The 144179-nt window shown below is 43.6% G+C and overlaps 1 protein-coding gene, 1 long non-coding RNA gene and 2 pseudogenes across 3 annotated transcripts; 3 read left to right on the forward strand and 1 right to left on the reverse strand.

The window, feature by feature from the left end:
- The first annotated feature begins 10022 nt into the window (after positions 1 to 10022).
- LOC110488579 (peroxisome proliferator-activated receptor gamma coactivator 1-beta) lies at positions 10023 to 76803 on the forward strand. Of its 2 annotated transcripts, none has more exons than XM_021560848.2 (12): positions 10023 to 10694; positions 54571 to 54756; positions 55785 to 55967; positions 62179 to 62310; positions 67433 to 68384; positions 68626 to 68671; positions 69164 to 69228; positions 70301 to 70838; positions 70952 to 71027; positions 71140 to 71258; positions 71376 to 71509; positions 72388 to 76803. In XM_021560848.2, exons 1-12 carry the CDS (start codon positions 10614 to 10616, stop codon positions 72477 to 72479), a joined length of 2604 nt encoding a protein of 867 aa, XP_021416523.2. In that variant the 5' UTR covers positions 10023 to 10613; the 3' UTR covers positions 72480 to 76803. The 2 variants fall into 2 exon arrangements, with proteins under 2 accessions (XP_021416523.2, XP_036798608.1); XM_036942713.1 differs by lacking the exon at positions 10023 to 10694 and adding an exon at positions 37934 to 38228.
- A 3193-nt stretch (positions 76804 to 79996) lies between these two features.
- On the reverse strand, positions 79997 to 97109 carry LOC110489461 (annotated as a pseudogene).
- Positions 97110 to 98275: 1166 nt separating this feature from the next.
- Positions 98276 to 113124, forward strand: LOC110488580 (annotated as a pseudogene).
- Positions 113125 to 128004: 14880 nt separating this feature from the next.
- On the forward strand, positions 128005 to 131164 carry LOC110489462. The gene is made up of 3 exons (XR_002468576.2): positions 128005 to 128349; positions 130668 to 130777; positions 131089 to 131164. It is a non-coding gene; the product is annotated as an uncharacterized LOC110489462 (long non-coding RNA).
- The last annotated feature ends 13015 nt before the right edge of the window (positions 131165 to 144179 follow it).

The following is a 144179-nucleotide window of genomic DNA, read 5'->3' on the forward strand; positions in this document are numbered from 1 at the left end:
GTTGTCTCACCTAGCTGTAAGTCGCTCTGGATAAGAGCATCTGTTAAATGACTAAAATGTCAAATACACATGTTTTACATACTGATCTCAAATAACTGCATTTAATTATTTAAATAAAAACATGTCATAAATGTATCATTTGTACAGTTATTTAAAAAAACATTTGTTACATTTGACTGTATAAAAATGTCAGACTTATTTCTCTGAGAGTAAGGCAGATATGTAGCATTTAGCAAAAATAAATAAATAATTATTTGTTTCTCGAAAATGAAACCATCAAGTGGTAGATTTTAAACAAATACATTTCTGTCATTGAACAAACCTATGCCATGATTAGATAGTGAAAAAAAACACACCAAGCTCTTTAATAATTTATTTAAACAATAAAATATATCATTTACTCAAATTTCTGAAAATGGATGTAGCGTTTTGGAATGAAACTTTCCATCTATCTCTTGCATGTTGTGTTTTAACTGTGCCATGAGGGATGCCTATGTTTGCCTGTATGGTCCAGAGCAGTGTGAAACTCACATAAGGAGGATAGAGAGGAGTTTCCCTTGGTACTTGCATATCCAGATCGCTTAAATGCCAAACATCTGGGATGCTTACCAGATATGCCTCTGTCTTTCCACGGAATGGACCAAAATATAACAAACGCCAATCTCTTTATCGGCTGCTCCCTGTGTTGCTGTGTTCCCAGAGGCAACACAGCCCCCCCCTCTCTCTCACCCAACGGCATAACCCCCCAGGAGTGCCTGGCACTGGCCACCGTGGCTAGACTATATTTACCAAAGTATGCTACACCCACTGCATGCCCCTAATGTCCTTCAATCCTCAATAAATACCTCCGCTCCTATTGCTTACACTGCTTATTCTGACATGTGCCTGTCAATTTGTGTGTGCACATGTTTGTGTGTGCACTATGTATTAATCGGGATTTACGTCTGTTTTGTCTGTGCGCGTGCTTGTGTGTGTGTGTGTGTGTGTGTGGAGGGGGGTGTATTTGAGGTCTTAAAAATCCAACTGAATGGGATCAATGTTTATTATACCCAACGCTAAGCATTGCTTCATTATTGCTAAACCTGGGAGGGTTGTGAAACGTGGGTCCCCTCCGGTGCTCTCCTCAAAAAATCAGTCTCTCCCTGGGGAGGGAGAGGCAGGGTGGGAGGCAAGGAGGAGGGAGGGAAGTGAGGTAGATCGGGAGGCAAGAGGGAGGGAGAAGGCAGGGAGGGGGAGGCATGAGAGAAGGGGAGGCAAGGGGGAGAGACGTGGGAGGCAGGGGGAGGTAGCATCAGGGCACCCAGAAGGCAATGCTCTGGCTCAGCCTCCAATACTAATCTGGCCTAGTTTGCCTGCCTGGACTACATCTTGCAGCGGTGCACTCACACAGCATTATAGCAGGTGGGCTGTCAACATCACAGGCTGACTCCAGCAGTCTAACCTCTCCCATTTCCCAGAAAACACACAGAGATCCAGCTGAGACCAAATCAGACAATTCAGCATTATCCTAGATTCTCTGTTCATCACTTCAAATCAATGTACACATGCAGATAGTCTATCTTAAGAAGGTAGCCAACATCCAGTCACCCAGTAGTCAGGGAATATCCTTATAGAATAGACTACTTAGTCTTAACACACATTCACATTTCTTTCCCCATTTACCAGTGCTTTGATTGCACCGCTTTGGTGTCCTGGAGGATAATAATTTAGCAGATAGGATAGAGACTCAGATCTCTCATTTCCCCAGTACGGGGTTCCACACCCTCTAATGTGAGCTTATCTTAATTACAGTCTGTCTCGCTGCCTGTCTGTCCAGCAGGAGCACAGAGGAAGGGCTTGGCTGGTGGTGGTGAGAAGGTGGAATGAAGCTTACTGGAGCTATGAGAGAGAGAGTGTGTGTGAGAGAGAGAGAGACTGCCAGGTCTGCAGACATTGACAGATATCGTCCCCAGGCTCTAGGCCAGATGACCTGCCCCCTGACAGCCACCCATCAAGTGGTCACACGCACGCACACACACACAATCTCTCTCTGAGGGGAGGATGTCTGATCCTTACAGATTCACACACCTGCGTCACTCTGGTCCCAAGCAGTAGAAGCCTAACAGCTTTCTGTTGTGTGAGAATGCGAGCACAGAGTATGTGCGTTCATGTGTGTGCACATGAGTAGGGGGAGTGTGTGGTGTGTGAATCTTTTACGTCAAGGTGTGGAAAATCGTGCCTTTGGAATCACTTTGCTGGCTTAGCGTGTCTGACAACCCAAATTGTTCTATTCCCGACACCCCTCTATTCACAAAACAATGGCAGGAATGCTACATATCCCACAATGTACACACACGCTGTACTGACTCAGCCACTCTCAATGCAGTGCACACGTTCTCACAGGTCAAGGAAAAGACAGCCCCAAAGAAAGTGGCACTGTCCATTGTCTAGACAGTTTGTTTTCGATTTGTCAGAGTAATTAACCATTTTCGTCAGAACTTGTTTCTGCGGTCCTGTCATCGACAGCGCAGTACTGAGACTGAAGAGGAGCCAACATCCGCTGGGCGGGTTTGATATGTAACCTACCTGTAGCAACTCAGTGCATCACACTTCCTGGAAGAAAAAGTGGCAGTGGTGTAACAAACTGCTGGGTTTCTCCGTTCTGCTTCATCCTATGACTAATCATAGTTTCTTTGTTGTTGTTGCTTTTTAGTGTTAACACATTCCTACCCATCCAGGAACATATAGTAAATAATGTGTGTTTGCTCTTGATCAATATTCTGGGACGGTCCAAGAGACTTCTGGATTTGACATTCAGATCCATGTCGGGACAAAAGGAGGCAAACAACAGAATATGGATCTCTATTCATTTACACCTGTCGTTGTTCAAACAAGTCCAAAACGCAGAAGCTCCCCAAACGTGGAGAGGCTTTCCAAATGCAAGCGCTTTCCAAGCACAGTTTGCAGTTTGGTCTGTTGGTGATCATCATGGCTCTGTCCTCATTCCTCGATCTAGAAATGTTCACATTTACAGGGGATGGGATATGACCAAATGTTACATACTATGATGGTAAACAGGGCCTTTGGCATCCCTCTATCCCCTAGCCGCTAAATATAGCCCCACTCCTCTTTGCCCTAGGGCGATGTCTGGGGGTAGTGGCCCTGGGAGAAAGGGGAGGGAGGACTGGACGAGGTCTATGCAGAGAAATGTCTGGCATGTGACCGCTCAGCCGGAGCAAAACTTTTCACCCCCACTGCTTGTTTGTGTTAGATCAGACGACTTGGAAACCCTTTATCACCTGAGTGACTGGTTGTGGCAGTTTGTTTAACCAGCCCGACAATAAAGTAGTGAGAAAGAGAGTGGTGAGCAGCGGAGGGAGCCGAGCTTGCCTGCCTGCCAGCATTGTGCTGGAAGAAAAAGGGAGTCGTGATGGAAAGGCACGTGTTGGCCGGGGGTATCGGGTCTCCAGCTCTCTCGCTCTAGCTCACTACAGACTCACTCTCCTTCCTTCTCCACTCAGAGACAAGAGCCCGGCCAGCCAATCACAGAGCGTTGAGCACGGAATCTTTTGCGTCTTTGTCGAGGCCTCTGACTTGCCTCCAAAATGAAAGCCGTTAAGCCGGAGGAGCGCTCATCGGGTTCAGTGTGCTGTGCTATGCTGTATGCATATAGGACGCTATCACGTCACCGTGCCACACAGGTCATACTGCGGGTTAAGCATCCCCCTCAATACATTGCATTTTATACATGCCTCAGTGGAGAGACATTTAGGTTGCTGAACATCTGGCTGTTTTTTTCTACAGCTCTGTAGGTGATGCTCAGTCGTGAGAAGCACACGCACACCATTCATTCATACTCTTTCCCGCTCTTGTTGTTAATTGTACATTGACTTATTAAGAGCATGTCAGTGATTTTACATGTATTGTAGATTTATCACTCAGTCCGGATTATCCACGTTACATGAATGACAGTGACCTAAGATTCGGATGAAATTGGATGCTATGAAGAGATGTCAGAATCAATCGTTGTTTTGTTTATACACATTACCAGAGATAACTGTGTGTAAGCTAAACGCTCAATGAAATCAATCAACCACAAGAAAAGCCACTAATTTCCAAATAGTGTCAAACAACTGCATCAAAAGTTGGCATGTAAATATAGAATAGGGCATTTCCGTTCTTCTCTCTTATAGAGAACTCTCCCAACCATACATTACTGACTGATAATGGACATGGTATCGATGACGCCAATTATTGACTTGTGAGCTGACCTGTCCTCTTAACCCCCCGATGGATCACAACAAAATTGTCAGTGATCAGTCACATAAGGAGGACCCAGACTAGAGCTTACCACTTACGGTGCATCAATCCCTAAAACGATCCGCGCCATTAGATCAGACATGTGACTGGGGCTATGCCAGGCCGCGTGACATTAGGAAATGTTGTCGACGTGCGGCGAAAGCGACGTGTTGCTCTCCTTTCCTTCCCATTGATCACGACTGAGCAAAAGACCCCTGTTGCCAATCAACAACAGTGGCGTGCTAGCCCCCCCCCCCCCTCTCTCGGAAAAGATTGTGTGAATCCGATTGATTGGCGTCCTTGAACAACTGGGGTAGGCTGGGCTGAACGTGCAGCAGGCAGCCTCGCTGTATTGACCTCCCACATCGCATCAGGCCTTTCCTCCTGACAGATCAATGAGATGATATAACTGATGGGGCACTCTACTGATTGATGACCATAGACAGCCTAGTTCTAGTAGTAGCCCACGACAACAACGTTTCCTAGTAGTCTACAGCAACATTTCCACTAGCCTGGTCCCGGTTCTGTTTGTGCAATTCCTATGGTCATTGTCATTGTAAAATCAAGTGTTTCGGATCTGAACACATAACTAAAAACTTTTCTGCAACACTTTTTAAACGTGTCAAGCTATTTAGAATTTCAATGAAAATACGTTAGTGTTTTTGTAAACATATTTATTTGCTGTAACACTTTTTAAATGCAAAAGCACGTTTATTCAGTACAATGCGTTTAAGTTTTAACACTATAGGGTGTAAAGCCGTATTTGCATATTTCCCAGCATGTCTTTTGAGTCAATGTGAGAGATACCCACCCATGACTGTCTTTGTTAGTGACAGAGACATGCCTGTTGCATTCATTAATTTCTATTCCTGAAGCCTTCACCAAGTGACTGCCAGAGTGAATGTGTTTCAATTCTAAGTGAACACTTTATGACTGCATATTATACATTTAATAAGGCCTTTAGTTATGGCCTAGTTATCCTCAACATTATGGTCTGAAAATCCTGGCTCATGGGCCACATCAGACCTGCAAGTCACATTATGCTGGTTTGTGAAGTGATTAGTAATTCCTGTCGGAATCCTGCCAGAGGGAAACATTTGAATATTTCATCACTCCCAACCTGTACTAAGAATGACTGCTAAGGTGAAGGTCTCAATAAAAAACACTACCTAAACCATGTGCAGTAAGTCCAACCCCTTACAGATTGGAATAGTTTAGAAAAATGTTATTTATCTTTGTATAAGATAAATTAATCAATCAATGTGCATGAGGAAACATAGATATTAAAACAAACTATTCTAAACATAAACCTGCAACAAAGCATACCAGGAAAAATTATAATGAGGCCCTCCTCCCATGTCTTTTTCACGCTGAGAGTTAACTGAAATGAACTCAATACAGTTGAGTAACAACAACACCACGCAATTGAAAAGATGACAAGAATCAAATGACCTGTTCAGTGCTGAAATATAGGTAAGGTGACAAACATTCCTAACACTAACCAGGTTTCCATACAATTGGCGACAGATTTTTATGGTAATATTCTAGAATCGGCATTAAGAAAATATGCGCATTTTCCCACCAGTGGTGTTTCTCCACCAAATTGACTTGTTGTGGACAAAAATCTGTGCTTAAGTTTTCATGTACCCGATACCTCTACCGATAATTTTGTCTCAAAAACTGCATTAAATAGCAAATGTGACTATTCTGATTTTAGCATGTGCGCTTTAGCAAGCCAACAGCTCGCAGATACAGTGCAGGTAGGCTATGCAGGTATGCTAGTCAACCTGATGAGATTATTATGGTAGTCAAGCATTATTCATGTCACCAGAATAAGACCCTCGATATTTATTGGAAAGGAGCATCAAGATCACCACGCACTTTCACCACCCTGTGAAGTTTATCAGAATTTATAACATCTGTAGCCTAATAAACTGTGTGGTTTCAAAATCAAATCAAATTTGATTGGTCACATACACATGGTTAGCAGATGTTATTGCGAGTGTAGCGAAATGCTTGTGCTTCTAGTTACGACAGGGCAGCAATATCAACAAGTAATCGAACAATTCCACGACAACTACCTAACACACACAAAACTAAGTAAAGGGATGGAATAAGAATATGTACATATAAATATATGGATGAGAAATGACCGAGCGGCATAGGCAAGATGCAAAAGCTGGTTTTAAAACCCTTTGCGATGAGACTCAAAATTGAGCTCAGGTGCATCCCGTTACCATTGATCACACTTGAGATGTTTTTACAACTTGATTGGAGTCCACCTGTGTTAAATTCAATTGATTGGACATGATTTGGAAAGGCACACACCTGTTTATAGGTTCCACAGTTGACCGTGCATGTTAGATCAAAAACCAACCCATGAGGTCAAAGGAAATGTCCGTAGAGCTTCGAGACAGGATTGTGTTGAGGCACAGCTCTGGGGAAGGGTACCAAAACATGTCTGCAAAAAATTTGCTTGGGCCCGGTGATGTACTGGTCCGTACGCACTACCCTCTGTAGTGCCTTGCGGTCGGAGGCCGAGCAATTGACATACCAGGAAGTGATGCAACCCGTCAGAATGCTCTCGATGGTGCAGCTGTATCACCTTTTCAGGATCTGAGGACCCATGCCAAATCTTTTCAGTCTCCTGAGGGGGAATAGGTTTTGTCGTGCCCTCTTCACGACTGTCTAGGTGTGCTTGGACCATGTTAGTTTGTTGGTGATGTGGACGCCAAGGAACTTGAAACTCTTAACCTGCTCCACTACAGCCCCGTCGATGAGAGTAGGGGTGTGCTCGGTCCTCCTTTTCATGTAGTCCACAATCATCTCCTTTGTCTTGATCATGTTGAGGGAGAGGTTGTTGTCCTTGTACCACACGGTCAGGTCTCTGACTTCCTCCCCATAGGCTGTCTCATCATTGTCGGTGATCAGGCCTACCACTGTTGTGTCGTCAGCAAACTTAATGATGGTGTTGGAGTCGTGCCTGGCTGTACAGACATGAGTGAACAGGGAGTACAGGAAGGGAATGAGCACGCACCACTGAGGGGCCCCCGTGTTAAAGATCAGCGTGGTGGATGTGTTGTTACCTACCCTTACCACCTGCCGGCGGCCTGTCAGGAAGTCCAGGATCCAGTTGCAGAAGGAGGTATTTAGTCCCCGGGTCCTTAGCTTAGTGATGAGCTTTGAGGGCACTATGTTGTTGAACGCCGAGCTGTAGTCAATAAATAGCATTCTCACATAGGTGTTCCTTTTGTCCAGGTGGGAAAGGGCAGTGTGATGTGCAATAGAGATTGCATCATCTGTGGATCTGTTGGTACAGTATGCAAATTGGAGTGGGTCTAGGGTTTCTGGGATAATGGTGTTGATGTGAGCCATAACCAGCCTTTCAAAGTATTTCATGGCTACAGATGTGAGTGCTACAGGTTGGTAGTCATTTAGGCAGATTACCTTAGTGTTCTTGGGCACAGGGACTATGGTGGTCTGCTTTAAACATGCTGGTATTACAGACTCACACAGGGAGAGGTTGAAAATGTCAGTGAAGACACTTGCCAGTTGGTCAGCGCATGCTCAAAGTACACGTCCTGGTAATCCGTCTGCCCCAGCGGCCTTGTTAATGTTGACCTGTTTAAAGGTCTTACTCACATCGGCTGCAGAGAGAGTGATCACACAGTCACCCGGAACAGCTGATGCTCTCACGCATGTTTCAGTGATACTTGCCTTGAAGCGAGCATAGAAGTAATTTAGTTCGTCTTGTAGGCTCGTGTCACTGGGCAGCTCTCGGCTGTGCTTCCCTTTGTAGTCTGTAATAGTTTGCAAGCCCTGCCACATCCGACGAGCGTAGGAGCCGGTGTAGTACTATTCGATCTTAGTCCTACATTGACCCGTTGCCCGTGTGATGGTTCGTCGGAGGGCATAGCGGGATTTCTTATAAGCTTCTGTGTTAGAGTCCCGCTCTTTGAAAGCAGCAGCTCTACCCTTTAGCTCAGTGCAAATGTTGCCTGTAATCCATGGCTTCTGGTTGGGGTATGTACATACAGTCACTGTGGGGACGACATACTCGATGCACTTATTGATAAAGCCAGTGACTGATGTGGTGTACTCCTCAATGCCATCGGAAGAATCCCGGAACATATTCCAGTCTGTGCTTGCAAAACAGTCCTGTAGTTTAGCATCTGCTTCATCTGACCACTTTTTTATTGACTGAGTCACTGGTGCTTCCTGCTTTAATTTTAGCTTGTAAGCAGGAATCAGGAGGATAGAGTCATGGTCAGATTTGCCAAATAGAGGGCGAGGGAGAGCTTTGTACGCGTCTTTGTGTGTGGCGTACAGGTGGTCTAGACTTTTTTTTCTCCCTCTGGTTGCACATTTAAGTTTCCCTGCATTAAAGTCTCCGGCCACTAGGAGCGCCGCCTCTGGATGAGCGTTTTCCTGTTTGCTTATTGTAGGAATACAGCTCATTGAGTGCGGTTTTAGTGCCAGCTTCGGTCTGTTGTGGTATGTAGACAGCTACGAAAAATACAGATGAAATCTCTCTAGGTAGATAGCGTGGTCTACAGCTTATCATGAGATACTCTACCACAGGCGAGCAAAACCCTGAGACTTCCTTAGATATCACCCCAATCTGAGTGATATTGTCTCCATTGAGGTGTAGTCTTTGTGAATGACTTATCAGTTAGGATCAAGGGCTAGGAATTAGGGAATTGACCAACCAAGAAATGACATCCTAAAGACATATTTCAATTAATTATTTGCCTTGAAAATCAGAGCTGATTATTTATTTTCCAAGGACTTCTATTAGGTCAGCACAGGGATACATTCAACCTCGAGTTCAAGACACACAACCAACCACCAGCAAATTCATCTCAAGAACCTAAAATGTACATACAGAGCATCAATCATACTGTCAATCAAAAAGAGCATATTAGAACAAATCAAATTCTAATGAAATGACAAATGCATTATGCTTCTTTGATATACTGTGCAACATGCTTGGCCCACATTCATCTGTATTGCTGGAAGACTTGGCCAAGATGACAGGAAGATTACAGGCGAACATTAATGCCAGCCTATGTGGGTTCTTTTTGGAACATCCTTAGATTAATTTATTTAAACCAAATGTCCAACACAACATGATGAAGACACGTCATAGAAAAGGGTTAAGGGACCTAAAAATAGGAATGAGAGTACCGGTATATGATTTCTTAGACAGTGGCATAACAGAGTGAAGACGTAACAGCAATTGTCCCTGGCCTTGTCATGTTCAAAGCCCTACTGTCCAGTGGTGTGACATGCTGGCATCAGCTGCATACGAAAGCATAAAGGACTGTGTTTGTGCGCGTTTGTGTGTGGCGAGCAAACCAATTAGTTAGCTAATCACGTGTAAACCTTGCTAGGGCAATTGTACAATTCATAACCTTCATAAGATAGCTAAGTCAACAATAAGCATCACTAGCTGCCTGTGTTGAGTTGTGAATGGTAAATAAATGAAGTGGGGCATTGGGGAGTAGATGGAGGAACCACAATGTAGTAGCCTAGCTTACACTTGTCCCTGAAACATGATCCAACTGATATGCAATCAGGAGGGGCAAAGGTGGGCCAAATGAGCAAACCATATATCCTTACCTGCTGTCAATAGGGATATTGTAGGCATAATAGCAAGGAATGACAAATGTCCATTTATTATATTTAGATTTTGACCACAATTTTTTTTTTTTGGGGGGGGGTTGCCAAACCTAACCAGACCTCAACATGGGTGTTAGAAAAGGCACACTGTTGGAGTGGTGGCAGATGCCCTGAATTCTGTGCACTTTATGGATTACAGGAGTGTCAAAATAGAACAAAATGAAAATTGAAAAGTATGTTTAAATATGAGTTATAGATATGCAGTACTTTAAATTGTTAGGCTTGTTGTGTAAACAGATTAGTTGCTTTGCGTGTTTAACTTGTAAATGAGTCATCGTCGTAGTCACCACACGCATTCTGAGTCCATTCTAGCCTGGCAGAAATTCATATTTTGCTCATATCAATGTTGTTTTTCCAAGCATTACTTATGTCAAGGTCAATATGCCTACACATAGGCATATTGATTGATTTGATTGATTTGCACCTTTCGTGGGTAAATGTGTCTAATTTGCTTATTCAAACAGTGTTATGACATCATTACTTACTAGGCTCGGTAATAGTATATCTGTATTCAGTCTATGCAGTCTATAACAACGCCCTCAACCGGCGACTAGCTGCAACTGCATGTGAACAGACCTGTATCACACTGTACTACATACAGTCTTTGCCTGTATACTCCGCTCTCTGACTTCTCCGCTCTCATTCTCTAGAAAATGGCGGACTGCGCTTCACTGTTAGATGAGGAGCTCACTTCCTTTGTCTTCAATTACCTGACAGAAAACTCCGGGAGCCAGGTAAGGGATGTTCATATTCTATATGTGCAGGGTCAGGACTACATTCCCGGGGTTTCATGTTTGCATGTTATTCGCAGAAGCATGCGTAATTTCATCTTCATGTGTGCTCTGGCTGTAAGCATCACCGCTCTCGATAGCTAACCGGCGTCTTCAAACCTTGACGCCTGGGCTTCACGTGGAGTTTTAAGGAAATGTCATTAGCGCATACAACGTGGTGATAGGACGTCATAAAACATTTAGTTGAATAGTTTTGTTTGTGCTGAATGATTTTGGTTTTAACAGCGACATAACAATGTATATGTGGCTTTTAAAACGTTTACTCTACTTTTACTCCTTCTTACAATTGTTTTACTAACGTCAGTCGTGCCAAATCAGAGACTAACGTTAGTACTAATGAATGTGACTTGTGGCTCTTTAAACATTTGATATTGAAATAACTGTAAAATACGGATATGTTGGCAATATTTTTTATACAAAGGTTTGACTAACGTTATCTAGAAATATTGATACATTTGTTATGTTGGTTCTACTACTACAATGCAATTTCCCCCCATCCTATCTACGTTAATAGCCAACAATCTATAAGCAATGGGTCGTTACGGGACGAAGCAAGGTTATGTTTTGATTCATGTTTTTGTTATTGCAAAACAATACAATTTGCTTGTGTTGACTAGCCTACTGTTTTACCATCACCAGCCATCTGAAAACGAAAGATATGTCAACTAGACCGGTAGGCTGCTGTTTCTGTATAGTACGCCTCTCACGGTTCAAAGTTTAGCAACTTCAATGCAACGAGAATGATAGTCGACGTCCTTGGAGTTTCAGGTGCTGCAAGAATGACGATGAGATTGACAAATGCGTAATATTGTGCCCGTCTGTGAAAAATTAATGCGATTATGTATTCGTAGCTAATCGTTTGCGTAAGCACCGAGCTATTGTTACAAAACCTTGTTACCGGTAGTTCCCAAAAGTGTCTGTCGTAGTGTAACAAAATAATTCGGGTGAAACATTCTGGATCTGATTCGCATTAGTGATATTAGCATTGTATAATTAGATTCGTTGCGGTGTTACATACTGTTGCACGTTCATTTAGTCGGGTTGTTGGGTTGACAGTGCTATATGGTCATTGTAATAGTACTCGATTCTCGTGACCAGAATTATAGAACACGTAGTTGCTGCAGTCATGTGCTTTCTGCAGTTATGCGTAGTAGTACGGAGGCGGTTCCAGTGACGTGCATGAGCGACAGCTACACTCCCTTCTTTTGGTTGCATCATGTGACTCCTACTGCCGCCACTGCTGCTGCTTCTAAGCAGCCTAGATCACGACTTATGCTGCGTTCACAACGATGTGGGAAGGTGGTATTTACCACATACGACTGGGGAAAATATCTTGAACGCCCCTCCAACTGGTAATAAGTGGGAAACTCGTTTATCATCAGTGAGGTCTGATTCATCCCACATGATGACCTCTGCCGTCACCTACTAAGGAAATTACCTCGATAACATCATTTTCTATAGTTAAATGGAAACAACAAAACATGATTTATTAGAAGCAATCTATTAATATGTTTTTTAAACAATATAATTTGTTTACAAGCATGTTAGCTGTACTTTTAGTTTATGTTGGAAGCGGCTTGTTGGCCATTGGCCAATCAGCCTTACTCAACAAGTTCAAAGCACGTGAAAGCATCCAACTGGTTTTTACGACTTTACAACTGGTAATTACCACCTTCCCACTTCACCTGGTCTACTCAAGTCTCGTCCAGTCAAGAGGATCTAAAGATCAGGCCTACTTACACACAACCCTGCTTGAACCACATAGTTCCAGTTTTGAAATTGATCATGCTGGATCTTATGTCCTGTAGTATTTGCAGATCCATCTCAATCCATTTTTATTACTTTTTTGGGGAAATGCTTCATCAAATGTAATTATCCATTTTGATGTAAATATTTAAAAGCCTGTGCTATTATGTAGCCCAGTTATGTTCTTCCCCTAATATTAATGAGATACATACATAGCAAATTAATTTGTGTCGTTTGTTTCATCATAGCCTCCATCATACAGAATGTGGTTTTAACGGCTGTCAGTCAGTGGTTCATTTGATTCTGGTTGCTGAGAGAGTTGTTGTCCAAAAGGACTCCTGGCTCAGTCGTCAAATGTATTATGGTCATATCAGCTTCGAAACGGAAGTCTTATGTTCCCAGATTTAGTCAGACAGAGAAACAATATAGCCCACTGCACCAGGCAGAGTCCTCACTTTGCTCAGCAGTCTCTCTCTCTGCAATGAAATGCTGTGTATTATTACACAGACACAGAGCTGTCCTGTCGTGATGGAATACTGCAGTGTTATGTGTTCAGCTTCCGTGATATGGGCTGAGTCACCTGTCAGCCCTAAAGTGCAGACCTATTCTGTAACTAGAGCAAATGCGTTAGGCTATGTCTATGAAATGAGGACTTCCTACCGTACCCCTCCCTGTCTCTCAGATGGAATAAATTAAATTAGCTTTGGTTATGCTGTGTACTGATTGACTGAAGATGATGGATAACACTGGCCTTTGTTTTTGCTCAGGGGGGTTCGATGCTGGTTTAAACTGGGCACGATCCACAGGACACTTTGAAGAGAAGTGTCAGACAGTGGCTTATGTGTTTGGATGTTCACTGTGACATTACTGTATCTTTTAGCCCTATTTTAAATGGTGCTAATCTGGGAAACCAATCAATGAAACTGTTACAGAGATGATTCTTATCACTGATAAGGGTGCTTCTTTCTTTACCTCTTATGTTTTTAAATGGATTTGAGTGGATTATCATAATATACAACCCACTGGGCACAGACATCATTTCGATGTCTGGTTTTAATTTACATTTGTTTGAGTTGTCAACTAATGTGAGTTCAACGTGAAATCAACAAAAAATGCACCTTGTCATTGGATTTAGGTTCAACGTTGAGTGAAAAAGAGAGAAGTTCCTTACCTTGACGAGTTTCTGCAAACCCAATCAGTTTTTCACCATGATTCAAAGTCATCGAATATACATTTTGTTGTTGTTAATTAAAATGACGTGGAAACAACGTTGATTCAACCAGTTTTGACCAATTGGTGGAGCTAATGTTAACATAATGTTGATCTCGGAGTAGCATTTCCCCTATATTTTAAAATTTGCTCACATTATCATGAGGGTCATCCTGAAAGATACCACCCACCCTTTAATGTTCATTACCCATATCCATTTGGAACATATTCAATATTTTCATGTTTCAATTTGTTCATCACTCAAAATGATCAAATCAAATAAGGATTAAGGAGTCTAATCTCCCAGAAGTGTTACTGGGAGGTTTTGCGTGTGTCACTGCCTGGCTGTGTGGTTTGTCACTGAGGATGTGAATGGTTGCTTCCTCTCCCAAAGCCCCAGAGATCCATCATCCGGCTGAGGCTTTAAAGCTCTGAGGCTTCTCCTCAGGGAGGCCTGAGGATGCACTGTCACGGATCACTGTACCGCTCCCCTCCCCTTCGCTCTGAGCCTCTATGTGCTTCCCAAATGGCACCCTATTCCCTTTCATAGTGCACTACCTTTGCCCTGATGAGCTCTGCTCAAAAGTACATACGCAGGATCTTAATTTGAGCCAATTTGCTGCAGCAACTATGAAACAGGTGATTAGATATCAATAATTGATGCAGACTAATACGTCTTCGGCTGATTGCACAACTGGCATCAAAGGTTAGCTTTTGCATGGACTCGTGAGGCACACACAGACTACATCACGCAGTTGGTTGTCTACATATTCAGGCTGTGTCCTTCTAAGTCAATAAGGAGAAAATGTTTTTGCTTTTTATTGTGTTTTTATTGTCTCTTGTCCTATGACTCATCTTTTGCTGTGCCAACATGCAAATGTCGTATCTTTTTGCATTTTCTTTTTGAAATTAGCCGTGGTTTTTAAACTCGTCTAGAAATATGATATTATGAAAGAATGGGTTATGTATAGTCAAGCCTTACTGTTTTGCCTTTAAGATTAAGATTGAGTTATGTCCTTAATGAATTATTATCCAAGTGTTTTGTATTCATCACAACAACTCTAATGATATTGACAACACCATCATGAGGCTGTTTCATATTCTGTACCTTGCTTGGGGAAATACATCAAGGGCTTTAACATTATGCCTATGGGAGTAAATGACACGTTAGAGCTGAGAAAGGTCGAAACGCAGATTCAGCACCCATAGTTAAAAGTAGTGCACTATATAGGGAATAGGGGGCCATTTGGGATGCACAAATTTACCCTGGAAAAGTTAGGAGCACAGGCAGCTGCTTCACTTTGTAGTCTGCCGTGTGTGTTTGCTTTTCCTGGCCACTAAAGCAAATGACTGTTGAGACAGGTCATCATATGCTGCAGAGGCCAGGACAGCAGCAGACTGTCTGATGAGGCTGACTTATGCAAAGAGAAGTTGGAACTGGGTTGCCAGGTGTGCCCGTCCCCTGATGATATTCACCACCACCTGCTTTACTATTTAAATGTGCAATCAGGCATTTGGCCGTAGTCAGCATCCTCCCGGTCATTGTACTGTACCACAGGCAAACAATGGATCTGCAGGTATTGTTGATGGATTAGGAGACAGATTGTGTGAATGTAGGGTCAACAGGCTTGCAAGTTAGTTTTTGAAGTTAGTTTTTTATGGTGTGTATAAAACATTAGGAACACCTGAACAGACTGACCAGGTGAATCTAGGTGAAAGTTATGGTCCCTTATTGAAGTGGATTGAAAGGGTGACATCAATCATTGTAGATGAAGGGGAGGAGACAGGTCAAAGAATAATTTTTAAGCCTTGAGACAGTTGAGACATGGATTGTGTATGTGTGCCATACAGAGGGTGATTGGGCAAGACAAAAGATTTCAGTGCCTTTTGAACAGGGTATGGTAGTAGGTCCTAGGCGCACGGTTTGAGTGTGTCAAGAACTGCAACGCTGCTGGGGTTTTCACACTCAACAGTTTCCCTTGTGTATCAAGAATGGTCCACCACCCAAAGAACATCCGGCCAACTTGACACAACTTTTGGAAGCATTGGGCCAGCATCCCAGTGGAACGCTTTCGACACCTTGTTTTGTCCATGCCCCGATGAATTGAGGCTGTTCTGAGGACAAAAGGGGGTTCAACTGAATATTAGGAAGTTGTTCCTAGTATTTTGTACACTCAGTGTATTGTGTTAAGACGAAATGGGCCTGAAGATTTCTTTCCTGAAAAAACATAAGATGAACGTTCATAATCATTTAGATGATTTAAAGCTGGAATCCTTAATGGTCAAACTGCCACGTCTGTTTGCGACAGTACAACAAGAAAGGAGTTACTGCAAAAAACAAATAAATATATTTTTTCATTGTACAGGCGATAGAACAGAGTAATATATACTTTTACCATGTTATGTGATGCTCTTTACCTCCGCTTCATCAACAAACAATAACAATAATAATAACAACGGCCGTGGGGCGGATTCCCCTACAATGGCACCGTTTCCCCTACCATCTTTTCGGGACAGTTTGTAGTAGAAGTTTGTAAAACAGTGATTAATGAGAGAGCGAGAGGGTTGCAGTTGGTTCAGTTGTAAATTCAAGTCTGGTCAGGTTGAGTGGGCAACGGTCCAAGTCTTCATCAGCCCTGAGCCATGGTAAATGAACACATTCTCTAGCAGATAACACTTCACAGCCCAAAGAGTGGTCTTGCTTGATCATATACAGTACATGCTAGGGCAACAGAGTACAGACTCCTCTTCTGTCAAAGGCGTGGAGAGTGTGTGTATGCGCCAGTGCGTGCGTGTGGAATATGGATTGAGATACTTAAACCCTGAGGTTTAAATAGCCAGTCTGATCGGCATTGCTCACTAATTCAGTGTGTCAGGAGAACCATTAGATGTAGATATGAATAGATTAATTGAATATAATTAAGCAATAAGGCATGAGGGGGTGTGGTACATGGCCAATATGCCACGTCTAGGGGTTGTTCTTAGGGTACGACGCAACGCGGCGTACTACAAACATCCTAGGTGTCTTATTGCTATTATTTTTTACCAACGTAATTAAAGCAGTACAAATACATTTTTTTTTTGTCATACGGCTTTCAGCCAATCAGCATTCAGGGCTTGAACCACCCAGTTAATAATGTCCGAGGCAGCACTTTACATGTGCATGTACATACTGTTGTTATTATGTTGTTATTTATTTATCCCTAAAGCCCATCCATCTGATGATCTGGGTGATAAATGCATGACTTTTCCACAACAAACCCTCACTGTTGGCGGACCAACCGGTTGAGGCGGAAGCCTGCCTCATACTAAATGACCTCCACTCTTTGTAGTAAAGTCATGTGCACTCTAAATAGCCTGGTGGCCTGAGTAGCCAGAGGACGTGGCCAGGGTCAGAAAGCGTTCAGCGACGACATCACTGAGATGTGGGCTCCTCTCTCTCTCTCTCTCTCTCTCTCTCTCTCTCTCTCTCTCTCTCTCTCTCTCTCTCTCTCGGGTGTGATTGTAAACCACGGAAAGGTTAAAGGAAAATTCCAAGGTCCTGATAGGGCAGTACTGTACGGTTTCGCCGTGTACCAGCCCTGCCATGGTAACTCAGCACATGGGACTGGGGAGGGCAAGCTCAGACTGGCAAGGGCTTACCTCCTAACACCGTCTGGGTTGTGGATGGCAGCTCAACTCAATGTCATAACCTGCTCATTAAGTAGTGGTGTGTATTGTTCATGTTCAGAGCAGGAATGGACGTTGACTTCCTGTTCTTTAGTTTAACAAGTTTAGAACTCACCGGGTGACAGTAAATGCCTAATCTGTTATTATGTCAACTTGGTGGCCAGGCACAGGTGGTATGTAGTGCTTGACCTGCAGCTATAGCCTACTCGGTTATTTATTCTCCAGGCTGGATATTAGTGATGTATATCACATGCCCAATCAGAACCCAATAACCTTGTGTCAGACATCTCTCATGTACTGTTCCTCTGTTGGCAGTTGAACACACAGCTCATGGCTATAACACTGTTCTTAAAAAAACTGGTCGCTAATGACTAGGGCAGGGAATTGCCAGGGACCTCACGATATGATATTATCACAATACCTAGGCAATACGATATGTATTGCGATTCTCACGATTCTATATGTATTGTGATTCTCACGATTCTATATGTATTGCGATTCTCACAATTCTATATGTATTGTGATTCTCACGATTCTATATGTATTGTGATTCTCACGATTCTATATGTATTGTGATTCTCACGATTCTATATGTATTGTGATTCTCACGATTCTATATGTATTGTGATTCTCACGATTCTATATGTATTGTGATTCTCACGATTCTATATGTATTGTGATTCGATACTGCGATTTTTATTGCGATTTGATGTTCCAAACCTATTGCTCACCATATGACTGCTGCAGAGAGACAAGAGAAAGCAAAAGTAGTTTTTGTCAGTCATGGAATAGAAGTGCTGAAAACATGACGGCTCACTATTTAAAAGATGGAGAACAAGCTCTAGGTTGAAAAACAGGTGCAGGTTCAGCCGACTAGCGCAAGCTAACACACTTAAAAAAAAAAAAGTTCTTACTTTGACTCCAAGTATTGTTTTGTATCGCTATAATATCGGCCAAAATAATATTGGGATATGTAGCTGCATCAATCACTACTAATGACACAGCCAGGTATACAGAGCCTAGGACCGGCTGACAGTAAGTGAAGTGAACAGAAATCCTGCATTTCTTTAAAGGCTAGGGTATTACTATTCTTATCAGCACGATTCCTTGTATTTCTGCTGCTCAAATGAAGGTGCAGTTTATAAATAGCTGCCATGGCAGTGGCACATTTCTGCATCTGCATGATGTGTTGTCAGGTTAGATGACCTGACCGTGTGAAGTCATGATGCCGTCTAATCATCATCAAGCTCTCTGGGGGATTACGACTCCTTACAACTACTCTCCTTACTGCAACCTGAACACAAGATAGAGTAAGAGTTACTGCCTGGTTGTCTTTCTATATGATCTCCCATCTGCACTATCCAGAGTGGCCTATCTGATCCTCACTGCTCTGTGATGTAGTAACCAGTTATGAAAGGGTAAACACGAACCTGCCCTGTGGAAATGGACCGGACAATTGATCTGACCCATGTAACGTCATGAGTGCAGGCCATCACTATCATCATGATCTGACTGTTAACTTAACCTCGGAGTTATGAGTAGAACACTTTAACCATGATGGTGACCTTTTCATGGACGCCTGGCACCCACTTTTAAAACTTCACCTGTGTTGTGTTGTGGTGCCACACCTTGGGGAATGGTGCCAGTACAGGGCCTGAGGACCTGACGGCAGAAGGTATGTAGGTAGCAGGGTTGTTTCCGTTAGCTGACAATTGCTGGGTTTTGGCCGATAAATTAAACTGTCGCCAGCGAAAATGACAGGGAGAAAAACATTTTTCTTCTCCCGGTCATTTTCGCCGGCAACAGTTTTATTTATCAGCTTTTCATTTTTTTTATTGGCCAAAACCCAGTTATTTACTAATGGAAATACCAGTCGATGGAAATACATGCTTATAGGTCTATAGGTTAATTAGCATAATTTGGGGGCATTCAATTGGCTTTTGTGTATTTTCGTTAGTCATCGTGCATCTTAGTTATCCAACACCACTATTTTTTTAAATTTTTATTTTACCTTTATTTAACTAGGCAAGTCAGTTAAGAACAAATTCTTATTTTCAATGATGGCCTAGGAACAGTGGGTTAACTGCCTGTTCAGGGGCAGAACGACAGATTTGTACCTTGTCAGCTCGGGGGTTTGAACTTGCAACCTTCCAGTCCAACGCTCTAACCACTAGGCTACCCTGCCGCCCCCCACTATCACACATGCACTGCACACAGAGCCTATTTGAGCAGGATTTCTCCTGCACCTCAGTTGGTTGGTGCTGGAGTAATACATGCTTTTATAAGCCCATTCATTGCGCAACAATTCTAAATGCAATTGCGTGTTAAACAGTTTTGTTGCACCATTAAAAAGAGCTACTATTTTTATTTCTCAATTGGTAATTGAAGAGCGCCTCCCATTCACCATTCAAGTTGTATCAGCGCGTCACCCAACACTTTAGAATGTGAGCTGGAGGCAGTATGCATTTTTAAAACATACTTAATTGTTTGAAACCTGAATGTTTTATTTCCTATTATGAGGCACGGCTTACCTTGCTTCATAGTAGCCTATTGCAAAATCCCACCATGGAAACTTGGAGGTAATTATTTTATAAAGACTTCATAGGCAGCGCGTGAATTTCAAGTTTCGGGAAGCTTGCAATTGATCCTACCATTTCGACCATTCTGTGTGCCAGTTATGATTTTCAAATGTGCATTTTCGTGGAACAATTTCAATAATAAAGTTTTAATTTCTCAAAATCATTGTTGCATGGTTAAATATAAGTCTGAATTAAAATGATAACAATCTAAAAGTTAAAAGTAAACTAATGCTAGATCACCAGCCTCTGCCATATGGACATATTGATACACAGTAATCCATTGGCCGCTACGAAAATTAGCATATGGAACTCATAGCCTATAGGCCAATGCAGCAGTAGGCCTACAGTATAACCTCCATTGTTCTTTCACATGAGAATTGGTGATTATCAAGGGGGGTGGTTGTAGGAAAGATTTTTCTAATAGTTTACTGTGAAGAACTATGGTTTTAATTTATTATCATTCGCAATGGATGTTAAAAAACACTTTCCTACATTTCTGTGCAGCAGGCCAGGTAGTTCAATGCGTGCTCAGGCGCGTGCGCTCCCTCAACATTATCAGGGCAGAGAAACCAGACACTTGCTTATTGCTCACATGGACCATTTCAAATCATATATATATATATATATATATATATATATATAAATATAATTTTTTTTACAAGGCTAGGGTATTATTTTACAAATCTCAGAAATAATGGTTATGAAATAAACTAAAACTGTATAACAGTTTGTGAACTTTGCAAACAACGGTAAATGACTGTAATTAATACATGCATTAACAGAAATATGTAACCAAATGACGTGGATTAACGGTACATTTACTACTGGTGGGGAATTGATACAATTTTTTAAATTTATTTTTTATTTAATAACTAGGGAAGTCAGATAAGAACAAATTCTTATTTTCAATGACAGCCTAGGAACTGCCTTGTTCAGGGGCAGAACGACAGATATTTTTTTCAGCTCTGGGATTCGATCTTGCAACCTTTCGGTCACTAGTTCCACGCTCTAACCACTAGGCTACATGCCGCACCAAAATAAATAAATAATGAATGAGTAAGAATTGGTGGGAGACAGCTGAGCCATTCCGGAAAGAGACCCTATATCTTTGCCACACATCCCTCCCCTTTTCTTGCCTCAAGATTTAAAATTTCACTCAAGACTCATTATCTTCACACATATTTCAGATGCTTTTCACTGACAGCCGCAACTCAATAATCAGCTAGGCTTATTCCCAAATAGGCATAGGCCTACGAGCTTGTGATTTGAAACAATCCACAGCTATTTTAAAAAAAATAGAAGCTAATGATCCTTGATTCCTCTGTGGCTAAGTCATGCTTTCTGGTGAAGTATTTTTAATGATTTCATTTTTTTCTGTTTAGGCAGGTGTAATTATATCATTTTGGCAAATGTATTTCCATTTACTTCCCTATTGGACCCAATGCCATGCCATTTCTCTCCTGTTCTATTGGTTTTCATATGAACTTTCTTTCGTTGTCCAGAAGCCAAAGGCACAATCCTAGTCGTGTTAGCAACCCATCCCAGTTGTTGCATCTTTAGATTCCCCCTCTTTCTAAGTTTCTAACAGAGATTTTCCTGTCACTTGTGGAACTGCTATCAGTTGTGCTGTTTAGAATAGTGTTTTCCCAGGTGCGCTGTTTAAAATGGTGTTTTCCTGCAAATTACATTTTGGCAAATGTTTGAAAATGACATTTTATTGGCTGCTTCATTACATTAGTTGCATGTTCTGTTAAGATGTATTACCATAATCAAAATGTGATTTGTGTCATTCTGAGCACGGTGGGTGGATGCCCTAATGGGTTATGCACCCAATGAATATGGATTTGGTAAATGTATCAAATGAAATAAATAAATACAAATCTTCCCAGTCACATTTTCCTCATGGAAACCCTGGTAGGTAGGTAGGTAGTAAACATGTTGCTGAGGGCTGCTACTGCCGTGGAGGGTGTAAATGTTACACAGTATGAAACTGGTGAGTGAGTGATGGGGTGCACTGCAAGCCACTACCCACACACGTGTAAAAAAAAACATTCCACTCACGGAGAAGAAAAGGGCTCCGCTCAACAGTACAGGGATGCGAGAGGCTAGCAGTCTACTGGTAACGGTGTTCAGTGACCAGCACAGTGCCCTCCCGCGTCAACAAGGCAACACAGTGTTCCACCACACGGTGTGTTGGCTAGGGAAACTACAGGAGCAGGGGAGGGATCTGATTGGTGGCATGGTTCTCTAGTGCCTCCCTAAAATCTCTGATTCCCTGACAGTGGCCTCCAGCCAGCCAGGCTGCTCAAAACCTGTACATTTCCATTATCCCTGTTCAGGCGGTTTGGCAACAGCAATGGCTGGTTCACCATTATGGCACCCAGCGTCGCAGGTGAACAGTAGGTAGAATCACCCCTTCTACCCCCCCCCCCGCCACTGACCTAGTTCAACAGTGAACCTTTTGCTTGGCAGGCTTAGGTGTTGGTTGCGTGACTGGAGCTTGGGGGCTGAAGCTGGTTTTTGACTTGGGAGCTTGACTGGCTTTACTCACAGCAACCCTCTGACCCCTGCTGCCGCCCTGCGCCATAAATGTCCTTCTCACACCCCACCCCTCCCAACCACCCCCTACACTGCTCCCCCACCCCACCCTTAGGCTTTCTTGCTGTTCTAATAAGAGACCATTTCTCTGCTGACTGTCTAATGCACAGGTGGTGAAGGGCCTGGATACAACACTTTATTACCTTGTTTTGTAAGATAACTTTGTATTGGCTAGATGGTCTCTTCAGCTGGGATTTGTACAATTTTGTTCAAACTAGTGTTGGCTTGTCCTGTGTCTGCACATGATTACAACTAAGAATACCAACCCATATCATAGTATTTCCTCCCACTCGAAACATACCAGATTCAGTCTGTTGAAATACGGTGTGCCATGATGCAATACAGGTAACTCTTACAATCCTCAGTGAAGGCTGTTACCTTTAAAACCGGTTTCCACACGTTGAGTTCCTTCCAACATGCATATTAGAATGGTAGGCTACATCTCCCAAATAGGATCATAAAAATACTAAGAGAAAATATTGGTATAATTGTGGATTCCCAACCTTGACTTGCACAGAGAGAAATCAAATTGAAGATGACTCTCTCTCTCTCTCCTTTTGCTGGACATATCTTGGGATGATATTGTAGCTCTATGTCTTAGGTTTGACTGATATGGAACCTGACGGAGCCCAGTGACATCTCCTACTCGCTGCATTTGACTGTTGCTGCTTCTGCCCCACTAGAAACTAGGTATAAGTAGCCTAAGTTAAACCTTTCTAACTTCATGGAAGAAAGTGGTGTGTTCCTGCGATAAAGGACTGACTGTCTCGGTCCTCGAAAGCCCTTGTCTTCAACCACCGAGGGAAGAGTGAGTTAAGTCCTTTAGACAAGGTCTACTCTGGGCCCTCGTTGTTGTTCAATGCCAATGGGCACATTTTTTGCAATCACCAAAGAATGTTCCGGAGTCAGTTCTATTCCTTGTCAAAGCCTTGAATTCTGCCCACTCCACAAAATGCTTTTTCTTTCTCGTTCTCTCTCTCCCCCTGCATTAGTCCTTTCATGTACTCTCTCAGCGCTCTTTGTGCTTTTCACTGCTTCACTGCTGCCTAGCCTGACCTTATTTTCAGCCTTTCTCCGTATTCGTCAACACAAGGAAGCAAGAGCCAACTCATTGGGACGACTGCAGATTCATTTGCATGTTATTCTTTGAATAAATTATTCGAACCTGATGATATCAGTGCATCATCAGGTTCGATACAGAATGGATTGTTTGACGCAGACAGGTGAAAACACACACACACACACACACACACACACACACACACACACACACACACACACACACACACACACACACAAACACAGGAACACCTATTAGCAGAGACTGTAGGCGTTATCCCCATTTTTATTTATCATGTATCTAGTAAAAGTGTCAGTCACCTGGGCAGACGCCTGGATGAGGAAGGCAAACAGTGAACGGAGTTGACATGGGGATGCTCTCTGGCCCTGATGACTCATTGATTTCTCTGCAGGTATTTGTCTTGAGGTGATTTTAGGAAAGATATGGAAAACGATTTGCACAGATTCCCACTCTGCCCACTTTCCGGACGCTTTCTCAAGGGACTGTTTCTGCTTTTCTCTATACTCTATTTAGATAACGTGGCCAAGGGGGAAGGTCTGTGGTTGGCTGCGAGTCTAGAAATGCAGAAGATATGTCTGTCTGGGAAGATTTGTACTTGTGCTAAGCCATTTTGGGTTTTCCTTTTGTCTGTAACTAGATCAAATGTTTCTCTGCTGTCTCTCTCTCTCTGCTGAAGGTGCTATGCTGAAGTCACAAGACTGAGCTGGATCTCCCCAGCAGCCTGATGATTTTTCTTCAAATTCCACTCAAAAACAATCTTTAGGGATCTGTTTCATTAGTACATTGTCCCAAAATGTTCCGTGTGGCTCAGTTGGTAGAGCATGGCGCTTGCAATGCCAGAGTTGTGGGTTCAATTGCCATGGTGGACCAGTTAAAAAAAATGTATGCACTCACTCCTATAAATCGCTCTGGATAAGACGGTCTGCTAAATAACAACAACAAAAAAGCCCCACTCTGTTTGGAGAGAGTATGGCACTGTGCAGTGGAAAGGGAATGCATCATGCTCTGGTCTCAGACAGCTCATCAGGGACTCTAAAGGCCAAGCACATGTTTTAGAGGCTTCTGCCAAGCTGCGGTATCACTGACAATACAATCCTGCCTAATTAGGAGTCGGGTCATGTGGAGGCTGCTGAAGTTGTCCTTTTATGTTGGGGTACATGGCAGTGTTTGGGTGGTGTCACCATGATTGTCTGTTGATGGTGGTGGGCCATAGTGAGGACTGAATGCTTTCAGAGGGGTCTCTCTGTCTCTATCTGAAGGGTCATTAGAATGCGAGAGGCACATTGGGCCATTTGTTTCATGCTATTAAACCGCAAGGTTGGTACAAAACAAGTCTGAATAGAGCTGGAATTGTTAAGAACCTGTGGAGTAAGTTTTTCTAGAATGTTCTAGCACCATGTTCTTAGCAATGCAGCCGAGCTGAAGGAATAAGACATACCAGCAACACAGATTTAAATACGTTACAACTAGGGATGCACGATATATCGGAATCGGACGATATTAGCTAAAGATGCCAACATCGGTATCAGCCCGAAGTCTAGTTTAACAGCGATGTTAAAAACTGATGTCAAAGCTGCCGTGCATACCTATGTGACGTGATGACGCCACGTACAATTTTGCTCTGCACGTGCAACACAGCATCCCTAACCTAGCCTACAATGTCTCATTTGTGGATCGAGTAGTCAACAAGTCGAGCAGTCATTTGAAAGAGTAAGAACATTTCTGCGAGACAACTCAAAGGCGAAATCCATTAAAGCCAAGATAATTGAGTTCATTGCCCTTGACAATCAACCATTCTCTGTCATGGGTGATATTGGCTTTCTGGTTGACTGGTCGAGCACCGGTACACACTACCAAGTGTGCTATTTTTCAGATGTTGCTATACCGGATTTACACAGCTTCATGACATACATACTATGGAATGCCGTTTGGGTCTTTGCGTGTCAAAAAAGGTACAGTAGCACTGTCAAAGCTGTACAAAAAAGTCTGTAAACACCGGCCACGAACAATGTGTTTTCAATACCGCGTTGGTAATAAAACATCATTTGTTCGACCGCAACTTCTGGGGTAGCTAGCTTTAGCTTGGTACCTAGCTAGCACCAATACATCCCGCCTGAAAACAATGACTAATAGAAACTGCAGTAATTTTCATTATTCTTAGCAATGATTTAGGAATCATTGTGACTAAGTATTAGCTAGGTTGCCACTTGTTGTTCACCTATTGTAATTGAACTTCAGTTCATGAAAATAAATAGCTAGCCAGCTACTTAACCCAGTTGCCCAAAGCTAACGTTATAAGCAGCGAGTTAGCTTCATTTGGCTAGTGAGGCTCGACCGGACCGGGTTATGTGTTGTGAAGCTAGCCACAATAAGGATTAGGCACAATAGTGGACTTTGCGGTTTGCCTTCAAAATAAAAGTATGTCATTGACAGTGATGCAAATGAATACAAATAGTAGAATTATGCCATAATTTTATTTTGAAGACTAACCGCAAAGTCCACTATTGTGGCTAATCCTTATTGTGGCTAGCTTCACACAGATGTGTCCGACCACCATTCATCAAATAAGAACCGTCTTATAAATTAGGGTTATTTTAGATGATGACACCTAGCTATATAGTTAGCTAGCTAACTATAGCTACTGAAACAGATTGTCGTTTTGCTATGTTTTTGGGGAAGAACATTGTTTGCATCCATGAGCTAGCTAGCTTTTTTTTTAATGACCAGCACTGTAGGTGCGCGAGACAACTTTACCAGCATCATAGCATACGTATCGATGAATCATTGTGACATACAGTGCCTTGCAAAAGTATTCATCCCCCAACTGGCAGATTCATTAAATAGTACCCGCAAAACACCAGTCTCAACGTCAACAGTGAAGAGGCAACTTCGGGATGCTGGCCTTTTGGCAGAGTTGCAAAGAAAAGCCATATCTCAGACTGGCCAATAAAAATAAAAGATTAAGATGGGCAAAAGAACACAGACACTGGACCGAGGAACTCTGCCTAGAAGTCCAGCATCCCAGAGTCGACCCTCTTCACTGTTGAAATTGAGACTGGTGTTTTGCTGGTACTATTTCATGAAGCTGTCAGTTAAGGTCTCGTGAGGCGTCTGTTTCTCAAACTAAACACTCTAATGTTCTTATCCTCTTGCTCAGTTGTGCGCCGGGGCCTCCCACTCCTCTTTCTATTCTGTTTAGCGCCCGTTTGCACTGTTCTATGACGGGAGTAGTACACAGCGTTGTACCCGATCCTAAGTTTCTTGGCAATTTCTCACATGGAATAGCCTTCATTTCTCAGAACAAGAATAGAGTGATGAGTTTCAGAAGAAAGTTCTTTGTTTCTGGCCATTTAGAGCCTGTAATCAAACCCACAAAAGATTGATTGAAGAAATGAACAATGAAACAGCACAGCAAGTAAGTGAAATAAATCGTTTTTGATTATGTTTTACTGGTAATGGGGACATTTGTAAATGCCAAAAACTTTTTGTGTGTGTGTGTAACCTTTTATTTAACTATGCAAGTCAGTTAAGAACAAATTCTTATTTACTATTTTCTGCATTGTATAATAATAGTGAAATAACATACGGAATCATGTAGTAACCAAAAACTGTTAAACAAATTATTAAAAGTTGCCTTGATGACAGCTTTGCACACTCTTGGCATTCTCTCAACCAGCTTCACCTGGAATGATTTTCCAACAGTCTTGAAGGAGTTCCCACATGCTGAGCACTTGTTGGCTGCTTTTCCTTGATTCTTTGGTCCAAATCATCCCAAACCATCTCAATTGGGTTGAGGTCAGGTGATTGTGAAGGCCAGGTCATCTGATGCAGCACTCCATCACTCTCCTTGTTGGTCTAATGGCCCTTACATAGCCTGGAGGTGTGTTGGGTCATTGTCCTGTTGAAAAACAAATGATAGTCCCACTAAGCGCAAACCAGATGGGATGGTGTATCGCTGCAGAATGCTGTGGTAGCCATGCTGGTTAAGTGTGCCTTGAATTCAAAATAAATCACTGACAGTGTCACCAGCAAAGCACACCCACACCTCCTCCTCCAAGCTTCACGGTGGGAACCACACATGCGGAGATCATCCGTTCACCTACTCTCTCACAAAGGAACGTTGGTTGGAACCAAAATCTCAAATTTGGACTCATCAGACCAAAGGACAGATTTACGCTCGTGTTTCTTGGCCCAAGCAAGTCTCTTATTCTTATTGGTGTCTTTTAATGGTGGTTTCTTTGAAGCAATTCGACCATGAAGGCCTGATTCACACAGTCTCCTCTGAACAGTTGATGTTGAGATGTCTGTTACTTGAACTCTGTGAAGCATTTATTTGGGCTGCAATTTCTGAGACTGGTAACTCTCTAATGAACTTATCCTCTGCAGCAGAGGTAACTCTGGGTCTTCCTTTCCTGTGGCGGTCCTCATGAGAGCCATGGTTGAGAGCCATGGTTTCTTCAAGTGTGACTTAAAATGTTCTGGATTGACTGACCTCATGAAGCTGGTTGAGAGAATGCCAAGAATGTGCAAAGCTGTCATCAAGGCAAAGGGTGGCTACTTTGAAGAATAACAAATATAAAAATAGAAAATATATTTTGATTTGTTTTACACTTTTTTGGTTACTAGATACAGTGCCTTGCGAAAGTATTCGGCCCCCTTGAACTTTGCGACCTTTTGCCACATTTCAGGCTTCAAACATAAAGATATAAAACTGTATTTTTTTGTGAGGAATCAACAACAAGTGGGACACAATCATGAAGTGGAACGACATTTATTGGATATTTCAAACTTTTTTAACAAATCAAAAACTGAAAAATTGGGCGTGCAAAATTATTCAGCCCCTTTACTTTCAGTGCAGCAAACTCTCTCCAGAAGTTCAGTGAGGATCTCTGAATGATCCAATGTTGACCTAAATGACTAATGATGATAAATACAATCCACCTGTATGTAATCAAGTCTCCGTATAAATGCATCTGCACTGTGATAGTCGCAGAGGTCCGTTAAAAGCGCAGAGAGCATCATGAAGAACAAGGAACACACCAGGCAGGTCCGAGATACTGTTGTGAAGAAGTTTAAAGCCGGATTTGGATACAAAACGATTTCCCAAGCTTTAAACATCCCAAGGAGCACTGTGCAAGCGATAATATTGAAATGGAAGGAGTATCAGACCACTGCAAATCTACCAAGACCTGGCCGTCCCTCTAAACTTTCAGCTCATACAAGGAGAAGACTGATGAGAGATTCAGCCAAGAGGCCCATGATCACTCTGGATGAACTGCAGAGATCTACAGCTGAGGTGGGAGACTCTGTCCATAGGACAACAATCAGTCGTATATTGCACAAATATGGCCTTTATGGAAGAGTGGCAAGAAGAAAGCCATTTCTTAAAGATATCCATAAAAAGTGTTGTTTAAAGTTTGCCACAAGACACCTGGAAGACACACCAAACATGTGGAAGAAGGTGCTCTGGTCAGATGAAACCAAAAATGAACTTTTTGGCAACAATGCAAAACGTTATGTTTGGCGTAAAAGCAACACAGCTGAACACACCATCCCCACTGTCAAACATGGTGGTGGCAGCATCATGGTTTGGGCCTGCTTTTCTTCAGCAGGGACAGGGAAGATGGTTAAAATTGATGGGAAGATGGATGGAGCGAAATACAGGACCATTCTGGAAGAGAACCTGATGGAGTCTGCAAAAGACCTGAGACTGGGACGGAGATTTGTCTTCCAACAAGACAATGATCCAAAATATAAAGCAAAATCAACAATGGAATGGTTCAAAAATAAACATATCCAGGTGTTAGAATGGCCAAGTCGAAGTCCAGACCTGAATCCAATCGAGAATCTGTTTAATGAACTGAAAACTGCTGTTCACAAATGCTCTCCATCCAACCTCACTGAGCTTGAGCTGTTTTGCAAGGAGGAATGGGAAAAAAATTCAGTCTCTCGATGTGCAAAACTGATAGAGACAAACCCCAAGCGACTTACAGCTGTAATCGCAGCAAAAGGTGGCGCTACAAAGTATTAACTTAAGGGGGCTGAATAATTTTGCACGCCCAATTTTTCAGTTTTTGATTTGTTAAAAAAGTTTGAAATATCCAATAAATGTCGTTCCACTTCATGATTGTGTCCCACTTGTTGTTGATTCCTCACAAAAAAATACAGTTTTATATCTTTATGTTTGAAGCCTGAAATGTGGCAAAAGGTCGCAAAGTTCAAGGGGGCCGAATACTTTCGCAAGGCACTGTAATTCCATGTGTTATTTCATAGTTGTGATGTCTTCACTATTATTCTACAATGTAGAAAATAGTAAAAATAAAGATAAACCCTTGAATAAGTAGGTGAAGGGGCAAGTTACTACATCTGCATGGAAGGGTAGTAACTTTTCACGTTTCACAATCCGTTACCATGAATGTGAGGCCAGTCGTGTGACGTTTCTGTAGGATTAGCAAAAGACTCCAGGGATGTGAGGGAAATGTGAATGTTGGTGAAATTAGTAAGTCATTTTGTCCTCTCGTCTAGCAGTGAATTCACCCTGTGCTGTGCTGCCGACTGACACCGACACCTGTCCTGAAATATTCTACGGCACCACTTACAAAACACCAGGGAATTTTCAGCACACGATACCTCAGGTATTTGTCCGGCGGGTCCAGAGGGCTATTTTCTCTCTATATCACTGGCATTAATAATTAAACCACTAGCCTTGATGTTGTGGACTGTTCAGGGCTAGCTAACGATCTCTTGCGACACTAGTTGGAAACGTACTGGGGCACTTTCATCAAAGGTGCACATCCGTCACTGGTGAATCGTGTGTGTGTGCCACTGCCAGGGGCTTCCATTAGTGGAGTAGCGTGGATGACAGCGGAGCGTCAACAGCGCAGAGCACCCCCCCCGTCTTCTGGTGTCCCGCAGGGGTACTGAGCTGTGAAGGGGACATTCCTTTCTTTCGCCCCAATTCCTCCCTTCCTACACCAATGCCAGCCCTCTCTCCTCTCCTCTGTGGACTGTCACGGGGGACACCTAGTCAGTGGGTGGACACTTCCTGATGACATGAGGTGAGATGGGAGGAGGTGGGACTGGACCCAAGAGGGGAGAGGGGCCTCGAGATGGATCACCTGGTGTCTCTTTCCACTGATCACCACGTACGGCACAAAGTCCTAAGAGGACCTCTTTCACAATCCCTCTTTCACTGTTTCCCTCCTCTACCTCTCCTATCTTCTTGGAGAGGACACAGTGTCACACAGTCAGTCAACAGCAGGAACATGATGCAGTGATTAACAGTACCAGGGGTTAGGGTTCTGCTCTGCCTCAGAACAATCACCAAAACAATTGCAACACGCTTCACACGCCTGCACTTGTTTGCTCTACTTTAGTTTAGCTCCTAAACCCATGACCCTTATTGATACATTTCAAACACTTATATAGTGTATCACAATTAGCAAGAGTGGTTACACATAGTTAGGAAGAAGAATCAAATAAAGACAAGCCTAACCAATCACAGGGTGTTCTGTGGGACTTCTGGCGTGAAGGTCACCATGGTGCCATAAAGAGCTCCACTGCTCGAGGTCACCCGCTCCATCCTGAGGGTGACACCAGTGTAGCGTGTCCACATCCCTCCCCTCTACAGGGAAGAAACATGGGGCCGGGATAGGCCTTCAGAGTCTGGAATCACAAGGTCACTCGTGAGATGAAGTGAACTGGACGGGAGAACGAGCTTCACAGCCATGTATTATTTACTACTATTACTGCCTCAGCAAACAAGCGTATAGTGCTGCCTGCCTGCCTGCCTGGATACAGCGGCCCCATACGAGGGGGTCTGAGACAGTTTGAACCTGCATGGCTTAAGGTTTACAGTAGAGCTGGGGAAAATGAAGCAGCCCCATGGTGGCCTATAGGCCTTGCTCTGAGAAAGAGAGAGATTGATGGAGAGTGGAGTCATTTGGTCCACATTATTCCTCCACTGGGTCTGTTTGTTTGAATTCATGTATAATCACCTTTTTGCGAAGTGTAATAAGAGAGATGAATAGAATAGTCTTGATTGTTACCTTTGTGAAGCAAGTGATTTTTACATGTGTTTGGGCTGGGGTCTTTGCTTTTGGGGACGTAGGCTTGTGTTGTGTGATTGCCATGGATCTGTGCGATAGCGGGACTGGCAGAGACCAGGCTGTTTGTGGAAATCTCAAAGGAAGATGCTCTTTGATCGGACAGCTGTGAAGTTCAAAGGACTAGCGCCTTGTCTGATGAGAGAACGCGTGTCCTTTTGTAGTCGCCCATGTCCTTTTTAACCGGAGCTGCTGTTCTCTCTGATAAGATAGGCTGCACCGATGACACACACACACCATTTTACAAAAAGAAATGGCCAAGTTAACGAAAGCCAGATTTGTGTAACTATTATTTTTAGCCAGTCAGTGGGCTTGTCTTGAGTTGACTGTATTTGGTGATTGATTGAGGAAGTCAAGCAGCCTAGCTGGGTTTAGTGCAGAATCTGCAGACGCTTTTCTCTGTCACTGTTTTACTCAGATGAGGTTTTTCTACCAAATATGGCAGTGGAGCTGGGGAGTCACATGCTGCTAGAGCCTCACAGTTCACTGACGTGGTTCTCATAGTCCCTGTTGTTTCAACAGTGTTTCAACAGGGTTATTCCACTGGGTAAACAAGTGTGCACCTCTAATCTCTTCCAATCATTTTCTTGGAAAAAAATGTACCGCTAACCAACACAACACCAATGTCAGATCTGCTCATGATGATTTACTCACACTATAAATGTTGTAACTGTATCATGGTGAAATAATGTTAGAGTTCACCGATTTCTCCACTAAAGTCTCGTCTCCAAAGGGAAAAATAGCCAACTCTGTAAGCTTTTAAGCTTTTTAAAATGTATTTAGTCAAGCTAGGAGGATCTTTTTTAGGGTTGTTGTGTCAAGGCAGAGCTGAGACTGTCTGCCATCTGTCAACTAAATGTTAAATGTGAACGTCCATTTCTGTGTGATGTTTTTCTCTATAACTCAATTAGACAGAAGAAAGCCTATAAGACCCTGCAAATACAAGCAAACAGCAGTGGACTTAAAAACCATTACAGTAGTGTAATTCCTAACATTCTTTTAACCCTTAGAACAGTAATAGCTAAACCACTAAGCCCAGTTATCTTCTCACATTCAGTTATCTCCTCACATTCAGTTAAGCTCCCTCCCACAACAGCTATTCTGATTGACAGCACCTGCCCTTTTGCCTACTTCACCCAGGCACCCAAAATGGTAATGGAGGAAAGATAGCAGCCAGCGAGTCTCCCGGGCTGGACAGTCCAACGACGCTGCCCGGTCTCTAGTACTATTCTGTCTTTCTGTGTGAATGTGTGGAATTTAAGAGGCTAATTTGGCAAGACGTGCTACTGTTAGGCAGGCTGTCAGTCAGTGCTGCTAAGGCTAAAGCCAATTGATGTTTCCCAATATGCATACTACCATGCTCCACACTCTCATGCGCCCAAGTTCGTTCTCCGACCACGTTCTCTTGGGTACTTTTCTTGTGAGGGCGAGAGTGTGGAGAATGCATAAAACAATACATTTGAGCAGCACTCCCACTCCCCACTACTGTATTAACTCACGCTTCACCTCCCCATTCACTGAACCTTCTTCCAGCCAGGACAATGGGAACAAAGCATATGTTTTACTTCATAATTATCAGCTAGACATGTGAATCTTAATAATCTAGCTAGCCAGCTATTTAAACAGGCAATAATGACCTAAAGCTAATGTGTTGCAAGGTAGACATACATTTTTTGTAGGCAATTACCAATTCTTCGTAGCTAGCTAGCCATTTAGTCCTATTGACTTACTATGGACTGACCCATTCACTGAACCATCTTCCAAGCAGGACAACCATGGCAATGGAGACAAAACAAGATATACACAAAGCAACTGTTTTACTTCATAACAATCAGCTAGCTATATGTGAATCGTAATAATGTAGTTAACCAGATAGTTTAACATGCAAAGAAATACCAATATTATGCAAGATATATGTCAGTTCTTTGTGGGTAGCGAGCTCACATTTCTTTGTGGCTATCTGGCTAGCTAACAGTACTAGTAGCTAGCCAGTGAGCCCTATTGACTTATTATGGGCTTGTGATCTACGGTACGTAGGCAGGTAAACATGCCAAAATTATCACAGCATGTATTTATTAACGTATCAAATAAAATATTGGAGATTATGAGATGTGAATAGGCAACATTTCATTCCAAAGTTGGAGTCTATTTTCTCTTGCTTCAGCTCAAATAATGGCCGCCATTGATTTCAAAATCTTTTGCGCAATTTTTTACATGGTTGCGTCATATTTCTTTGTATACTTTCTGTTGAAGCTTGCATCGCCGCATGCTTCAAAATATGTACAAAAGGAGTACGCATTCAAGAAGTGCCCGCTGTGTCCATTTTGCATACTTTGATTTGGACTCATACTCCGACCCTCGCTCGCTCCGGTTTGCTAGTATGAATTTTGAGGAACACCCAATGTGTCCAGAGTGAGTCGTGATGATGAGCGCTGAAGGAAATCCTTTCTCGGTTGTCTGAGGTGAGGTGAACAGGAGGAAATGGCTGCCTTGTGGTTTGCCTTCCCCATCCCCCTTCAGGCATCCGTGGCGCTCTGAATCTCTGAGAGAGAGGGAGCGTTACTCCAAGTCTCGCGCCGTGATAAAAAGTCAGCCATTTGCGGAGATAATAAAGGGATGCACACAGCAGCACGTGGCGCTCTGTGGTGCAGATGGCGTCACGACGACGTCCTGAGGCAGACACACACACAGTCAAACTGTCATGCACCTCGCCACCATCCCTTATCACAGCATGCCACGCACATGGCTTACACACAGGCGCACAGACACACACATAAACACACACACACAAACACACTCTAAAACTGCAACATTTTCTCTCAGCTCCATAAAGTTAATTTCCTGCAATTCTATGCATTTTTCCATGGCATATCTTTCCTACATACTTTATATCTGCTTTTAGTCGTTCAAAAGTTTACACTGAATGCCTTTTTCCATCCCGATTATTTGGGGTAATTAATTAATTAACCCCCCCCCCATTTTGTTTTTTCACTGTTTGGTCTTAGGGGGCCTGAAAAAACACTTAGGCGGCCCACCTAAGGATTTCAATGGCAAAACAAATATCACACACACACACACACACACACACACTGTCATGGAATCGTGCCTGGGACAGGGATCGGTGATCTTCAGGCAGTAACCCAGACGTGGCTGCATGGTGTAAATCTGCCCTGATTTATTTACGTTGACCATGTCCCTGTCAATATCAGATTGAGGAAGTCTTGGTTCATTGTTGACTGTTGTCGTGTGGGGTATGGGGCAGTGGGGGTGATTCAGCAGGGGGCTGGTTGATGAGAGCAGAGTGGAGAGAGGTGAGTAATGGGGTGGAAGTGCGGTGATGATGTGTCACAGAGACATCCCTCACCCAGTGTTTGGCGCTCAAGGACAGCAATGCTGATTATATTGGCAGTGGGCCAGCAAAGGCACAGGGGTGGGGTTTGGAGGAGGAGGGGAGGTAGGGGCACACCAGTCGTTGTGAGGTCGCTGGGGTTGTGACCGATATCTGAACACTCATCTGAAACATCGCTTAGTGTGCAACCTTAATCCGCCAGGGGCATTTCTTGGAATACACCAGAGTGTGATTCAGGTTAGCGTGGACTTACATTCATGATATGTACCCATTGATTCTTAAAGAATATAACTTATGCAGTAAGTGCCTCGTGAGCTTAGTTCAACTGTTGTACCCAATAGGAACCCAAAATATAAGCTTGTTTTACTCCGATGTTTGTAAAAGTAAATTTACAACTCTTTATAGCCTCAAAACATGGCTAAAGCTATAGTTTCGATATCAAGGATGGTCAGTCCTTGCATCCATAGCTCTGTCTATTCATTTGAGAGTGGTTGCATTTCCCCAGCCCCATTCCTCAGATTTTTACCGAAACAGTGGCGTGGAGAACGCTTTTCGATTGTTTCAACTGCTGATTGCCACTTTAAGCATGCACTCTATAACCAGAGTATGTTACCAGTAAAATAATAACCCTTTATTATGTCTCTCTCTCTTTCTCTCTCTGCACACAAACACACTAGCAGCCTTGTAATTGTGTAGCGGAATCTCGTCAACATCAGGCCAAAAGTCACCTTTAATGCACTAGCAGCTCTGATAATTACCTACCGCATAATAGCTAATGATCACTGATTTGAGACAAACTCACATGAGTCCCTGAATTAAATTGTAATTTTTAGGGTTTGCAGAAAGGCTTAGTGATTAAGGCTGGTGGTACTCTGAGTGACACTGGTGATTGTTCACAGCAGGGGGGCTGTGAGAGGGTCTAGGGTGGTGTTGGTTGGGGTCTAGGGAGCATGGAGACGATCCAGCTCCAGCCGCCTGTTCTGCCTCTGTCAGTGAGCCGGACCTTGACAGTGATAGATTGGACAGACTGCGAAAGAGAGAATGACATCTGCTGTGACCTCACAGCTCCCCCCAACATCCCTCCCTCTGGATTTATTACACCCCAGGCACACACATGCTCCCTCCGTATCTGTGTGTGTGTGTGAGGGAGAGAGAGAGAGAGTGCCTAAAATCCCTGTAATGCCGTCATGCTTTGCATCATCCTGGACCTTGTCTTTTGTTTATGGAACTAGCCGACATAGTAAAAGTCCCTATGTGAGGTCACTGATCATAGAGCGGTGGCAGTTAGCATAGTGGTTTAGAGTATTGGGCCAGTAACCGAAAGGGTCCCTTGTTCAAATCCAAGAGCCGTCTAGGTGAAAAATCTGTCGATGTGCCCTTGAGCAAGGCACTTAATCCTATTTGCTCCTGTAAATTGCTCTGGATAAGATTGCCTGCTAAGTGACTAAAATGTAATGTGAAATGTAGAACCAAGTCCTCGCCTGTCTGGTAAACCTGAACACAGGTAAGAAACTCGTGAAGGCCAATGACACATTTCAAAGGGCTTCATAATCATTAGGGGAGAAGGTAGGAGATTGTAAAGTACTGTAAAGGGGCCATCCTGACCATACCACAGCAGGGACTAACGCTAGAGCCTGTTTCTACTCAGCGATCTGCACATTAGTACCCTGTAAAGGTGCTACAGATCTGGTCACCAACGTACCAGCATACAGATGTAGGATCTTAATTCAACCAGTTTCTCACAGCAGGAAAATAATCCTACAGCAAATGGAAATGTGAATTGTGTGGATTATAATTAATGGACATTTTTTGTAGGGGTTGATACATATTTTTTTATTGCAAATCAAGTCTGAAATGTGGAAAGTACAACTTTAGAAGCCTTTTAAACCTTGAATACGCTACGAAATTTCCTGCAAGAACTGGGTGATCAAATTAAGATCCTACATCTGTATGTCCATCCAGCAGCGAATGTGAATCTGGGCCAGGCAAGTGTAATAGGCCTTAGGGGACAAGGACCACTTTCTTAGCATTTCAATTAGCTCCCTCAGGAGGGCTCCTACTGTAGCTAGTAGCCTAGTCTTGGTGTAGGAGGAGGAAAGGGAGACATAGGATCTGCCTACTGCACCGCACGACTCCACTCTGCCATAGTGTCCTTGATGCCGGGCAGGGACGGACCGGTGTGCTGCGCTGTCAATGTGCCCTTCATAGCTTGTGTTGTGCGTATCAGCAGATTTGGGCAGACAGGCCGGAGGAAAGGTGTGGCCGTCCGTGGGGGTTTAACACCGCGTCGGTCACTTAGCGCCAATCCCTGTACCTATGGCAGCCAGAGAAGTGGCTGCCCGTCTGTCTGTTCTTTTCCTACAGCACACCTCCCTTGATACCGGCAGACACACTGGCAGTGACACAGAAACAGACACAGCACCCTGCTACCAGAGCTGAGGGAGAGGGATAGATGAAGAGACACAGAGAGAGAGAGAGAGAGAGAGAGGAAGAGGAAGAGCAGGGAGTTGTGAAAAGCACCAAACGTGATGTATTTTACAATGCTGCCGGGCTTGGAGGGAGAGGGAAAGAGGGGCTGCTAAAGGAGTGGAGACATTTTTTTTTGCTTAGAAACCCCACGTCTTTCTCTCTCCCTCCTACCTCTTTCTGTGTCCTGCTCTCTCTTGCTCACTCACACATGCCCCTTCCCCTCTTTCCCTCTACCTCTTTCTGTCTCCGGCTATCTCTGACTCACTAGCGCCTGCCCCTTCCCCTCCGGTTCTCTCCCTCTCACTCTCTCACGCTTTGAGTTCTCACTGCAGTCACGTGTGTGTGTATGTGTGGTGCGCGTGCGTGGTTCGGCTAAGGATAGCAGCGTCTGCTAGGCTCCTTTTTCTCTGCCGCTGAAATGAAAGCAGCTGAATAGACCAGCTCGGTTAGCGACAGTGAAAAGATGTAAAGTCAGACATGTGTGACGGACCAACCAGCAAACCAACCACTGTTTCACCACTACAGCTCCTATCCTCCTCTGACAGACAGACACAGCTCATTCGGCTAATGAGAGGAGCGACGGTGGAGAACGTGTGTGAACTATCAGTCAGCGGGCAGACGGGCACTTTCTCCATCTGGCTCAAAGGGAGGGGCAAGGGGCTAAAGAGAAAGGTGTGACTGCACTGATCGTGCCTGAACTGACTTCAAGTTGAATCTATTCTATCTCTATTCTTTCTCATTACTCAATGTTTATTTGAACTAGGCTCCTATTTAGTGCAACAAGGCTTAACCTATAAAAACAGTCTGGTAGATGGTAGATAAGAAAATGTGTATAATAAGTTACATATTCTCTTCATGTGTCACACAGGTGCTCTTCGGGGGGTTATTACTGTATTTGTCTCCTAGCAATGCTTTTGTTTAGGCATCCCTTGATTTCACCATGGAATGAATGCCTGAGTGAAAGTCCGTCGAAGGAAGAATGGGTCAAGGTGTAGCCTAGTCTCAACAGCTTATCTGGATGTGTCTGACAGACCTCTTTAGTGGCACTACTACCACCGCCCTCCCTCATGACTGGCTGCCAAGCAAGTTCAAGCTTCACAATCAAAGCAAATTGGAAGGTTTTTTGTGGAAGGCAAGGCGCCCTTTGCGTCGCCCCCTCCCACCCTGATTTCAATAGAAGTCGTTGACTGTGAAAGGGCGTCCATTCTTTATTCTTATCATCAACCCAGGTCCATGATAAATGATTAAAGGGAGAAGGTGCCTGATGTTTTCTCTGCTTACACCCACTGTGGTGAATAGGAGGTATTTGTAGTATTCTTCTGTCCATTTGAAAGGACCAAATCTATCCGTCAAACTTCAGCACTTTTATTGGACTGGCCATGCAGGGAACAACACCGCAAACACGGCCTCTTTCTCTAGTACTAATGGATTTGTGCCAGGGCTCGGTACTCTTTTGAGTTTTGTCTCGGTCTGCATGCTCTCTAGATGGATCGAGGTATATACACTGTTCTCAGTTCAGTGAATATGGCCTAATGTGGACAGGCTCATAAGAGAGAGAGGGTGCAGGCTACTACCGGGTAGCTTAGCTTTTAGTGTAGCTTTACTGTGTTCACTAGGGAAAGGGGATCCTCTCCAATTAGAAATGAGTCAGGCCAAGGTGAGGCGGTGCACTGTGTGGAATACGACACGATGGCCCCCACCGCCCGTCGTCTCCTCACGAGTTTCAGATGCTCAAATATCTCTGGTGGTGAGAAGGGGGGGGGCTCTGTTTCCACCCATCTGTGCAAGAGTCCGGATATTTAGCACCCCGAAGGTCTGACCTTTTGGAGTGGCAAGGTGCTGAGAGACACCACAGGGATGTGATGGGACTGGCACATTGTATTCCCACCAGCCCGTCCCTCTGAGGTGAAATAGCAGGTACAGAAGCAAGCAGCAGGTTGACCATCATCACATGAGTTCAGAGTGACTTCCATGGGTGCTCCAATCACATTTAGAATTACAGTTGCTCAGTTGTCACTAGTTTCCAGGGAGTAAACTGTTTGTTATTGTTAAATTGTGTTGAAAATACATCTGCAATGTTGTCCTCTAGGAAAATACCATCATATTCCACACATAGTAGTCTGAATGCACTGAAGTATAAACAGAGAAGGATTTGTCTTGGTCACCTGCCAAGAAGAGAATTCATCACAATTTCTCAGAAAATGTAATTAATTTGGTTGGAACGCATGTGGCTTTGAAATGGCATGTCTAGGAGTACACACATAATCTACACTAAAAGACTATCAGATCAGACCCCTTGCTTCACAAAGCTCATTAGTCTGTTAGCTTTATGACACGTGCGGTTCACAGGAGCTACTTTTTTTTGGGGGGGGGGGGGCATCCAACTGTGCTCTAATAGGCCTACATACAGCCGGGTTGATTGATGAATGGATTAGTCCATAGACCAATCAGATATGATCCAATTCCTAAACTCTGGAAAGTAATGCCAGACGACTGGAACAGGGGCTCCCATTCACGGCTTAGCTTACCTTGGTGAGGCATTTGTGCGCCGTACATTTCATACAGGAGATGTATCCTGCGGTTTAAAAGGATACATGTACATGGATTTTAGATGGCTGGAAGGACCTGATTAGCCCTTTCCCTCCATTAAGGGGGTCCCTGATGGGGAATGTGCCATTTCACCCAGAGGGAACTGGTCGTTAGCGGGGTACATCATCGGGGTTACAGCCAGGACAACCCTCCTGCCCACTAACCCCCCCCTGCCCCTAACCCCCCCTGCTCTGCCGGTCCGCAGTCACGACCTTCTGTCCCTTCCTCTGTCTAGGTGCAGTGCTCAGCACATGTTAAGCTGGTGCAACGTCTTTAACATGACAGCCCGCTCTACCATAGACAGGAGGAAAACGGAAGTGGAAAAGAAATCTTGCCCTGCAGTAATTACCCCTTAAAGACCTTAACTGTTGGCTTAGCCTGGAAGATTCATTAGTGGCCAAAAACAGGTTGCCTGATAACCTCCTCTGAGTTGAGTGCTAGGCTAAATCATAGCCATGCCTAGCTAGCCCAGCAGTTTTTCCGCTGCAGCCGCGTCACAGAGAAATAGATGGTACACGAGGCGCCCTTTGAAGATGCTGAAACGGTCCATATGTACTTTTCCTCCGCAAACAAAACGAGTGATGAGTAGAAATATCTGACAAACCCATAGTAGAATAGTTTATCTATTTACCTAGTCGACTTGTTGTTGTGTGTTCTATGCCAGAGAATTATTCCTCTCGAGGTGCATTCAAGTTACAAGTGCCATAGGGAGAGAATTCCCAGAATTGAATAAAGGCTTCAAAGATAGGCTACTCAAACCTCTACCAGCCGCACCGGTTTACACCTTATATGTCCTGCGTGTGGTCTAATGAGCAAAAGCCTGAATTAATATGATAGTTTACTGAGTTATTGAAAACGGCGCACAAGCCCACCGCGGCAACAAGCCCCCCCCCCCCCCCCCCCCCCCACACACACACACACACACTTCTACACAGAGGAAACAATATTAAGCTTAGGCTATAACTGAGTTCAGTTAGTACAGTGTCTTCCTGTGTACCATTTCCCGAGGCCAACGGCTCTGTGCTTTAAATAATACATACCTGTCAGTATCTCTCTGTTATTCCAGACCTAGTCATAATTTTAAAAAGAAGACAGTTCAACAGCCTTAGGCATAGGAGGGAGTCAGTGATAATAGGCGTATCCGCAGTAGATTGTTGTTGTTAAGGAGCATTGTGAAGGTACTTACTACTGGATATCAGCCCCCTAATGGCTACAGTAGGAAGGACGGCTAGCAGATGGCAGAGCCTTCTGCTTGACCATTAGATAGGATGAGTCACCCCCAACTTCCAAAGCTCACCTGGCCAAGAATCCCTGTGCAGCAGTGTCCTATAGACCTCTTTCTCACCCAACGACGGCTTCTTCCTCAAGGGCTGCATGGTAAAAAATGCTGAATCATAGAAAACACCTCATGTTGATGCAGGTTCCTGCTGAAGACTATAGGCTATGCTAGGCAGGCTGAGGGGGAACTGAGAGAGTAGATTTCAGAGCAGATATCTTAGGGGTTATGATGTCTGCCTTCTTATTGTGTCTCGTTTTATGTAGAACCGATTACCATACTGTCTGCATCTGTTTGAGAAGCAGATTTACAGAGTGTGAAGCTTGTCCTATGGGTCTGTGCAGGGGCAAACTGCCGGTTTGGGAGGTTGGAACCTACTGTCACTGAAATAACCTGCTTGGAGCAGCTGGCAGCCAATCAAAATACTATTTTATTGGTCACATATACATATTTTGCAGGATGTTATCACAGGTGCAGCAAAATGCTTATGTTTCAGTGCAATTATACCAAACCGTACAAAACAATACACACAAATACAACAATAAAAAATCAAAGAAAGGAATGAAGGAATATCAGAATGAGCAATGTCAGACCAAGCAGGAGTGTGAATTTTGAGGTTCACGGTAACCACTTTAGCACTGCCAGGCATTTTATTATCTACAGTCAGTCTGATTTCATTTATTAGGTTGTATTTAATGCCAGAGAGCATTTTTGGTCATGAGGATGTTGGATCAAAATGTGTTTTGCGTCACTCCAACTCTATTTATGCCATGGGGTCAAGTATTTTATAGCGTCAAAGTAATTTCTTAGAGTTTGAAAACTGAGGACCTTATTGACTGTGTTGTCAGTATACATGGTTAGCTGGGTCACCTTACATAATTGTGGATCTGATACTGTAGGGTCATACTGTTTAGCCCTATTGGTAATACAGGGTCATATAGCCCTAGGTCTTAAACAAAGAAAGGTCTTCGGACATCTCCTGACAAGGTTGGAGGTTTCTACTAGAGGTCGACCGATTATGATGTTTCAACGCCGATACCGATTTATTGGAGGACCATAAAAGCCGATACCGATTAATCTGCCGATTTTATTTATTTGTAATAATGACAATTGCAACAATACTGAATGAACACTTATTTTAACTTAATATAATACATCAATAAAATCAATTTAGCCTCAAGTAAATAATGAAACATGTTCAATTTGGTTTAAATAATGCAAAAACAAACTGTTGGAGAAGAAAGTAAAAGTGCAATATGTTCAATGTAATATATGTGCCATGTAAGAAAGCTAACGTTTCAGTTTCTTGCTCAGAACATGAGAACATATGAAAGCTGGTGGTTCCTTTTAACATGAGTCTTCAATATTCCCAGGTAAGAAGTTTTCGGTTGTAGTTATTATAGGAATTATAGGACTATTTCTCTCTATACCATTTGTATTTCATTAACCTTTGACTATTGGATGTTCTTATAGGCACTTTAGTATTGCCAGTGTAACAGTATAGCTTCCGTCCCTCTCCTCGCTCCTCCCTGGGCTTGAACCAGCAACACAATGACAATTAACGCGCACTAACTAGCTAGCCATTTCACTTCGGTTACACAAGCCTTATCTCGGGAGTTGATAGGCTTGAAGTCATAAACAGCGCAATGCTTGACGCACAACGAAGAGCTGCTGGCAAAATGCACGAAAGGGCTGTTTGAATGGATGTCTACGTGCCTGCTTCTGCCTACCACCGCTCAGTCAGATACTTGTATGCTCAGTCAGATTATATGCAACGCAGGACACGCTAGATAATATCTAGTAATATCATCAACCATGTGTAGTTAACTAGTGATTATGATTAATTGTTTTTTATAAGATAAGTTTAATGTTAGCTATCAACTTACCTTGGCTTACTGCATTCGCGTAACTCCTTGTGGAGTACAACGAGAGAGAGGTAGGTCGTTATTGCGTTGGACTAGTTAAGGTTGCAAGATTGGATCCCCCGAGCTGGCAAGGTGAAAATCTGTCGTTCTGCCCCTGGATAAGGCAGTTAACCCACTGTTCCTAGGCCGTCATTGAAAATAAGAATGTGTTCTTAACTGACTTGTCTAGCTAAATAAAGGTGTAGAAAAAAAATCGGCAAATCGGCGCCAAAAATACCGATTTCCGATTTTTATGAAAACTTGAAATCGGCCCTAATTAATCGGCCATTCCAATTAATCGGCCGACCTCTAGTTTCTACAGTGTCTCAGTGTTTCTACAGCCAAATGGTCTGCTCGGAGTTGACCGTCGACCGCCAACGATGTGTGCGAGACTAGAACAGCTGTGTCTCAGTGCTGTCCTTTCAACCTTTGAATTCCAGCGGCAAAGATCAGCGCGGCTCTTCAGTCAATTCTTGGGTTTCAAAACAAACCCCATTCGTTCTTACAGGGCACCCCAAAATAGAGGGGCAGATATTTTCTACCTCGGTTTCTTGGCCACTATCAAACAGTAGACGGGGAAACCTGAGAAGATTTATGCCGGTGGCCGTGACACTCTGCATGACTTTGGTTTTAGTGCCAAACCTCCCACCCTCTCACCCTTCTTCCCTTCCTCCCCCTAGTCTAACTGTTCCCATACCCATAATGCAACTCTTTGGATGACTGCATTTGGGAACCGCTGGTCAAGTGAAGCCATTCATTTTTTTCCCCATTCTGGTGCATCATTACATTTTCCTGACGGGCAGCCCGAAAGCAAGAGAGCAAGAAAATATTTCCATATTTAAACTGAGAGACATATGCAGCAGGCCAGGGTTGCTGTGGGACAGTCCAGAGGAGAAGAATGTTCACTCCCATTAAAAGCGAGACAGAGACGACAGGGCCCCTGCTGGGCCCCGTGACTCTCTTTGATCTGTGTGCCGTGCGCTTTGCACCATTACATGGTTGTATTGGTGTTGTGGAACAGACACCTCGCCTCTATGTTTAAGTGGATATGAATTACAATTCACATTCCTATTCCTCCCCATGCTCTTCATGCCCTGATTGCAGATTGCTGCTGCCTGTACATCACTCCTCAACAGCATGAGACATGGCTCACAGAGCATAGCTCAAGGACACAGCGGTCTGGCTGGCTCCATCGCCCTGAAGATGAATTGCCCTCACAGCTTATTGGGGGAATGGTCACCTGAGAAAGCCTAGTAATATCCCTAACAGTGTCTGCTGCTGCCTTGTCGCGCAGGCGAGACTGGAGAACTCAGCCGAGGAAAACACATTTTTTTTATTTGATTACAGAACAAGCCGTCTTCACTGATCAGCTATCAGGCAGTCGCTGACTGCTGCATTTGAATTAGACGGAGCTGGACCCCAGCCAGATTTGCCCCTGCGTCGTGATATGTCTGCTCCGCAGTCACCGATATGTGAGGTGACCAGGGCCAAGCTCGTTTCCTGTCTTTTTCCTTTCCCTCCCTCTCTCTTCCTCCCGCCCTCTCAGGCTGTCCTCTCCCTCATCCTCCCCTCTGTTTGTTATGCTGCATTATGTTAATCCAGTTAGTGGAAGGCATTTGCTACCTGCCCAACTGGCCGTCACTGATGAAGCGCCCTAATAAAACTAGTATGCTCCTGATTTGTCACACACCATACTCCGTCATCATAATTGAATGGCTGCTTTGCCCATAAATCAGGGTTAGAGTAGAGATGTGTATGATGAAGGATGTAGCGACCAGGTCATTAAGATTCCCTACTGTGATAGCTAGCCTGGCGGCATGATATCTGCCTGGTTTGGCTGAGCCCAGTCCTGGCTTGGTCCAACATAAACCACCCTCCATCACCTCTTCAGGTAATAATAACACCTTAGGTAACTGCGTTGTGCTGTGTTAGGTTGTGTTAAGAACATAACATGTGACACGGAATAACCTGCCAGCAAACTTACACAAAGGTGTTGAAATTTGAGAAGCGTGCGTCTCATTCCTCCACTGCAATGGGATATGGCCTCGGAAGTTCAGAAGTGCTGACTACCCCTCTATATCTCTTGCAGATCCTTCATCTCTTCCAACGTTTGGTAGCCAGCTCTATCTCTCTCCCCATACCAGCTTCCCCCCCCCCCCCCCCCACCCACCCAGTCTTCTCCCACTCAGGCAGTCAGTTAATGGCATGCATTACCTTTTGGGTAATTGAAGTCTGGGTTGTCGTTTTAGCGTCATATCACCTAACAAACATTCAGCTGATTAGCAGCAGGGATTCAGAAATGAGCACGTGTCTGTGGTAAGCAAAGCAATAGACTAGCTAGCTGTTTGTGTTTCTATCTGGGAATACAAATATGAGTGCATTTTGGGTGATCATTAGCTCTCATTGCTAATGCTGCCATGCCCATTTGTCTCAGCCAGCCTGTCTCTGTCTACTCCCCTGGTCGCTCCAGTCTCCATCTCATTACCCTGTTGGATGGGCTGGCTGCTCCCAGGCTGGCGCTGCAGACAGCCCCGACAGCACTTGACAAAGCTCCGCTCTCATAGGATACGAATGGAGTCCTCCAGTAGAAAAGAAGCCATCAAAAATGTGTATCAAGACAGGATGGCACGCTTTCCCCTCTCGCGGTATTTCTTATAAACGCCGTCAGTCTTATTGTGACCACGTCTGAGCGCTGTTTCAAGGTTTGACATGCAGTTGATAGTGGAAGAAGATTTTGACTTGCCTGACTACCCAGCTCCAGCCAAACGCTACGCCACGCCCACAGCTGTTAGTTTCTTCTCCGCGATGAGTCTGGATCTGAGTACCTTCTTGATCCTTCACCGGATGTGAACACGTTCGGGGCCGTCTGATTGGTCCAGAAACCAATGGGTTTGGCCAGAGCCAGAACACACATGGTAACGCGTGGTTTGAAAATGTGTTATTGGCTTTGATACTCTGATTGGTTAGAGACGATCCAACCGCTGATTACTTTATTTTGTACAACGTGCCTTGTGCCCCTCGTCACCACAAACAAATTGAATGACGGCAGTGTCAGACTAAAGTATTTAGCAAACGATGTCTAGATTTTGGCATGTTTGAAAAAAGGTAAATGTACGATTTCACAGCCTATATGACAGAGTACACCATTACTATGTGTACTGTATCTGTCTTTTGCCATCTTATGTTTAGATACTCATTTTAATAATTGATGATCAGATTTGAATAACATGTTCTCCCAGTGTTACTGAATCATGTTACCTCCCCAGGACGACCTCCGGCTCCAAGTTGCACTTCACCAAGTCGGTCATTGCAGTTATTCTCCCCGTATCCTCACATACTGCTTATTAAAATAGGAGGGTGAGTGTCTGCAGCAACGGTATCTCTTTCTGCAGTGGTCGGCCTTTGTGCCTCAACAGGCAGTGTAATTAATCAGGGCGCATCACCGTCGCCGGAGAGGAGAGGAGTAGAGAGGCGGGGGGGGGGGGGGGGGGGGGGGGGGGATTTAGGGTCAATTCCCGGGGGATTGGTGGTGGGGTTCTGCGGTTCTGAAGGAGTGCAAGCTGGTCCAGTATAGTAGTCAGTGTAGGATCAGAGTCAGAACAGGTGAGTGTAGGAAGGTTTCTCAGAATGAGCTGTCTCTAAAACCAAAGCGAGGAAAGGTGCCAGTTATGACGTAAGAAGGGAAGTTGTCAGTCATCTGATTCGACGCAAAATGGAGATTTAGCCTAGGCTATGATAGTTGCATAGTCTGTAGCTAATGTAAATGACAAGGGCTTGACATACAGACTGTGCAACTACACTATGTAAATATAAACACAAACCTGTCCAGTCGTCACATACAAACCGCAATTTTCAGACGGACTAAGAGACTTGTTAACCCTTGTGATCTCTTGCCCTGCCCTTACTGATAAGGTCCTTCACCATTCTCTCCAATCTCGTTAAGGATTTACAAACAGGGCCTTAAGGGCCCTAGATTACCAAGTGATCGGTTAAAAAAATAATGTGACCGAAATAATTGCTGTCACGCCTCGGACGACACGTGACAGGAAAGTCTCAGCAACCAGAGGTTTGTGTCGTAGAGAGAGGAGGAGTGGGGAAAGTGTCAATCTGTTACTACAGTGGAGCTTGGTTTCAATAAGCCTATACTACACCTGTACACCATCCTATTCTGTCTGGCATGGTTGGTTCCTATCGCACACACAATGTGATTGACACATTACCTATAGTAACAAAGTAGTGTTTTTTTTTGAGTGGGGGTTGGTTTAAGCAGCAGGCGCTAATTGATAATGACGTTATTGAAAAGAACATCAGATACACGGATTTACAGGTGATGAATCACAAGTATTGCAACTAGCCTGTAGTACAAACTGTCCCTGGAAACAACTTGATCTGCAAGCACCAGATATTTGACTCTGTTAGGAAGAGTTACTATAGTAACTGCATTCTTGTTCCTCTTCAACCCCAGTCTTAAACTGGTAACCTATTGTCCATTCCTTTCTAATGCAAAGATCTCCCCCAGAATGAACTGGTAGACTATCAAAGCCCTTATTCTAAGCACTGAATCCGCTTTCCATTCAGATCCCATTACTGTCCTACCTAGTGGAGAGAGATTGTGTGCCTGAGAGCCCAGTGCTCTTCTCCCTCCATCCCTCCTCCATCTCAGCATCGCCCACCTCTTCCCCCGCACCGTGGACGTCCTTGACGCGCACTTGATACGCGCCTCATCCAGGACCACTCAGACTTAGTTTGACTACTAATCTGACAACAGTTAAATGGGATTCAAAAGGGGTGTGGCCACTGCACTGTTTGGTGACTGCTGAGGGCACCCAAGGAACACAAGGGTCCCGTAATAACTTCTCTAGGTCAGAGCACAGCTAATATTGGGTCATCTGTCAGAATCGGCCTTCGATCGTCATCAGCCCTTCTTCACACCAGCCGGTGGCTGATTTAGTCCAGATTTAGTGTCGTCGTGGGCGTGTGTTCCTGTCTGGATAGAGAACAGATTACAGTATGTTACTGTCAGAGTGTGACTGTCAGTGAGGGGTTGGATAGAGGTTAGGTGAGTGTAAAGGATCTATTCTACAAAAGTAAGCAGTGGCCAGGGGAAGGGCACCCAATCCAAACACCGCAATTGTTCTAATTCACGTTAAATCTCGACAATCGCTAGAAAATAAACAGGGGTTAAGAAGGTTTCCAAGACAATAACCCCCAGTTCTGCATCGCGAACAAACACAACAAAACACAAAACAATAGACAGTTTGGAGTGGCACAATGGATATATTAGCCAACTGTACTGCCAACTCTATTGTTTAGCAAGATGGACTCCTGGATGCTTCTCCTTGGTTCCTCAAACAAGAGCTCAATAAGATGCATATCTAATTACAACAATCGTCTTGTTGCTTCATGGGAGATAAAAGGTGCGCTGAAAGTGAGCCAATGTCTGATGGGACCGAGAGGGGCACTCAGGCACTCCATTTTTAAGCCATAAGGACACTGTACCCAGGCTAAACAAAGTAATAAACTGCTTACTGGACCTGTAAGGAAGACTTACGTATCAATCCCACTGAATGATGGCCATGACAGGAACAATCAGTAATTGAGTGTATGCTCTCCCAGATCCCACTTTAACTGACCTACTTCTTCTACTAACCGACTGTTTGCAGTTAATAAAAATGGTTAGAGAGGAGACATCCTTCTTTTAGAGAGGCTTCTCATGAGGAACAAATCTAATAGCCCCCACTCACAAGTCACAATTCAAGCAGGACAAGTGCTTGCCAATCTGGAATTTCATTCATCAAAAGCCTCTCTCTCTCGTCAATATTCAGTTAGTCCATCTGTTTCTAGAGATGGGTCATATTAGTCACGTTAGGCTAGCTGTCATGTAGTCGAGGGTCAGGGGAAACTAACAGGATGCACATTGACCTTTGACCTCACAGGTAGACTTTACAAGTCATCACTACTCCTCATATGGAAAGACTACAGAGACTCCTAGAGGAGTATTATAGACATGGCGGCTATTTGTTTGTTGTGGATTTGTTAAATGAGACGATTGAAGATGACGTTGGATTGAACCCATCTTGTCCATTCATTTGCATTTACAGTTACAGCTTGAGTGTCGTGTGCGTATGCGTGTCTGTCTGGCTTCCTAACTGTCTAGCCGTCTGTGTGTCTGTTTCCTGGAGAGGCTGAATAGAGCAGAGCCCATCTGCATTTGGCATGGCCAGAATCTAAAGCCTGGCTGGCCCGTCACAAGCAGCTTGTGTAAGAGCCAGTCATAAGACTGAGGATAACAGCTATATATAACATACCTTAGATAGCAAGGGGCTCAAAGGGAACAGGGCACCTAGATAAGAGCCTATTAGCTAGCAAGTGCTGGAGATGAATGAGCAACCCGTTTGCTTATTAAATCACAGGACTTGGTAGGTATTGCTGAATCTCAAGGGGTGGTCCTTTCTTCCTCCCAAAGGCTGGGTAGTCAGGAGTTTAGGACAGGAGCTCGTTCTCCCTCTCTCTTTCTCTCTGATGTGGAGTTGAGCCCTTTTGATGGGCATAGTAAGATACCTCAAAGCTAAAGGGTTTACTATTTCTCTTTTGAAGACCTGAAAGTGAAGGACAGTTGTCTGTCAGTTCAGTTGGCTTACAACCCTCCTTGACCTCTTCCTTTTTTTTTTTAAAGATGTCATTGCACTGTAGTTGTCTGTTCATTCACAATCCAGACACCACAGTGGTCTTAGTAACAGTAGCTGTAACAGTAGTCAATGCTCCCTGTCCTCACTAGCCTACAGGTTGTCCTTGTATGGTTGTGCTTTGGGAGAGAGAGAGCGAGCAGCAGTGACCCGCACTGTGCGACTCGTTCCACTGACTTTGTAGCACATGACTGCACTTGTGACTGTGTGCGTTTTATGTAACACAACGCACGCTATAGAGAGCCTTCATATGCCGTCTGTAATTAGTTTTACGGGGAGTCGATATAGATGTCATTGCCGTTTTTGAATGAACGGAGAGGAAAGTGTCGCCTAAGCGAACACAAATGGAAATTCAACAAAGCATTGATTCTATTCTTTTTTTCTCCACCCCTCCCTTCCTATTTTGAATGCAGCATATCAAGGCTGTTGGTTGTAAGCAGACAGGGACATCTAAAAGAGTGCCCCCCCCCAAGTGTTCTGGTCACCTTAGGCCTTCTGTCGATGTCACATATTTGAGAGGTGGTGGTATACATGTCCCCCATAGCAGCTGCGAGGGAGCGAGAGAACAAGGTATGAGGTGGAAGACAGAAAAAGTAAGAACGCAGAGATAAGAACAGAAGAGCTGAAAGGAGGGTGCTGTTGTTCTTGATAGTATCTTATGGCTGGATTAACAACGATGCGGCAGCCTACCTACAGTAGCATAATTATCTCTGTATGTAGTTCCACACAACACAGGGCCTGCTATGCCCCTCGGCCATGTCGTTATTCTAAATAAGAATTGGTTCTCAATGGACTTATTTGCTTAGATAAAGGTGAAATAAATTAACAGGGCTGAGCTAACACTGTTTTCATGTCTTAATTGGAAGTGGCTAATGCCACTTTAGAACACCGAAGTGTCTAGCTTATTTTGTTTGTCGGGTGACACATTTTTTCCTTTTAGAGGCACTCTAAAATATCTACTCATCGTTTGATACGTTGATTATTATTAAAAACCTTGTTTTGACTTAGCATCAATCCGCACCACGGCACATAGACGTGGCTTTAGACGATTCCTGCGTTTTGATTCCTGAACTGGGACACATTTAGCAGGACACAACGTTTTGGGAACGTTCAGATAGATATATGCTAAGTAGAACAAACACCCCTTCCTGACGTGTAGAATAAGGAATCACGCCGGCTCTATTTGTGGCATTTCTATCTGCAACGGTTGGCTACTGAACGTGGCCTTGGTGTTCAGTTCAGTTGATTGGCCACCAGTGTGGATTGGTGGGTGGAGTGTCAGAGGAGAAGACCCTTGAGTTGAATGGAGTGGCTTCTAATGCTCACTCCCATTATCCCCACAGTCAGTGTGTGAGCAGCATGTGATATGACTAAATGATTCCGGAGGCCAGATCCACTTCAAATAAGGCAATGGTGTGGTTCTGGTATGTGATTCAATCTGCCACTCTTATGTCCTCTGCTACATAGAGCATGGCTGCTGTGACTGCTCCTGATAATGGGTCATTATGCATGTCCATGGCACATCCCTCAAGTAACTGCAAATGCGTTAGCTGTGTGTGTGTGTGTGTGTGTGTGTGTGTGTGTGTGTGTGTGTGTGTGTGCGTGCCTGACCGTTCTGCCTGTGACCTTAAACCTTCAGAGCCCAAGGATGTTTTTATTGATTGATATCCAGGCAGTCTGCAAAGGAGACTGGAGAGAAGGGAGGGGAGAAAACAGGTAAAAAAGACCAAGCCTGCCTGGAAATAAAGAACGGTCGGACTTTGTTGAAATTGATTAGCCTGGCCTCTTATTTTCCTGAGAGGGACTAGAGGGGGGGAGAAGGAGGATGGAGGGGGGAGGTGGAGGGGTAAACTTAGCTAGGGGGAGGGAATGAGTCAACTTCTGAGATATCACACCAGCCAGGCTGCCACCACAGCTCTCTCTCTCTCTCTCGCTCTCTCTCTCTCTCTCTCTCTCTCTCTCTCTCTCTCTCTCTCTCTCTCTCTCTCTCTCTCTCTCTCTCTCTCTCTCTCTCTCTCTCTCTCTCTCTCTCTCTCATAGAACATCTTAATTCAGTTTGCTTGAGTAACCAGTCATTTGTTCATTACACTACAACTGTGTTGCTCTACATCTGCAATTTATGAACTCATAAATGGTATCAATTTATTACACCCTAATCTTTGATCCAACAAACAGTTGCTAAAATGTCATTGAGTGTTGGTGTTATATCAAAGAGAACACACATCCTTCCTGTGATAAGGTTTGGGTACATCTCACTAACTAGACAAGGAGGCACTGATAGTTTGTGGCACATCTATGTCCTGAAAATGTAATATGTGTTAGAAAGGACAAAATGACACTTGTTCTACTTGTGTCTATGCGACCGCCCATCTCATTGTCCCCAGAAAGTGTCTTTGGAAGTGATGGCTGATGATTGGTTGAAACCGGGCTGACCCCAAAGCCAGTTTAATGAAATGAGTGGAATTGGATTGGATTGGATTGGTTAGCGGAGACGGTTGCGACGTGAAACAGAGCTGGAGTATTTAGTGTTAGTCACTCATCAAAGATGCATAGCTAGGGCTCTGTGGCACAGAATATTCAGGTTGTGGTTAGGCTACGCTAGGGACCTCCTGCAAACTGCATTGTCAAAGGCAGGCACACCCTGTATACAAGTGTCCCCTCTTCTGGCATTCCAAAGACAACAGGTGGAGAAGGCTACCAGCAACACACACACACACACACACACACACACACACACAGACAGTACAGTCTCCTCCATGTCCTTCTCTCCACAGGCAGAGCCTATTTCCTGTTCTGTCCCTCTCTCCTTGAAATGTGGTTTCCATCTCTCCCCTGAGGTGACTAGGATCACTTCCCTTCACACTGGCTTATACCCCAAAATACTTTTACTATCCGTGGACCGCCAAGTCAACTGTGTTATATAATATCACACTTTCACTAGGGCTCATTAGGAGACGGTGGTCTCAGTCTTTCACTAGGGCTCATTAGGAGGCGGTGGTCTCAGTCTTTCACTAGGGCTCATTAGGAGGCGGTGGTCTCAGTCTTTCACTAGGGCTCATTAGGAGGCGGTGGTCTCAGTCTTTCACTAGGGCTCATTAGGAGGCGGTGGTCTCAGTCTTTCACTAGGGCTCATTAGGAGGCGGTGGTCTCAGTCTTTCACTAGGGCTCATTAGGAGACGGTGGTCTCAGTCTTTCACTAGGGCTCATTAGGAGGCGGTGGTCTCAGTCTTTCACTAGGGCTCATTAGGAGGCGGTGGTCTCAGTCTTTCACTAGGGCTCATTAGGAGGCGGTGGTCTCAGTCTTTCACTAGGGCTCATTAGGAGGCGGTGGTCTCAGTCTTTCACTAGGGCTCATTAGGAGACGGTGGTCTCAGTCTTTCACTAGGGCTCATTAGGAGGCAGTGGTCTCAGTCTTTCACTAGGGCTCATTAGGAGGCGGTGGTCTCAGTCTTTCACTAGGGCTCATTAGGAGGCGGTGGTCTCAGTCTTTCACTAGGGCTCATTAGGAGGCGGTGGTCTCAGTCTTTCACTAGGGCTCATTAGGAGGCGGTGGTCTCAGTCTTTCACTAGGGCTCATTAGGAGGCGGTGGTCTCAGTCTTTCACTAGGGCTCATTAGGAGGCGGTGGTCTCAGTCTTTCACTAGGGCTCATTAGGAGACGGTGGTCTCAGTCTTTCACTAGGGCTCATTAGGAGGCAGTGGTCTCAGTCTTTCACTAGGGCTCATTAGGAGGCGGTGGTCTCAGTCTTTCACTAGGGCTCATTAGGAGGCGGTGGTCTCAGTCTTTCACTAGGGCTCATTAGGAGACGGTGGTCTCAGTCTTTCACTAGGGCTCATTAGGAGACGGTGGTCTCAGTCTTTCACTAGGGCTCATTAGGAGGCGGTGGTCTCAGTCTTTCACTAGGGCTCATTAGGAGGCGGTGGTCTCAGTCTTTCACTAGGGCTCATTAGGAGGCGGTGGTCTCAGTCTTTCACTAGGGCTCATTAGGAGGCGGTGGTCTCAGTCTTTCACTAGGGCTCATTAGGAGGCGGTGGTCTCAGTCTTTCACTAGGGCTCATTAGGAGACGGTGGTCTCAGTCTTTCACTAGGGCTCATTAGGAGACGGTGGTCTCAATCTTTCACTAGGGCTCATTAGGAGGCGGTGGTCTCACTCTTTTACTAGGGCTCATTAGGAGACGGTGGTCTCAATCTTTCACTAGGGCTCATTAGGAGGCGGTGGTCTCAGTCTCGTGACTTTGTGTGGCACATGTTTCATCACTATGTCCATCAGTTATAATGAGCGTGTGCAGAGAAATTAGGGGGGACTGTCTCTTTCAGAGGGCTCTGTGTCATTGACAACCACACTGTTCTGTACTGTAGTAGTTTACTCACTGTGTCATTAACATGAGCGTACTAATGCTGATGATTTTTCCCATTAAATTTCCAAACTATTTGATATTTTATAAGATATCTTCAATGTACTGTGTTTCTTAATGAGTCGCCCTTTGATATAACAAGAGTCTAAAGTGACCTTTCCTCCCTCTTCTTTCTCCACTCCCTCCTTCCCGCTCTCTCTACAGTATGGGGAGGAGGAGGTCTGCTCGGACCGCCTGGACGCCGACTTCCCTGACATTGACCTCTCTCAGCTGGACGCCAGCGACTTTGACTCAGTCAACTGCCTCAGCGAGCTCCACTGGTGCAACGACCAATCAGACATCTCCGCTGCCTCCATTCAGTACAGCACAGGAGACCCTGAGTTTTTTGAGGTGAGACACTCGCCCCCCCCCCCCCCCCCCCTCAGGATTCCACTAGCCTGGTCCCAGATCTGTTTGTGCTGTCTTGGAAACTGATCTGGCTACCAGGCTAGGATTCCACCAGGACCAACCCCTCCCACACCTATGTAATGGAACTCCAACATAGGGACTAGGACTAGAATAGCCCTGAGATATGGCTGTAGGTCTCCTATGGTGTAGGACTAGACTACACAGTGGACTACATTAGTGGTAAACTGAAGAGGCTCCAGTCTGAGTCTATGATAAGGTTGTAGACTCCCATCTTAGAATTCCCCTCTGTGATCGTTATCAATCTGTCTAATGCACAGACCTCGTATAATGTGTTCATAAGCATCATCCACTAACACAACACTGTTGTTCCTGGGTCTATTTTCACCTTACCATCCACTTGATCATAATTCCTTGTTCAGATTGATTTTGGAGACATAGGAGTTGGATTGGGACGATTCCCCCCGGTCCTTGTTTTGGATGCCTGTGTGGAATCCCATTGATCTCCCAGCTTAGTTCATTTAACCTTCAGATGGGAGGGTGGGGGGTGTAAAATGAAACCTCGCTCACTTCCCGTAGGCTGTCTCCGCTCCGCTATCATCCCACCACCAGACTCGATGCTTCTTAGCAAGATGGCTGCTGTTGAAATGAACAACACAGTGTGTGGATGGTTGGCGCCCCTCAGACTACAGGGAAAGAGTGGAATTTTATAAGCAAAATACTCTGTGTTGTAAGGAACTATGTGAGTGGTATCCTCACTTACACCCCCACCTCTTCCTGCCCCCTAGAAGTGGGGAATGAACTGTGTTGTAAGTGGGTAGTGCGTTCACTGATGCCCTCTCGCTCTCCTGCCCCCTCCAGATAGAAGATGAGAATGAACTGTGTTGTAAGTGGGTAGTGCGTTCACTGATGCCCTCTCGCTCTCCTGCCCCCTCCAGATAGAAGATGAGAATGAACTGTGTTGTAAGTGGGTGGTGCGTTCACTGATGCCCTCTCTCTCCTGCCCCCTCCAGATAGATGAGAATGCGGCGCTGCTGGCTGCTCTCACAGACAGCCTGGACGGCATGGTGGAGGACGAGGTGGGGGGGCTGTCTGTGTTTCCCTCGCTGGGGGAGGGGTCTGAGGAGGACCTTCCCTTCCCTTCAGGCTCCCTGAGTGACGGCTCCCTGAGCTCAGAGACAGAAGACCCGTCTCTAGTAAGAACCCTTCCTCACTGTTTAAGGTGGATTTGGATGGGCCTCTGCTCTGACTACCCCACAGCATGGGTATGATAGGCAACAAAGGTCTGAATTTTTCTCATTTTGGGCTTTTCCATTCTTTTTAGCAACCACTACTTCTAATAAGAATGTTTTTTACCGGCAGGCAACCTGGCTGGACCACAACTGTGGTCTCTTAAAGAAACTGTGGCTCTCACCTCTTTTTGACCCCCCCTATCCTCCCCAACTCTCATTAAATCTTCCTTTTTTCCCCTTCCCCCCCATTGTTCTACTTCTCTCTCACTCCTTTGCCATCATAAAGGGGTAATATACTACTCTCGTGCCCATGTCTGCCTCCTAGGACCTAGCCCAGCCTCCTATAGCTCCAGCAGTTAAACTGGAGCCAACCCTGATGCAGAGTACCCTGTGACCCAGTCCCTCCCTTTTCCACTATTCCCCCCTTGTCCCCATTCTCCCCCGTTACACCCCCCCCCCCCCCTCCCCCCTCCTCCTCTTTTCACACTGTCCTGCGGGATGCCTCCACCCCTTTCTCCCCTGCAACCTTCTCCTCTCAGAACCACGCTTCCAGGAAAAACATGTTTTTCTTTTCAACTGATGTCCCTATCTACTCATGCTTGTTCTGGATTGCAACAGAAAACGGGTTGTCTTTTACAGAGAATACGATAGGATTTCATTACGTTAAGAAACATTTGGCTGGCTGCTATTCGGTGTGCTCGGATGAGCATGCAAGTGAACTAGGAAGTCTGGTGTAATATACTGTATGTCCTCTTATTGTTCTGTAATACATCCTTATTGTTCTTGTCCACAATAAAGCCAACATACTTCCTTAAGTTTCAAACAGACACACACTTTGGACTGGGTTTAAAGAGACACAGAGATCTCACATTATCAAGGCAAGGGTTACAAAGGTCTTGTTGTGTTACAGCTCTGAGAGAAACGAGCTATGTACATACCTACATGTTCACTCACTTCCACTACTCACTCTGTCTCTGAGATCATTGCAATTACAGGATAACATGCAGACTATATATATATATATATATATACACACACACACACACACACACACACAGTATATCACAAAAGTGAGTACACCCCTCACATTTTTGTAAATATTTGCATACATCTTTTCATGTGACAACACTGAAGAAATGACACTTTGCTACAATGAGTGTACCGCTTGTATACCAGTGTAAATTTGCTGTCCCCTCAAAATAACTCAACACACAGGCATTCATGTCTAAACCGCTGGAAACAAAAGTGAGTACACCCCTAAGTGAAAATGTCCAAATTGGGCCCAAAGTGTCAATATTTTGTGTGGCCACCGTCATTTTCCAGCACTGCCTTAACCCTCTTGGGCATGGAGTTCACCAGAGCTTCACAGGTTGCCACTGGAGTCCTCTTCCACTCCTCCATGACGACATCACGGAGCTGGTGGATGTTAGAGACGTTGCACTCATCCACCTTCCGTTTGAGGATGCCCCACAGATGCTCAATAGGGTTTAGGTCTGGAGACATGCTTGGCCAGTCCATCACCTTTACCCTCAGCTTCTAGCAAGGCAGTGGTCGTCTTGGAGGCGTGCTTGGGGTCGTTATCATGTTGGAATACTGCCCTGCGGCCCAGTCTCCGAAGGGAGGGGGATCATGCTCTGCTTTAGTATGTCACAGTACATGTTGGCATTCATGGTTCCCTCAATGAACTGTAGCTCCCCAGTGCCAGCAGCACTCATGCAGCCCCGGACCATGACACGCCCACCACCATGCTTGACTGTAGGATAGACACACTTGTCTTTGTACTCCTCACCTGGTTGCCGCCACACACACTTGACACCATCTGAACCACATAAGTTTATCTTGGTCTCATCAGACCACAGGACATGGTTCCAGTAATCCATGTCCTTAGTCTGCTTGTCTTCCGCAAACTGTTTGCTGGCTTTCTTGCGCATCATCTTTAGAAGAGGCTTCCTTCTGGGATGACAGTCATGCAGACCAATTTGATGCAGTGTACGGCGTATGGTCTGAGCACTGACAGGTTGACCCCCCACCCCTTCAACCTCTGCAGCAATGCTGGCAGCACTCATACGTCTATTTCCCAAAGACAACTTCTGGATATGATGCTGAGCACGTGCACTCAACTTCTTTGGTCGACCATGGCGACGCCTGTTCTGAGTGGAACCTGTCCAGTTAAACCTCTGTAATGTCTTGGCCACCGTGCTGCAGCTCAGTTTCAGGGTCTTAGCAATCTTCTTATAGCCCAGGCCATCTTTATGTAGAGCAACAATTCTTTTTTTCAGATCCTCGCAGAGAGTTCTTTGCTATGAGGTGCATGTTGAACTTCCAGTGACCAGTCAGTATGAGGGAGTGTGAGAGCGATGACACCAAATTTAACACACCTGCTCCCCATTCACACCTGAGACCTTGTAACACTAACGAGTCACATGACACTGGGGAGGGAAAATGGCTTAATTGGGCCCAATTTGGACATTTTCACTTAGGGGTGTACTCACTTTTGTTGCCAGCGGTTTAGACACTAATGGCTGTGTTTTGAGGGGACAGCAAATGTACACTGTTATACAAGCTATACACTCACTACTTTACATTGTAGCAAAGAGTCATTTCTTCAGTGTTGTCACATGAAAAGATGTATGCAAATATTTACAAAAATGTGAGGGGTGTACTCACTTTTGTGATATACTGTATATACACTGCTCAACAAAAATAAAGGGAACACTTAAACAACACAATGTAACTCCAAGTCAATCACACTTCTGTGAAATCAAACTGTCCACTTAGGAAGCAACACTGATTGACAATAAATTTCACATGCTGTTGTGCAAATGGAATAGACAACAGGTGGAAATTATAGGCAATTAGCAAGACACCCCCAATAAAGGCGTGGTTCTGCAGGTGGTGACCACAGACCACTTCTCAGATCCTATGCTTCCTGTCTGATGTTTTGGTCACTTTTGAATGCTGGCGGTGCTTTCACTCTAGTGGTAGCATGAGACTGAGTCTACAACCCACACAAGTGGCTCAGGTAGTGCAGCTCATCCAGGATGACACATCAATGCGAGCTGTGGCAAGAAGGTTTGCTGTGTCTGTCAGCGTAGTGTCCAGAGCATGGAGGCGCTACCAAGAGACAGGCCAGTACATCAGGAGATGTGGAGGAGGCCGTAGGAGGGCAACAACCCAGCAGCAGGACCGCTACCTCTGCCTTTGTGCAAGGAGGAGCACTGCCAGAGCCCTGCAAAATGACCTCCAGCAGGCCACAAATGTGCATGTGTCTGCTCAAACGGTCAGAAACAGACTCCATGAGGGTGGTATGAGGGCCCGACGTCCACAGGTGGGGGTTGTGCTTACAGCCCAACACCGTGCAGGACATTTGGCATTTGCCAGAGAACACCAAGATTGGCAAATTCGCCACTGGCGCCCTGTGCTCTTCACAGATGAAAGCAGGTTCACCCTGAGCACATGTGACAGAGTCTGGAAACGCCGTGGAGAACGTTCTGCTGCCTGCAACATCCTCATGACCGGTTTGGGGGTGGGTCAGTCATGGTGTGGGGTGGCATTTCTTTGGGGGGCCGCACAGCCCTCCATGTGCTCGCCAGAGTTAGCCTGACTGCCATTAGGTACCGAGATGAGATTCTCAGACCCCTTGTGAGACCATATGCTGGTGCGGTTGGCCCTGGGTTCCTCCTAATGCAAGACAATGCTAGACCTCATGTGGCTGGAGTGTGTCAGCAGTTCCTGCAAGAGGCAGGCATTGATGCTATGGACTGGCCTGTCCGTTCCCCAGACCTGAATCCAATTGAGCACATCTGGGACATCATGTCTCGCTCCACAGACTGTCCAGGAGTTGGCGGATGCTTTAGTCCGGTTCTGGGAGGAGATTCCTCAGGAGACCATCCGCCACCTCATCTGGAACCTGCCCAGGCGTTGTAGGGAGGTCATACAGGCACGTGGAGGCCACACACACTACTGAGCCTCATTTTGACTTGTTTTAAGGACATTACATCAAAGTTGGATCAGCCTGTAGTGTGGTTTTCCACTTTAATTTTGAGTGTGATTCCAAATCCAGACCTCCATGGGTTGATAAATTTGATTTCCATTGATCATTTTTGTGTGATTTTGATGTCAGCACATTCAACTATGTAAAGAAAAAAGTATTTAATAAGAATTTCATTCATTCAGATCTAGGATGTGTTATTTTAGTGTATTTTTTTGAGCAGTGTATATATATATATATATATAGTAGGTATATATACACACACCTACTGATGGGACATTCTTCCCAATTTGATTACATGTCCCTCACGATGTCCTTAGGTGGCTTAAGAATCTTAATAGGATTTGGCACTGATAACAGCAATAAGACAAAATTAGCAAAAACTGGTATTATGCAACTGTTGTTGTGCATGCTAAGTCACGTAGATCCTATGGGCTAGAAGAGTGGAATGATGGCCAATGAGATGCCACCATTTCACTATAATGTTCATAGCTTTCTGCACTGTTTTTAGACTAAAAAAAGGGCCCATCCATATGGTGAAATGTGGTTTAACATGGTGACATGTACCAGTCCACCTTCCTCCCTCCCTGCCCGTCAGTCCCTTTCCATCCCAGAGACAGCCTAGAGGAGTTGCATGTGACCCTGGTGTTGTCATCACTGGTGTGTGAGTGGAGGAGGACTCCCTCTGCTGGCAGAAGCTGTAATTGCAGCTGATCTCAGTGTGTGTGTGTGGTGTTTTTGCCATTGAAATCCTTGGGTGGGCCGCCTAAGTGTTTTTTCAGGCCGCCTAAGACCAAACAGTGTAAAAATTTTTGGGGGAAATGAATTAATTACCCCACATTAATCGGGATGGAAAAAGGCGTTCAGTGTAAACTTTTAAACGACTAAAAGCAGATATAAAGTATGTTGGAAAAATAATGGACCTATATATTTTTACAATATAATATTTGAGAACTAATAATCACCAAATAAAAGCTAGACAGTCAGAGGGAATGGAAGATTCCAAACAATTGATTTAGCAGTATTGATTTTGTTATTATGTTTGAGTAAAATAACATAGCATTAGCCATTGCAGGAAATTAGCTTTAAAATTGCAATATTTTCTCTCATCTCCATGGCAGAATATGTAGAATAGCAGGAAATTCACTTTAAAACTGGAACCTTTTCTCTCAGCTCCATGCAAAAAATGTGTAGCATCACAGGAAATTAGCTTTAAAACTGCAAAAAATGTCTCTCGGCTCCATGGAGAAATGTGTAGAATTGCAGGAAATTGGCAACAAAAAAAATCACACTTTTCTCTACACTGCCAAGATAAGGGCCTCTAAAACGTTCTCTAAAATTGCGTGCGTGCCTGAGTTTGCAAGACAGTGTGTGTGCGTGTATGAGGTTGTAAGCAGGCAGAGAACAAGGGCTGCATTGAGCAAGGCAGACCAGGAAGTGGGCCAGAGTAGGGTATTCTTTCATGGCATGGATGGGCCTGGCGTGCCAATAGAATTTTGTACACAGAGATGGAAACCTTCAGCGCCCCTTCACTTCCTCAATGAAACACCGAGAGGCACCATTGAAGCCCATGCCAAGTTGGCACATGCTGACAGGGATGGGCAACTCAATTAGCACTCTACTCATCTATTTCATCATCTGTTTCAACAAGCCTCTAAACGTGACATATAGGACCAGACACTATTTAGCTATCAGCCAAACATAACCAGCCGCATCATTCCCTCACATCTACAGTAGGCGCGCTCCGGTGCTATCCTCAGGCTGTGCCAAAACCAGTGCAGCTTAGGGGGATTGTTGTTGTAAGCAGATTTCTATCATCTGATGATTTCACATGCGATGCTGCTGCCTCAAAGTGTAGTGAAGGAAATGTGAGGAAGTAAAATACCCATTTGAAATGCAATGCGACAGCCTTACCACCCCATTGCAACGTACGCAGGAGAGCTATAGAATCCCATTTCCGTTTGATCTCATATTCACACAGCTTCCTCCTGCCAGCTTCGGTTTGAGTGCTATATTGTTCAAACGCTGGATGAAAGGAGAATAAAGAGGGGGAAAAAGATTTGCGAGTGGATGAGTCATGTCAAGAGTGATAATACACGTTGATGCTACTGTATGTTCTGCTGATTGGTTGATTTATTGGCAGACATGTACATTACAGTTGTCCCAACCCATGTCCCCCTACAGCTGAAAAAGCTCCTGCTGTCCCCCCCTAACGTGCCCACGGGCCTGGAATCACACAAAGAGGGCAGCAGCAACAGCGGGCATCGCCATTGCAGCAGGAGCCTGCATCTGAAACCTGTCAGGCCTTTGGTTAAGGTGAGTGAGTTGGAGCTCTGTGTGTGGTGTTCTAGAATAGAGCTGTCTAGCAGCTCAGAATAGAGCAGGGAAGGCAACACAAGAGACTTAAAGAGAGGGAGAGCGGATACATAGGCTCCACGACAGGAAAGGTTTTCTATAGCTCTGATCCTTAGTCCTTTTCTAGTTCATTCACTGCTCTGACACCGGATCCAGGATATGGGTTGAATAGGGGACCTAATCACCAAGGTAATGCTTAGATGATAGTGTTTTCAGAGACTAAAACATACAACAAGCTCTACGGAGAATAAACCTTACTGTCTGTCTCTCCGACATTTGCAACATTGTTTCAATAGTCAAATTCCATCTCAAACTGTTAAATCCCATAGTAATGAATGTGTAGGGAATCGGGATGAGAGAGAGGCAGGCAGCGTTTCTCAACTAGTCGAAATCATGAATCAGCTAGCATCATTTTTATGGATATATATATACAGTGCCTTGCGAAAGTATTCGGCCCCCTTGAACTTTGCGACCTTCTGCCACATTTCAGGCTTCAAACATAAAGATATAAAACTGTATTTTTTTGTGAAGAATCAACAACAAGTGGGACACAATCATGAAGTGGAACGACATTTATTGGATATTTCAAACTTTTTTAACAAATCAAAAACTGAAAAATTGGGCGTGCAAAATTATTCAGCCCCTTTACTTTCAGTGCAGCAAACTCTCTCCAGAAGTTCAGTGAGGATATCTGAATGATCCAATGTTGACCTAAATGACTAATGATGATAAATACAATCCACCTGTGTGTAATCAAGTCTCCGTATAAATGCATCTGCACTGTGATAGTCGCAGAGGTCCGTTAAAAGCGCAGAGAGCATCATGAAGAACAAGGAACACACCAGGCAGGTCCGAGATACTGTTGTGAAGAAGTTTAAAGTCGGATTTGGATACAAAAAGATTTCCCAAGCTTTAAACATCCCAAGGAGCACTGTGCAAGCGATAATATTGAAATGGAAGGAGTATCAGACCACTGCAAATCTACCAAGACCTGGCCGTCCCTCTAAACTTTCAGCTCATACAAGGAGAAGACTGATCAGAGGCAGCCAAGAGGCCCATGATCACTCTGGATGAACTGCAGAGATCTACAGCTGAGGTGGGAGACTCTGTCCATAGGACAACAATCAGTCGTATATTGCACAAATCTGGCCTTTATGGAAGAGTGGCAAGAAGAAAGCCATTTCTTAAAGATATCCATAAAAAGTGTAGTTTAAAGTTTGCCACAAGCCACCTGGGAGACACGCTAAACATGTGGAAGAAGGTGCTCTGGTCAGATTAAACCAAAATTGAACTTTTTGGCAACAATGCAAAACGTTATGTTTGGCGTAAAAGCAACACAGCTCATCACCCTGAACACGCCATCCCCACTGTCAAACATGGTGGTGGCAGCATCATGGTTTGGGCCTGCTTTTCTTCAGCAGGGACAGGGAAGATGGTTAAAATTGATGGGAAGATGGATGGAGCCAAATACAGGACCATTCTGGAAGAAAACCTGATGGAGTCTGCAAAAGACCTGAGACGGACGGAGATTTGTCTTCCAACAAGACAATGATCCAAAACATAAAGCAAAATCTACAATGGAATGGTTCAAAAATAAACATATCCAGGTGTTAGAATGGCCAAGTCGAAGTCCAGACCTGAATCCAATCGAGAATCTGTGGAAAGAACTGAAAACTGCTGTTCACAAATGCTCTCCATCCAACCTCACTGAGCTCGAGCTGTTTTGCAAGGAGGAATGGGAAGAAAATTCAGTCTCTCGATGTGCAAAACTGATAGAGACATACCCCAAGCGACTTACAGCTGTAGTCGCAGCAAAAGGTGGCGCTACAAAGTATTAACTTAAGGGGGCTGAATAATTTTGCACGCCCAATTTTTCAGTTTTTGATTTGTTAAAAAAGTTTGAAATATCCAATAAATGTCGTTCCACTTCATGATTGTGTCCCACTTGTTGTTGATTCTTCACAAAAAAATACAGTTTTATATCTTTATGTTTGAAGCCTGAAATGTGGCAAAAGGTCGCAAAGTTCAAGGGGCCGAATACTTTCGCAAGGCACTGTATATATATATATATATATATATATATATATATATATATATATATACAAAGAAATGTCAATTGAAAAAAGTATCTAGACATTCCACCAAGGTCAACTCCCTTATACATTGCTTGAATTTTTTTTTTTAAATAAACAAAACCGTCTAACACAACACAACGTCTAACACAAAAAAAAGAATACATAAATAAATCAAATAATAAAAAAGAACACCACCCTACTACACTATTTAAATCTATTTAGTCCTACCTCAGGCCAACAACCTGAAAGGATGTGAGACCACCTCTTAATACACCCTGTAACTCTTCTGATGTCTAGTCTCACACACCCAAATGCCTCTCTGCAGCTGTCACCACAACCTCAATTCTGTGTGACTCATGTTCCATCCCTGCAGTAAAGTTGATAACCATTGCTATAAATGCAAAAAAAATCCAATCTTACTGAAACATGTATCACTTGTTGGCCTATGCATCTGTACTGGTACAGATCTACTACTCACACCACTCCTCTCAGGATCCCTCCCCCTTGACCCATCTTCCTCTACTTTCTTCACTGTCTCAGCATATAACAACTTCTGCACTACTCTATCCCTGGAACCTTAAACCTGCCTCTCTCGCATGGGACATTTCTGATCCCCAGCCCCATGAGCACCCCTACAATTAACACATACCACAACTTTCCCCAATGCTATGCATTCCTTTGTTTCATGCCATTCTGCACACTTCTCACACCTAGGAACCTCCCTCCTACACATTGCTGCCACATGCCCATAAGCTTGACACCTGTAACAACGTAATGTATTCTGCACAAAAGCTTAAAGAAGATAGCTTATATATTCTAACATCACTTTGTGGGGCAAAACCTCAACATCAAAACTCAAAAGAACAGACATTGATTCTTCTGTTTCACCACTCACGCCACCCTGTCTGCGTTGCACCAAACGACGAGCATTACAAACACTGGGAATCTTCCCCTTCAGTTGGTCAACTTTTACATTTACTGCTACCCCAGTAATCACTCCTTTCAATGGTGCCCTTTTCTTGATAGCAAAATAATTCAAATTTCTTGCCCTAATTCGTTTAACATGGAGCGCCTTCTCCCTCTGACCAGCAGAAACACAAACTATTATCACAAGACCACTTCTGCTTACCCTCACCGATTCCACAGCACCCAACTCTATTTTCACCCACCCCGAACCCACAAATGGATCAGCCAAAAGGCAAGGGTCCACTTTTTCCAGACTCCTCTTCATCCTGACCCTCGGTGCAAGCCTTGGGCTTTGAGAACTTCACCACACCTACCACCTCCGATACCTCACCCTCATTCACTTCCATTTCTCCCCCTGCCTTCAGCTCACTCTGCTTACACTTTCTACCATTCTTCTTTAACAAACCATCGGCCCTTTTCCCACCATTTTTAACTGACTCACGCTCTTTTCCTCCCTCTCTCTCTTAAACCTCCTCTGCCTCTCCTTTTCCCTCCATTCCTCCTCCGTATTCCAAATATACCTCTCCTTACGATAGTACTGCACTTCTCCTGACATACATCTTGTTGTTGCCTTGTCAAGGGACGCCATTTAACCAGCTGTCACAATGTCCGTACAATCAGCGCAAACCCCTGGATATGTCGGGTAGCAACCCTAGATTTGTTTCGGGACTATATGTTGTGGAAGGATGAAATGGTATGAATAAATTCATCGATTTTTTTTTATTTTTTTATGAAAATATGTACATTATTATTTAAATATGTTGGTGACCCGTTTGTATATAAGGGATAATGCCCTCGTAGCCAGTGTTTGGAGGATATATTGGCATGGTTTGCCGGCCCGAGATTTTGTGTCGGGCCTATCAACACCCGTGCCAACATATCCTCCAAACACCGGCGATTCTGGCATTATCAGTTAAATGTAGACGCGCCATATCATTCTTTCCGCAGAAGTGTTTGTTGTTTGGTTCCTTGATCTGATCTATAGGCTATTCATCAAAGTAGCCTATTTTGCATTGATAACCAAATATAATCTCGGCGACTGTTTAAACAGTAAACCAAACAACAAGAATCCACTCAAAAAGGTATTTTGTTTATAAATAATAACTAGTGATTCCAGGCTATTGTGAAATGGTGGAACCTGCTATAGACAACCAGCTAGCCATGTGCTTTTTTTCCTTCATGACCACAACATGATGACGTTCTATTTTTATCTGATATCGGAATCAATACACAAACAAGCATATCAAATTGGGATAATGATTTATGCTACTCCGGGAAGTATACAAATGTTTGCCAGGGCATATTTTATTTTTTATTTTATTTTTAATCTGATTATTTCACATGGAGATGTGGAAAGCTAAAAATGCTAGCTAGCTTGCTATGTTTTTAGCGAAGCTAAAGCTAGCTAGCCAGGCTGTCAGCTAGCTACTACTAATAAATTGAAATTAGCAAAGTTTTTTATTTTTATATTTCCCTCTTGTGACTGGGACCGGTGTGGAGATCATGTTACCATAAGGTGTCCGTTGCTCCAAAAATCCGTCTCCACCCACGCCCATGCACGTAGATCAATGGCGTGAGGCTATTTTCTCATTTATCACCCCTGTCCTGCCCTGGCTTTTCCTTTACGGTGGTGGTGGCCGAGGCATTTGACATCTGTGGCATTAGAGTGAGTGGTGCTGAGGCTTTGGAGTGACAGATGGATGTAGTCTCGACAAGGAGAAAGGGCAGCTCTGGCAATGAGCTGGTGGTTACGTAAAGATAGAGTGCATCCTAGAATCTCTCTCTCTCTCTCTCTCTCTCTCTCTCTCTCTCTCTCTGAGTCATGATACTGGGAACGTTGGTATGATTATGAAGGAATGTTTTATAACTTTGAATCTTTGTGGCTCTCTGTGCTGGTTTTGGTTACTCATACGTTGAAATTGTTCCCTCGGCACTGTATGTTCTCATGGCCTAGACATTCCTTAATATTTTGAGCCATACAGTGCACAGAGGCTCACCAAGGTCATTTTACAGGTAGTAACTCTAACTCTTTCTTTCTGTAGCGTGAAAGCACACAGGAGCGTAAGCCCCGAGCGGTGCGACCAGCAGGACGTCTGTGCACAGAGCTCCACCGGCACCTGACCTCTGCACAAGAGGCGGAAGACACTCCTTCAGCCGACACAGAGGATGAGGAGGAAGATGATGACGATGAGGACAGTGAGTCCGAGGAGGAAGAAGAGGAGGAGGAGTCCTCGAGCAGTGAGAGTGAACGCTCCACTCCCCTTGAGCCCACCAAGCCCCAGTTCTCCTCGGAGAAAGAACTAAAATCTGTGGTGGAGCTCATCAAGTATATGCACACATACTGCCTGCCCATGCGCAAGCAGGCTGGCTGGGAGCGCAAGGAGCGTGAGTGCCCAGGCCAGGTACGCAGGGCCAGGCCCGAGTGCCCCACGACCCTGATCCACCCGAACTGTCACAAGGCTGCCCCCCAGGCCCAGAGCTGCGCCCCTCGGCCGCGCCTCGCCTTTACCCGCAGACGGGAGGTCAAAGCCAACTCTCTCCTGCGCGAACTGCTCAAAGCGGTCAACTCCTTTGACGTGAGCAAGCCTTACAGACTCCACAGCCCCCCCTACACCCATAACAGAGATGCTATCACCAAGCCAGTGCATGACAGAAAGACTGAGACCCCTAGCCCGACTGCCAGCTCAACCAAACCAGAGTTTATGAAAGAGCGCGGCCTAGAGGTCCCTCTGAGCCCTGACCTGGAGGACGCCTCCTTCTCAGTCCGCCGCTCCCGCAGGCTCGCCTCTTTCCCCAGCCGCTTCGCCAAGAAGGTGCGTGCTGGCCGGGTGAGGGAGGAGCCTGCGTCCGGGGAGCGGCGCCCTGACGAGGAGGACAAGGCAGTCAAACACCCCCCGGGAGACGACCCGGAGAAAGACTCCGCCGCCAATAACAACAGTACTTCCCAAACCACGGCAGACGCAGCCGAACCCGATAACCTCTGCTGTCAAAACGGTAAGGCAAGATGGCGACGATGTCAGAAGCCCCAAGCTCTCAAAGCCTGTCCCAATTTTTCAGTCCACATGGCTCCATCATGCAGTATCTTTCTTCAATTTGATGTGAATGAATAACACACGTGCCACTGTTAAACGGCTGGTAAAATGTTGTTTTTATACCCGCTGAATCTGCTGTTGTGTTCTCTGACCATGTATCTAATCATTGGTACCAATGGCTCTTTCTGTCATTCTGATTGCAGAGAAACGCGCCTGCCTCTGTCTGCCGCTGACTCCCAAATCTACTGGGTTTGTTTTCCGTACTATAGTCCTATACACTACAATACATATACTGCTTGCCCATAGCCCCACTGGACTCACAAAGCTATTTTAACGTACACTTCTGGAAGTCTTCCGTGCGTGAAATGACTGTGCTGTTCTCTGGCCCCCTAGATAGTTTTTTTTGCAGCTTTGTGGACTCTGTAATATCCCCAAAGCACTCCACACAAGCCTTTCATGGTAACACAGATCCAAAAATAGACCTCAATAGGAGAAGGAGCTTGTACTGTAATACCAATCATAGACGGCTATAAAGGAAAGCTATTCTCATGTAGTTCACGTTCACAATGATAATGTAATACAATCTCCAACAAAAGAAAATAAATCCTTTAAAAAAAAAAGTTAAATCAGAGCACCGAGCAGTACATCCTTTTGTCGCCCCACTACCCCTACCCCTGCACCCCCTTCCCCTGGTCCTGATGATGACTCTGCAATCTCTCTTTCTCTTTTCCCCATGATCAGAGACACACAGTATGCCAACAGGCCCTTTGAGCAGACTCTCAGCGTGGACCTGTGTGGCACAGCAGGTAATGTTGGGGCTTTGAGTTGGTGTTGATCACCTTGACATCTTTTACGCCTTGGCTTGACGAGACAACATTTTGGAGCTATATCCTTGTCTGTCAGAAGTAGCTTGTCTAGAGGGAAGTAAAGTCTAGCTAGCAAATATACTGTGTTGTAGACTGGTTTATCTCTTTGAGATATACTATTGCTAACTCAGCTCGGTAGCAAAGCAGCAGAGGAGAGGGGGAATGCATTTGTATCGTGTTGTGAAGAGCATGACTGGAGTCTAATGACGTGATCTGTCTCCTGGGTAAATGTCATCTTGACATGGCTAATTTGGTTGCATAGCTACTTGGGAAGCGGAGAAGACAAATATAACAATGCTTTACAGTGTCTGCCGCTGATATCTTCCTCAAAAGCCGTAATGTTAATAACAACTGAAAGTCAAATACGCACTTCGGTCAAAATAAATATGCGATTGTGTGCTCGCCTTGTGCCGTACCAAGGTGCTGTGTTACTGTAATGTTACAAAATAACAGCCTCAGAGCAATTTGTTGAATTGGGAAAGCCATTGAAACACAGATAGAAGTAAACAGAGTAACAGACAGTACACCCAGTAACAGTTAAACATGAGCAGTGTAATTGTCTGAACGGTTGACGTTTCTCTAATGTTAACCCAACAGACCAGTGAAATTGTCTGAACGGTTGACGTTTCTCTAATGTTAACCCGACAGACCAGTGAAATTGTCTGAACGGTTGACGTTTCTTTAATGTTAACCCGACAGACCAGTGAAATTGTCTGAACGGTTGACGTTTCTCTAATGTTAACCCGACAGACCAGTGAAATTGTCTGAACGGTTGACGTTTCTCTAATGTTAACCCGACAGACCAGTGAAATTGTCTGAACGGTTGACGTTTCTCTAATGTTAACCCGACAGACCAGTGAAATTGTCTGAACGGTTGACATTTCTCTAATGTTAACCCGACAGACCAGTGAAATTGTCTGAACGGTTGACGTTTCTCTAATGTTAACCCGACAGAGCTGTATGCCACCACTGTGAGGTACATGTGACTTAATAGAGTGGCCTGTGTTTTCAGGCCTCACCCCTCCCACCACCCCCCCTCACAAGCAAGTGGAGGACGAGCTGTTCAAGCCAGAGGGGAAAGGAGAATCCACACCGAAGGGCTCGTGGCTGAGCCGGGCCCACTCCCGCAAGCTCCCCGAGCAGACTGAACTCTACGCCCAGCTCCGCAAGATGGGCCAGGCCATCGATGCAGAACCCAAAGTCCACAGGACGTTCGGAGACCACGACTACTGCCTGCTGAGTCTGGGGGAGAGCCGGAAGAGAACCGCCGCCATGCTGGCCCACTCGCTGTTCGGACGCTCCTCTCCGGAGGGGGACAGGGCTGAGTGCAGGGTCCAAGGGGACAAGGGGCTGGAACAGCAGCGTGAAGACAGGCTCTTTTCCAAGGTGCCAGAGTACCTGAGTAACGGTAACAGGGCTGACAGAAAGGGGGGCGCTTTATCCCCCCACAACTCAGATGAAGAGGGGGAACGCTCCTCCCGTTCACCCTCCCCCATTCTCCACTCCAGCTGCTGCGAGCCCCACTCGCCTAGCAGCAAGCCCGACTTCAGGTGAGAATATAAACCACTGTCACATGCCAATTTCTTCTCTCATTGGCATGTGACTCAGGTTCTTCCATTAGCTCCCGTCTTATTCTGCCTCTGCTTTGTGTCTCTCTCCTCAGCTGTGAGAACTCTGAGACGTGCCACGGAGACAAGCAGAGAAACAACATCTCCAAGTCTGTGCTTCAAATTGACGAGGTAAACACCAGTTCTGCTATTATGAGTTTTTCCAGTGTGTGTGTGAAGTCGGCATGATTTGCCACTGCGGCAAGTGTCTTGTTCTGACGGTTGCCATTGTGTCGTTGCCTAGGACAACTGCCAAGTGTTCTACATACACAACCTGCCAAGCAGCGTCACACAAACGATGCTGCGCAAACGCTTCGAGGCCTTTGGAGACCCGGAGGACTGCAAAGTCATCACCAAACACGAGTAGGTCCTTTTTTTATCAGCCTGTCTGTGACCTTCCAGAGTACGGAATGCAGTGAAGGTGGGGACCACGTGCCCGAAACTCTCTGTCTTTTTGTGTGTGTTGATGTGTGCGCATAGGGAACGCTGTGGAGTCATCAAGTTCCGTCCGGCACCCAGCGGGCAGCAGATCCAGAGGCACAGACGAGAGCCGCTTTTCCAGAACGGAGGGGGTGGCATGCACAGGCTCAGCAGGAAGAGATACATAGATCTGGGTAAACAGAGATACAGTCAAAGTACAGTCAAACCATGAATGTAGAAAGTCGTTAAAGGTGCTACTCATTGGATTTCTTCTAATGTTTGCCTTGTAATTTTAGAAAATGTCCATGATATATCTGCCGCTAATAGTGGAATGATAGTGTTTCACAGTATTACCCACCAGTGTTGTGATTGGCTGTGGTATTTTCATATTGATTTCTCCCGCCCAGTGGCAACTGTTGTCAAACTGGGAAAGCTGTTCTATCTTTGTTATCTTGTGGAAATGGCTCATTTCCTGTTTGCTAAAATTCTACAATGTTCGCTCAGTTTCAGTTTATGTGAGAAAACATGTAGTGAATAGTGTAGGGAATCATTGTACCATCTCAATCGCTGTGAAATATATTTAGTATATTTCACAGTGATTTAGATGGTACAATGATTCCCTACACTATTCGATGCTTGTTTTCTCACGTAAAAAGTAATGCTGTGAAACTATCATTTCACTATTAGTGGCAGATATATTATGGACATCTTTCTGGGATTACAATGCAAAGGAAATGTGTAGCACCTTTTTAATTGTATTTATCCTTTATTTAACTAGGCAAGTCAGTTAAGAACACATTCTTATTTACAATGACACCTTACCGGGGAACAGTGGGTTAACTGCCTTGTTCAGAGGCAACAGAATTTTACTTTGTCAGCTCAGGGATTCGATCCAGCAACATTTTGGTTACTGGCCCAGCGCTCTAACCTGTAGGCTACCTGCCGCCCCAAAGGAGTATGATCTGTTGGATGGAGGCAACGCTGAGATATTGTACAAGTTGTATCTCCATGTAATGTTGACGGCTATGATGACACTGTTCTAACTAACAAAGCTGTGTGTTTCCCTCTCCAGACGAAGCTGGACCAGGGCCGGTGAAGAGCAAGTATGACGCCCTGGACTTTGACACCCTGCTGAAGGAGGCCCAGAAGAGCCTGCATCGCTGACGGTGACTCGGCTGGGCCTCGCCTTAGAACCCTCATACCAACCCCAGACTCGGCTCAGTACCTCAACCAAGGCACCTCGTCATGTTTACATTTTTAACATTGGAATAAGAAACGGGCCTTGTCTCTTTCAGCTGAGGATACTACAGAGGAAGCTAGCGGGGGTTGGAGGGATGGAGGAGAAAAAAAAGCAACGAAACAACATATAATGTATCTGAACACAAAAAGCTGCTTCCTGTCTGTGTTCATGACTTTGTTGTGACTCGTCGTGGTCCCGTTGAGAGCCGATGGGCGTGTGGGCGGGCGAGACCTCTGTAGCAAACCTTGCTCCCTCCGTTGGTCGTTGTGGTGTGTGTGTCTGCGTGTGTGTGTCGTTTTTTTGTACCCCCTTGGTCACTACTGGTGGAACTGCAAGCTGTATCCGCCATTACGTTCGTACGGTATATAACAAAACCTGCTTAATATTAGCAAAATTGTGGATGTTCAAACTGTGTGTGTTATGACATAAAATACAAAAACAAAAAAATCTTTCGAACAGCTTAGAGTTTACAAATCGAAAATGAAAAGAAAAAAAATCTTGTTTTTTGTCATTTTAGTGCTTCCTTGATTTAATCTATGCACTATAACGAGGTAATCATGTTTCCTCACTTGACTTCTTTCCCCTACTCTGCCACTCAACACTGCTATGCTGTTGGCTGCTTTACTCTATAGGTTACCTACCCACTGCTGCTAAGCTAGCCACTCTCACAACCTGGTTACGCTGATCTAGGATGGCAGTCACTTCCTATCCTACCAGCTCCACATAAATGGGGCTATGACAACTAACGCTATTATGTCATGAAGTAAACTTCAAGGCATATTTACCATATGAAAACACACTCACTCTCCAGAGCAAAATCACAATCTATCCCAGCCAATTCTCTGCGCTGTTTGTACTATCTGAACATGTCTGATCTCAATCAGTAAGCATAACCCAGCCAAGGACAGAGCAGAGTCAGACATTTACTCCAGGTTCTAGAATATAACCTATACTATAGTAATGGAATGTACACTTCACTGATCTGAATGTAGAGCCCTTACCCGAATCCAAGTCTCTGGAGTTGTGCTCCTTTAATAGAGCTCCATTGCAGCCTGTCTCTTTGTGATGCACCCAGCAGCATAGCTGAGGGAGAGAGTGTCCAAGGCTCACCGCACCATTCACACCAGAGAGAGGGATGGTAAATCAAAAGTCTGTTGAACTCTGTTGAATTTTCCCAGAGATCTGGATGGTACCACATCAGACAAGCGTCTCCACCTCATTTAGATCCTTCTTCTCGGGTGCTCTCTCCCCCTTTTTACTCTTGCTCTTCCTCCTCTGAAACACTCATTTACTTCTCCCAAGCTATCCTTTCTTATTGGTGGAGGAGTTCAGCTTGCTTTTCTGACTAAAACTCCCATAATTCGCCTCGTGGCTAAAAACTAAAAAATAGTTTGCGTGTCAGTTTTTGGACCGTGTATCCAATGTGTACCTGGGTGTGTTGTCTGTCTGTCTCGTGTTCGAGTTGGCGCTGCCATCACTGGGGATCCCAGAAGGACCCGTGGTCCTCTGGTGTGCTGGGAGACTGAAAACCAATTTTCTTCTCTCCCGCTCTCTTTCTTGTTTTCTTCAAAGACCAGGTCCCCCAGCCCCTCAATACTGTACAGCCTAGCTCTTCTGTGTGGGCATGGGGCCTCGTGCTGCCCCAGCCTTGGCAAACCTCCTTCCTTTTTTTTCTAACAGATTATCCCTGTCTCTCTCTCTCTCTCTCTTCCCCATTTATCTAATCTTCTCCATTTATCTAATCTTCTCTGTAACACACATGAAATTGAATGTTTACATCACTGAATTCTCGTTCGACTTTATTAGAGCGCACACTAAGTACAAAGACGCCTTATTCAGTGTTAGAGTATCCTATCAGGATGTGCCTTCGTGGCTTACCCTAGTAGGTTTACTAAAGGAAAAAAAAGGACAAATATTTAGTGCTATACATACTGATAAAAATCTAACAACAAAAACTTGCTAATCAAAAGAGGAAAAGCTGAATGACTATTTGTGCTTAGTATGTATACTACTAAAAAGTGAGAGAATGTGCTGGTTTACATAAAAAAATAAATATGATATATATAATGTGTATATAGCACTATACGTAGTGTAAACATGAAATGTATCGTTGTGTCTATACAGCGATTTGTAGATGTGCGTTATAAAGGTGGTGGGACACCATTGCAAATCAGACTGGCAAGGATAAACTGTTTAAAGATGCAAGGTTGAACAATACAGGGAGAAACTGAACTGAAGGGAATTTATTTTAAAATGACTTGACACAAGTCAAACACTGTTGTATAAAGTATCCCTTTAGATATGCTATAGAAAGTTGAATTTCTTTTTAAATGATTTCAATATTTTTGACGATTTTTTCTTTTTTTTACGCAATTGAGATGCAATACATATATCTATGAGACAGCCTTTCTCAAAGATTGGAAGTGGTTATTTCAGTGGTTGGTTGTTAAAATAAATCCTTGAAAACTGATCCTGTACTGTATGTTGTAGAACTGCTGTTAAAAAAAGATATTATATAAAATGACTAATAATAATAATGTGGTCAGTCATGCCATACATAAAAAAAATCATGTATAACAATAATACCATTGCACATAAAGCCCCAAATAGTGAAATATCTGTTCACAACTTTCCATGAAAGGAGCTAGGCTTATTACGGACACATGTTGGTAGACGGGTTGTTAAACTTGTTGAAATTCAGTGGACACTTGTATAATGATTGGCAACTTGTGAACACGTATGACTAATTTTTGGAGAGAGGGAAAGGAAACAGCGCTTTTTAGCCCCTGTTGAATATTCAGACTACTTGATGCCAGTGGAGTGCTTCCATCAGTAGAGTTGAATGACAACAAAACAAATTCTCATGAGGAGAGCCTTAAAAACAATAGGGGGAAACTTAAGCTATCACTATAGCTTTTAATATTACCGTTTTATCTCCTTTCAAATCCAATGTGTTTTATTATTATTATTACAACTTTTTTCAATACAGCCATATTATAAAAGGTATATAAATATATATACATATGAATATATATTTGTGTGTTTGTGTAGATATTAAGATGAAATTATATACTTTCTTATAGAAAACTTTGATGTTGACCATTTTCCTCGGTGTTTCAGAGCACTTCGGCACATTTCAACAACTACTGTCAATCTAGGATTTGTTAGGTTGAGAGATGATCCAAATTGAGCCCCTTCCAAAGGTAACCCCCGTCAGAACAGAATGCAATTCTTCCCATTCTTCATTTCAGAAAATGGCAAGAAATTAACTTGAGGCAAGTTGACCAAAACTATATTTGATGTTGGCTTTAAATCGAATTCGGAGAGCCTTGTCAGATTGATTTTCTAAGTGTCATTATCCAACTACATAGTCCACACAAATACATATTTAAGTTTTCCGATTTTATTTCATTGGAAAATGTCTCTTTAAACTCACCATGTTAATAAACTTGCCCTATAGAAAGAAAGTGCAATACTGGTCCTTGACTCACCATTGTTCACTGTACCCTGGATGTAAAATGACCATGTGTGTATCAAAGATTATTTTGTATCCCAACAGACAGAGCGCTTTCTGTCAACACACAGAAAACATCTGATAACATAATGGTAATGTGATGTCAATGGCCACTTTGGGGGCTGCAAACTGTCACAATCTAGCTAGCTGTGAGCGGGTCTTTGGTGGAAGAAAAATGGACATAAAAGGGCATACATTGTTTGTTTTTCCTGTTTAGATTTTTTCATTGCTATTGATTTTTTTGTTGTCTATTTACATCTAATAACTATCAAAATTCACAAAATGATTTCCTTTTTTAATGTAGTTTTGGTAAACGGTAAATACTGCTAGTAAGATTTTATATTTTTACATCTGTTGGTTTATTTTACTTTTATTATTTTTTATTTATATGCCACTTAGTTTGGATGTCTTTTAATGGTGTTTTTTTCCCCTGTTTTGTGTGATTTCAGATGTCTTCAGAATGTGGAGACAAAATGCATTTCAGTACTTTTGAATTGTTAAAATCTAGTTTCGTAGCTACATTTATCTATAGACTGAAATTATCTGCTGTTATAAATTATATTTTAATTCATGTAAATAGTTTCAAAATGAAGACTATGGCTTCATTTTAAACTGAATACATTTCTCTTCAGAGATTGTTTACATTATTAAACTGTAGAAATGTTCCTCATATACTGTAAAAAGTACATATTTTATTGATTTGCCTCCAAAAAATAAAATCCTAATGAACAACATGTGAAGGTTTGGACATTATACTATCAAGTTGGGCATTAATTGATGTGTCAATGGTTGAGACTGTACACACGTACTGGAGCAAATAGAGTAGAGTAGGTCTTGAAGTATCCCTGTGCTACTATGATTGGGTGTTACACCACAAGGACAAGACGACACACAATCGCAGTAGTTCAAATAGTTGAATTCATATCTTTACAGTCCTTGTTTATGTGTTGCATATTCAGAGCCAATACATAAAGTGCATTGACACTGATACTATGCATACTAGACCCATACTATGCATACTTGACCTGCATCAACTAGTAATTACAATACAAGGAAGCAACAAAAGGGTATTTCTCTGGCTAATAGGCTTACGTAGCAAATCAATTCAAATGAATTGAATACATACACATAGTTAAGTTAGCAGATGTTATTGCGGTTGTTGCAAAATGCTTGTGTTCCTAGCTCCAACAGTACAGTAACATCTAACAATTCACAACAATACACACCAATCTAAAGTAAAAGAATAGACTTGGGAAATATAGAAATATTAGGATGAGCAATGTCGGGAGTAGAGCAATGCCTACCATTCCCCCTGCTTTCTACAAGGAGTAACATCTCATCTGACACAATCATATTTGGTATGATTCTATAATTCATTATTTTGATACAGTGGCTTGTATGGGGAGGTGGGGTCCCTTGGAGTGTCTCTGTCAGCACTGAGCAGTTATTCTTGCTAAGGGGACATATCTAGCTAGCCTAGCAGGTGGACGGACACACTGACTGATGAAGGGCGACAGGTAGCCCAGCAGTTAAGAGCATTGGGCCAGCAACTGAAAGGTCGTTCGTTCAAATCCCAGAGCTCACTAGGTGAAAAATCTGCCAATGTGCCCTTGAGCAAGACACTTTAACCTAGTTGCTCTGGATAAGGGCGTCTGCTAAATGACTAGCATGTATCTTAAGGAGCCACTGGCCAGTTTTCCACTCTTCTTGCCTGTGGTTCACACATCAGTGTGATATTCTTTAACTGGATGTCTCTCATTCCTCTGCAGCCTCAGCCTCTATACGGCTACGCTGCCCTTGTGTCAGGACGAGACACTACGAGCATCACAGCCCTATACGGGCAACCCTGACTGCAGCTCTCCCCTATTGGTGAAACACAGAGAGCGAGGCAGCAGCATCACCATCACGAGTGACGACACTACAATGCAGTGCTTAGCGAAGTGCTTGCGTGTGCTCACTACTGCGTGTCTAGCTGTGTGGTGTATAGTGGTGACGCACGGCTCTCCGCTACAGGAAAGGAAAACCCGCCTTCTGATCCCCTCTTCCAATCAGTTCTCATTCTACGCGCTCAATTAGGTTGCCACCCTCACGGGCATCGTTCTGTGTTTTGTAAGATTGTTATGTATGACCCCAGTGGGACAGTTAACACACACACACACTATATCCCGAGGGAGGATGCGGCATCGCAGAGGGTACGATGCTAATGCTGTGGACTTAATTCTGCAGTGAGGGCCCAGTGCAGAGAGTTGAATTACAGGTTTATGTACATTATTAATAACCATAGGATAACCACTGTTGAAATCAAATATATATGTCTACATATACACTGCTCAAAAAAATAAAGGGAACACTAAAATAACACATCCTAGATCTGAATGAATTAAATATTCTTATTAAATACTTTTTTCTTTACATAGTTGAATGTGCTGACAACAAAATCACACAAAAATTATCAATGGAAATAACATTTATCAACCCATGGATGTCTGGATTTGGAGTCACACTCAAAATTAAAGTGGAAAACCACACTACAGGCTGATCCAACTTTGATGTAATGTCCTTAAAACAAGTCAAAATGAGGCTCAGTAGTGTGTGTGGCCTCCACGTGCCTGTATGACCTCCCTACAACGCCTGGGCATGCTCCTGATGAGGTGGCGGATGGTCTCCTGAGGGATCTCCTCCCAGACCTGGACTAAAGCATCCGCCAACTCCTGGACAGTCTGTGGTGCAACATGTGAATTGTCACTTTAGAGGCTTTGCGTGTGGCTGAGTTTATAGAAAAATAGTGACGTTAATGTTTTTTGTGCTGGGACACTCAAGTACCCTGTTCATTTTTAAATCATGGATGGATGGAGCGAGACATGTCCCAGATGTGCTCAATTGGATTCTGGGGAACGTGCGGGCCAGTCAATAGCATCAATGCCTTCCTCTTGCAGGAACTGCTGACACACTACAGCCACATGAGGTCTAGCATTGTCTTGCATTAGGAGGAACCCAGGGCCAACCGCACCAGCATATGGTCTCACAAGGGGTCTGAGGATCTCATCTCGGTACCTAATGGCAGTCAGGCTACCTCTGGCGAGCACATGGAGGGCTGTGTGGCCCCGAAAGAAATGCCACCCCACACCATGACTGACCCACCGCCAAACCGGTCATGCTGGAGGATGTTGCAGGCAGCAGAACGTTCTCCACGGCGTCTCCAGACTCTGTCACGTCTGTCACATGTGCTCAGTGTGAACCTGCTTTCATCTGTGAAGAGCACAGGGCGCCAGTGGCGAATTTGCCATTCTTGGTGTTCTCTGGCAAATGCCAAACGTCCTGCACGGTGTTGGGCTGTAAGCACAACCCCCACCTGTGGATGTCGGGCCCTCATACCACCCTCATGGAGTCTGTTTCTGACCATTTGAGCAGACACATGCACATTTGTGGCCTGCTGGAGGTCATTTTGCAAGGCTCTGGCAGTGCTCCTCCTGCTCCTCCTTGCACAAAGGCGGAGGTAGCGGTCCTGCTGCTGGGTTGTTGCACTCCTATAGCCTCCTCCATGTCTCCTGATGTACTGGCCTGTCTCCTGGTAGCGCCTCCATGCTCTGGACACTACGCTGTCAGACACAGCAAACCTTCTTGCCACAGCTCGCATTGATGTGCCATCCTGGATGAGCTGCACTACCTGAGCCACTTGTGTGGGTTGTAGACTCCGTTTCATGCTACCACTAGAGTGAAAGCACCGCCAGCATTCAAAAGTGACCAAAACATCAGCCAGGAAGCATAGGAACTGAGAAGTGGTCTGTGGTCACCACCTGCAGAACCACTCCTTTATTGGGGGGTGTCTTGCTAATTGCCTATAATTTCCATCTGTTGTCTATTCCATTTGCACAACAGCATATGACATTTATTGTCAATCAGTGTTGCTTCCTAAGTGGACAGTTTGATTTCACAGAAGTGTGATTGACTTGGAGTTACACTGTGTTGTTTGTGTTCCCTTTATTTTTTTGAGCAGTGTATGTTTAGCCATTGGAAATGATACCCACCCACTTTATTCTAACCGAATACCATATTTCTAAGTCAATTTTATATTGCCTAATCAACGAGGACAATCAGTTCATTGTAAATTCCACTAAAATGCCTAAGTATTCACATTCATTGCACAGGAATAGACTGTTTGACATTGTCCACACCCTGCTCCATCCTGTGGATCCTGTAGCCTGATACAATTCCTTCCATATATAGGCCAGTGTACAGCATACTGTAAAGCTATGCTAGGCTAATGTTAACCAGCTCTTGTAAATCGATATCGGGTACAGGGACTGAAAGTTGGTGCTGAGAAGAATAGTCACTTTGGTCCATGACTGGGAACTCTCTAGTCTAGTTGACAACACAGGTCTTTGACTGGGGGGCTGCTTCGGCTGCACTTCCTGTGTGAGAGATGGAACAACACAGGGTTAGAGTACAGGGTCCGTATTCACAAAGCGTCACAGACTAGAAGCGCTGATCTGGGATCAGGTCCTCCCTGTCCATTTCCTCGTATTCATTATGATCTAAAACTGATCCTAGATCAGCACTCCTACTCTGAGAAGCTTTATGAATATGGGCCCTGATCTCACATTGATTAAATGTAATTAGCCCCAGAGCATAAGCTATACATTGTTTGAAACAGAGATAGTCCAAGTTTTTGAGAGATAGTCTGCCATGTTTGGATTCCCCCCAAAATAGCTGCTCTTAGTAGTTTCCTCCATGTCTGAAGAGGACGTTTGGGGCATCTCTTAATGATATGGTCATTACTATGAGTGAGGTTCTTCACCAATGTTATAAATTCCACTGTGTAATAAATGTCAACAGTCTTAATCCCTGGTCTTTCCTGTGTCTGCCTGTGTGTCTCTTGGTGCTGTGTGTGTGTGTGTGTGTCCTTGTGTGTGTCTTACCCTGTTTGGCTGCGGTGGTGGCGACGGCTACCTCCTCTTTGGCCTCCTCCAGAGCGGCCAGCTTGGCTTCGTGCACCTCCTTCAGAGCATTCCACTCCCTTCTGTTGATCAGCAGGCTCCAGCATGGGAGTGATCTCCACCTGGAAACGAGAGAACTCCTAGAGGAGGTGGGAGGGGGGAGAAAAGGGGAAGAAGGAGAGGTGTGAGACAAGAGGGAAGTAGATGAGGAGGGAGGGAAAACATTCAGTTCAAAATACTAGTTAGATGTATTAGATATATTAGATATATATAGTTAGATATATTTTGCTTGGTCTTCAGTGCCATCTAGTAGTTAATGATTCATGATAGAGATGCAGGGACTCAACTTGTACACAAAAGCACAGACAAAATCGATGAAACCACACTGCATCTTGGGAAGATCAGCTGATTTGGTCCTGTCCATCATTAGCTGGGGGGAAAGATATGAATCATGGGATTAGTAGTGCAAATGTACTGAAACAACAACTGGGCTCTACTTACTCCAGCTTAAGCAATCAAATAAACCTAAACTAAAAATGTCCCATTCTGACACAAATGCTATTAAACTCCTAGGGAGCTGGCTGGGTAAAACGGTGTGAGTCAGGATATGGTCCAGTTGACTGGGCTCTTTCTGACTCAGTGTACTACATAACAGGCAGTACATCACCACATGCCCAATGGGAATGCTCTCTCCCTCTCCCTCCCTCCATGCAGTTCTTACAATAGGCTGCTGCTCCAGAACAGTCCTCTCCAGGTCACCCTGCTCCCAGAACTCTGCAGCCACAGACAGCGCTACCTGCAGGCCCACACAGGAATGGTCACACACAACACTGATTATGAAACTTACAGTATGATGATGTCCATAGCAACAAGAGTGCATTTGTTTGTGTACTCGTTAGTACGGAAATATTCTATTAAGATTTCATAGATACTGTTGTATGAAAGGCCTGCTCCTGATGCAATCCAGACCTCACAAGCAAAATGCCATTACAGAAAGGATATTCCACATTCCTCTCACATCCTCTGCTGAGGGCAACAGTGTACAGTAGTTCTGCAGTTACTATGCTGCCATATGAGAATAGCAGCAGGACTTCATTCTTCAAACATCTGTGTTAAATCCCCCATGTCCACTAGACATATGTGTTTTGTTTTGCCGGATGTCTAGCCTGCATTTTACGTACTTGACGCGTAGGAAAGCTAAGGCTAGCTTTGTCAAACAGAAATGTGCATCCTGTAGCACTAATTCCAAAAAGTTTTGGGACACTGTAAAGTCCATGGAGAATAAGAGCACCTCCTCCCAGCTGCCCACTGCACTGAGGATAAGAAACACTGTCACCACCGATAAATCTACGATAATCTATCATTTCAATAAGCATTTTTCTATGGCTGGCCGTGCTTTCCACCTGGCTACCCCTACCCCGGCCAACATTTCAGAACCCCCTGCAGCAACTTGCCCAAGCCACCCCGCTTCTCCTTCACCCAAATCCAGACAGCTGATGTTCTAAAAGAGCTGCAAATCAGCTGGGCTATACAGTCTATACCCTCTCTTTCTAAAAATATCGAAATTGTTGCAACCCCTATTACTAGCCTGTTCAAACTCTTTCGTATCGTCTGAGATCCCCAAAGATTGGAAAGCTGCCACGGTCATCCCCCTCTTCAAAGGGGGAGACACTCTAGACCCAAACTGTTATAGACCTATATCCATCCTGCCCTGCCTTTCTAAAATCTTCGAAAGCCAAGTTAACATACAGTTCACCGACCATTCCGAATCCCACCGTACCTTCTCCACTACGCAGTCTGGTTTCCGAGCTGGTCATGGGTGCATCTCAGCCATGCTCAAGGTCCTAAACGATATCATAACCTCCATCGATAAAAGACAGTACTGTGCAGCCGTCTTCATCAACCTGGCCAAGGCTTTCGACTCTGTCAATCACCTCATTCTTATCATCATACTCAATTGCGTTGACTTCTCAAATGACTGCCTCGCCTGGTTCACCAACTACTTCCCAGGCAGAGTTCAGTTTGTCAAATCGAAGGGCCTGTTGTCCGGGCCTCTGGCAGTCTCTATAGGGGTGCAACAGAGTTCAATTCTCAGGCCGACTCTTTTCTCTGTATATACAGTGCCTTGTGAAAGTATTCGGCCCCCTTGAACTTTGCAACCTTTTGCCACATTTCAGGCTTCAAACATAAAGATATAAAACTGTATTTTTTTGTGAGGAATCAACAACAAGTGGGACACAATCATGAAGTGGAACAACATTTATTGGATATTTCAAACTTTTTTAACAAATCAAAACTGAAAAATTGGGCGTGCAAAATTATTCAGCCCCTTTACTTTCAGTGCAGCAAACTCTCTCCAGAAGTTCAGTGAGGATCTCTGAATGATCCAATGTTGACCTAAATGACTAATGATGATAAATACAATCCACCTGTGTGTAATCAAGTCTCCGTATAAATGCACCTGCACTGTGATAGTCTCAAAGGTCCGTTAAAAGCGCAGAGAGCATCATGAAGAACAAGGAACACACCAGGCAGGTCCGAGATACTGTTGTGAAGAAGTTTAAAGCCGGATTTGTATACAAAAAGACTTCCCAAGCTTTAAACATCCCAAGGAGCACTGTGCAAGCGATAATATTGAAATGGAAGGAGTATCAGACCACTGCAAATCTACCAAGACCTGGCCGTCCCTCTAAACTTTCAGCTCATACAAGGAGAAGACTGATCAGAGATGCAGCCAAGAGGCCCATGATCACTCTGGATGAACTGCAGAGATCTACAGCTGAGGTGGGAGACTCTGTCCATAGGACAACAATCAGTCGTATATTGCACAAATCTGGCCTTTATGGAAGAGTGGCAAGAAGAAAGCCATTTCTTAAAGATATCCATAAAAAGTGTCGTTTAAAGTTTGCCACAAGCCACCTGGGAGACACACCAAACATGTGGAAGAAGGTGCTCTGGTCAGATGAAACCAAAATTGAACTTTTTGGCAACAATGCAAAACGTTATGTTTGGCGTAAAAGCAACACAGCTCATCACCCTGAACACACCATCCCCACTGTCAAACATGGTGGTGGCAGCATCATGGTTTGGGCCTGCTTTTCTTCAGCAGGGACATGGAAGATGGTTAAAATTGATGGGAAGATGGATGGAGCCAAATACAGGACCATTCTGGAAGAAAACCTGATGGAGTCTGCAAAAGACCTGAGACTGGGACGGAGATTTGTCTTCCAACAAGACAATGACCCAAAACATAAAGCAAAATCTACAATGGAATGGTTCAAAAATAAACATATCCAGGTGTTAGAATGGCCAAGCCAAAGTCCAGACCTGAATCCAATCGAGAATCTGTGGAAAGAACTGAACTGCTGTTCACAAATGCTCTCCATCCAACCTCACTGAGCTCGAGCTGTTTTGCAAGGAGGAATGGGAAAAAATGTCAGTCTCTCGATGTGCAAAACTGATAGAGACATACCCCAAGCGACTTAAAGCTGTAATCGCAGCAAAAGGTGGCGCTACAAAGTATTAACTTAAGGTGGCTGAATAATTTTGCACGCCCAATTTTTCAGTTTTTGATTTGTTAAAAAAGTTTGAAATATCCAATAAATGTCGTTCCACTTCATGATTGTGTCCCACTTGTTGTTGATTCTTCACAAAAAAATACAGTTTTATATCTTTATGTTTGAAGCCTGAAATGTGGCAAAAGGTCCCAAAGTTCAATGGGGCCGAATACTTTCGCAAGGCACTGTATCAATGATGTCGCTCTTGCTGCTGGTGATTCTCTGATCCACCTCTACGCAGACGACACCATTCTGTATACATCTGGCCCTTCTTTGGACACTGTGCTAATTAACTAACCTCCAAACGAGCTTCAACGCCATACAACAGTCCTTCCGTGGCCTCCAACTGCTTTTAAATGCTAGTAAAACTAAATGCATGCTCTTCAACCGATTGCTACCTGCACCTTCCCACCAGACTAGCATCACTACTCTGGACGGTTCTGACTTAGAATATGTGGACAACTACAAATACCTAGGTGTCTGGTTAGACTGTAAACTCTCCTTCCAGACTCACACTAAGCATCTCCAATCCAAAATTAAATCTAGAATTGGCTTCTTATTTTGCAACAAGCCTCCTTCACTCATGCTGTCTAACATACCCTCTAAAACTGACTATTCTACCAATCCTTGACTTCGGCGATGTCATTTACAAAATAGCCTCCAACACTCTACTCAGCAAACTGGATGTAGTCTATCACAGTGCCATCCGTTTTGTCACCAAAGCCCCATATACCACCCACCACTGTGACATGTATGCTCTCGTTGGCTGGCCCTCACTACATATTCATCATCAAACCCACTGGCTTCAGGTCATCTATACGTTTTTGCTAGGTAAATCCCCTCCTTATCTCACGCTAGCAACACCCACCTGTAGCACACACTCCAGCAGGTATATTTCACTGGTCACCCCCAAAGCCAACACTTCCTTTGCCCACCTTTCCTTCCAGTTCTCTGCTGCTAATGACTGAAACGAATTGCAAAAATCACTGAAGCTGGTGTCTTATATCTCCCTCTCTAACTTTAAGCATCAGCTGTCAGAGCAGCTTACCGATCACTGCAGCTGTACACAGTCCATCTGTAAATGGCACACCCAACTACCTCATCCCCATATTATTACTTACCCTCTTGCTCTTTTGCACCTCAGTATCTGTACTTGCACATCATCATCTGAACATCTATCACTTCAGTGTTAATGCTAAATTGCTATTATTTCACCTCTATGGCCTATTTATTGCCTTACCTCCCTACTCTTCTACATTTGCACACACTGTACATAGATGTTTCTATTGTGTTATTGACTGTACGTTTGTTTATGTGCAACTCTGTGTTGTTGTTTTTGTCGCACTGCTTTGCTTTATCTTGGCCAGGTCGCAGTTGTAAATGAGAACTTGTTCTCAACTTGCCTACCTGGTTAAATAAATGTGAAACATTTTCTTTTTTAAATATATGCTTCACTTTTCAACTAGATAAAAGCTAGCTAGTTGGAGTCTGTGTGTGTACCACCTCAAGGTAAAGCAACGCACGAGTGGAAAATACTGAACGCATGCAGTACACAGAGCGCAACGCAGCTTTGGGGACTACTCCATTGACAATGAAAGTCTTTTGCCGGAACACAAAGAGTTTGATGCATTTGGTGGACATGAGGCATTACCTTGCTCTGGATCTCCCATGGTTTGGCGACAGCAGACAGATCACAGGCCGTCATCATCATAGCCCTTAGTATGTAGAGGACAGATAGAGTGTGTTACAGTTCGAAGGTCTGTAGGAAAAGCAGTTGTACAATTGTTTTCTCCTCACCTTAGTGAAAACATAATTGATGACGGATTGTGTTTTAAGTCTAACATGGTCTTGGACCTGTAGCCAAAGACATCCATAGTTGATCTTGGTCTTTGTTTCTGCCCTGTTTAGTCTTTGTTTCGGCCCTGTTTAGTCTTTGTTTCGGCCCTGTTTAGTCTTTGTTTCGGCCCTGTTTAGTCTTTGTTTCGGCCCTGTTTAGTCTTTGTTTCGGCCCTGTTTAGTCTTTGTTTCGGCCCTGTTTAGTCTTTGTTTCGGCCCTGTTTAGTCTTTGTTTCTGCCCTGTTTAGTCTTTGTTTCTGCCCTGTTTAGTCTTTGTTTCTGCCCTGTTTAGTCTTTGTTTCTGCCCTGTTTAGTCTTTGTTTCTGCCCTGTTTAGTCTTTGTTTCTGCCCTGTTTTGTCTTTGTTTCTGCCCTGTTTAGTCTTTGTTTCGGCCCTGTTTAGTCTTTGTTTCTGCCCTGTTTAGTCTTTGTTTCTGCCCTGTTGTGTCTTTGTTTCTGCCCTGTTTTGTCTTTGTTTCTGCCCTGTTTTGTCTTTGTTTCTGCCCTGTTTTGTCTTTGTTTCTGCCCTGTTGTGTATTTGTTTCTGTCCTGTTGTGTCTTTGTTTCTGTCCTGTTTTGTCTTTGTTTCTGCCCTGTTGTGTCTTTGTTTCGGCCCTGTTTTGTCTTTGTTTCGGCCCTGTTTTGTCTTTGTTTCGGCCCTGTTTTGTCTTAGTGTCTACCCTGTTTTGTCTTAGTGTCTACCCTGTTTTGTCTTAGTGTCTACCCTGTTTTGTCTTAATGTCTACCCTGTTTTGTCTTAGTGTCTACCCTGTTTTGTCTTAGTGTCTACCCTGTTTTGTCTTAGTGTCTACCCTGTTTTGTCTTAGTGTCTACCCTGTTTTGTCTTAGTGTCTACCCTGTTTTGTCTTAGTGTCTACCCTGTTTTGTCTTAGTGTCTATCCTGTTTTGTCTTAGTGTCTACCCTGTTTTGTCTTAGTGTCTACCCTGTTTTGTCTTTGTGTCTACCCTGTTTTGTCTTAATGTCTACCCTGTTTTGTCTTAGTGTCTACCCTGTTTTGTCTTAGTGTCTACCCTGTTTTGTCTTAGTGTCTACCCTGTTTTGTCTTAGTGTCTACCCTGTTTTGTCTTAGTGTCTACCCTGTTTTGTCTTAGTGTCTACCCTGTTTTGTCTTAGTGTCTACCCTGTTTTGTCTTAGTGTCTACCCTGTTTTGTCTTAGTGTCTACCCTGTTTTGTCTCAGTGTCTACCCTGTTTTGTCTTAGTGTCTACCCTGTTTTGTCTTAGTGTCTACCCTGTTTTGTCTCAGTGTCTACCCTGTTTTGTCTTAGTGTCTACCCTGTTTTGTCTTAGTGTCTACCCTGTTTTGTCTTAGTGTCTACCCTGTTTTGTCTTAGTGTCTACCCTGTTTTGTCTTAGTGTCTACCCTGTTTTGTCTTAGTGTCTACCCTGGTGTGTCTTAGTGTCTACCCTGTTTTGTCTTAGTGTCTACCCTGTTTTGTCTTAGTGTCTACCCTGTTTTGTCTTAGTGTCTACCCTGTTTTGTCTTAGTGTCTACCCTGCTTTGTCTCAGTGTCTACCCTGTTTTGTCTCAGTGTCTACCCTGTTTTGTCTTAGTGTCTACCCTGTTTTGTCTCAGTGTCTACCCTGTTTTGTCTTAGTGTCTACCCTGTTTTGTCTCAGTGTCTACCCTGTTTTGTCTTAGTGTCTACCCTGTTTTGTCTCAGTGTCTACCCTGTTTTGTCTTAGTGTCTACCCTGTTTTGTCTCAGTGTCTACCCTGTTTTGTCTCAGTGTCTACCCTGTTTTGTCTTAGTGTCTACCCTGTTTTGTCTTAGTGTCTACCCTGTTTTGTCTCAGTGTCTACCCTGTTTTGTCTTAGTGTCTACCCTGTTTTGTTTGAAAAGTGAAATAATACAAAGGCATCCATAGTTTCCTCCATAGGGCACAACTACCTTCATGTGCCTAGGCCTACTACTCAGCTAGGAAATTCACCTACTTGACTATCGCTTTGCGAGTGGTCTCCTGTGTCATGTACTTGGTCCAATCATCCCAGCTCTCGTAGGTCTTCGATTTGTCCACCGTCTTTTGGAACATGGTTATTTTCCTACAGACAGGAGAAAATCATCATAATTTACCATGAATCAGGATGCCACCCAAATGGAACCCTATTCCCTGTATCTATTCCCTATATACAGTAGTCCAATACTTTTGACCATGGCGAATAGGGTTCTGTGCACTATGTAGGGAATAGGGTGCCATTTGGGACGAACAGACCCTCTCTCTGCTCTCAGGTATGTACTGTCTGTATTATGGGGACATGCATTTAAAAAACATTTGAGAAATACAGCGGTACCCACTCACTTGAAGTAGAGAGCGAGGTCGGTGGCGATGGTGGCGATGTCCATCAGATGTATGACATGCTCATGCTGAGCACGACTTAGATTCGGACAAATATTTAAGGCCTGAAACAGGTACCAAGATAATACTTATGTTATCACATTCAAACTTAACATGTACTGTTGAATCTGGGAATACCAACACATATGTATAATATATCAAATGTATGAATAAGTAATAACAAACAAAGCCCGAGGATAATTCAAATATTCCAATTCCTAGAGGGAAGTATGAAGCCGCTGCCTGCCACAGTTCATGGTTCGGTGATGTTGTGAACACTGAAAGTTGCCTAATTATCTGATGGCTGGTGGGCAGATTCTCCCAGGCACATTCTGTGCCATCAGAACTGCATCATTCACAGTCTAGCTTCTCCAAGGGAGAAACTACCCCTCTCAGGTCAGAACCTAGAGAGGCTCAGGCAGCATCCCAAATAGAATCCTATTCATTACATAGCGCACTACTTTTGACTGGAGCCCTATGGGCTCTGGTCAAAACTAGTGCACTATGTACAGATAGGGCGCCATTTGGGAGGCAAACTCACTCACAAGATCTCTCAGCAGGGTCTTCCCAATCTCCAGATGGTGTCTCTCCAAGATGGAGGAGCCGTGGAGCTTGGCAAGAGGTTTTCCAGACCTGACAAACACAGGAGGGAGAGGAAGATTGAGATCGATTGCAAAGATAGATTAGCCATTGGTAAGTAACGAGTCATTGCTTTCTCAGTTGCTGTCTCTACACTTTTACAGGTACATGTATCACTGTAGGCAGCAGACCTGCATTCAAATAGTATTGGTTTTTCTTCAAATTCTTAAGCTACGCTTGATTGAACTTACTCTAGCTTACTCTGGTACTCTAGACAGGCTCAAATCAAACATTCAGAATATTTGAAGGACAACAAACACTATTTGAACACAGTCATTCCATTACTTCACCTGGTAGAGGTTGTTTGTGCCTCTGTGGTCGATATCGTGGCATAAGCCGGCTGTTGGCCATGGTCATGGTCTCTAGGTCTGTGTAGTAACGCTTCAGGTCACCTGTCTAATGCAAAGATACAGAAAGTTAGGTTAGGTCACATGTCTAATGACGCAAGAAATTAGGTTAGGTCACATGTCTAATGACACAAGAAATTAGGTTAGGGCCAGGATTCATGGAGCTTCCCCCAGAAGCAGTACGGAGCCACACCTGTGCCTCTTATTAATGTCCTTGCAGTGACACCCTCTCCACCCCCACGCCGCTCCCAGCCTGCTCCTATGGAGACGCCTGGCTCTGTAGGCCTCATTAGAACCAATGAAGCATGGACCCACCGAGCTACACAGCCACACAGGGCCGCTGATAATGAGCCTGACGCTCCTCTCTGCTCCTCCTCCCTCTGCGAGTTATGAATATCTGAGGAATTTACTGTGATGATACATCATAGGGACACTGCAGCGAGAGGAAGGGTCACGCTTGGATGACTCGTTACATTACATGGAAGGAGGGTATTGGTGTCAGGAGGATCACAGCGCAGTAAAGATAGACTCTTACACCTGGCCGCCACAGCTTGAAGATGTATTACATGCATCAACTGTCACGGTATCATCATCCATGGTATACGTGTACGGTAATGTAGGTTATGTTTTTATCCCTGAGGGTTTGTGTAATGTAAGGCTTAATACGTCCCAAAGGGCACCCTTTTCCCTATAGAGTGCACTACAAGTAATACAAGTACCTGAGGAAGAGGGTGCAATTTGGGACTCTTACTTTTTGTAATAGAATGCTGTTTAGCTGTAGATGAGAGGAGGTACTCACCATGAGCAGAGTGAACATGGTCTGGCCCACGTTGAAGCCACGACTCCAGTTGTGGTAGGTGATCCGCCTGTAGCCCTTACTCAGGGAGTAACAGAACCTGGTGATGGTCTGAGAGGAACATACATAGGGATAGTTATGGGCCAGCTAGTTATAGCAGAAACACATATCATAAAGCCAATGTAACCAGGGTAGCTAACATCTTCTACATCGGGATCCTATCAAATCATTAGCTATAACCAGCATAAACTGTCATGATTTAGTTATTAAATGTTAATCATGCAATTGTTACGACTGAATTGTATAGCGTTGCTTTATGACACATTATTGAGCAGAACTATGCATCTGTAATGGAAGAAACGTGACTTGGTAACAGTAGGAACAAGAGACTCTTGCCAAGATGCTTCTTCATCAGAGATGTCTCACCTCGCGGGGAACGTGGAACTTGTCCACCACACCCAACTCGTAGTACATCTTAATGCCTAACTTGACCAGGTCTAAATGATTGTGCTCAAAGTCACAGAAGTGAAACTCAAAGATCTCCGACTTGGTAGAGGGCGGTAGAACTTCAGACTGTATGGAAACAGGGAAACAAAGTGCATTATGTAGACTACCAAGGCAGCTAGCCAGCCAGCCAGTCAGCCAGCCAGTCAGCCAGTCAGCCAGACAGCCACAGAGGCAAATAGAAAATAAATGGAAGTTGGAATAGTTGTTTACCAGGAGTGCTTCCAGGTCAGCCTCCTCACACTCATGTGGCTCCTTTCCATCCCTCTAAAAGCAAATAACACCAAAAGTGTTCACCTAGGATGACATAAAGCTATATCAATCCATTTCTGGATTCCCTGAAAACCACTGTTCTTTTTCTGTAAAAAGTTATCTGTCTAAATCTCACAGATGGTAACTAACATTCCACCATTGATTGATTACCCCGTATCTAGTATGGCAGGCTATTTACCATGTTATACATTTGTTTTTCACCACCTGTGTGTGAATAACTTGACTTTACCCACCAAGACATTCTGGGTCTCATCCGTCCTGCACTTGATGTGGTACAGCACCATGTCCTGGAAAATGTCCTTCCTGTTCTCCGGCTTGTTCCACTTGTCATAGGCGTCTGTGTTGCGCACAGACCAGCGAAAGGAACTGGGTAACAGACTGCAATGACCAATGACAGAGTTAGACTATTGTATTTCAGACCTTGGTTCACAAAATCAGTATACACATTCACTATCAAACGGGATTTGAGAGGGGGATGTGGTACAATAACGATTGGGAAGCTATATTTTAAAATGGATTACTGTAACTTACAATGTTATTGATTCATATTTCAAAGGCTCTATAAAGTTATATTATGCGTTAGCTGGCACTATCCCTAATGTAAGAGTGGATGAGAGGAGAGGAGAGTAGGTAGGAGGCTTGACTCCAACCAATAAATAATGCAGATGCTGTCAATGGCCTGTGTTTATTTATACAGCGGTGACTCAGTATCTTCGCTCTACTTCCTCCTCAGTAACACTTGAGAGTAGCATACCTCCATTAAAGTTGCATCCTGCTCGTCAAAGGGTTTCCCCATCTTTCCTGAGGTCGAAGGTGGCCACTGCAACTATTTCTTCCTTCTGGGACAGCACCTTCTTAATGGTCAAGCCAGATGTATCTACAGGCCCTTTCTGAATAGGACAAGGAAACAGGAACCATCTGACGTCAATGGCTTTGCATCGGGTTCACAGCAGTACAAAAACAATATTTGACGACTTGGACCTGACATCCTTGACTTTGAACAGTGTTCGTCCTCAGCGATGCATGACTTGGAACTAAAATGTGAAATACTTTGTATGGATAAGTCATTGCCAAGTGCTGGAAATAGCAGTATCAATCTACTACAATGATACTCCACTTGGCCACAGGACTATAGCCCCTTCAGTAGCAGAGATAATATCTGTTTTGATTGATACATTCACTCTCTAAGATCTGATCCTGTTTGCGTCTGTAACGGTTCTCTTGTTGTGAAGTAGAGGCGGACCAAAACGCAGCGTGGTGGTTGTTCATTGTATTTTAATGAAGACACTATACATGAACAAACTAACGAAAACAAGAAACGTGAGAACTCAAAACAGCCCGATCTGGTGCAAACACAAAGACAGGAACAATCACCCACAAACACACAGTGAAACCCAGGCTACCTAAGTATGATTCTCAATCAGAGACAACTAATGACACCTGCCTCTGATTGAGAACCATACCATACTCACGCCCTGACCATACTAAATAAATACAACACAAAGGAAATAGAGGTCAGAACGTGACAGCGTCGGGTGTCGGCATGCTACTGCTTTATTGATACATATGTTTTGGTCTTGCCCTTCACTACATAACTATCTGTCTGCCATCTTTAATACCATATCTAAAGTACTACAGGTACCTTTTGCTCCTACTGCCATAACATCATTATTTGTTGGCAAGAAGGTTGATTTTACTTCGGGGGAAATCACCCTCTCCTCCTCATTTTGCGTGGATTAAAAATGTCTTACACTTTAGTAAATTGGAGAAGATATACCCTACGGGGTTCTACCGAAGGTGGCAGCCTTTCTTTAACTATGTAGAGAGAATGCAATTTCCCTCTACTCCACTGCAAACTGCCTAGCCTAGTTTTGTATTTCATTTATTTACCTTTGTTAGGGTTTAATATTAGACTGACTTATTATTAGAATTGTTCTATTCATTTTGAAGACTAGCCGTGTTTTTAAAACTTTGTTGTTGTAATTTATTACGTGTTTTGTTATGAAAAGGTTACTTAAGAATTTCATATTCTTGTATGGCCATATACATTCCTACATCCTTCAAAAAAGCATTTTTACATGGTATATTTGAATGTATAAAATCACATGTGCAATATTCTGTATTTCAATCATTGTTTACACTGGAACTGTGAAGAAATACCAACCCAAATAGTTACAAAAAACAGCAATTATTTGTGCATTTGACAGCACTGAGCTAATCAGACAGAGATCTGATCTTGGACGCTGAAGAAGTCATCCTGGGCTGCATTCATAATGTTACAGATCTGGAGGGGAGAAGAGGAAATATGAAAGAGAGGAGAGGATGATCATGGTCACTCAGATGAAAAGCACTGCACGATTAATTACAATATCCACAAAATTGCAATTATCCATCATTTCAGTGCAAGAGTACATTTCATTTCCAGGCTGTGTAAGTTTGACAGCTGCGTAATTAACTATAATGGCTTTCTGGTTGTCTGGTGCCCATGGATACCATGTACAGGGAAGAGAAGACATGGGCTGCATCCGGGAATGGCACACTACCATCCCTATGCACCCTGGTCATAAGTAGTGCACTACATATTGAACAGGGTGCCATTTTGGATGCATTCATTCTTCAGTAAGTAAGGGAAGGCTTCTCAGCTCACCAGTCCCTCCTTAGACACGTAGGTGGGGCAGGCCACTGGCAAGAGCCCAGGGGTCCGGAGCAGGGTTTTTGACAAGAACGGGGGAGATGGAGACAAGAACATGATACTATTACTTCAAAGTTCCAAGAAAAAAAGTACCAAATCAACTTCATTAATACATGCACCCAAATGTAATTGTGTGTGTAAAAGCTGCACATAAATATGATAAGATAATGTCCTGGTATATAATTTGATTTTCTACATCATTGATGAAATTACTCACGGTATAACTTTGATCTCCTGTTTTCCATGTAAAATGTAGTCAATCACTTTGTAGAAGTTTACTTCCTGGAGATAAATGAGTTGCATGTCATTAGAATCAGATTGTATGAGTTGATGTATGAATACATAATTGGACACAGCAGTGTATGGACTCCGATCTGTACAGGTCTTGGTGGGTAAAGTCAAAGTCTACTGTACTGTTTAGTCACTAGTCACTCACTCTGCCATCAGGAGTGTCTCTCAATATCTGTGATCTCCTCAAACACTTTACTGGCAGACCAGAGCAGGACCTATAAGGATGGGAGGAGGTGTAGTTATGGAGTCAAGCAGGAAAAGCATATCATTTAGTAATAAAGAAATATAAGCAGGCCTCATCATCAATATAATCTGGAGAGGTCTTACCTGTCCCCTTCTGGTCTCACAATTGTGACGGTAGCTCAGATGGAACACTCTTAGGATCAAGTTCACATAGTTGAGATACTTCAACAGAGTCTGTAAAGTGCAAAAACATCTACATTCAGTCTTACTTTAGCAGTGATGCATTTCTGAGCTTAATCTGTCAACATAAGCAGGCTGAGGGTCAGCGGCAGACTGGCTGGTCCATTCTTTGCCCAGTGGGCCCGTCTAACTTGTTTTTTTTGCACAAAATTATAATTATTTGGCTAATAATGTAGGCTGCAAGGGGGGAAAAAAGGTCCAATGTGGGGGCCCCGTGAAAAAAAAATGGGCTGGTGTGGGGGCCTCAAGGAAAATAATGGGCTGGTGTGTTAGAGATGCCAGTGCCAATTTTTGGTCCCAGTCCGCAGCTGCTGAGGGGAGTGGGTAGGGTTAGAGAGGTTACCTCTTCATCCTGCTTAGTGAAGTGGGGAGCTCCAATCTTGTTCACGGCTATCATAGCAGCCACCATATCCTTGCCGCTCATGATGGGGGCAGCCAGGACACTTTTGTTCTGATATTCTTGGATCTGGTCCACAAAGTCACTGTAGTGGCTGCTCTGAGGGGTAATCCAGAGAAAGGTTTTTAGAACTAATAAACGACCATCTGTCAATGTGCTGCATCTTGTTACATTGAATTGTTACTTTTGATCAGAAATCCATTGTTGAGATCATTTAACTTGCATGTCACAGTGAATCCCTAGAGCAAAAGTCAAATAAAAAGTCAAATTATTATATGATTATGTAAAAACGAACTTCGATAACACTATTAAACTTTGCTAAAAACATAATATGCTTTTATGGAGACTCCAAGAATAAATGAATTTACTGTCATATCATCTAACGATAAGAACGGTTTGTTCTCTCAGTGTCATTGTGAGCCATTCTTGACTGGAGAATATGTATCATGATGAAACACATCTGAATTAAAAGGAAAGGACATTTGAATAGAATGAAGGTGGGATCTCTTGCAATTACGCTAACTTTGGGGAAAATAGCTTTGAGCTATGACCTTTAGAAATAATCCAGGATCGCTCTAATTCAGCTGAGATTAACGGGCTTTATCCCCTGCAGGCCCAGTAACACCCAGCAGCCATGCCTCCCTGCACAACCGATTGGTGGGGGAGGGGACTGCCTTGCCGTGGCAATCCCACACCACACTTACATATCGCAGTAATGTTGGCACTGTCTTTCACTAGGGAAAAGGAAGACACAGAGCTCGAACCATCCTCCCCCTAATTACCATAAATAATTCTGCCAACTATACCAGGGTGAACTGAGCAGTCTCTCTCAGGTGTTGGACACTCTGTAATCCTTAATATCAGTTGAGTAATCAGATGTCTCTATTTCACAAAACAATGTTGCCTTTGAGAAGGTCTATTGACAGGAAAACATGTCTAATCATGGTAATCTTTGGCTGTATTACTTTGTTATTATTTGATAAAGGATATATTATCTGTGAGTGTTGGTGAATAACAAGGTTCTAGATGTGGATACTACGAATGTATCTGTAATCAAAGGCACTGCATGGTTTAATATGAAAACAGCAAACACAAATCATTTTAATACAGGTATGGACAATGATGGCCGCCCACTGAGGATAAGTAGTAACGTGACAAACATATAAAGTATGAAATTAAGCTTGGCAATCATTTTCAAATGTTAAAAGTATTGGCTCTAATAAAAATTGACCTGGCTTTGAGGGAATTAGTATTACCAATGTGATGGCCTTATGCTGCCATCTAGAGGCAGTAGGCAAGTAGGCCTCTGAATCTGTCAGTACTAATGCTCTCATCTATACAGTGGAATGCAATACTTAATGTTCACTACATTTCATAGAAATAAACATGTCCAATTGTAGAAGATAACACAAACTGGGAGATCAACTGTAAAGTGGCGATTAGGTTCTTACCTGTATTGGGAATGTGATTTTTTTTAAATCGCAAGGTTTCTCCACAATTGAGCTATCGCTTTATATGTTTACCTGTGAGACATCTGGAATGTTAACAGTCTTCTTAGTGGTGATCACATGGCCCACGATGCCAATGTCCATGGGAAAGACTATCTCACTATCCGGCTGGACCAGGCACTCCTCCAGGGTGGCGTCCTTGTGCACGTTGAAGAGTCTCGTGGCCAGCCGTGCCGTTACGCATCCGGTACATGAACAGGCTCATCTTCTCTGACCGAAAACATGAAGCTGAGATGTTTCGTGAAATTGAAGCCTTCTCCATCTGGTGGTTGTCCTGCAGGTCTCTGACCATGTCAAATATGATCTCACTCTCTTCCACCATGTTCAGCTCATGGAAGCTGCTGGTATTCACTTGGGAAGTCTTGTTGTCTTGAAAAAGGTTAGAGATGACCTTCGGGCGGAACTTGGCGTCATAGTATTGCTTGGCGAAGTCAGGGATGCTGTCGAGAAACTTCTCCACCACATCTTTGTCCACGGCTGCCATTTCTCAGTTGCTGTGTGTGGTGTGTGTATCCTCCTTCTCCTCAGAGAGTACCTAAACTGACTGCAGGTAGTTGAGAAGAACTTAGCAGGATGGTTTTAAATGGTCATGTGTGTTGATAAGCCTGCATCCAATTACACATTGAGATTATAATACGGTATGTTATGTTCACATGTTGCCAGACGTATAGGCCTACCTGGAATTTGTCTCCTCAATGAATAACCTTTTGTAGGCCTACAGTACTCCTGGGTGTCACGGCCATCGTTCAAGGAAGACCAAGGTGCAGCGCGGTGAGCATACATTTTCTTTTATTTAGTGAAATGTCGTTGCCGGCCCCGGACTGGGGACCCTCGCTGGAGGCTCCGGACTGGAGACCGCCGCTGGAGGCTCCGGACTGGAGGCCGTCGCTGGAGGCTCCGGACTGGAGACCGCCGCTGGAGGCTCCGGACTGGAGGCCGTCGCTGGAGGCTCCAGACTGGAGACCGCCGCTGGAGGCTCCGGACTGGAGGCCGTCGCTGGAGGCCCCGGACTGGGGACCCTCGCTGGAGGCTCCGGACTGGAGGCCGTCGCTGGAGGCTCCGGACTGGAGGCCGTCGCTAGAGGCTCCGGACTGGAGACCGTCGCTGGAGGCTCCGGACTGGAGACCGTCTCTGGAGGCTTCGTGCCATGGATCATCACTGGAGGCTTCATGCCATGGATCATCACTGGAGGCTTCTTGCCATGGATCATCACTGGAGAGAGGAGACGTATGGGCAGCCTGGTGAGCCCTGTGGAGACATACAGGAGGCCTGGTTCTTGGAGCAGTCACAGGACAAACCAGGCTGGGGAGACATACTGGAGGCTTGGTACTTGGCGGAGGCACCGGATACACTGGGCCGTTGAAGCGCACTGGAAGTCTCGAGCGCAGAGCCTGCACAACCCGCACGGGAGACACCGTGCGCTCCACCGCATAACACGGTGCCTGACCAGTACCGCTTCAGAGTTGACTCAGGTCTCCAACCTGACTCAGCCAATCTCCCGTGTTCCCCCCCCCATAAATGTTTGGGGCTGCTTCTCGTGCCTACTTCGTTGCCGTGACTCCTGGTATCGTTGTCATTCCTCCCTTGCCACTTCCGCCTGTTTCCATGGCAGGGTCTTGTCCCCTGCCATAACCTGCTCCCATGTCCAAGATGTCCTCCACTCGCTCTTCTCCCGGGCCCAGGATCCATGCTCCTCCTGGCCACACTGCTTGGTCCTTTGTTGGTGGGAAGTTCTCTCACGGCCGTCGTTCAAGGAAGACCAAGGTGCAGCGTTGTGAGCGTACATTTTATTTTATTTAGTAAAATGTCACCAACAAGAAATAACAAAAACGACGGTGAAGCTTACAAGGGCTATAGTGCCCCTCACAAAGATAACTCCCACAATGACAAAAGGGAAAAATGCTGCCTAAGTATGATTCCCAATCAGAGACAACGATAGACAGCTGTTCCTGATTGAGAACCATACCCGGCCAAACAGATCAGGGTGTGATTTGCCCACCCAAATCACACCCTGACCAAACCAAATAGAGACATAAAAAGGTTCTCTAAGGTCAGGGCGTGACACTGGGTGTACAGAAAGTGCTACGGTAAATATCTTAAAGTGTCGTGAAAATAATTCGTAGCCTACTGTGCTTTCCAATAACTATTTTACTCACAGACTGAGTAGAAAAATGATCATGGCACTAAAAGCAATAAACAGTGGTAGAATGATTTTAACTGGTTTAGTGTATCACCCTCCTGCAGCTGAGTTAATAAATCATATTATTAAATGTTGAAATGAGATGGAGTGAGACCTACCAAGCTCTTAAGTTCAAATATTTCCCAGAGTGTGAGTTTACAGCCTGTCTGACATGCTTGCCTAATGAAAACCTTACACTAAGCCTTGAGTTTTGGCAATGACAAATATGACAATATTTGTATCAAATACTCCTGACCTATATTTTCTGTCAGCCTGCAGGCTGCATGTCCTGTACTGTAGTGCAGGGGTTTTCAAACTGGAGTCCGTGGCCCTCCAAGTGTCAGCGGATGTAGTGTTTTATTTTAGAATTACACTTTTTTCGGGGGTGGGGGGGTTATGTGAAAATAATTATTTTATGAATATCACTAGCTGTAAGAGATTACCATTGTGGATACCATTGTAATGTTCTTGCGTCCAGTATGAAGGAAGTATTAGTGCAATGACTGGAAGTCTACAGGAACAATTAGCATTCTAGCTGTTCCTGTTCAGCCGACTCTGGGGAAGTAGATAAAGGGCTTCATTGTCAAAACTCTCTCTTTAATATGAAGGAAATTGCAATAATTGGACATAATTACAGGGGTTTTTTTCTGTATAAAAAAATAGGCAGGGCATGTACAGGAAGTGGTCATTTTCGGGATGGAAAAACAGTACTTTCAGTGAGTGTCAACTTAAATGACCAAAGCCAGATTGAAAGCATGCAGAAAATGTATTGATCAAATCAAATAAAAGCTAGACAGTCAGGGAGAATCAAAAACAGGTATTCATGGCACATGCCCATTGATTTTCTTATGTTTGAGCTGAGGAACACAGCATTAGCCCTGGAAAAATGCGTAGAATTGCAGAACATTTGCTTGTCTGACAACTCTATACCAAACCTTGTAGAATTGCTGGAAATTTGATTAAAAATGGCAACATTTTCTCACAGCTTCATGGAAGAATTTCACTGGTTTGCCTGGGCAAGAAAAGCTTGAAAACCCCTGCTGTAGTGTATAGCCTTTGATCTATGTTTGTCCATGTATCTGCACCCAGATTTGACTACCCTATCAGGGGGAGCTGGAAATAGAAGCCAATGCATCCATGGGTTGGGTTTAGGGCAGGTGTCCCCAAATACATTCAGCCACAGGCCTATTTTTTCGTTGAGTGGATGGTCAGGGGTCCGGAACATAGTTATAAATGATTTGTACACTGCAAATTGACCATAACAACCTGAAACAGATATCGAATTTGACAAAAATATAATAATTTCGAACCTTGATTACACTGGGATGACAATTTTGGGGGGCCAAATATAATCGGTCTGCCTATTGGGGGTCCCTGGTTTAGGATGTCTAGCATGTCAAAGTTACACTGCATGCCATTTGGGGGCAGTAAAGAGAATGCGTCTGCAGCACTGTATAATTTCTCAATCACACTGACATACTACATTCATGTTGTGATGTTCTTAAGGATGATTCTTCAGACTGTTTTTCTCCCTTGAAAGATATAAGGTAAGAATAAAATGCAACCCTTTTTCTGATTCGAATGTGCGTGTCACGTGATGGGGGCGTTTGCGTTTTGCTTCATATGTCATGACGTACAAGCCGAGTGCTACGCTGAATCCCTGGCAGAACGATACATACAGGATCCAATGGTTTTGTTACTAATAACCCTATAAACGAAGATCAGGTGAGTAACGTATTAAAATGTGCACGTAGTCTAAACTGCTGTCAACAAAGTACAGGAGGTAACCTGGTGGTGCACACGTTGGCAATATGTTTACAATGGTCCCCATCCATAACATAATGTAATCTGTATTTACCGTTGTAAAAGTTATCAACAAATATTTTAAGCTATTATATAGATATTGATAGCCTAACAACTTTGTTACAAAGATTTAATTGAATGTGTTCTTAAAACAAGGTTAAAGTCGTTATGCAGTGGTTCCCAAACTTTTTATTCACGTACCACTTTATCACCAGGGTCAGCGCACTCTCAAATGTTTTTTTGTTGTTGCCATCATTGTAAGCCTGCCGCACACACACACACACACACACACACACACACACACACACACAGTATATGATGCATTTATTAAACATAAGAATGAGTGTGAGTTTTTGTCACTACCCTGCTCGTGGGAAGTGACCAAAATCTCTTATAGGACCAGAGCACAAATAATAATGTAATAATAATCAAGAATTTTGCTCTTTATTTAGCCATCTTACATATAAAACTTTTTGTTCATCGAAAATTGTGAATAATTCACCACCGGTTAATGAGAAGGATGTGCTTGAAAGGATGCATATAACTCTGCAATGTTGGGTTGTATTGGAGAGAGTTTCAAGTCTTAAATCATTTTCCACAGAGGCTGTGCCTGTATTTAGTTTTTATGCTCGTGAGGGCCGTGAATCCACTCTCACATAGGTACATGGTTGTAAAGGGCATCAGTGTCTTAACAGTGTGATTTGCCAAGGCAGGATACTCTTGAGCGCAGCCCAATTCAGACGTCTGGCAGTGGCTTCTGATTAAATTCCATTTTCACAGAACCGCTTGTTGCAATTTTGATGAGTCTCTCTTGTTCAAATATCGGTAAGTGGACTGGAGGCAGGGCATGAAAGGGGTAAGGAATCCAGTTGTTTGTGTCATCCGTTTCTGGAAAGTACCTGCGTAATTGTAAAAAGTACCTGCGTAATAACTCACTCAGGTGCTTCACTATATCACATTTAACATTGTCCGTAAGCTTGAGTTCATTTGCCCACAAAAAATCATACAGTGATGGAAAGACCTGTGCGTTGTCCTTGTTAATGCAGACAGAGAAGAGATACAACTTCTTAATCATAGCCTCAATTTCCAACGTCCCTGTCTGTTGTTCGGTGGTTTCCCGGGTACAGGGGCAGTAGCTCTTAGGCTGCATCAGATTCACAACTGTCAGTGTCCATGCTAGCTGTGCTAACAACAAATGTAGAATTACTGATGCTAGCATCTGATGTGCTTGTGGAAGCAGAACAACTTGTGTCGTCGACAGGTGTAGGTGTAGTACTGCTGGTTGTAGCAGTAGAGCTGGTATGTGTCTCTATGGGCCTTACTTTTTTAAAACAATTTATCTGTTTTCGAGCAAACGGAATGAGCAGCAGTTAGTGGAATTCCCGCGAGTAACGGTTAGTGTGATTGGATGCTAATTATTTGACTAGGCTACCTGTTTTTTACAAGGTTGTTATTTCGCTAAACACTAGATGGTTTAATTTTATTTTGGGCAGTGAAACGAGGCTACTCAGGCGAGAGAGAACCTCAATCAAATGTACAGCCCCGTTGGAAACTATAAGTGGACTGTTTGAAAATGTGAAGAATTATATATACTTTTGAAATATTATAATAGTTGTTTAAAAAAAAATGTGAATCACATTTTAATTTGGCGTATACCCCCGGTGGCATTGTGCGCACAAAATGTTGGGAATACCTGATCTACAGGGTTATAAAAGTGTACTGTATAAAGTACATCCAAGTAGATGGCATGTCAATGTGACATGCACTTTTTGCATAGCTGTGTGGTTACTTAGGCAATACCACGTATTCCTCTCTCCTAGTCAGTTTCTTGCATGACCAGTTCATACTGTTGAGGATATGGCAGATATACGCCCCCTTTGGAGAGATTGGGTACCCCTAGTAAACTGGAAAAAAAATCTTTCAAAAATTGTTAATATATGCAAATAAAAATTATTATTGGATAGAAAACACTCTAAAGATTCTAAAACCGTTGGAATTATGTCTGTAAGTATAGCAGAACTCACAGGGCAGGCATTCTTCCAAACTAGTTTCTGTGGCCATGAAAGTTGGAGCAACTTTGACGTCATGCCCCCACCCCTCCCAACCAGCTATGATTCTGGGGACACTTTCTATCTCTTCCGCTAGATGTCCTCTTTCATTAGAGCTTCAAACCGTTCAAATCGCGCGAGAATTGACCCTATGGGAGTGAAATTAGTGCGTGCCACGAGAGAATAGGCTGTGCGTATGGGCGCGAATTGGTCACAGTCATTCCTTTGTTTCCAGCACTGAAGAGAAGGGCAGACGATGGGCGATTGAATTGAAGTTTGTTTTGCACGTCTAAAACATCATAAAGCTTGCTTCTGCACTTAGTTTGACCTGTTTAGTCGACATATAATGTGTAATTTTGAAGTTTTGATGCGCAACTTATCCGGACCAGAGGACGTTTTGGGTGCATTTCAGCTGATGTTATTAGCAGTAGCTAATACAAAGACGCAAGACTTGAAACCAAACGATGTATTGGGTAAGTATGAAGCCTTCCAGAACATTCTGAACGAAGACCATCGAAGGTAAGGGAATATTTATGCTTAAATCTGTGTTTCTGTTGACTCCAACATTACGTGGAAATGTAGCTTGGAACTGAGCGCTGTCTCACAATATGGAATAGTGTGCGATTTCTGTAACGTTAAAAATAAATCTAACACAGCGGTTGCATAAAGAAGCAGTGTATCTTTCTAACTATATGTAGAACATGTATATTTAGTCAAAGTTTATGATGTCTATTTTACGTTATCTTGCCGCGCTACATAGATTTCCTGCGGGCGTTTTTGAGTAATTTCTGAAGGTGAACTCACTGTAAATGGACATTTATGGATATAAATGGCATATTATTGAAAAAAAAAAATATGTACTGTGTAATATGTCATATTACTGTCATCTGATGAAGATTTTCAAAAGGTTAGTGAGCGATTTATTTTTTAATCCTGCGTTTGTTGATTGCATGTTTTGGCTATTGAAATGAGCTGTGTCTGGTGGTGGTTTTACATATATATGTGCTATGTTTTCGCCGTAAAACATTTTAGAAATCTGACTTGCTGGCTAAATGAACAAGATGTTTATCTTTCATTTGAGCTATTGGACTTGTTAATGTGTGGAGGTTAAATATTTTTAAGAATATTTTTGCGTTCCATGCGCCACCGTTCCAGCTGCACGTGGGAGGGTTGATTCCCAATTGGGAACCAGTATCGTAGACAGGTTTTAACATAGCCATAGAGACCAGTGCTCTAAAACCCTGTTAGGGTTTAATATTTTCCCGATATTTTACAAATGTTCCATCCGGTGAATAAATAACTTTTCTCCCGGGTAACCGCACTAAAATGTTTGGATTTGATTGGAGCTTTGATCGACACGACAATTCTACCTAAACCTGATGAGCCCTACATTAAATACATTTTATGAGCCCAAGACCAAAAAAAGGCCAAGTGATTGTTCCTTTATCCAATACATAGCCTATGATATGGCTACCGCCTATGATATGGCTACCAGACATATCAAAACAGAAATGTATAAAAATGCCAAAGATGTAGCTATATATGCTCTCTTGGTTAAATAAATGAAACAAGCTCCAGTAGGCTAATCATTTTGATTTTGGACTGTATAACTTAACTGGACTGTATAACGTAACTGGACTGAATAACGTTGTATTATATGGACTGGAATTACGCACCTCATTCAAACCATGAAGCTGGGAGAGAACATGCAATGCTGGTGCAGGACTTGCGGATTCATGCCCATAGGGGTCAGATTTGTCCTGTTTAAAATTAAAATAACTCTTTTTTTTAATGTTTCTCTGTAATACTACTAGCCACATAGCAATTTTATGAAGTTTGCTTTAGCTAGCCGATAGGTTTCCAATCTCCCAACCTCAATCACTAGCTACCAAGAAGCCATTTCATTCTATCAATCAAGTTAGTTATACAAGCTAGCTACTCTATCTTAGGTGGCAAGGTTGGTAAGACTTCAGAAAAGAAAGCAATAACTAAATGTACTGAGTAAGACTCCCATACATTTAAATCTTTTACCCATATTTTTTAGCAGAGATGCAGAGAAGCATCCCTCCCCCATATGAAGTATACGTGACCCTAGTTTCAAGGAGCTAGGCAGATGTCGCACGGCACTACTTCACGGGAGAGACATTTGAACATACAGTGCCAGTCAAAAGTTTGGACACGCCTACATTCATTCAAGGGGGTTTTCTTTATTTTTACTATTTTCTACATTTGTAGAATAGTGATGACATCAAAACTATGAAATAAAACATATGGAATCATGTAGTAACCAAAGAAGTGTTAAATAAATCCAAATATATTTGAGATTCTTCAAGGTAGCCACCCTTTGCCTTGATGACACCTTTGCACACTGTTGGCATTCTCCTAACAGTCTTGCCAAAACTGTAGTTTGTTAACAAGTAATTTGTGGAGTGGTTGAAAAACAAGTTTTAATGACTCCAACCTAAAGTGTATGTTATCTGACTTCAATTGTATGTTGAAAACGTTTTTGGGAGATGCGATAGATCACTGGGGATCATTCAATATGTTATTTTGTTGTTTGATGAAAAAAAATCTACATTTAAATGGTGTAAGTATTCATTTACATATAGTCCCACGGAAAGTTTCCACCTCTGAATATTCCCCCAAATGTGCAACCCTAATACAAACGATTTTCATCACTTTGCTACAGACAAATTGTAAATCATTTTTCCAGAATAAGTTTATCAATTAGAACTCAGGAATCTAGTGGATGTGACTTGTTCCATTTCATTCCCACCAATTGAGAGAGAGAGATATTTCTTAGTAGTGAATACAGTAAAGTTGGATAAAAAAAAAAAAACATTTTAAAGATAAACAAATGATCTGGACCATTCAGAAATTACCGAATCAAAATGATTGTGTGATAAAATTGGTATTATCAGCAAAGAGCATGTGAAGTATGGTAGAAGACGCAGTGGCAAGGTCATTGATCTAGATTAGGAATAACAAAGGTCAGATTATCCAACCCTGTGACACACCACAGGATAGCTTTGTCACGGCCGTCCTCCTCTTCATCTGAAGAGGAGAGACGAGATGGATCTGAGGACCAATACGCGGCGTGGTAAGTGTCCATGGCAAATCTTTAATCAAGAAAGACTGAACACTATACAAACGAGTAACCAAAACAATAAACCAAATTCGACCGTGAAGCTACAAAATGAGACCTGTGCTGAAACAAGCCATCAACATAGACAATCACCCACAAACAAACAGTGCAACCCAGGCTACCTAAGTATGATTCTCAATCAGAGACAACTAATGACACCTGCCTCTGATTGAGAACCATACTAGGCCGAAAACATAGAAATGCCCCAAAACATAGAAAAACAAACAGACTGCCCACCCAACTCACGCCCTGACCATACTAAATAAATACAAAACAACGGAAATAAAGGTCAGAACGTGACAGTACCCCCCCCCAAAGGTGCGGACTCCGGCCGCAAAACCTTGACCTATAGGGGAGGGTCTGGGTGGGCGTCTGTCCGCGGTGGTGGCTCTGGCGCGGGACGCGGACCCCACCTCATCATTGTCTTAGTCCGCCTTATTGTCCGCCTCCGTAGCTTTCTCAGCATGACCACCCCTCTCAATGACCCCACTGGACAGAGGGACAGCTCGGGACAGAGGGACAGCTGCTCGGGACAGAGAGACACCTGCTCGGGACAGAGAGACAGCTGCTCGGGACAGAGGAGCAGCTGCTCGGGACAGAGAGACAGCTGCTCGGGACAGAGAGACAGCTGCTCGGGACAGAGAGACAGCTGCTCGGGACAGAGAGGCAGCTGCTCGGGACAGAGGGGCAGCTGCTCGGGACAGAGGGGCAGCTGCTCTGGGCAGAGGGGCTCCGGCAGCGGCGCCGGACAGGCGGGGGGCTCCGGCAGCGGCGCCGGGCAGGCGGGGGGCTCCGGCAGCGGCGCCGGGCAGGCGGGGGGCTCCGGCAGCGGCGCCGGGCAGGCGGGGGGCTCCGGCAGAGGCGCCGGACAGGCGGGAGGCTCCGGCAGAGGTGCCGGACAGGCGGGAGGCTCCGGCGCCGGACAGGCGGGAGGCTCCGGCGCCGGACAGGCGGGAGGCTCCGGCAGAGGCGCCGGACAGGCGGGAGGCTCCGGCAGAGGCGCCGGACAGGCGGGAGACTCCGGCAGAGGCGCCGGACAGGCGGGAGACTCCGGCAGAGGCGCCGGACAGGCAGGACCACCTGCAGGGAGGAGACAGAGAGACAGCCTGGTGCGTGGGGCTGCCACAGGAACCACCAGGCTGGGAAGACCTTCAGGAGGCTTGGGGTTAAGAGGAGGCACCTGAAAGACCGGGCTGTGGGGGAGCACTGGAGCTCCTGTGCGCAACCTTGGCACCACTTCCCCAGGCTGGATAACCACTCTAGCCCGGACCGTCCAGAGTGCAGGCACAGGTTGAACCGGGCTGTGGGTAAGCACGGGAGATCTAGTGCTTACTACACGCACCTCTCCCTTCGGCTCCATTCCCACATTCGCCCGGCACGAGCGGAGCGCGGGCAGAGGACGCACTGCACCCTCCCAGCGCCCCGGAGACACAGCACGCAGAGCCGGCGCAGGATACCCTGGGCCAAAACTGCGTACCGGCGACCAGACCCGCTGAGCAGGCACCATACGCCCTGGCTCGATGCCCGCACTCGCATGACACTCTTGGGGGGCTGTCCCATAGCGCACCGGGCTATGGGCACGTACTGGCGACACCGTGCGCTTAACCGCATAACACGGTGCCTGCCCAGTATCTCGCTGCTTATAATAAGCACGAGGAGTGAGCGCAGGTCTGCTACCTGGCTTAGCTCCACCCCTCGTGTGCCCCCCCCCCAAATTTATTTGGGGCTGTCTCTCGTACCTGTCGCACTGCCGTGCTGCCTCCTCATATCGCCGCCGCTCAGCTTTCGCTGCCTCCAGCTCTGCTTTGGGGCGGCGATATTCCCCAGCCTGTGCCCAGGGTCCCTCTCCGTTCAGTATCTCCTCCCATGTCCAGGAGTCCTGTGATACCAGCCGCTGTTGTTGCTGCTGCTGCTGCTGCTGCTGTCGTCGCTGTTTTCTACCACGCCGCTTGGTCCTTGGTTGGTGGGTGATTCTGTCACGGCCGTCCTCCTCTTCATCTGAAGAGGAGAGACGAGATGGATCTGAGGACCAATACGCGGCGTGGTAAGTGTCCATGGCAAATCTTTAATCAAGAAAGACTGAACACTATACAAACGAGTAACCAAAACAATAAACCAAATTCGACCGTGAAGCTACAAAATGAGACCTGTGCTGAAACAAGCCATCAACATAGACAATCACCCACAAACAAACAGTGCAACCCAGGCTACCTAAGTATGATTCTCAATCAGAGACAACTAATGACACCTGCCTCTGATTGAGAACCATACTAGGCCGAAAACATAGAAATGCCCCAAAACATAGAAAAACAAACATAGACTGCCCACCCAACTCACGCCCTGACCATACTAAATAAATACAAAACAACGGAAATAAAGGTCAGAACGTGACAAGCTTGGCCTTGGTAGATGCACAGCTATTTGCATAAACACATTGTTCTCTATCATAAACATAACCAATTACATGTATGATCATGAAAACCGTAATAATGCAATTTAGAAAGTAATATTTCATGATCAATCATGTCAAACACTGGATAAATCCAAAACGATGCCAAGAGCGTATTCATTATTGTCAAGGGCTGTAAACATCTTATCCCCAAGTTGCAAAAGAGCCATATCTGTGGAGTAGTTTTTACGAAAATATAAAAAGATTATAGGTTCAAAAGATCATAGGTTCAACTCACTGACGCCATGCCACAATAAGGAAATAAATGTGTTTGCATGATTAATTCCTAAGCAAATGTCCTATCTGTGTTTTGGAGTTCACAAGAGAAAATAAGGTAGCAGTCTTATTGCCACGTTCAGTGAAAACCTCCAAGAAACCTATAATGTATGTTCTCATTTACGCTAATAAAACCTCCCAGGAAAACTTTCAGGGAACCACAGTAAAACGTTCTCAGTATCTCCCTCAAACCCCCCAAAATAAAGGTGAATTGTTCACTTTAAAAACGTTTAGTTTTACAGGTCAGGAAATGCATGGCTTCGTTCTCAGAACCAATAGGAAACCAAAAATGTGTGTTCCCACAACTTCTAAGGCATCAAATGTGCTAGCTGGGTCTTGACTTTAACTGACTTTTTCTATCAAAAGGGGACAAGGTGGGCCTGATATGATGGCTGAAGAAGACTGCTGTGCCTCAGCAGATGAGGGAGCGAAGAGTGGACCACACGTCCCTTTAGTGCTGAAGAGAAGCAGGAAAACTGGAAGGCAGCTGTTTCACACCAACTAAAAAAGCCGTGCACATGCAACTCAGAGCGAGCCAAGGCCCAGGTTCTGGGGTTCATCCCCATCCTAATTGGCTACCAACTCAGAGACTGGATCCTGGTTGACGTCATGTTTGGGTTGATAGTGGGCATCCTGCTGGTGCCCCAGTCCATCGCCTACTCTCTGCTGGCGGGCCAAGACTCTATCTACGGCCTCTACACCTCCTACTCCAGCATCATCTATATCCTGCTTGGCACCTCACGCCACATCTCTGTGGCCATCTTCGGGTGCTGTGCCTGCTGGTGGGCCAGGTGGTGGACAGGGAGCTGGCCCTGGAAGGGTACCTCACAGAGAGTTGCGGTAACAACACTAGACTGGGCCTGGGGAACACTACTGTAAAAAGTAAACACAGAGCTAGGCCTGCTGGTCTCAGCCTTCTGTGTGTTGGGGGGCACTTAGAGAGCCCAGGCCTTAGAGCTGGGCTAGGCCGGCCAATGGGAGCTTTACATGGACCTGGCATCCTTCAAGGGCCTGCAGACCCAGCCTGGGGTGACCATCTTCCGCTACGAGGTGCCCATCTACTACGCCAACCAGAGCCTGTTCAAGACGGCCCTGTACCGCTGCAGCCCCGTGCTGTTTCTGGACACAGCAGGGGTGAATGCATTGAAGGATGTCTGTAAGGATTATAAGGAGTTGGGGCACCAGGTGTTCCTGGCCCAGTGTAATACCTCAGTACTGGAGTCACTGGACAGAGTTGGCTACTACCCTAAGGAAGAGAAGGAAAACATGTTTTTCACCATTAGCAATGCCGTCCACTACTCACAGAGCCTCTCATCTCAAAATGGAGAATGTGACACGTCCTGTTAACAGCTTTAAAGATTGTATAGCTACAAAAATAGATTTTAATACTAATGTAGGGTTGCACCATTCTGGGAAGTCCCTGGTTTTCCTGAAATCCCAGTTTGAGGACTCCCGGAATCAGAAGGGAACAGGCAGGAAATCCTGAATCCTCCAACCAGGATTTCTGGGGAAACCAGGGAATTTATTTAAAGTTCGGGATTTTGCAACCCTACTTAATACACAACATATACACTGAGTGTACAAAACATTAGGAACACCCGCTCTTTACATGACAGACTGTCCAGGTGAAGCTATGATCCCTTATTGATGTTACCTTCAATCAGTGTTAAAGAAGGATTTTTAAGCCTTTTGAGACAATTGATACATGAGCTGTGTTCGAATACTCATACTAACCGCACTAACCATACTATTTGTGACGTGAATTGAGTATATAGTATGTTTATTGGTCATAGTATGGATATAGTTAGTATGCCAAAAGTTCCTGAATGTTGTACTAAATTCGGCAAAATACGTAGTATACATGCAATGTACACTATTTCTGTGCATTTAGGGCCCATAATGCAATTGTTCAGAAAATGGGTGTGGCTTCACACCAATGCTCTGAATGACATGAAAACAGCCTAACCAGCTCTGCTAGGGTGAGTAAAATGATCAGTGAGGTGTGCTCTCATTTGAATGAGGATGTAGCTAGACAACGTTAGCCAGTTAGCTTGGGTGCTTGACTGCTGTTGAACGCTCGGATCAACCCTACTCCTCGGCTAGAGTGTCCAGGGTGCGCCCCGAGAGCGAAACGCTCTGAATTTGCGAAAGGACAATCTGACAACGCTCTGGATTTATGAACGCCCAGAGCGCATTCTGGCACTCCAGATTGAATTTACGAACACAACGAAATCGTAAAATGTCTAGCTAGTCATTTGTTATACTACCAAGACGTTGCATAGCAACAGCATCAACTTCCAGTAGACAGGCAAATCTCTAGTATGCTCAGCTGGAAGGATACTGTTGGTTTACAGTATACTAAAATGAAGTAATAGTATGTAGTATATACACTCATTAAGTATGTAGTATACAGTATGTTAGTATGGGTATTCGAACACAGCTATGGAATGTGTGTGTGCCATTCAGAGGGTGAATGGGCAAGACAAAAGGTTTGAGTGCCTTTGAACATGAACATGGTATGAACATGGTATGTGTCTAGAACTGCGACGCTGTTGGGTTTTTCACTCAACAGTTTCTGTGTGTATCAAGAATGGTCCACCACCCAAAGGGCATCCAGCCAACTTGACACAACTGTGAGAAGCATTGGAGTCAACATGGGCCAGCATCCCTGTCGAATGCTTTCGACACCTTGTAGCGTATTCTGAGGGAAAAATAGAAGTACAACTCAATATTAGGGAGCTGTTCCTAATGTTTTGTCTTATTCAGTGTACATATACAGTATCTATCTCAAACTACATAAAACACAACCAATATTGTTATTGTGCCATACAGGAACATGTGTAAATGTATCCAAGATGCTGTGCCTTTTTCGAGACACTTTTTGCAAGACTACAGATTCTTTGATTTGAAAGTTGAATGTCATGTTTACAGTACAGCTACACAGTGTAACATTTTGAGCAAATATTGTCAGACTGTGGACCAAAAATGAACTTTCTGTTACAATCTCATCTAAGATATAATCCATTGTCATGCTTTAGGACAATAGCAATGTTCTGAGATGGTTTATGGTCCATGATTTAACACCACATTTATTTCTCCATGTTTGGTTCTTGTGCAAACAGTGGGAATGTTACTGTTGTTGAATTTGTTTTGCCTTTTTCATTTTAATTCATTTAGGCAAGTCCGTTAAGAACAAATTCTTATTTACAATGACGGCCTACCCCGGCCAAACCCTATCCCGGACAATGCTAGGCCAATTGTACACCACCCTATGGGACTCCAAATCATGTGCCAGTTTTGATACAGTCTGGAATCAAACCAGGGTCTGTAGTGACATCTCTAGCACTGAGATGAAGTGCGTTAGGCCGCTGCGCCACTAGGGAGCCTTTGTTACTCTGGCAGAAATAGAGCTGCCGTCACTTCACTGACATAGATCGTAATATATATAGATAGATATTTTTACAGGCTGATGACTATGTTGATCGTACTCTTGATCACATTAACGAACCAAAAAAATGCTGTGTCGTTATAATGCTATTACTATACATCAATGTCATTGTTTTTCTTTTTCAGATATGCTGTTATGATTGCATTCCATTTCCTATTTTCTTTGAATGCTTTAATTCCTGGAATACATGAATAGGTGCAATGATGAATGTATTGAAGCCAGTCAGGAATAACATTGCATTGAGTTGCGATGTTCTCTCACCTAGATGACTATGCAAAATCCAATGTTTACTGAAGCCTTTACAGTGGAGTGTGTATTCTCGCAACGTCCATATTATTGTGTTGAATTTGAAGGATGGTGTGGGGATGAATTTTAAAAAGCCCTGCCATGCCCTCCTCTAGTTACAAGCATGATTCAGGGATTTCGCTTATTAAAATGTACTTTTTACACAGTACAGAGTTCTCATACCACTTTACTATAAAGATAACTAACACACTTGTTTCTGTGTAGATGATGAGTTTCTGGTGTACAGACAGATTGGCAGGCGTCCTGAGGGGGGTGTACTGCAAGAGGAGTTATTTGGCCGGTAGGGCTACTCAATGTGACCCCTGCCCTGAATGGGAGTAGTAGTGAAGGGCAGTCAGGTAGACGAGGTGAAAAATGCCTCCATTGACCAATTACAGCCTTCCGGACTGCTGCTCAGTGACACTCAGAATCCTCCACTCCAGCCAGCTTAGGCCATGCCAGAAGTTTAAATTTACTGAGAACGTTTCAGTTTTATATCAGAAAGATTTGGTGATACAAGTTCAAAAACAAAGCTTTATTTAAAAAAAATTATAATCTATAGCTTTTGTGCTTTCAGGGTTTGATGCCTTAATGCTTTATTATTTTTATTTTCAATGTATGTTTTTATTGTTGTTTAGTGTCCTCTTGTACTTTCAAGTGCCTCTGAGATTGTTATATCATGTTTTATGAAGTTCTGACTGTCCCTGTATTTACGTACACCAGTCTTTTGCTCTTTGATTTTGAGTTGAAAAGACTTAAAATAAGTCTTGTTGGCTTTTTCAAAAGCTTTAAGGCCCCCCATGCTCCTTTTTATCACTTTTTTTTAATCATCACTGTCTAATAAATCACTGTTTTATTTCATGAAATTAACTCCATGTTTATTTTGTTTCTTTTATTTAGCTGAGTCTCCTTTTGGCATTGAAATGCTCAGTGATTATGTTGGCGTGTTACCAATTTAAATATATTTACATACAAAGCCCACATTGGCAGATTGGATCGTCTAGACTCCAGAGCAGGGGTCTCCAACCCTATTCTTGGAGAGCTAACCTCCTGTAGGTTTTCACTCCAACCCCAGTTGTAACTCATTCAGTTTTTCGACCAGCTGATTATTAAAATCAGGTGTCATAGATTAGTGTTGATGTGAATCCACAGGAGGGTAGCTCTGCAGGAACGGTGTCGGAGATCCCTGCTCTATAGCCTACCCCGCCTACCCCTTCAAAGTAGGAGACATATGCAAATAAAAGATGACTGGTCATCGGTCAGAATAATCAGATTAAATTGCGATGTCATGCTATGGGCTTAAACTCCATCCCACCTGAACAGGCTGAAATTACAGGCATGTTTTTTTCACTTAAAGGGCATTACCTTCATTTTCACATTTTTTGTTTTATTTTGACCTCGTAGTGCGGGTAGGAGCGTTGGGCTAGTAACCGAAAGGTTTCTGTATCGAATCCCCGAGCTGACCAGGTAAAAATCAGTCGTTCTGCCCCTGAGCAAAGCAGTTAACCCATTGTTCCCCAGGCGCTGATGACGTGGATGTCGATTTAAGGTATCCCCCCCGCACCTCTCTGATTCAGAGGTGTTGGGTTAAATGCGGAAGACACATTTCAGTTGAATGCATTCAGTTGTACAACTATGTATCCCCCTTTTTTCTTTTTTTGACTGCACTCCCCTGGTAAAATTGGCAGTGACGTTGTTCAAACCTTCTTTGGTATCATGGTGTTCCCACATTTTTGTGCATGCCGGACACCTACTGTGCAGGAGTGTTACATTTTGTGATACAAAAGGAAAGGAAAACAATTCACCACGAACTAACCCTACACCTATTTAATACTATTTAATAAAAAAAAATAAAAAGAATCACCACCCCATTCCACTATTTGACCCTAACTGATTATTTCGTTCAACACACCTTAACTCTTCTGCAGGTAAACCTTGTACACCCAAGCATCTATTCTCTGTGATTTATATTCCATTTCTGCAGTACAGTTGATAACCATGGCGATGAATGCTAAGAAGCCAACATTAATGAAGCACAAATTCGTATCACTCTGTATTGGCCTAGGCCTACTGCTCAACCTTCACCCATCATACTTTGCTCTCTATACTGCCTCAGCATACGACACCTGTTTTACACCACTGCTGCAACATGACCATATGCCTGGCATCTAAAACACCTTAGAGGGTTTGGCACAAAGCTCTCACGGGAGAACTGACTTTGTCAGGTAAAGACTCAGCTTAAAACCTCAAAAGGACAGACAGTGTCTTCTCAGTTTCACCACACTCGCCAAACGACGGGAGTCAGATACAGGGAAACTTCAATTTCAGTTGTTCCACCTCAGCCTTTAACGCCACCCAGGAAGAAACACAGAAAATAATCAGAAGTCCACTTCGAGCTAACTCCACTAATTTAACAGTACTCAATTTATTTTCTACACAGCCTGAGCCTACATATGGGTCAGCCAAAAGGCAGGGATCCACTTTCTCCAAAAGTGTCACTTCCAATGGGCCAGAATTATCCTTTGCATTACCATCAGGCTGAGGTTCAGAGGACTTCACCACACCTGCCACCGCAGATAATGTATCCTCACTCACATCTAGCAAAATGGCGCAGACATACATGGCAGCTCTGCTTCAAGCTACTAAGCAACTTTGCATCATTTCGTTTTTTTTTGTGTTTTATTTCTTATACTATTAACCCAGAATGTTTTTTGTGTTATTACACACAGTTGGAAATAACTTTTGGATATCAGAGCGGCAGTAACTCACCAGCACTACAAACAGGAATACGACTTTCCCGAATTGGTCTTTCCTTTGTTCTCACCCCCCAGAGCAATTGAACTTATCCCAGAGGCTGCTCCAAGACGCTGCCCGCGGAGAAAAGATATTCAGAGTGGACTTCTAGTCCGACTCAGGAGGTGGGCACACCATGCACCGCTTCCGAGTATATTTCTCGCTAATGTTCAGTCTCTGGACAATGAAGTAGATGAGCTCAGGGTGAGGATCTCCTTCCAGAGAGACATCAGGGACTCACATTCTCTGTATCACGGAATCATGGCTCTCTCCAGATATACTGTCCCCGTCCATACAGCCAGCTGGGTTCTCCATACAACGCGCAGACAGGAATAAAGAGCTCTCTGAGAAGAAGAGTGGTGGTGGTGTATGTTTCATGATTAATCACTCATGGTGTGATTGCACTAATGTGCAGAAACTCAAGTAATTTTGTTCACCCGACTTAGAATACCTCACAAACAAATGCAGACAATTTCACCTCCCATGAGAATTCTCTTCGGTTATAGTCACAACCGTGTATATTCCCCCTCAAGCCGATACCACGACGACCCTCAAGCAACTACACTGGGCTTCATGCAAACTGGAAACCACATATCCTGAGGCCGCATTTATTGTAGCTGGGGATTTGAGGTAAACACTACCAAAGTTCTACTAACACATTGACTGTAGTACTCACACTGGGAAAACACTCGACCACTGCTATTCTCTCTTCCGGGATGCTTACAAGGCCCACTCCCACCCTCCCTTCGGCAAATCAGATCACAACTCCAATTTGCTCCTCCATTCCTATAGACAGAAACTCAAACAGAAAGTACCCGTGCTAAGGTCTATTCAACACTGGTCTGACCAATCGGAATCCATGCTTCAAGATTGTTTTGATCACGCGGACTGGGATATGTTCCAGGTAGCCTCAGATAATAACATTGATGTATACATGGACACAGTGACTGAGTTCATCAGGAAGTGTATAGGGGATGTTGTTCCCACTGTGACTATTAAAACCTACCCAAACCATCAACCGTGGATAGATGGCAGCATTTGCACTAAACTGAAAGCGCGAACCAGAGCATGTAACCATGGCAAGGTGACTGGGAATATGGTTGAATACAAACAGTGTAGTTATTCCCTCCGTAAGGCAATCAAACAGGCAAAATGTCAGAACAGCGACAAAGTGGAGTCTCAATTCAACAGCTCAGACACGAGATGTATGTGGCAGGGTCTACAGACAATCACGGATTGCAAGGGGAAAACCATCCACGTCACGGAAACCGACATCTTGCTAATAGCGGAAATAGCGGATTGTTGCTCCCAAACCGCCGTAGCACAGGTGAGCGCCCTTCCAGACATCAGTGTTATGAGATACGCTATCTTTGAACGATCCAAAAGGAAACAAAGAGGGCTGCAGCTCAAAGATGAGGGAGCACTGGGAAAGAAACGCCTGGCAGGTTCCAGGGAAGCCAGGGTAGGCTGGACAAAATCACCACTGGTATGGGGATTACTGAGCATCCGGGTGGTCTCCGTTGTGGCATGCTGCCTGATAGATAGTCTACGAAATTGTTCCAGTAATGATTTCAAACCCTGGTCATGGCATTCTGCCAAAGTATGGAGTCCTTCCATAAGGTTCTGGAGTAGCTTTTCATGTCTTCCAAATGTGGCTCCATGCAGGGAGACAGTGTTGCGGAGCTGGTCCGAGTCTGCTGAGTCATTCAGGGCCAGTTCGTACTATAACGACACAGGACGAGACCGAAATGCAGGCTCGAGGTCAGGGCAGGCAGAATGGTATGGCAGGCGGTGGTGTGACAGACAGCACTGTTGGACCTAGGAACACAAGCATTTTGCTACACCCGCAATAACATCTGCTATATATGTGCGTATGACCATTACGTTTTTTTGATGTGATTTGACTTGTTAAACAGGGGTTTTGTGAGTTGGTGCTAACACTCAACCCAAGGTACCAAATGCAAATTGATATGTGACACGTATTAATGCCAAAATAACATGCAAAACAGGCAAGCCCCCCCCCCAAATATGATTTAAAATACTGTTTGAAGAGGTAGGGTTTCAAACGTATTCGGGAATATGGTGCAGGGACTCTGCTGTCCTAACTTCAGGAGGAAGCTGGTTCCACCATTGGGGTGCCAGGACAGAAAAGAGTTTGGACTGGGCTGAGTAGGAGCTGCCCTCCCATAGGGGGTGGGAGGGCCAAGAGACCTGAGGTGGCAGAATGGAGTGCTCGGGTTGGGGTGTACAGTTTGAGCATAGCTTGAAGGTAGGGAGGGGCAAGTCCTCTTGCTGTTCTGTAGGTAAGCACCATGATCTTGTAGTGGATGCGGGCTTCGTGGAGCAAGTGGAGCCAGTGGAGTATGCGGAGGAGTGGTGTGATATGAGAGAACTTGGGAAGGTTGAAAACCAGGCGGGCTGCAGCTTTCTAGGGTTGTCCAGGGTCACGTCAAGGTTCTCACTCTGGGAAGGCGACACTGTGGTGTTGTCAACCATGATGGAGCGGTCTTTAAGTGTGCATGCTTTCCCCGGGAGGGAGAGGAGCTCAGTCTTGTTGAGCTTGAGATGGTGGGCCAACATCCAAGTTGAGATATCTGCCAGGCACGCAGAGATGCTTGTCGCCACCTGGGTGTCAGAAGGGTGGAAGGAGAAAAGTAGTTGAGTGTCATCTGCATAGCAATAAAGGAGGTAGGGGAGACCATCTATATGGTCTCGGAGCCGAGTGATTTGGTGTATAGAGAGAAGAGGAGAAGGCCTAGAACCTGCCAGGTAGGATGCAATCCAAGAGTGTGCAGAGACTGAGACGCCCAGCCCTGGAGGGTGGAGAGAAGGATATGATGGTTCACTGTATCGAAGGCGGCAAATAGATCTCGGAGGATGAGAACAGAGGAGAGAGAGTGTCAACTTTGGAAGTGCCGAGAGCCTCCATGACACATACAAGAGCAATCTTGGTTGAGTGACCTGTCTTGAAGCCTGACTGGTTAGGGTCAAGAAGATCGTTCTGAGTGAGATAACAAGTAAGTTGATCAGAGACAGCACGCTCAAGTGTTTTGGAAAGAAAATAAAGAAGGTATACAGGTCTATAGTTTTTGACGTCAGATGAGTTGAGTGTTGGTTTCTTGAGGGGAGCGACTCGGGCCATTTTGAAGTCAGAGGGGACGCAGCCAGTGGTCAGGGATGATTTGATGGGAGGTCTCCAGAATTGGAGGTCTCCAGAAATGGTCTGGAGGATGGGATGGTGTTGAGCGGGCAGGTTGTTGGGCAACCAGACCTCACTAGTCACAGGATTTCATCTGGAGAGAGAGGGGAGAAAGAGGTCAAGGCGTAGATTACCACCTTCTTTTCAAAGTGGTTGACAAAGTTGTCTGCAGAGAGGTATGGGGGAGGGGAGAGGGAGGATGATTAAGGAGGGGGGAGATGGTGGAAAGGGGTTTCCTAGGGTTAGAGGCAGAAGCTTGGAATTTAGAGTGGTAGAAAGTGGCTTTAGCAGCGGATGCAAAGTGAGAGGGAGTGAAAGAATAATAGGTCTTCCTCTATTTTCGCTCAGCTGCCTGCAGCCCAGTTCTGTAAGCTCACAATGAGTCACTCAACCACGGAGAAGGAGGAAAGGGCCGAGCCTGCTGGGAGGAAAGGGGACAGTGCGAGTCATTGGATGTGGAAAGGGAGGACAGTAGGGTCGAAGAGGCAGAATCAGGAGACAGGAGAAGGATTTAGCAGAAGGGAGAGATGATAGGATAGAAGAGGAGAGAGTAGTGGGAGAGAGAGAGAGAAGATTGCGACGGCACATGACCATCTGGTAACCATGTGTATGTGACCATAACATTTGATTTGATCTGGGTAGGGGGCTGAGTGGTTAGGGTTGGAGGAAAGAAAGACAGAAAAGGAAACAAAGTAATGATCAGAGACCTGGAGGTGGTGGTAGTGAGATTAGTGGGCGAGCAGCATCTAGTAACGATGAGATCAAGTGTATGGCCTGCCTTGTGAGTTGGAGGGGACTGGGAAAGGAGGAGGTCAAAAGAGGCAACTAGGGGAAAGAGAGAGTTGGAAAGAAATTAGTCGAAGGCAGACGGTGTGAGGTTGAAGCCGCCAAGTATGAAGAGTGGTGAGCCATCGCCAGGAAATGATCTTATCAAGGTGTCAAGCTCAACTGTCCAAGGCCACCTGGTGGGTGATAGATGACAATAATGTTAAGCTTGAGTGAACAAGTGGCAGTGACAGCATGGAATTCAAATGAAGAGATGGACAGGTTTCTAAAAATGTCTGCTGTCAATTTCATTGTTGGGAATTGTATGTAGATTGATGAGGGGGGAAAAAACATTAAATCCATTTTAGAATAAGGCTGTAACGTAACAAAATGTGGAAAAAATCAAGGGGTCTGAATACTTTCCGAATGCACTGTATAGCCCAACTTTTGTATCACAACTAAAGTTGCATAAATAACTTTAAATTAAGCATAAACTGTCGGAGAACCTGTGTCTTTGTTCACCGCTCAATACAGAATAGCTGCATGTGCTCACTCCCTCAGAAATCTTGTGGAGAAAATATCCTTTCTATTTTATTCAGCTATGTTCAATTTTACTTTTCATACTATAATATAATGTCACGGAATTCTAAGTAAATCTTGTCTGCAAAATTGAACTAGTGTAGCCCACAGCCATATGGCATAGCCAAATCAGGGCCTAACATAAGGACAACTGTATGCTATTATTTTCTTCTGAAATAGATTACATTTTGTTCATAACATTTTTCTTTAGACCTGTCTAAAATAATTAATGGAATTATTGTGATGGTGTAGGCTATATTAAATTGATTTATTAGACTTTTTAAAATGTAGATGTTCCAAATATCTGCATCAGTGGCTTGTAGGCGATGCGTGGAAGCCAGGATATGTTAAATGTTCATTAATGGTCAATTACCATGAGACCGGCAGTTGTTTTTGCGTGACAATCACCGGCTGACAAAATTTCATGACCACCACAGCCCTGCTCAGGAGTCCTCTAGCTATAGAATGAAGCCACTACAATAATATTCTCAGTAACAGTTTTTTTTTAGGAACCTTTATTTTACTAAGCAAGTTATTTAAGAACAAATTCTTATTTACAATAATGGCCTGCTGGGGAGCAGTGGGTTAACTGCCTTGTTCAGTGCCAGAAAAATAGATGTTTTACTTTGTCAGCTCGGGGATTCGACCCAGCAACCTTTCAGTTACTGGCCCAATGTTCTAACTGCTAGGATACCTGCCACCCGTTACATAAATATTTTTTTATTGCTATGGCTGTGATATGTGGTTGTTTATCTACCTTATTTGAATGCACTGACTGTATAATAAAATTTTATTTTTTTATAAACAACACTTACAAAGCATGCTGGGCATTATTCTATTGAGCTCCGCCTCCAAACCAGTACAAATTTGGTCGATCTGGACCAGACCAAATCTGAAAGAATCATAGACGTCTAGGCTATGTTTCACAAGTACAGCACAGTTCAGTAAGGTACAGTATGGTACAGTTTAGTTCATTAGAGTACGTTAGAGCATAGTAGGGTATATTATACTGTACTATACTCTACTGTACTCTAGTGTACTGAACTAAACTTGACTTTTCTTACTGTACTGTTCTCTAGTGTACTCTAGTGTACTATATCCAACTTTTCTTTAAAGTACTGTAATGTACTGTACTCTGCTGTACTGTGTTGTACTGTGATGTCCAAACTTGATTGGTTCAGATTTGGTCTGGAACAAATCTGAATCAATTATAGACATCTATGATTGGTTTAGATTTGTTCAGGTCTAAACTGGACAGTGGACGTTGAAATCAAGGCCGGTCCACACCACAACAAAATATTTTATAAAAAAAGACGTCCAGACAGCACCAAAAAAAAAATCATAAACTTGAAAAAACATGAGGCTAGACTTAAAAGAGGGCTGAACTGACTGATTTAGCTTCGGTTTCAATCCTCATTAGGAAATGCGACTGAGAATGAGATTTGGGTCTTGGAGGCGTGCTTTGATGTGGGTGTTTCTTGTGTGTGTTTTCGCACGTGGGAAGCGTTTGTAGATTGTCTGCCAAAACAGTACACATCTACAGTCACTCACTCTTCTAGATAACTTGAAACAGTCTAATGAGGTCTTGTGTCTGGAAGTAACCTAGGATAGCTAGCCAACTTCTTTCGCCAATTAGCTTCAGCCGGCCAGTGTGCGGCTGTGGAAAAATTTATATGAATAGCTTACCTGTGGGGCTAGGTAGGGACCGTCAATATATTACACAATGTAAATAGGATAATATTTTCATGTTGCACACCTTTTAGTTTTCTCTTTAAATACTGTCAGTATTTGGATATGAATTTCTACAATTTCTACAATAGTTGGTTTGAGGATTTTAAGTCTTTGAAATGTTGAGTTATTGAAATGTGAAAACGCTGCCCCATGTACATTGTGTAATTTACTGTACATTGTGTAATCATTAAATAACGGCCCCTAACCAGCCCCAAAGGGATATCCAATGTCAAACCAAATTTACCATGGCCTTATGATCGGGTTTTGTCAAAGATTATCTATGATATTGACAAGATGGTCGAGTGACCACTCTAACAATGGAAATACATGTCCTGAAAGATGGAAGGCAGGACAGATAAGGTGGGACCATTCTAGCAAATGAGAGGGCAGATACGCGTGTGAACAACAGGCACAACTCAGATATAAAGTCATTATACCAGTGCTTTCATAACAACCTAACCATTACAAAACTCCTATTTGACCTCCATACAAAAACTCCTCACTTCATGGTCTTATTTTTGTGGACAGATTTTGGGCAGAGTAAACCCTCTTGCTTCGCCTCTTCCTCTCTGGTTGCGTGCTGCTGCGCTCCGAAATGATGATTACTTGGGTGCTGCCAGCTGTGGGCATATTGGCAGTATTGAAATAAACCCAACCCAAGGAAAACTGTTACGTACCCTCATTCTGTGACTTTTTTCCTAATTATCTCGCAAATCTCAATTTAGGACAAGACTGACTTTATGACCAAAATTATCCTATTTACACTTTGTAATCAATTTTGACATTAGAATAACTTTTTGGGGCTCATATCGATGCCACATAGGCTGTTTTCAACCAGATAATATTTTGTTTGTTTGATTAGATTAATTATTTGAACTTGGTTTTGGGCAACGGCCATTTGGCCCTAAAAAGTTACACACTCAAATGTTTGATGCTACACCATAGAAACAAATAGAGGACTTTTGTCTCCCCAAAAATTATTTTTAGCTTGGGCAGCGCCATTAACTCCCGCCTCACTGCTTATAACTATCATTTAACTATAACTATAGTGAACAAAAATATAAATGCAACAATTTCAAAGATTTTATTGAGTTACAATTGATATAAGGAAATCAGTCAATTGAAATAAATTCATTAGGCCCTAGACTATGGATTTCACATGACTTGGAATAGAGATATGTATCTGTTGGTCACAGATACCTTTAAATTGTCGTAAACGTCAATCCAGAGCATCCCAAACATGCTCAATGGTGACAGGTCTAGTGAGTATGAAGGCCTTGGAAAAACGGGGACATTTTCAGCTTCCAGGAAGTGTGTACAGATCCTAGCGTCATGGGGCCGTGCATGATCATGCTGAAACATTAGGTGATTGCACCAGATGAATGGCACGACAATGGGCCTAAGGATCTCGTCACGGTATCTCTGTGCATTCAAAATGCCATTGATAAAATGCAATTGTGTTAATTGTCCGTAGCTTATGTCTGCCCATACCATAACCCCACCGCCACCATGGGGCACTCTGTTCACAACGTTGACATCAGCAAACTGCTCGCCCAGACGATGCCATACACGTGGTCTACGGTTATGAGGCTGTTTGGACGTACTACCAAATTCTCTAGAACAACATTCAGTTCTCTAGCAGCAGCTCTGGTGGACATTCCTGCAATTAGCATGCTAATTGCACACTCCTTCTGTGGCATTGTGTTGTGTGACAAGACTGAACATTTTAGGGTGGCCTTTTATTGTCCCCAACACAAAGTTCACCAGTATAATGATCATGCTGTTTAATCGGCTTCTTGATATGCCACACTTGTCAGGTGGATGGATTATCTTATCTAGATTGATATAGATATACCTATATCTATCCTACCCTGCCTTTCTAAGGTCTTCGAAAGCCAAGTCAACAAACAGATTACCGACCATTTCGAATCTCACCATACCCTCTCTGCTATGCAATCTGGTTTCAGAGCTGGTCATGGGTGCACCTCAGCCACGCTCAAGGTCCTAAACGATATCTTAACCGCCATCGATAAGAAACATTACTGTGCAGCCGTATTCATTGATCTGGCCAAGGCTTTCGACTCTGTCAATCACCACATCCTCATCGGCAGACTCGACAGCCTTGGTTTCTCAAATGATTGCTTCGCCTGGTTCACCAACTACTTCTCTGATAGAGTTCTGTGTTTCAAATCGGAGGGTCTGCTGTCCGGACCTCTGGCAGTCTCTATGGGGGTGCCACAGGGTTCAATTCATGGACCGACTCTCTTCTCTGTATACATCAGTCTCTGATCCACCTCTACGCAGACGACACCATTCTGTATACTTCTGGCCCTTCTTTGGACACTGTGTTAACAACCCTCCAGGCAAGCTTCAATGCCATACAACTCTCCTTCCGTGGCCTCCAATTGCTCTTAAATACAAGTAAAACTAAATGCATGCTCTTCAACCGATCACTGCCTGCACCTGCCCGCCTGTCCAACATCACTACTCTGGACGGCTCTGACTTAGAATTAGACTGTAAACTCTCCTTCCAGACCCACATCAAACATCTCCAATCCAAAGTTAAATCTAGAATTGGCTTCCTATTTCGCAACAAAGCATCCTTCACTCATGCTGCCAAACATACCCTTGTAAAACTGACCATCCTACCAATCCTCGACTTCGGCGATGTCATTTACGAAATAGCCTCCAATACCCTACTCAACAAATAAGAAATTTAAGATGTGTGTTATATCCAGCTCAGGGCTCCAGCTATTCATTTGGTTTGCTAACTTGCTGGCTAAGTGGCCAGATGTCAAGGTCAAGTATCTTGGTTACAGCAGAGATATTCAATCCCCACCTGGATCAAGATCCCTGTTACCCAAATAGTTTTGTGTATCAAAACAAAATATTTTCGGCAATAATGCCTTGGTGTGCACTTCTGGTAATACCGTATAACCTGGCTCAGAAACGATATGATGGTTTGAAAATCTTTATACCGCCAAATCCATTTTTTTTGCCATCTCAGAAATAGTCGAATAAAATGGACTACTTCAAAATGGAGAAGGCCTCAGATGTTGCTGCCTGATTTCTCACAGACGCCGTAATGGGACAGATACAATCATGCGATGTCTATCTATGTTTATGTGCTACACGCATCAGAGTTTCCCATGGTGTGCCGCGAAGGACTCTACTCAAGCCTTTATGTAGCCATAGCTCCTCGTACGGAGACAAACTGTAGTTACTGTAGTTAATCCAATAAAACAACAAGACTAAAAATGACACAAATACTATTCAAAACATAATTTAAGGTACCATAAATTAATCAAATTAAATAATTTAATTTAGTTCTGAACCCTGGGAACCCCAACTATTATCCTTGGAATCTCCCCAATCAGCTTTGCATTGGTATTGCCACTTCCTGTTTAGAGAGATGAAGACCAAATGGTGACAACAAACAATTCTGATTTCATTGATTAACAGTTATGATCACATACTTTGCAAATATAAAAATGTGTCTGAGTATTTCTCATAAATAGTTATGTAATAAAAAAAATATACAACATTGAAATTGGTGGTTACAATATCTTCAGGTGTGATAGATTGTAAAAAGTAGGAAGAGTTGCTATTTATGTACAAACAATATTCATGGGATCATATTCTCTAAATATTACTGTTCTAATAAATTTGAGATGTTGGTTGTAGATGTGGCCATAAGCCAAAATATGAATTTATATTAATTTGTAGCTGGGATTTACCACACAGATTAATGTAAACTCCTCGCTAATTGACCTAATTCTGACATATAGTCACCACAAGTACTTGTCCAGTGGTGTCTTTTGCTAATGATCTCAGTGATCACTGTCCTATTGCAGATACCAAACAGAAAAACACTGATCCACATATAATTATGAAGATACTTAAAAAAAAATTAGACCCACGGGTTGCTTCATTATATGTATTATTCTGAGCTTTCTATCAGCAGCATGCCTGACCCTGAATTTGCCCTAGAATTGTTCTCATCTATTTGTATCTCTCTGGCAGACAAACACCGCGTGAGTTCCATCTCAGACTCTGCTGGTGATCCCTCTAAATGTTGGAAAACAGTTCATGCACTGAAGCGTGGAAATTCCTCTCCTTCCTTGCCTAAGCAAGTTGTTTCAGACTCTGGCATCATTACTGAGAAAAAATAAGATAAGTCATGATTTTAATCAGCATTTTGTCTTGGCAGGGTCTTTTTTTCAAATATATGGCGGTTTATTAATTTCCCCTGCTCTGTCAGCCGACTGCTCTTCCGTCTCCCAGGCTCTAGTTGGCTTGATGTAAGATCTGTCAACTTCCAGTGAATCTTTGTTTTCGTTTCAACAGCTTTCTGCTTGTGATGTGCTAAACGCCTTGCTTTAGATTTTTGTTTTAAAAAATCCACGGGGGCTGATCTACTTGATCCTTTTTTTAGCTGCAGCTTTCTGCTCCCCTGATTGTGGAATGATTGACACATATTTTGAATCTGACGAAGATCTCGAGTGCTATACCCAGGGTTTGGTAGGTGGCCCATGTGCTCCGTCTTCACAAAGGTGGGACCCCTCTGACCTAAAAAAATGATCTCCCGATCTCTAAACTGTCTTGCCTAGCGGACATTTCTGACTCTTTAATCAACTCAGCTTAGATCTTTCCTAGCTACGAAGTGTTTATCGATCGGGTTTCAGGCCAGGTCATAGCATCATCTCTGCTGCATAACTGGGTCCTGTACTTTTTACTGTCTACATACAGTGCCTTCGGAAAGTATTCAGACCCGTTGACTTTTTCCACATTTTGTTATTCTGAAATTAATTAAATAGTTTTTTTCCTCATCAATCTACATACAATAACCCATAATGCCAAAGCAAAAACAGGTTTTAAGATTTTTTTTGCTAATTTATAAAAACTAAAAACCTGAAATATCACATTTATGTAAGTATTCAGACCCTTTACTCAGTACTTTGTTGAAGCACCTTTAGCAGCGATTACAGCCTAGAGTCTTCTTGGGTATGACGCAACAAGCTTGGCACAACTGTATTCAGGGAGTTTCTCCCATTTTTCTCTTCAGATCCTCTCAAACTCTGTCAGGTTGCATGGGGAGCGTCGATGCACATCTATTTTCAGATCTCTCCAGAGATGTTAGATTGGGTTCAAGTCCGGGCTCTGGCTGGGCCACTGAAGGGCATTCAGAGACTGTCCCGAAGCCACTCCTGCCTTGTTGTGGCTGTGTGCTTAGGGTCGTTGTTGGAAGGTGAACTTTTGACCCAGTCTGAGGTCCTGAGTGCTCTGGAGCAGGTTCTCTCTCTGTACCTTGCTCCGTTCGTTCATCTTTCCTTCTATTCTGACTAGTCTCCCAGTCCCTGACACTGAAAAACCTTCCCACATCATGATGCTGCCACCACCATGCTTCACCATAGGGATGGGGCTATATTTCCTTCAGATGTGACACTTGGCATTCAGGCCAAAGAGTTCAATCTTGGTTTCATCAGACTTGAGAATCTTGCTTCTCATGGTTCTCAGAGTCCTTTAGGTACCTTTTGGCAAATTCCAAGCGAGCTGTCATGTGCCTTTTGCTGAGGAGTGGCTTCCATCTGGCCCCTGCCATAAAGGCATGATTGGTGGAGTGCTGCAGAGATTGTCCTTCTGGAAGGTTCTTCCATCTCCACAGAGGAACTCTGGAGCTACTGGCTATATGTCTAAAGTGACCATCACCTCCCTGACCAAGGCCCTTCCCCCACGATTGCTCAGTTTGGCCAGGCGGCCAGCTCTAGGAAGAGCCTTGGTGGTTCCAAACTTCTTCCATTTAATGGAGGCCACTGTGCTCTTGGGGACCTTCAATGCTGCAGAAATGTTTCCATACCTTTCCCCAGATCTGTGCCTCGACACAATCCTGTCTCAGAGCTCTACGGACATGCACTTTCAAATGTGGGACCTTATATAGACAGGTTTGTGCCTTTCTAAATCATGTCCAATCAATTGAATTTACCACAGGTGGACTCAAATCAAATTGTAGAAACATCTCAAGGATTATCAATGAAAACAGGATGCACCTGAGCTCAATTTCGAGTCTCATAGCAAAGGGTCTGAATACTTATGTAAATAAGGCATTTTTGTTTTTTATTTGTAATACATTTGCAAAACTGTCTAAAAGTAGATTGATGAAGGGGGGAAAAACTATTTTATCCATTTCAGAGTAAGGCTGTAACATAACAAAATATGGAAAAAGTCAAAGGGTCTGAATAATTCCGAATGCCCTGTATATTGTAATTAATTTGCCAGACTATATTATATCTTCATCCCATATGTGTTGGAGGCAGTGTGATGTTACAGCTATCTTTAGACATATAGCTAGTTGGCCTACCGACCACTGAGGTAGCCTATATAATTAACCCAACCAAACTAGGCCTATCTGAAATATGAAAATTATCAACGAAGTCACCAGGTAGCTTTTGTTCAGGCAAAGATGCGTCCATAGCATATTGCTAAACTGTATTTAAATGGAAAAAATTGCCAGGTGAAACCGTAGAAGATTAAATTTGTGCTTTCTGGTCACTAATCTGGATATGTGCGCCCGCCTTTGGTCATTGGTCAATAGAAAAAACACGCACGTTTTTGGTTCTGAAAAACAGATTAGATGTTTTGTTTTTTTTATAATTTGGTGCAATGCTATAGGTCTATGTTAGTGACCAGATCGATTAAGCAAATGTATAAATATAAAATACAAATGGTAGGGTATATGTAGCTTCTTAAAATAAGTATTCCTTTTTTTTTTCTTCCATTCAGTTTCACCTGGGGAAACCTTCTTGTTACCCCCATTGTGAGACCCACGGCGTTAGCTCACCCGACCAGAACAGGCAAACATTTCTCTTCTGTTCTTAGTACGTTTAAAAAATGTTTACCGGCCAGGATATGTATGGCTTCGTATCCAGAACCATGTGGGAAAACACAAACTTACGATCCCACAACTTCCAAGGAAACAATGTTCTCGCTGGTTTTGGTTTCAGCATGACTTCCTATCAAAACAAAGGTAAAATAAAAACCTTATAGGATGAATGCATGGGAAGTCCTTTCCCGAACCCAAACAAATGTTACAACTGTGATACATCGTTTATGTGAGCAGCGCCAACAATACACAGATAAATATTACAAACATGTTTGCTGTTAAATGTTAATATATGCTGGCATGTTGTAACCGAGACAGGAATGAATGACTTGGCGTGTGGGTGTAGGTTCTTCCTACTCTTTACTCAAGGGCACGGCACTACCTTGATACTTATTATGGTAACGCCAATCTCGTGGTGAATGAGCTACCAATGTTCACCACGAGAGGGCAGCATATCCATGAGGATCTTTAATAAATATCAGTGACCACCTTTACATGCGCACAGTAATCAGAATAGTGGCTCACTTATACTCACAGACAATATTTTAACAGTTTTAGAAACCTCAGAGTGTTTTCTATCCAATGCTACCAAGTATATGCATATCCTAGCTTCTGGGCCTGAGTAACAGGCAGTTTACTTTGGGCATGTCAGTCATCCGAAATTCCGAACAGGTTAAGGTCTTATTTGGGGATAAGCTGTTTACATGCACCTTTGATATCCCACTCATGAGTATCCATGTATCCATGAATAAACTGCATATTCCTCATTTAAGTATATGGGTTAAATGGAATAGTAACTGAAATATGGATGCTGACCTCTCCCATGTAGCTTAATATAGTATTAACTACTGCAGAATGATGCATTTCTTGCAGTGAAATTATACCACAAATGTTCATTTTGTTTAGGCAACAGGAGTGGAGAAATATAATTTCCTTCTGTCAGCGTCTCTTGGGATAATGTGAATGAGCGTGTAATGTGTTATATTTGACACTGTTATACAAGTAAACAGTATTTAACCACATACAATATGCAGCCAAGACGAACTGAAGTCTTATCATAAACGTGTTTCATCGATGACATTTGGACATTTTGCACAGGACCAGTCTTTCCACTGTTTTGAAGTTATTGCGTTTTCTCCGCATCACTAAACGAAACAGACATCTTTACCGGTGTTAACTCGATTACTAATGCATTAATCTATCCATGTAAGACATTATTCTGGTGACCAGTTCTTTATTTATGTAGTCTTTGTCACGTTCTGACCATAGTTATTTTGTGTTTGCCCTGTTTTAGTGTTGGTCAGGACGTGAGCTGGGTGGGCATTCTATGTTGTGTGTCTAGTTTGTCTATTTCTATGTTTGGCCTGATATGGTTCTCAATCAGAGGCAGGTGTTAGTCATTGTCTCTGATTGGGAACCATATTTAGGTAGCCTGTTTTGTGTTGGGATTTGTGGGTGGTTGTTTCCTGTCTTTGTGTTTTCTGCACCAGTTAGGACTGGTTTGGTTTTTTGCCGTGTTTATTGTTTTGTATTATGTTTAGTTTTCTTATTAAAAAACGTGAACTATAACCACGCTGCGTTTTGGTCCGCCTCTCCTTCCCAGGAAGAAAGCCGTTACAGTCTTCTGGAGAAAATGTTACGACAGAAGAGAGAGAAGCTGCACGTATCAAACTATAGTTAACAAACAAATGGCCTACCAAAATGTCTGAAATTATAAGCAGAAACGTGTCTAAATTCGAGGTGCAAGTAGCCAGTAGTAAATTATCATAAAACATTATCGTGGATGGAACTGCGCAGGTAGCCATCTTTTTGACGTGATTTGTTTGACAAGCAGATGAAAACATCCTCACACAACACTCGCGGTATGTGAACCTGAACCTGTGCAGACCGCAAGAAGAACAGTCAACGGGATAAGATGTTTATATGACACAGTGTCGCATTTTAGAACAGCACATCCCAGGCATCTTATCAGGCTTTCTCTTTACCGGAGACAAGACTTTTCGGGTTATTGTAAACTGAATATGATGTTTATATGCGGCAACTCAAAAAACAGAATACTCCCAAATAATAACTGGATATTGGTGTATATGTACATGTGAATGAGGTCAATAAGTCCATTGAAATGTGGACTCCAATGTTTTAAAAAAAGTTATGTGAAGATGGAGAGGCCCATAAGCACCAGTTAATACTTTTCAGAGTTAATTTTGTTTACTTCATTTCACAATGTTTTTTTTCTGCCAAACAACAATATTAAATTACATGCATAAAATTGGCCAAGTCCTGAAATGAACACTATCGGTATAGAACAGTGTACTGTAGAATAGTGTATTGCATTCTATTGAGAAATAAAGCTGAAACCTTATGTGGGTGTCCTTTTCCTAAGGCACAAATAGTACAGATTTTATGTTATTGAGGCTTTTATCACATTCTCATCACATACATTTATTTTCTTGTACTTCAAGCTGTCAGCCATTCTTCCACCATAATAGACGTGTTTCATCTGAAGAATGACAGTGGATCTGGATTCATCGAGCGAAGAAGGAATGACTGTCTCCACATCGTTACAAAACAGGTATGTCGTCCCGTTCTTTACTGCAGATGTTGCCATGGACACCCAGACAAAAATATGACACAATTGAACCCAGCAATTCTATAATTCACCGTCTTAAGCTTGGTTTTCCATTGAGATAATTGATGGATGAAGCAAAGCAATATCTTCCAAAAGGGCATTGGATTTTAAGATCCTAAAACTGTAGAAGGAACATTTCTATATTTCATCATGTCAGTTCAGATAGAGAAACCAGAACCTTATGTTTGCTGTCATGGAGTATTGTATCCCCCTCTCATCTTTTGGCACTGCCAGCCACTATTTATGTCTTCCAGGCATTTAACTTCTCAATGACAGCAGCAGCAGCGAGTGCATGCAGGCATGACAGTGGACAGGCTAATGTCCCTCTCCTCCCTGTGGTGGTGTCTGGAACATCAGTCTCATCTGACTCCTGGCACACAACAACCTCCCCCCTCTCCTCTCTTTGAGGAGGACGCAGAGGAAGGTTCTTTGTGCCGATTAGGGAGCCTGGACTAATGTGTCAGTGCCAGCAGAGTGGCCAGGACTGAGGACTCCGCATTGATTTTCCCCTGCAGGTGCTGTGGGACTGAGCCCTATAATGATGTGTAATTGTAATTGATTAGTGGTCATGAGCTGCTCTGTCAACAGAGCTCTGTTCTGGGTCGTACTATTTAGGCACCAAATAGAAGAAACGGACTGAAACAGGAAGGGATCACCTGAACTTGTCAAATAAGAAACGTTTGGCTACGGTGTGCTCTGATGAATATGACCGTGACCTGACCTTTCCTCTCCTGGGTCTGTCCGTGACCTTGTGAAAAGAAGATGTGACGTCCATCCTTGAGGTGAGACTGAGGTGAAACTCAGTCTTTAGTCTGACAACACAGTATCCGGTTCCTTTCCCCGTATTACTATGACAAGAGAAATCAGCAATTCTGTTTAACTGAACACCACTGTGTGATTGGAATGGCGCAGATGACTGCGAAGTTCAAATCAAAGCACTGTTATTCACAACGACGGTCAAACCAACAATTCTGTAGTGAGTCATGGTTCCAAGAAACTCAGGTCAGAAGATAAGGTATGATTTTATTTGAGTTTTCTCCGTGAAATGTTAAGAGAATTTCTGTTAAAATGCCCTGGCTTGGTCATTATCGTAGCCTTGGGCGACAATGTATATCCTCAGCATACTTATATCATGCATCTCCATAAAGTATGCTGTAATAATACTATGTGTGGTCCCAAAAAATACGTTGCACCGGGCCCACCACTCAGCGGCAGCTCTACCGTGGTCTCAGTGATTTCTCTCACAGCAGGGGCAGCATTAACAGAGCAGCCATTTGCCGTAATAGCTTACAGATGGTTCTTATTTGACTTGTCAGCCGAGTCTACCGAGCCTAGATGTGCTGCTATTGCCTACGGCACCAAATGAACCCCACTGTTGTCCTGTCACTCTCCCTGTTGTCTCTGTAATAGTCTCATCAAAGGAGAAAGTCTACTTGGCACTTTATTACTGTTGCTTCTTTAGCCTTCATTGGCAGTACACACCCTCATTATCAACAGTCGCTATTACGAAACGAAACCCACCCCAGTCAACACTGAAGTAGAGCATTTGATTCCTGGGACCCCCCCATACGTAAACATCGTATGCACGCATGACCGCAAGTCACTTTGGATAAAAGTTTGCATGTACAGTATTATATTATAATGAATGAGCTGAAGTTGCTTACATCTTTCTGTGCTACATTATTTCTCCATCCTGTTAAGTCTTTGAGGGGTATTCAGACCAGATGCCTTGGTTGGTATGTCTGTGACTGATGCCGATGCTGTTGCTGTGGGTTGTTTATCCCTTCATTCTCAGTCGACAGATGAACCAGTGTTCATGTCCCAGTGTGGGGTCACTGTGTGCCTGCCCTCTCCTGCTGTCCCCCGCTGTCTGCTGGGGAGAGGCAGTGTTCGCTCCCTGGCCCTCCAGACTCTTCTACAGGGCACATCTGAGGCACTCTTCAGCCCAAACCTCCCTCCAGCAACACTCCTCATAGCCCAGCCCTGCGCTTCCTCCATCCAGCCCTGCCTCCAGAGGAGAAATATGGCCAATAGTAGCCGGGCCAGGCGCTGCCTGCTCTCTGAGACCGGAGGGCTATCCAGCTGGCATGCTGTTGGCTAGGGTACGAATGCAACAGCTGCAGAGGAGGGAAGAGATAGAAAGATGGAGGAGAGGGGAAGAGATGATGGCCTAGTAGTGGGTGATAGCTAGAAGGGATCCCGCTTTTGTCAAATTAAACGCAAAAGTTACATTTTTCAGCATTTTCCCTAACCTTAACTCTTTTCATAACCTTAACCTAATTCTATTAACCTGCTATGTTAATCATCCTTACCTACTGCGTAAATTCTCCTAACCTGCTACGAAAAGTCTCCTTTCTAGCCATGACCCTAGGGGTGGTGCTAAAAAAGGACAGAAGCTCCCTCCCTACCAGTACCTAGAAGTACCCAGTAGCTCCTCAGATCCGATGTCCTAATTCAGTCATGTCCTCCTTTTCCATAAGATCAGCTCTTCTGCTTGGTCAGCTCCAGCAAGTTGAAGAAGCAGCGTGGCAGACATCCCGATCTCGAATCAGAATGAAAAATAGATTTTATGAGCAGGGCCTTGTTCCAACGTTCTAGTGCTCATCACATTTCTTCCCGGAAAAGTCATCGACATTCATCCAACACGGGCAAGTCTTCAGTGGGGTCTGGTCAGTGACTCAGGATCTTTCAATGTTTTTCACCCATTATCAGCACTGTAACAAATGATGATTGACAGCTGTGCTTTACAATGCATAGTTGCCTAGTCGTCAACCATTTACTGGTACTCGTATATTATAACTATCCGGAAAGTACAAAATACAACTGTTGAACATGAAGTGGCTGATACAAAGATTTCAATGTAGAAAAGGAACATCAAATCAAATCAAAGTTTATTTGTCACGCGCGCCAAATGCTTACTTACAGGCTCTAACCAATAGTGCAAAAAAGCAATTAGGTGAACAATAGGTAAGTAAAGAAATAAAACAACAGTAAAAAGACAGGCTATTTACAGTAGCGAGGCTATAAAAGTAGTGAGGCAACATACAGACACCGGTTAGTCAGGCTGGTTGAGATAGTATGTACATGTAGATATGGTATATACAGTGGGGCAAAAAAGTATTTAGTCAGCCACCAATTGTGCAAGTTCTCCCACTTAAAAAGATGAGAGAGGCCTGTAATTTTCATCATAGGTACACTTCAACTATGACAGCCTGGTGCAGGTCTACAATTTTGTTTCTGGTGTCCTTTGACAGCTCTTTGGTCTTGGCCATAGTGGAGTTTGGAGTGTGACTGTTTGAGGTTGTGGACAGGTGTCTTTTATACTGATAACAAGTTCAAACAGGGGCCATTAATACAGGTAACGAGTGGAGGACAGAGGAGCCTCTTAAAGAAGTTACAGGTCTGTGAGAACCAGAAATCTTGCTTGTTTGTAGGTGACCAAATACTTATTTTCCACCATAATTTGCAAAGAAATTAATTAAAAATCCTACAATGTGATTTTCTGGATTTTTTTTTCTTCTAATTTTGTCTGTCATAGTTGAAGTGTACCTATGATGAAAATTACAGGCCTCTCTCATCTTTTTAAGTGGGAGGACTTGCACAATTGGTGGCTGACTAAATACTTTTTTGCCCCACTGTATGATGAACAGAGAGTAGCAGTAGCGTAAAAGACGGGTTGGCGGGTGGTGGGACACAATGCAGATAGCCCGGTTAGCCAATGTGCGGGAGCACTGGTTGGTCGGCCCAATTGAGGTAGTATGTACAAGAATGTATAGTTAAAGTGACTATGCATATATGATATACAGAGAGTAGCAGCAGCGTAAAAGAGGGGTTGGAGGGAGGCACACAATTCAAATAGTCCGGGTAGCCATTTGATTACCTGTTCAGGAGGCTTATGGCTTGGGGTTAAAAACTGTTGAGAAGCCTTTTTGTCCTAGACTTGGCACTTTGGTACCACTTGCCATGCTGTAGTAGAGAGAACAATCTATGGCTGGGGTCTTTGACAATATTTAGGGCCTTCCTCTGACACCGCCTGGTATAGAGGTCCTGGATGGCAGGCAGCTTAGCCCCAGTGATGCACTGGGCCGTACGTAGTGCCTTGCGGTCAGAGGCCGAGCAATTGCCGTACCAGGCAGTGATGCAACCAGTCAGGATGCTCTCGATGTTGCAGCTGTAGAACCTTTTGAGGATCTCAGGACCCATGCCAAATCTTTTTAGTTTCCTGAGGGGGAATAGGCTTTGTCATGCCCTCTTCAAATCAAATCAAATTGTATTTGTCACATACACATGGTTAGCAGATGTTAATGCGAGTGTAGCGAAATGCTTGTGCTTCTAGTTCTGACAATACAGTAATAACCAACGAGTAATTTAACCTTTCACAACAGCTACCTTATACAGACAAGTGTTAAGGGATTAAGAATATGTACATAAAGATATATGAATGAGTGATGGTACAGAACGGCATAGGCAAGATGTAGTAGATGGTATCGAGTGCAGTATATACATATGAGATGAGTAATGTAGGGTATGTAAACATTATATTAAGTGGCATTGTTTAAAGTGGCTAGTATTACATGTTATACATGTATGGATTTCATCAACCATGTTGTCAAGAGACTGGACATTGGCGAGTAGTATGCTAGGGAGTGGTGCACGATGTGCCCGTCTCCGGAGCCTGACCAGAAGACCGCTTCGTCTGCCCCTTTTACGGCATCGTTGTATTGGTTCGCCGGCTGGGATCCGATCCATTGTCCCGGGTGGTGGGCAAAACACAGGATCCGCTTCGGGAAAGTCGTATTCCTGGTCGTAATGATGGTGAGTTGACGTTGCTCTTATATCCAGTAGTTCCTCCCTACTGTATGTAATAAAACCTAAGATTACCTGGGGTACCAATGTAATAAGTAACAGGTTAAAAAAAAAAAAATACTGCATAGTTTCCTAGTCCCAGGATCCTTAGCTTAGTAACATACCCGTTTAAGTCTGTTTTACAAGGACATTCTGTTCAGGATTTATTTGTGTATTTGTTCAGATCAATCGTTATCAAACACTGTGAGGTGTCTATTTGTTCAATTCATTTTTAGTTGTTTATTGAACCTTTATTTAACTAGGCAAGACAGTTAAGAACAAATTCTTATTTACAATGACGGCCTACCCCGGCCGAATCCTCCCCTAACCGGGACGACGCTGGGCCAATTGTGCTCCGCCCAATGGGACTTCCGATCACGGCCGGTTGTAATACAGCCTGGGATCAAACCAGGGTCTGTAGTGATGCCTCTAACACTGCGATGCAGTGTCTTAGACCCCTGCGCCACTTGTCTATCAAACATTGTGAAGTAAGGTGCGGAAGGGGATGAACCGAGACCAGATGCTTCAAATGAACTACTGCCAAATGGAATCTGAGGTGAGCGCACTGTATGTAGATCCATCAGTCTGCAGGAGTCTTAATCTGTATACTAACATCCCTATTACTGGATCAATTAGAAGTCTAGAACCTTTGCACCCATGTGCTCCTATTAGAAAAACACAATGGTTAAATAACCCTCCAACTTAACTGTCTGTTGACTTGTCAAGTCTATATTTGGTGTGGAGGTCTATATGTGAGGTGCCCATATGCAAAGCTTTGGCTTTGATCCAAAAATAACCAAATGATACAGTGTATTTTGTGAACTCGGTGAAGCAGAGATAATAGGATGCCAACTCACATTCCAAACCCCCAATAATACATCTGTTTTGGATCCAGAGAAATCAGGCTTTCGCTGTCAAAACAGTCACCAAACACTTTGAGAATTTAAAGACAAGACTATTAAATGTTATACCACAAAACTACTGGTTTTAACGAGATAATTTGTCCTTATATGATGCTTGCACTGTAAGCCTGCTGTGTGACTCAGAATGGACCACCCACTCCAAGGTAAATTAGACCATTAATAATTTCTTACACAGAGGATCCAAATCTTATTTGCCAATAGTCTCTGTAAAAATGCTCAAAAGCTGTGGTGGTTAATTTCTTTACTATCAAACGAGGAGAGACAAACTTATCACAAGTCAGAGTTATACTTAAATCAAATATTTATTAGTGAGAGCTTTGCAATAGCGATGGCTGGTCGATGAATCAACCTCAGACAATTAGCTGAGAGCCCCGACACAAAAGTACAAAGGTCTTTTAGAGCTAAGATACACCCCTTTCAACCTATATGACGAACAACAGATACAGTATATAGAATGGGTCACAAGGTTAAGATCTGTATGAAAGATATCTATAATTCATAGCGGACAGTATCTGCACTCATCTTTGTGTACAGACCAGGGTCTGGCCCTAGGGTCATCTCACCCTGGTACCATATAGAACAGAAACACTACCTCATGCTCTGGAATGCGGTCTCTTTAGGTTTTATCACCCAAGAGACATTGTAAATCTCCTGTCAGTGTTATCTCCCAGAGGCCCATCCTCAGTAGAACACACAATAGTTATAAGAATACTCTATTCTGTTCCATAAAACAACTATTTGATGCAGTAAAAGTATTAGAACAATCTTGCAATTTCCCACCATAAAGCATTCTCTGAAATGTTAATAATGAGTGTTCAGGTTTGGGATCTCTATTTTTGCTGTTTCATATCTGCAATTCCTTTCCAGTTAATGATCCCATCATGCGTCCAGTTCAAGGTCATGAATCGTCATTCTGCAAGCCACACACAGCATTGCATTTTTATACTCTAAGGGTGGTCAGATAAAGCGCCATTACGTTGCATTTCCCAGTTCTGACGTTTCATTAATGCTGGTTGACTTTAGCTGTGTCTATCTGATTCAAATGGTTAATTCTGAACTCTGTGGGCATTGTTAATTCCGAGCTGCACTTATGTGAGAATAACTTTGATTACACGTTTGATGTCAGCGTGGGTCTTGGTGTACACGGATCTAATTTCAGACAGGTAATTGCTGTGTGCTTTGCTATTGTTGTTTTGATCACATCAGGAGGGTGGTGAGGTAGCATACTGTTCCTTTTTTCCTCAACTGTCATGTCGCCTCCATCAATTTCAGAGGTATCGCGCCCTGCTAGTGTATGTAAATGCTTGGTAAGTGTGTCCATTTGTGACACAATCAGTCCTATGTGACATTCAGAGTGACTTTAAGGAGTGACATGAAGGTTAATGTCCTCTGACTATCTTCCTGCAGGATATGACTCACCGTAGTAAAATGATCAAGTGCAGGGACACCTGACCCAAACCCTGTCTTAATAATCCTGTCCTCTGCCCATGTCTATCCAGTGACAATGTGAAATTAGTAATATCCCTCCTCAGCCACGTCTCTGACTAGTGAGTCATCTTTCTATCATTGAGAAAATTTGTTTTTTAGTTTAGTTCAGTTAAATCAATTGTCTGTTTTTCGAAAAGTAATTTTCCTTCCGTTTCTCTCTTGCTCTCTCTCTCACACTCTCTGAGCAATCACCCTCCTCGGCCATGTATCTGACTAGTGAGTCATCTTTCTATCATTTGAGAAAATGAGTTTTTTTAGTTGTTTTTCGAAAACGTTTTTTTCCTTCTGTTTTTCTGTTTCTCGCTCTCTCTCTTCCTCTCTCTCCCCTCATTTAAACTGACATGACATCAGTTCACAGGAAAGAAATACCTGACCTTAGAACGTCTGAATAAAAAAAGACTGATTTCTCCGAGGTGATTGAAATCAACCGCTTGACCTCAGCTCGCCTCTGCTGTTCATCCCTCCCATTCTGTAGAGACTCTGTAAACTCACTCCCCCCATATCTCCCCTCTCACATAGCATGTTTGTCAACACAACACAGCTAACTCCCTCACACTGGACCGGACAACAACCTCCTTTTTTGGTGAAGTTTGGACCTGCTGACCAATATTCGTCCAACGGTTTCCATTCCTCCCAACACCAGACTGAGATAGAGATTATCCTCTGTCACGCCTCAGTGGAAGTTATTGGGCAAGAGCTAACGACTTGGCTATAATCAATGAATGTAGTGAACGTTATGCAACTGTTCACGCTTACAACCACGTCTGCCTTTACCATTACAGTATCCGGCATGATCTCATGAGTGTTAAAACCGCTTAGGGCTTGGCACCTTTTTTCTCCATTTACGCCTGAATGACGTGCCCAAAGTAAACTGCCTGTTGCTAAGGCTCTGAAGTTAGCATATGCATATACCATTGGTACCATTGGAAAGAAAACACTTTGAAGTTTGTAGAAATGTTCAAATAATGTAGTACAATATAACACAATAGATATGATAGGTGAAAATCCAAAGAAAAACCAACCTGAATTATTTTTTATTCGAGAGACCATCTTCTTAGAAAGGCAAGTAAACGGTCATATTGAAAATTAGCTCCCTGGATGCAATTCCCACGGTTTCCACAGGGTGTCAGTCGTCTATGTTCAAAGTTTCAGGCTTGCAAAAACGAATAAGAAATATCAGTTTTAGTACAGGGACACAGTCCTGGAAATTCGTGTTAGCGTGCGCCATGAAGACAGGATGCACCTGCTTAAAATCGGTTTCCTTTTGAACATACTTCTTTTAGGGTATCTGAGGAGTAAATAGAAACTTATTTTGACTTGTTGAAACAAAGTTTAGGGGTAGATTTTTGGATTCCTTTCACTGCATGTTGAACGAGTGGATTACTCAAATCGATGGCGCCAACTAAACTGACTTTTTGGGATGTAAAGAAGGATTTTATCTAACAAAACGACACAACATGTTATAGCTGGGACCCTTTGGATGACAAATCAGAGGCAGATTTTCAAAAAGTAAGTGAATATTTAATCATTATTTGTGAATGTATGAAACCTGTGCCGGTGTAAAAATATTTTGATGTGGGGCGGCGTCATCAAACAATCGCATTACATGTTTTTTGCTATAATTACTACTGTAAATCGGACAGTGCAGTTAGATTTACCAAGAATTTAAGCTTTCAGACGATATACGACATTTATATGTACCTAAATGTTTAACATTCATAATTTTTCTGATTATTGAATTGAATTGCGCACCCTCCAGTTTCACCGGAAGTTGTCCATTGACATTTTAGACAAAATAACATGCCTTGACAGATGTTTGTCAAATAGTAATAACTTTGTTTTGAAATAATGAGAATAATATTCCCTCAAATTATTTTTGGAGATGGATGATCCCACACACTGAAATCTACACCTTCTTCTTCCCACAGGATGAACGGAAAAGTGATATAACTTATTTCATTCTTGTGAGGCATTCTTGTGAGTCATCCATCTTCGAACTCGCCAAGGTTGGTTTCATTCCTCACCTTTAGTACATCAGAGAAAAACACAATGGCCTGCTCCCCCTGAAAAAAATGGAATGGGGATATGTTTTACCGTTTCAGAGGGAGGCCAAAGGAAACAAGTGATATTATGAAAGTGCAGTTAGTGAGAATGAATTGTGACCAACCCCTTTGCCTCATGGGCCTTTTAGTATATCAAATTTAAATAGCTATCCAGAGTAGACATAAAAGCATCCTAAATCCAAAGCCAATAAGGGGCCTATGAATCACCTCTACGGTTGTCGTCAATGCAATTCTCCTGAACCAGGTATATCTATTTCCTTTCTGATCTCCCATTGCCTTTATAGAGATATATGTTTATCGTCTCTACAAGACCCATTTACAACAATGCAGAGAGATAGAAAATAGAAAAATAATAGAAAGTGAAAGACAACGAGTAATGATATCTTAGCTACACACAAGGGGTACAGAGACGATGTGCAGGTGTAGGAGGTAATTGGGGGGGACCTGCCCTTAAACTGAGAGATAAGATTATATGAGGTGTTTATGAGACATAGCGAGAAGACACATTTTCCACAATGAGGGGCTGTGAACGATGTGGGGAAGGCAACAGGTCTATAAACATCCACCTTTTGGAAATATGCCTCTCAATCAAGAACACCTAACGCCCACTGCCTTGGTAATTATCTCGACATGAATAAGGCATACTTGGGCTTTGGCTGGGGAAATTAGCCTTGGCATTTGGCAAACCTCAGTCATTTGATTGTGATTTATTGCCTTGCCCAAGGAGCTGGTGATATCAGGGTTCTGCACAAGCAGAAATCAAATCAAATTGTATTCATCACATGCTTCATAAACATCAGGTGTGGACTAACAGTGAAATGCTTACAACAATGCAGAGAGATAGAAAATAGAAAAATAATAGAAAGTGAAAGACAACGAGTAATGATATCTTAGCTACACACAAGGGGTACAGAGACGATGTGCAGGTGTAGGAGGTAATTGGGGTAGATATGTACAAAGTGACAGGCAATAAGCAGTAGCAGCAGCATACATGATGAGTCAAAAAAGTTTGTGAAAAAGGGTCATTGCAGATAGTGAAATAGTTAACCAAATAGCTACCCGGACTGTTTATCAACCTTATGGATTGGGGGTACAAGCTGTCCAGGGACCTGTTGATTCCAGACTTGGTGCATCGGTACTGTCAGATGGATTTATCTTCCGGACCACAGTGCTATTTCCTACCCAGTTCAACTTTGTTAAACCAAATCCCCCCTATCAGACTATTTAGGGTTGGAATGAATTGATCAGCCTAATGTATTTGTTATCAGACAATTAAATGGACAATATGCAGGAATCACGACGCCATTTCCTGGTTGCTAAAATTGTAATAGTATCTTCATTAACCAAAAATATTGTATTTTCAGCTGTTTGAAGCTTGTGTACAAAACCGAAAGTAAAAGATGCAAAAACGAAACTTAAGAATGGGAAGCATAGAAATAGCACACACATAACAGATCTACGAATTCTTATACTTGCTTTCAATGAGAATGACAGATCTATAACTTAAATTTCTCTGTGAATTTGGTCAGGTAGTCCAAAAAGCAGAGGTGGGAACAAGTCATTGTTTTACAAGTCACAAATAAGTCTCAAGTCTTAGCACTCAAGTCTCAAATCAAGACAGTCAAGTCCATGTCAAGTCTCAAGTCAAGTCTCAAATTCTAAACTTTGAGTTTGAACAAGTCATAATGTGCTCTTCACCAAATGTAATACCACTTCATATTTCATACAGATCCCCCCCCCCCCCCCCACACCCCCTCCCCACTATTGAGGATCCCTATGGGGCGCAATCGGGTGATGTAGGCTTGTACACAATCTCCCAACCTTCACACACACACACTGTGTGTGGTTACAGTAGGCTAACATATGTCAATGGCTTTAGGAACAGCAGTAACATCAGGCAGGATTTAGGCTACCAACTGCCTAGCCATTTGTAGCTCAATCTTGGGTGCAATGATCACGTTCCCGCACTGACTGTGTGGAGGCTCATTGATTTCACATTACGTTAGCCAACATGCTACACTAGCAAAGTTATGAATGATATAGCGGTCGGCTATATTAGCCACGACTTACCATTCTTTGTGCAGCTTCAAATGTCGAACAAAGTTGGAAGTTGTTGTGTCTGTCATTTTCTTCCCGCATGTTTTGCAAGTTGCAATCCATTTTTTGTTGATACAGCTTAGTCTTTACGTTCCTCTGCATTGCCACAAGCAACTTTTTCTCAGCTGGCACAATTTGATTGGTTGAATGAAGAGTTGATGCGCTGCACACTTTTTTAAATAGCATCATTTTTAATATGACTAACAAACCAAGAAACAAACTATTCTCCTATGTGTTGAGATAATGAAGAAGACACATTATGCCTGTGGACAGTCTCACGTCCCTCTGAAAAAGACTGAGGTAGATAAATCATCTCTGGATGGCTATCTGTTCTGCTCCAGCAGATGCAAATGAGTAGATTTCAGCTTTGTGACTCATGGTGATAGTGAGCATATGGGGGGAAGACACCTTCGGTTATTCCTGCCTGCCACAACTCACACTGCACGGGGTCCTCTGGGGCAAGAGGCAAAGTCCTTTACTTACACAGGACTGGCTATTAGTTTGCCTGCTATGAGGGCCAGGAGATTGGCCTGGCTGTGCGTGTGTGTGTGTGCGTGCGTGTGTAGCTGCACAAATAGACTTCTAGGGAGAGACCCTATAGAAGGGTGACAAATGCATCCCAGGTGGTAAAACCAAGTTAATGTACATTCCCCTGGGGTTCACAGTAATTCATCTCATGGTACAGCATTATTAAGCAGTTGAGAAAGGCAGCAGAATATACAGTACATATAAACATCATATAAAGTATCATATAAACATGTTGCATATGATTTGTTTTATTAACGATACATGACTAGTGTGATTTATGTGATGACGTATAGCAAGAATAGCCAGCAGGCTGTAGGAGGGCCCATTTAAGTCCAGGCTCAGGCTGCGTTGTTAAAAGCCCCTGCCATAGAGTATGTCGGCTCAATCGTCTCAGTCCTTTGTGAGCCCCGAGGATGTATACGGAGTGCCCTTTATCAGCCCCTTCTGATTGTTCCCTACCACCCACTGGGCACAAACCGGTTGAATCAACGTTGTTACAACGTAATTTGTCAATGCATTGTGACGTGGAATCTACGTGGAAAATATGTTGGATTTTCCTTTAAACGAATCAACGTGAACTGTTGTTTTGAGGGTGAAATTTCAACTGCGGGATTATGTCACCATGGTAACCAATGTTCAACATAGACAAAGCTTGTATAAAATATGTTGAGTTTGTACCTTTGAAACAACATCAGATCTTCAATGTTGTATTTACTATCAAAAACAAAAAAAAACAATGGGCTGGGCAGTGCCTCCTACTGAAGAGTTAATCTATCTACAGCTATCCTTTTGGTTTCCTGTTCAGGGTTTTAACCAAGCCTGCTTAGCTTTGATATTTGCCACTGACTACTACGTGCTATCGTGAGAATGATTATTGAGAGATCTCTTGGTAACTCAATAGATCCACTGTTGCTATTGAAGGTTAGGTCAAACAAAGTAAACAAAATGTAACCATACTCTAAAGTCATATCAACAAATATACTTTAATGCCTATATAGCATTTGCAAAGTTTTAAATTCAACCCAGGGTTCAACTAAAAATAGACAATACATATAGGCCTAGGAGTTCAAGCTTTGATTGATTTCACATGCACTTTAAATGCACTTTCAATAACGTTTCATTTGATTTAGTCCTATTCCTTAACTTAGATTTTTGGCTGAGACGGAGACCTAAATCCAACATATCAGTTGTAATTTGTAGTTAAACTGGAATTAAAACCAGACTAAGTCAGCGGCACAAAAGATACATCTCCTTCAAATGTCGATATGTGGTTGCTTTGACAACCAAACACAATTCAACTTCACTTTTGCAATACAGTAAATTGCCTACTAACTTGTGGACAAGTTAAATTATATGTTGGATTCACAACTCCAACTAAACCAAAATGAACAGTTAAAGAAT

Source organism: Oncorhynchus mykiss, chromosome 14, assembly GCF_013265735.2.
Source record: "Oncorhynchus mykiss isolate Arlee chromosome 14, USDA_OmykA_1.1, whole genome shotgun sequence".
Lineage (NCBI taxonomy): Eukaryota > Metazoa > Chordata > Actinopteri > Salmoniformes > Salmonidae > Oncorhynchus > Oncorhynchus mykiss.

Excerpts from the sequence above, each read along its gene's own strand:
- LOC110488579 (XM_036942713.1), top strand. The coding sequence starts at position 38,034 with ATGTGTGACGGACCAACCAGCAAACCAACCACTGTTTCACCACTACAG. Across the intron at positions 55,968-62,178 it reads AGACAGAAGACCCGTCTCTA|CTGAAAAAGCTCCTGCTGTC; the intron begins GTAAGAACCCTT and ends GTCCCCCTACAG. Across the intron at positions 71,259-71,375 it reads AAAGTCATCACCAAACACGA|GGAACGCTGTGGAGTCATCA; the intron begins GTAGGTCCTTTT and ends GTGTGCGCATAG.